The following is a 125,000-nucleotide window of genomic DNA, read 5'->3' as shown; positions in this document are numbered from 1 at the left end:
AGCTAAAGGCAAAACTGTCAAAAGCCCTTCAAAGTCTCGTGTCCGAGGAGTGGTGTTTGACGACGTCATCTGTGACTCCGAGGATGACGACTCCTTTTCTAGTCCGCCAAATATAACATTAACCAAGAAAGTCAAATCTCAACTTCAATGGTAAAGTATGTTTTAATGACACCAGTAAACTACAAGACCAAGAACCATTTGGTAGTTTGTGGTCTGATCTGGTCTGAAATTCTGCTCTGCTTTTCTCTCAAACAGACTTTACTTTTTTTCTAATCAACATTCTCTGCTAAAGTCAAGATTTTTCACAATGCTTCTGCTTTAACTACAGGGAACCTACGAAGAAGTCATCCTCAAAGGGGGAAAAAGGTCACAAAGAAGAAAGCGACACTGAGCTCGAAGAACGAATTGAGAAACTCCAGGAGGTTTTCCCTCAGGGTTCCAGACAGGAGCTACTCGAGGTGGGTGGAGACGTGTGAAACCTTCCCTGTGTACCTTACTTAATTGTATTAGAATGATTTTGTAAATAGGTATGTTGTATTAACATCTGAATTTCCCTTTGGGTATTCAATAATCTTAAATTACAAGTTGGAAGTTCAATAAGAGATTAATGTATGTAACTTCTTTCCTGTCTTTAGGTGATTGAGAGCACTAGCACATTGGATGGGGCTGTAGCTGTGTGTATGGCCAAGTATCGGGATAAAGAAGGTAAAAAAATAATACATTGGTTTCTGTATTGGAAAACATGACAAATAATGAGACAAATCTTACTTTTTCCCCACATACATTTTAGGTAGCTTGGGCAAATATTGTCAGTTGTGTGTTTGGTTTATGGAAAACAATTGATTATGTATTTTCTTAGCCTCCCCAGTTAAGAGTAAAAAAAGAAAACAACCTGGAACCAGCAGTTCCCAAGAGAGTGATGTCATTCAGCCTAACAAGAAAAGGAAGCCATCCTTGGTAAGAAGTTAGATACATACATGCATATTACATATTTATGTAGTACAAGCAGAAGATCAACTGATCTATTACTTCTGTGAAACGTAAGGCAGAAGCTAAACACCCAAAGCTAAGTATGTTTCTTCATTGGGGAGCCAAGCTAGTTATTATAAACAAATTCCTTCTTCATTTGTACTTGGAGACCGAAGCATCTGAAGATGGAGAAGATGATGTTGACGATGAAGAAGACGATGACGAAGATGAAGAGCAGGATGAAGAGGAAGGCTCGGAGCCAAGCTTCGAAAAGCAGGAAGTCATGGTCAGAAGACTGCAGAGGAAGTTCCCTGACCAAGACAAGGAGGTACTTTGGCACATGACGATCAAGGCTACATATCAGGGCTCCATAGTCTCTGATTCCATGCCATTTACCACCTAATCCCATGATGATGCAACAAAATGTCATTTTCAGTGGAGGGCCTAGAGAACCTTGATAGTATGGCTATCACTCAGATGAATGGATGGATTATTCATTCATTAAATCATTCATTCATGCATTCATTCATCACACTCCAGTATGGGCTTGACGATATGGCCCAAAAGGATGTCACAATGTTTTTTTTTTAAGGTGTATATATTAAAAAATGATGCTCAAATGACATTTACAGTAATCTCATTAGGACAGAACCCTAAATAAACCAGAAGGTTAATTATGGTTTATAATATACAATTATTGAGGGGGACAAACAGAGGCTGACACTAGCGTGATAGTGCAAACTCAGGCGCCCGAGTACTCTGTGGGGCGGTCCCTTTTGAGATAGTAGTTGATGGTGGTTCTAGTGCTGCGAGGACTGGTCGCCGGCATAATTTACACAGACCAATGCTGGTCTCAGATTTCCAATACTAAGGGTATCGCACTCGTCGCGTCATGCTACAACTCACCCTGCATGACGCATGCATTTTTCAGACAAAATTACCCGGCACTCGGAGTACTGGGATATTTCCCTCAGTGATTATTTGGTGCACTGATGGATGGGCATTAAGGCGTTTCAGCAGATCACGTCAAACAACACAATAGTAATAATGATGATAAATCAAGTGACAATATAATACAATCATGTGTCATGGTCCTCCACTGTTGAGCCTGTTGTGTGTATACTGTCATGGTCCTTCATTGTTGAGCCTGTTGTGTGTGTGGGGTTTGTATACTGTCATGACTCATGATCCTCCACTGTTGTGTCTGGTGTGCAGGAGCTGAGGCAGGTTCTGCAGGAGCATGATTGGAATTCTGACGAAGCCCTGGAGGTTCTCAGAATGTTCTCCGATAACGGTTAGAAGAACATACATTTTTGGTTTTCTCATGATGATAGATGATAGATACTTTTATTGATCCGCAAGGGGAAATTCAAGCATAGGCATGCATGTGCATCTGAAAATTGTCTTTGAATTTTTAATCTTTTCCCTGAACCTAGCCAGGCTCTAATGTTGTCAACATGTACTTTGACCACCAGACGATGCCAGCTTCAGTCCACCTGAGAACAACGACTGGAAACCCCCCAACTCGGAGAAGGTGAACGTCACAAAGCGAGCCCAGAGAGAGACTAAGGCAGCCCGATACAAAGAAGAAAGCGATGAGGACGACTCCCACCACAGCAATACAAAAAAAAAAACGGCCAACTGCAGAAATCGCGAGGGCCGCAAAGACAGAGGAAACGCCAACGAGTCTAAAAGCAGCAGTAGCAGCACCTCCACGCTGTCCACCTGGCTCAGCAAGGAAACCCCATCGTCTCTCGCCCCGCGGAAAGCAAAAACAACAACAACCTCATCTGCCGCCTCATCCGTCAGTGACATGCTCTCCAAGTTCGCCAGCGGGACCAGCTTGGCGAAGAAGGAGGCGGTCGAGAGGAAGAGGAAGGCACTCGCCTCAGACCAACACATGAGCTCGGAGGGGGAGGGCGAGGAAGAGGAGACAGTCACCAGCGACTACGAGGACTCTGGGGACGATCTATCCTCTGAAGAGGAGGACGGAGGACGGTCGGACCGGACGACCCTCAAGGACCAGATACTGCAGTTCTTTCAGGAGGCTTCGCTAGACGAGCTGTCGTTGATGTCAGGCTGCTCAGTCAAAAAGGCCCAGAAGATTGTGGAGCTCAGGCCCTTCGACAGCTGGCAGACTCTGGTAAGTGTGTGTCTGTGTGTGTCATTTATATATATATATATATATATATATATATATCTCACTGGTTATTATGGCGATCCAGCAGTAACCCTCAGCAAAATGTCAGTTGATTTATGTCATATCTTATATTACACGTCCCCCCCTCCAGAAAGAGGTCTTAAACAAGGAGAATGGCCTGACGGAGGATTTCCTGGTCGGATGTAAGGTTGTCCTCAAGGAGCGGAGCGCCGTTCAGAGTCTCATGTCCAAATGTACGAACATCTCCTCAAAAATGGTCAAGCAGGTCACCCAGATCATGACCAAGGGAGTGGGCAGGAAACAGCCCAGCATACTCAACAGCCAGTGAGTCGCACACACACCTGCATGTGAACACACGGACGGAAATACAAATGAAGCCAATAACCTTGAACATCCTCAAGTTTGAAGTTGTATTCATTTGACTATTTTAGAAGCTAATACTAATTTTTGGAATAGTTGCTAAATTAGGTTGTTGCAATACATCATCACACAAAACGGTATACTGATAAAAGTAGACATATACACACTCCCTTTACTTTCGCTATTAACCTCTTCATCCTGAATGGACCCAAACCTTGACAGAGGTACTCATCAGATGGTGCACCATGGCCCTATACTACTGAAGGGATACCAAATAATCATGCACTCTGCTCACACTTTATTCACTCTGACCCAGCAGCATCAATGTCACAGGTGTTGTCTTCTTGCCCAATGATTAAATGTTATAGCCCTAGTAGTTGTGGAGATGTACTCTGTTTACTTGGGTATGTTATTTTTGGAAAAAAACCGAGAGGCCTAGTGATGAAGTTGTGAAGCTATTTACAATATGATTATTTTAGTTTATTTTGAGTAATTAAAGTGTTTTAACATCCTGAGAATAACACTTCTTTTTTAACATAGGCTTCTGTTTGCTTTTTAACTTTATATTGAGTGTAACTTGCCTCCCAACGTGATTGGTTGTTTGCAGGTATCAGCTGAAGCCGTATCAGCTGATTGGTCTGAAGTGGTTGCTTCTGTTGCATCAACACAAACTGAGTGGGATATTGGCTGATGAGATGGTGAGGTTAATAATGAATATCCCACTGATTTCACCCAGTGCCTTTTATGATGTTTTATTATTAATTATGTGCACTGCTCCCAAAAATGTGTATTTTTTGCAATTCTCAGGAGTTCATTCCTGGATTTAGTTGCATATGTATTTACAAAATATGAAATCAATCCAAAAGATAAAACATTTGTGAACAGGATGTAAAATGTATCATAACAATCTTCTCCCAACAGTTATTTTAAGTGGGCTTTTGTTATTTTGCATTGTCTCACAACATATCCACCCACCAGGTCCCCCCACAGGCAGAGCAAAAAGGGGGGAAAGACCAAATCAATTGTCTTAGCCATTGATGGCGAGAAAATAATAATCTACCTACACCTATAGTGTAATTGAAATCCTTTAGAAATCTCTATGAACCAAGACTGCTGCGGTGTAAAGAGAATGATTTCTGCCCTCTGCAACCTTTCTGTCTTTCATATTTGTTCTCCATCACTCTCCCTCTTATCTCCAGGGTCTTGGGAAGACCATACAAGCTATAGCGTTTCTCTCTCAGCTCTACCAAGATGGTATAGAAGGTCCTCACCTCATCACAGTACCCGCCTCAACACTCGGTAAAGTACGCACACCCACACCCTTGAACATGTCCACCAACCGTTGAAATGTTAGCAAAGGCAAACTTTGAGGTTCAATGTCTTCTGCTTGTAGATAATTGGGTCAGAGAGCTGAAGCTGTGGTCTCCGAAACTTAAAGTTCTAGTGTATTACGGTAAGATTCTGCTCATACAATCCCATTCAATCATTCTTCAAAGGGTTCAGTTGAAGTCCTAAAAAACCGCCTCAAGATACCCTTATAAAATGTCTGGTCAGTGTGGAACCATATGAAAAGCAGAAGAAGCTGAGACAGTGTGGTTCTCTGCATGCAGGATCTGTGGAGGACCGCAGGTACTTGAAACACAACATCCTCAATGGAGATGAAGATTACCAGGTCATCGTGTCCACGTGAGTGTTTACCAACAACAGTCTGGGTCCGCCTCTGATGCAGCTTGTCCATTATCTCGTGGTGCTAACACGAGTCCGCTGGTTCTCTATAGAAACTCAAATACGGGATCGACACGAGTGCACCAAAGCTATCGGGTACCCCTCGCGAGCATGGGCCAGGTGTTCACATCAACGTCGCTTTTTGATCCATCGATGCCGCCTCTTCCAGTCATGTGTGAAGCAGAACTGACCAAGCGTTGGATTGGTCACCCACTGATTGGGAACGTGAGCTGGGTTTAGACCGTCACGTGAAAGGTTATTTTTCCCCCCAAGAACTCTACTCCCTCACCAGAGCTGTAGTGTTGTCACGGTTACCCGATTAGCTTTAACCTGAAGAGTTGTTGCGTCCTTGGTACGTCAACGTCCTGACCCTCCCTTCATCAAGAAAACGTGTTCTGCCGCACCGCCTACAGTAATGGCAGTACAATTTTGAACCATCCTCAGAAACTTTGTCCTGGAGTCAAGTTGTGTAGTGTTGGCACTGCCGCAGCACCCTTGGCAGTTCTGCTGTAGATGGATGTGGTGTCTTTCATTCTGTTGCTACAGTATGTTGCTGTTCAGTTATTGGAATTGGAATGCAAAGGTCGGTGGGGGTGGGTGGCTGGGTGTCCTCACATTTGAATCCTAATGGTCCTTGTCTGTTGTGGTCCGTTCATTTTGAAAGCAGTTTCCTCTCATTGCATTTATTTATTTTGTTTACTTACTTCCAATGTGATGAAATGCAATTTGACCTTCCTTTGTTGCTGTTGGGTTGTAAACATCATTGTCTTTCACAGGTATAACTTGGCGATAGGAAACGACAGTGACCGCAGCCTTTTCCGGAAGTTGCGTTTGAAGTACGCCATCTTTGATGAGGGTCACATGCTGAAGAACATGAACTCCCTGCGTTACCGCCACCTCATGGCCATCAACGTTAGTGCACCTTCCCGTGCTCGCAGCTCACACCCCATCCCACCCACCTTTGACACGGCCAGGCACCGTGACTTTAACTATAACCTGTTCCTAGTGGGTGTGCTGTGTCCCAGCTTTTTTCTTTGGTTTTCTGCAGGCTGAGCATCGCTTGCTGCTGACCGGCACTCCGCTCCAGAACAACCTGTTGGAGCTGATGTCTCTGTTGAACTTCATCATGCCCTCCATGTTCTCCAACTCCAACGCGCAGCTCTCCAAGATGTTCTCCATGGTAACTCTCTAATGAATGAAACCGAGATGAATGTAAACACACCTTAATGAAGTAATTGACATACAGTTTTTGTGTGAAGAAATCCAATGCTCAATATCTGTACGTCAATAATGTAAGTGCTAGTATTCTATAATTCATGATATGTTTTTGTTTTGTCAGAAATCACACGAGGAGCAGAGTCGTTTTGAGAAGGACCGCATCGCTCAAGCTAAACTAATAATGAAACCATTCATCCTCAGAAGGGTGAAGAGTGAGGTAAACTCTTCATGTTCATCTGTGGATTTGAATGCCTTTTAAGTTTGTGTGCTCCTGAGAAAAGTTTGTTCACAAAAAATTATTTAGAAATTGATATTTAAATTTTATAAATGCCCTTCAGATCATTTTGTTTGTGTGATCAACAGGTCCTACAGCAGCTGCCTGCCAAGGAAGAAAAGATTGAGTTCTGTCCAATGAGCGAGAAACAGAGAACATTATACCAGTCCCTCTTCAAGAAACTCAAAAAGTCTACGAATGGAGAGAGTAAGAATCCGGTTGTCTTCAGTCTTCTCTATCTTCAGTCGAGAAATTTGGGAAACAGAACTAAGCTTTGTTTTCTTTCTTCCCCCCCCCCCCTTTCTGTGCAGAGCGAGAGCTGTGTAACGTCATGATGCAGCTGAGGAAGATGGCCAACCACCCTCTGCTCCACAGACAATACTACACCAGCGAGAAACTCAAAACCATGAGCAAGCTGATGCTTAAGGTTGGTCCAACCGCTCTCTGTGAAAAAAGACGTTTGACCATTCTAGTATTCCCGGACCTCTGTTTAGCCCTCCTCCCCCGCACTGTTAAGCCACACCTCTTCTCACACTGTTAAGCCACACCTCCCCTCACACTGTTAAGCCACACCTCTTCTCACACTGTTAAGCCACACCTCCTCTCACACTGTTAAGCCACACCTCCCCTCACACTGTTAAGCCACACCTCCCCTCACACTGTTAAGCCACACCTCCGCTGGCACTGTTAAGCCACACCTCCTCTCACACTGTTAAGTCACCCCTTCCCTCACACTGTTAAGCCACACCTCCGCTGGCACTGTTAAGCCACACCTCCTCTCACACTGTTAAGTCACCCCTTCCCTCACACTGTTAAGCCACACCTCCTCTGACACTGTTAAGTCACTCCTCCCCTTCCACAGGAGCCGACCCACTTTGATGCCGACGCGGCGCTGATCCAGGAGGATATGGAGGTGATGTCGGACTTTGAGCTACACCGGCTCTGCCAGCAGTACTCCTCCATCGGGTGCTACCAGCTAGACAGCCACCTGCTACTTGACTCTGGGAAGTTCAACCTCCTCACAGACCTGCTGGCCTCGCTCAAAGACGCGGTACGCACTACTGGTTCACTATAAGCTACTGGTTCACTATAAGCTACGTGTTCAATATAAGCTACGGTAGGGCTGGGCGATTGATCGAATTTTGATCGCGATTTAGATTTTAGAGTGAAACGATCACCAAACTAATATAATCAAGTTTTTATTTTTTTATTATTTTATTTATTTATTTTTTTTAATAGAAATTGCTTAACAGCTGGATTCATATCTGGAGTTTATTTTCTATTTGACCATTTTGCGTATTTTTTTAAGGGGAAATTTCAAAGTTCTTATTTAAAAAGTTTTTTTTTGGAGAGAAATTATGAATAATTGCATCATGCTTTCAAACTCAAATAATTGTTTGAATAATCGAGATTTCAATATTGACCAAAATTATCGTGATTATGATTTCTTCCATAATCGAGCAGCCCTAAGCTACAGGTTCACTATAAGCTACTGGTTCACTATAAGCAACGGGTTCACTATAAGCTACGGGTTCACTATAAGAATATACAGATCTAAAACGTACTATGCTGAAGTGGTTCACCATCAGTTTTTCCAAGTTTCTCTGGTCTGGTGGTAAATAAAACATTGTCATGAGGGAGATAATGTCTCGCACCACACCTTACATTTTGCTCTTTGTGCGGTTGTAACGTGGCTGTCCTCTCCACCCCCCAGGGAGACAGGGTGGTGTTATTCAGCCAGTTTACCATGATGCTGGACATTGTGGAGATTCTGTTGAGACACCTGAAGCATCGCTACGTCAGGCTGGATGGATCCACACCCATCGCTGACAGGTGTGTGTGTGTAAAATGTGGTTTTAATGTCAAAGTTATGAACTTCGTAAGCTTTGTACTTTGTTAGCCCTCTGTGTAGTTGAAGGGATTGTCTGTGTTGAAAAGTAAAAATGGCATTTTTGGGAGATTTTAATGTCAATGAATGTTTGTCCCTATCTATGGCTAAATGAGCCATAGATAGGGTAAACAATGTGCTTGAGCCTATGATCCACTGTTGAAAGCCCTTGCTTTTGCAGTATTATACATTTTTGGGTTCTATAGGAACATTTATGGGACCCATGTGTTGCATAAGAGAACGAAACATCAATCCTTGAGTTTTCCACTTTGAGGATAAAATATAACAAAATTGGTTCAGATTCAATCTACTTCCACGAATAAAGATGGTATTTAATCAACACCTGCTTCCATATATAAATGAACAGGTCTATATGAAATCCCATGACGCGTGCTCCATCCCACAGGATAGTGTTGATAGACGAGTACAACAACGACACGGACATCTTCGTGTTCCTGCTGTCAACGCGTGCCGGCGGCCTGGGCATCAACCTGACGTCGGCCAACGCGGTCATCCTCCACGACATCGACTGTAACCCGTACAATGACAAGCAGGCAGAGGACCGCTGCCACCGGCTGGGCCAGACCAGGTAGCCGTCTGCTCCCCTCACCTCCCCTGTAGCAGGGCCAGACACATGCTGGCCCTGCATAATCACCAAACACCGGGACTGCATCTCTATGTCACATCGTTATTAAGTGGTCCTACTTTTGGGTGTAAAATGATTTACATATTATTTTTAGAAAAATAAATGTGCAACCATGGTTTTAGTTTGCCGTTATTAGTTTGTCAGATGCTTGAGGATTATTTATTCAACTCATTGCAGATACAAACGTATTACAAAACACGCAAGGAGCATCTTTGTAATGTTGGCACAAGATTGGAAATGAAAGAGAAACACGTAGCACACGATGCAAAACCTAAACCGTAAGTTATGCAACATTGTATAGCGGCTGACGTGTGTGTTTGTGTGGTACAGGACGGTGAAGGTCATAAAGCTGATCAGTAAGGACAGTATTGAAGATAACATGCTGCGACTGGGTCAGAAAAAACTGAAGCTGGAGCAGGACATGACGACAGCTGACGCAAGTAAGCAAACGCAAGATGGTGCCATCTACATGACTGGTCTATTACACAATACCTATTGTTTAAAGAGCCAGTGAACCCACTGTTGCAGACCGAATTCAAACACTTTATGATTTAAAACGATGGGTTTTGGGCTGAGAGTTTTAGGAAAGAGCAGGGTGTGTTATCCCCATGGTTACGACCCACGCCAACTAGTGGTGGATTTCATGATTCGTTTGAATGAATCAGTTTGCGTCGGTCAGTTCGCAGTAGCGGTGAATCATGATTCTCAATCACTGAGTCGGTCAGACTCCTCCCTCGTTCTCGTTCAAACGAATCGCGAATGCACGTTCTCAGCTGAGTCGGTCAGACTCAGCTCCTCCCGCGTTCTCATTCTCAAACGAATCACGATCGTGCAATGGTGCAAACGGTCATCAATCAACACAACATTAACTAAATTCCTTTTAGCTGAGGAGTGCTTCATGTTCGGAATCGGGATGTTGTTGCCCGGCTGACTCTCGTGACTTCTCAGTCCTCGAGTCTTCACCGCTAAACACGTTCAGTGAACGAACGGCGACTCACGAGTCAGCGCGACTAGTGGGTGGAGCTGGGAGTCGAGTCTCGGCGAACGAACGAGACGAACGACGACGAACGAGAGCGGCGAATCAGGTCGGTTTGTTTGTTTTACGAACAAACAGTTTGAACGAGTCGTTCGTTCAAACTGATTCGTTTGCGAACGAGCCACCACTAACGCCAACTTTATAAAACTTTTTTAGTACCGCCGTTGTGTAAGTGTTATGAGCGTAGCATTATACTATAGGTGTCCTGGAGGCCTAACCCTCACTGGGATGCGGACCTTTAATACATCGCTGCTCAGACAGAGCTCCATATGTCCACACAAACCGCCCAACCGGTGCCCCTTGGTACCTCGGAAAAGGAACTCGCCTGAAAGGAATGCTACCTGCGTTCGACGCAGAGTGGAACGTTCTCATTAAGAATGGTAAAAAGAAAACATAGGACTTGACCCCTATTTTCTTTAAATTGGGGAAAATTGGGACCTTTAATGTATACAATGTACTTAATGCAATAAATGCTGTGTTAAATCTGACTTTAGACATGCATTTATATTAATAATGGTAGCAATAAAAATGGGGTGCATTGTTTACATTCATACTGGACTTACTGTGGTTTGGGGAATGCACTATAAGTCATTTAGTGTGTGTGTGTGTGTGTGTGTGTTGAAACTCAGGGTCAAATTAAATTATTTACTTGCTGGATTAGGACAATCAAAGGCAAGATCTCTGACCCAAAGCCCTGCTGTTTTAAGAAGGTTAAAGGAGTTTTTAATTGGTTATTAACATGGAAATCATTTCTTTCAGGTGGTGAGGGGACCATTCCTGAGGACATGGCCTCTTTATTGAAGGCCTCACTGGGACTGTGAATCCTACTTGCATACTAACACACTTAACACGGTGTGCACTAAACTCCACACTGACTGGTAAGGACACTCCCAAACGGGCCCAACTCTTGTTCAGACAGTATTCTCACAGAATCATCATCCTGGGATAGGGTTTGGACCCCTGCTCCATACTTGATCCAGACAGTCATACTGAACAAATATTTCATTATTTTTAGTGTGACCTTTTTACAAATACTTGAAACCAGTACATAGTCGGAAGTGGTCAGGTTGTAAGTGTGGCTTTTCAACTGGACTCATATCAGAAACTTGAACGCTCTTCTTTAAATACAAAGCTTTGAGATCTTGTGATCCACCCTGAGTCGTGATCCAGCCATGGACATGATGCCATAAAGCTCCTCTAATATTTTTATTTTTAAACACGTTTACATGCTCCTGCACAGTAGCTAAGTTTCCATAACCGGAGTACTTTAAAATACCCCATACTATTCCCATGAGCCCCCCCACTTATATTCTCGGGGTCGAGATCAAGATGGTCAACTTGTCTGCAGACTACTACGGCTTGGAGATATTTGTGGCGCGCTTCCAGTTTTTTATATTTGCGCTATTTGTGATCTGGCCAGATGGCCAACACACTGGTAGTATATATCAGACTATACTGAACGTATTTTATGGTTTTGATATGAACTTCTTATCTCAGTCTAAAGTATAACAATATAGAGTGTACACAGGGGGTTGGGAGTAAGGTTTAGTGGGATTCTTTGGCAGGAATATCCAGTTAAATACCGATTGATGACATTGAAGCCTCTCAACTGTATAAAAACATGATGATGTGCTTTAATAATTATCGGTTTGATGATTTGGAACAGTGTCACCGCAACCACCAAATCAAAAGGATTGTTATGATGGGGATGTTTTATTGTACCTGCGGTATCAGGAAGCTAAAAGTGTGTCAAATACGCCAATATGGTCCTACTGTTTCAACAATGACGCAACTGAAAAAATGAAAACGTAGGCTAAGGGCCAATAAAGAATAAAAACGATCTTAAGCTTTGTTAACCATTCGGGCGGTGGAGTGGCTGGAGGAACCTGACTTAAGTTCTGCTGTCAGATGACCTGAAATGAGCAGGCAGTACCCCAGCGGGTACCCGGGGAGCAGCTGTCTGAGGAGGGGGAGGCTGTGCTGTTTCATGTACTGTAGAACTAGCTACTGTGCCGTTTCTGGTCAACTGTGTTGTTACAACTTTTATCACGTCATTTGTATCTTTTTGTATGTTCTTGTTCAAATTTAATAATAAAAAAAAACATGGAATATCAGAATTATTTGTCTTTGGTAGCTGTTTTTTTCTGATGTAGAGCATGAATAACCTCTTCAATCTCTTCTTTAACCTGCTTGTACTTTTTTTTTTTTTTTCCCCACATATGTAGATTGCCAGGTATAATTCATTTGCTGGTTATATTAAGTTAAAATAATAGTTTATAGTTGGACTCATTATTTTTCTAAAATATTTGGATCTAATTTAAATCAGGTTGTATTCCACTGAACATCTTATTCTGAGAAATGATCTGAGGTAGCTAGTAACATCCTGACATCAGCTAACTGCTAAAGTACATCTGCTAGAATGTAATCTGCCAGGTCAAATGGTCCACTGGAAATGTTAGTCATATATATACCAATAATCGATCGATTTATAGAAGTACGAGCACATTCATCTACTCTGCATTCGGCGAGTAACGTCCACACCTGTAGCCGATAAGGTGGGGATCACACATTGACGTGTAGGTGAAGTACAGAACTCCTTTGTTTAGTTGACAGCTCACGGAGTGAGTCCCTCGCTCTGGGAAGACAACGCATCTCCCTGCAACGTCCTCATAGAGCACGTCCCTGTCCCACACCTCGAACCGCAGCTGGTTGCCCATCTCCACAGAGCCAAAGTTGTACGTGGCGTTCCACACGGGGTCATTGTCGTCCATCACCGTCGCCGTCTCCTCATACAGGTCGTTGTAGAAGATCTTCACGTAGGCGTCGGTCTTTGTGAACATGTCCGCCCTTAGACCTGCTGCTCTGTGAATCTCCAACTTCAGCGTCCCCCTTCCTGCCCGAAGCGGGCAGCAGTTGTGGTCCAGGTTGGGGCTCGGGGAGCAGTTCTTAGAACCCAGGTGTTCTTCCTTAAGCCGGTTCTCCTTGATGTATTCCGTGACCAGACTCTTGAGGTTCTCCTTGACCTCCGGGTCCTCCACCAGATGGTGCAGTGGGAAGATGGCATAGGAAACCACGTCAGGATTGTCATGGAGGCTGTTCATCCAGCTGTGGTAGGCCTCTGATGGATCTTGGTCATAGAGGATGTCTGGGAAATACCTCTCTCCACCAATGACTTCGATCTTGTGGGTCATGAATCCCTGGTAGAAGCCCATGCTCACGTTGCCCTTGAGGAGGGCATCACATTTGTTGGAGAAGGAGGTGTTGGCGGGCAGGAAACCCAGGGACATCTTTAGTTCAATGTTCAGGCAGTTCTTGATCTCAGACTCTGAGAAACCTTTCAGTGTGGCCAGGCAGGTCCTGAAGGCCGTGACTCTCCTTACTGTACCACCCAGTTGCACCTTGTCAAGGGGAACACAACACTAGATTTAAAAATGCTATTTGCCTTTTCGACAAATATGAACATAATTAAGGTGAGAGATTAACCCTTTAAGGGGTTTAAACAACAAAATTGCAGCATTTCTGACCTGGTGTATGTAGTGTGTTCCGTAGGTGTCTATAAGTCGTCTGTACAGTGCTCTGTTCTTGGGAGAACCAGAGCTCTGTGGGAGGCGTCTCAGATGTTTGGAGAACTCTGTGCTGAGCTGAGGGTGGTCAGCAAGTCTGTAGCTAAAATGACAAACAAAAACAGTTCATAAAAACAGTTCCAAGTTAAGTTCAAAGGTAATCTTGAGCGGCTGGTCCCCTTAATAACATGACCAATGCCAATGATTTCTTTCATGTGCCACCATTCAAATGATTGAATATATGAATGAATTATAATTAATAATATAAAATGTATAATTAATTAAAGAGAAAAATAATCTCTACATTTCTATAGTTATATGTAGACTCATAATGATTGTTTTCCCACATCAATCAAATGCATTCCCGGGAAGAACATCCGTTGACCAATCCCCAAATTATAATAACCTAGCAACAGCCCCTGCAGCACCTGTAGTAGGTGCAGCTGATCTCGTGGATAGCGAACGTGGCCTTGTCCACGCTGTGCTGCGAATGGGCGAACTTGGCCATCTCCGAGCGGCTGCCGCCCAGCACGGCCTTGCCCACATCCTCCAGGCTCAGACCTACGCCCCAGTTATTTTTAACCATGGAGCTGGAACTCTTAATCAGGGAGTCTACTGAGTGGTGCAGGGCGCCGGAGAGCTGCTTGCTGCAGCGGCTGAACGGGCGCCAGTCCAACACCGCCGCCGGGAGCTTCTCGACCTGGGGGTGGGAGGATGGCGCGCGGATCAGGGGACAGGGTGGATAGGAAAGGGGAGATTAAGCAGTGGGAGTTTAAGGAATGTTAGGAGGAGGATGAAAGACGTTCCAGAGGATCAGGGAGGAAATGAAAGAATTAAAGGCGAAGTTGGAGGAGAGACTGCAGTTTTCACGGTGTAGTTGCAGTTTTTCGCAGTTTTTTTTCAACCTCACCTGTCCTGCGTGGAATCGATTGGGACAGAGCGTGCAGGTGCGATTGTCGCTCAGGTGAGCTTTGACGTTGATGACGTATGCCCCCGTTCGACGCATCCGCACAACGTCAAAACCTTCACCGGCCAGGTTGTGGCCCGGGACGAAGGGAACCTTTTCACACTCGGACCAGTTGCCAACACGACAGCCCTCAGCCTCCAGGATGAACAGCGCCATCGCCGAAGCCAACAGACAGAAACGCCTGCTCAGCAGTGTGGCCATGGTTACTGAAATGTACAATTACTCAAACTGATTGATCGACGATTTCCTTGTTCAACAAGTGTACCAAAGAGTGAGTATGTGATGGGGGTTAATGGCATAACGTTGATGATTCCAGTAAGATTTGATTCCTAAATCGATCTATAAGGGGGGTTTGTTTGAGCAAACCCCCCTTATGCACAATATGACTGGAGGATATGTTTATTTTAGCCCGCTTCTTGTTGCATCCTTATGTGTCTGTTTTACAGTAGATATTTTAGACTTAGCTAGATAGGGCTGGAAAATATGTTGATACCGTGATTTGCCTTTACCCACTGAGACATATCAACATTTCTGATGATTACTTGAAAGCACTAATAGTACTCCCCACAATATTGTCAGTGTGTCAACATGGAGGTATTTGGTTAGATAAGATATGAACATTGTTTTTTGTCCATATCCAGCCCTAGATGCTGCTATACTTGAAACAGTTTAATGTTTACTTTGATTTTGACTAATTTGCATATTGGAGGCTAGGCCCATATTTTTTCTCTATAGATTCATGTGAAACCTATATCCATTTTGCACTAAAGTTCTTTGTAACATGAGAAAATACTTTTTAATAGTCAAGTATTAAGGTCACATTCACACAGGAGTAATCAAAAATAGGCTTTACCATGTGGATATTTAGACTTTATTCATATAGTACCAGAAAACATGCTATATGGTGATCTCAAATCTCAAGATATTAGATTTTGCCCGGCACTATTTCTCATTCTCTTTCTCACTCAAACTGGTGAATGCAATCTCTCGCCACAGCTGACGTGTCCACAGTAGATGTGCGTGGAATCACACTTTTTTTTTTAAATAAATAGGTTTTTACCTTGAATGGTGGTTTGACTTGTCCTATTAATGGTCTGTTTGTTCCTTTTCAGACAGTATTGCGTCCGTCTTGGAGAAAATAGGACTGGATGTTTTTTCGTCCTTGGGCACGCCTCTGGATTCTTGTGTTTTTGTTTTTGCTCTGTATGAGAGTGAGCTACAATCTAGAGCTGGCTGGCTACGCTGAAAGCCTGCAGAGTGTACTCTCTTGTGTCTGTGTGAACCCTGCTGGTGAAAGGGACCAGCTACCCTGCTCCAGGGCTCTGCCTCTCCTTTCTTCCTTTTCTTCTCTCTCATGTCTCGTGTGTGTGTGTGTGTGTGTGTGTGTGTGTGTGTGTGTGTGTGTGTGTGTGTGTGTGTGTGTGTGTGTGTGTGTGTGTGTGTGTGTGTGTGTGTGTGTGTGTGTGTGTGTGTGTACACAGCGGGATTGGGATGTGTTTTCGTAGTCACGAGAGAAGACGCGGGTTTGGACAGTCTTTAGGGGTGTGTGGGCGTTGGGTGTCTGTGTGTTGCATGCTAGTGCTTTCATGTGTGTGACTGTTTGGCTAATGTCTGAGCCAGCCTGTCTGCGTGCTGATAACGGAACCAAACCATGCTGTCAGCCTCTCCATTGTTTATGTATGGGAAGGGGTGACATGGTGGTGGTTTGAGCATGGTGAGGATGGCAGTTCAACATTTATTTTGAGTTCCTTCTCTTTAGTTTTCTTTTGTCTATTGCATTATAATTGTTGTATTTGTCTCCATTTCAGGCTGTAATTTGCACCTTGCATTATGGTTTCTCTAGATATGTTTATGAAGATGTTTTTTTCTTGCACTGATCATCTTAAAATAAATGTTTCACATTACATTATTTATAACATTGATAAACTATTTGGTCATAAAAATATTCTGGCAGGGAGGTTGAATGCTATTGCAAGGTACTGTCTGCATGTCACATTGTCACAAGGGGCAGAGCCCCCCTAAGGTCTGATCCTATGATCGCCCTTCTTACACATGGGCTCCAAGGCCTCTGGCTAGCAGATGAACCTCACTCCCTTCATAGGTCTACACCAGCGCTCTCCATTCATCCACACAGATAACAAACGATCAATAACGTTCTTGTCACACAGTACTTCCCTGTTCAGTTGTTTTTCCTATGTACTTCTCCTCTCCGATATCCTCGGAGAACCATAGAAGGCTTAACAGACAGTAATTCTCTCTATTTTACAATTATTCGCCCAAAGGCAAAGTGAATAGTGGGGAAAGCCCCGAGACCTATTCACCAACTATTCATGGAGCCTGAGGTCATGTCCGAAAACAATATCCCGAGTTTGAGATCTCAATCATGGGATATTGCCCAATGTTCCGAGATAGTGAACCAATCAAATTGCGCCATCTTAGGAGGTTCACGTGTAGCATATACTAAGTATAAATAAACGTGTTGAGTGCTCATTCTGGAACTGCGTTATCTTATTCAAATCTTCTTAAATCTTTATAATTCCTTGACATTTCAACACCAACATTTCTAATGGAACAATATGGTGATGGAGACTCATTTCTGATTAATCAGGGAATCTCTTTCCTATATCCTATAATCAAGTTCACGTATCCTATAATGCAAATTCTATGCATGGTTATCATCTACAAATTTTCCACAAATTAAAGATTTATTAGATGCTGAAGTAATTTATTTGCATTGTGTAGTTTCCAGCCCGTTATATTTAGCTCAAACAATTTTATCTTTGCATCTGTAAAAGCAATCAAAGAGTAATGGTTGATTATAGCTCATTTTTATTGACTAAAGAGTATACAATCAGTCAATTGGAAGATACAGGCAAACATGGTAGAGACAGACAGCATAATAGCATTCATTGATTATTATTGATGCACAATGGAACATTTATAAAGCAAGTAATAGTTGAATGAAAAGATAATTTGATGGACAGTATTATTGTCAGTATTAATTTAATCTTTCTTTTTTTCATCATCCCCATCTTCAATCTATTGTGTGTAACACCCAATAGATGATACTGCTATGTGGTTTAAAAACTTCCGGCAGCTGGAATCATACTAGGCCACTGTAACTCGTGTACCTCTTCCTCTGGCGGCAGCACTGGTATCTCCCTCATTTGTTGCTCATCCATACGCCCATATTTGTTGTGTTTAATAGAGGCCATTTTTCTTACCAGGAACATCACTCCCACAGCCAGAATCCCCAACAAACCAATGATCAGAAAGGCCAATCCTGCCTTGGATCCTGGCGTCATCTCACCTAAGTCGAATTCTGAGTCTGAGTCTAATAGGAGCTTCTGTGTAACTTCCATAAGGTTCTTTGATCTGAACAGTGTCCAGATTTTGTTTTGCCCAGTTCTCAGCCAGCTCTGACCCCCTTCACTCATCACCTCCACCTCCGTATTCATACCCATTGTGCCGATCAACGGAGGCAGAGTGAAGGGAGGCAGGCGGATTGGCAGCAGTTTCCCACCAGTGAACAGTCCCGACTGGACGCAGTAGAGGACCTCGCAGCCGTCGCTGACTGTGGCGAGGTGTTGGCTGAAGGCTGCAGGGCAGCGCCTCTGGTTCCCTGCCAGTGGGTTGGCTGACTCACAGCTGATGAGGCCCCCGAACGGTACAGAGTAGGCAGTAGCCGTCTCGTAGTTTTTACTCACACAGATCGTCAGGCCGTCCGACAGAAACTTTTGTGGGATGAAGTAACGAGGGCAGCTTTTGCTTTTGGTTATGGGGTTCAGAAGGGAGGGGCCGTAGATCCCTCCAAACAGGTACCCAGAATGTTCAGGGGACATTCCATTAACAGAGCACCAGTAGGTATCGATCTTCGCTTTGCGAACATAATAGTAGTTGGCACACATCTGGCGGTGGCATCTGAAAGGCCATTGAAAGCAGAACTTAGTTACTTCATGACACTCGTATTGATTGTAACTCTCCTGCCTGACTTCTGAACGCAGTAGAGTGGAGATGTATGGCGAACGGCAGGTGAAGTCCCCTGTATCTATGTTCTTCTGGGCTAGGGCCTGACACAGGGGATCTGCATCTGCAGTGAGCGGACTACACTGCTGGTAGACGCCACCAAAGCTGAGGCTTGTCGCCGGACCCTGGCACGACTTGTCGTCCACGTTTGCCTGGAAGTTGAAGTTCTTGGAGTCAACGTCGACACAGCCCCGGCGCATGTTGACTTTGTAGTAACACTCTATGGCGTGCATCACCGATAGAGCCACCCTGCCGACCGTGGGCTCTGGCATATCAGGGAAGGTTTTGGTGTTTATAAAGTAGTGTAGTGGAAGCCCTGAGCGGTCAATGGCGACCAAGTTGTTTCTGGTGCTCTCCTGCCACTTCTGCAGGGTCACACCAGGGTAGAAGGGTATACCTCCGTGACTCTGGGTCAGAGAGTATGAAACGTTGGACTGATACTCCTGGAGTGCGGCATTCTGTGTGGTGTATTTGCTGCTAATGTTGAAGTTGAGTTTGTCGAAAAAGTTAAACCTAGCGAGTACTGAGACAGAGGTGGTTTGAGACTGACTGTTGGCCACATATGAGGATCGGAGGTAGTCCTCCTGGACTAGAGAAGCCCCGGCGTCAACACCCGTGATGACATGGGTACCATAATCAAGCACCATCTTCTCAGAAAGGTATGCTGCATGCTTGGTCTGGTTGTTTTCAATGGCGTCTGCTATCTGCTCTGCCTGCTGAGCAAAGCTGGAGTCCACAGCGAAATCAGGATAGGCCTTGACAGTGAAGAACAAATTGCGGACCTATGAGAAACAGAGTTCCATACATACAGGTTCAGGTTCAGGCAATTCAGGTTCAAATAGGTGTCAAAAAATGACCCCTTACTAGCAGTGGAATAAATTTTATAAGTCGACTTTAGTGAATATTTCTGAATAAGTCTGATTAATTTTTATTTGGGTAATTCAATTATTTTAACATTTTCAAACAATTACAAATATTTGACTGCCATTAAGCTGCTATCATTTAGCCTTAACAACTCCCCACTATTTTGCCATAGCGTGTTAATTAAAGCCTTTTTTTCTTTTGGGACATTGTCCCACAACTTTACCCTTTTTGAACCCTTTAGCAAAAATACTTTGCTTTTGACTTGGTACAAATAGTTGAATGTTGACAGGGATAGATAAAATCTTTAAAATGTTTTTAATCTTTATCATTACATTTGTTGCCAAGTTATTGAAACAATGTATTGTGTAGTTAGAGACTCAAACCAGTCAAACCACAATCTCATGACACAATGACGCACAATATGTTGTAAAGGTTTGTACTTTTTGTTTCCCCTGTGGTTCCCTGATTGAAAAAGAGCCTACATTTTTTTGATAACCTCAACGAAATGTGTTTAGTATCTAATTGTATTAATATTGTTATTATTATATTATATATCAAAAACATAATGATTTACAATAATTTACCTAAAGTACTGTAACTACAATAAACTATTAGGGGAGGGAAGCCCAAAAGGGCTTTGTAACTATTTTAGAAAGCCCATAAAAAACTTGATTTCTTTCTTTCTTTTCTTGACACAAAACCCACCTGTACTCTTGTTGTGGTGGATGAATCTTTGACCTGGTGTGTTTTCATTCTCTGGTTCTCCACAGAAAACTTTGCGTTCAGCACAAAAGGGAAGGATGCGTCCATGTTGATGGTATAAGCCGTTGTGCTCTTCCCCTCCAGCCAGGTGCTGAGGATCTCCGAGTTGTACTCCACACTGGTTTGCTTCAGGGGGATGACAAAGACCTCGTCTGGGAGGAGGTAGAGGCCGTCCTCAGTGGTCTGACACTGGGAGTAGCTGAGGTTCATGACCCGACCCATGTCCATGTTCCTCAGGTTGTCCCAGCCTCCACCGGGCAGCGCCTCCAGGGCCGTGATGGAGAGGCTGGCCCGACACTGGCTCAACCCGTTGGTCGGCCGACCCACGGGGTGAAGGTAGCTGGAGTGGAGGAGCGAGAGAAGGACCAGTGCTGCTCTCATTGCCATGGTTGGAGCAGAAATGAATCTAGAGATGATTTCTTGAGTATCTGTTTGCTCATGGCCACTTTCACATTCTGTTTCAGTTGACAATGTATCACATGATTAGGGTTAGGGTTGACCCTTTCTTAATGCCTTACTAGCTGACCTCAAGCTGATTTATCTGTAGAACACCGTATCGAATCTGAAATACGCGTCGCCTATTCATGTGTATTTGCCCCACTTGATAAAATTTCTTCGTCCTATGGTCCAATGTGGTTTCTTCAGGAATTCAGAAAAATATCTTCCAAGATTTGGTTACCATGTTGCATCTACAACCAAATGTCTCCACAACTGTAAAACAACAACTTACACAGTAACAAAAGTCATACATAAGGCTGATAAGTAGTACAGGAGTAACCTTTATTGAGCCAGTGAACCCACTGTTTCAGCTGGAATGGAAACACTATCAGATTAAAAATATATATATGTAAGGTAATAATTAGGGCTGTCAAAATAACGCGTTAAAAACATTAACGCTGATTAATTTTTTTTTTTCAGATTGAGTTTTTTTTTTGGCACATACAGTATTCAAGAATTTTTTTTTAAGTCAAAACAAAGTATTGTATATTTTTTGCCTGAAATGCATTGCATCTTGAGTGAGATGGAAATATTATTCATTTGATCTTAAAATGCACCGTATGTTAATGAAAGACATGAAAGAATGTTCATTGAATCACTCATCTGCCATCATTTATTTGAATTAAATTATTTTGAAATACTTTCTCGGCAAAATGTAAGTATGCGGTTCATTTAGATTAATTAATCACAGAGCCTGTAATTAATTAGATTATTTTTTTAATCGCTTGACAGCCCTAGTAATAATATTCAAATACTGCAATTGGACTTTTTCAGAAACAAAGACCAAACCATTGGGAATTTAAATTGTTGTTTTATTAAAAATAAAGAACAGGGAAAGGCTTGCAAAAAGTTGAGACTGCTTGGGTGCAGGGTGAGGGTGCTATCTCATTGCAGGGAGTATTCAGGCTCCATTGAATCCGAACAATAGACCGGTTTAGCCAGTTTTTTAGTTTTGTGATTTAGAATTGTATCTGTTGTATGGGAGAAAAAGAAAAGTCACACACACACACACAGGTCTGAATTTACCTTTCCAGATGTGATCCTTTTCATAGTAAGTAAAGTACATAGTAGCCTACTGCAATAATCAAATCATTATAGTACTTTTCAGTATATTTCAGTATTCAGGATGCTTTACACCTCATTCAACATGTGCTTAAATTAACTACCAAAAAATATGTAAACACTTCAAATAAGTCTGATGTTTTTTTTTTAGTTTAGTTTATTTCACATATACTAGTATAAAAACAAAACACGTAGTGCTAAAACAAAGTTAATGTGAGGGTGCGGCAGAAACCTGTACAGGCTTATATGGAAATCACACCCAAAATACATTTTCATATTAGAATACAAAACGCACGCACATAAGCACACACACCAACCCAGTCGCCAGAGAAAAACGTTCCCAGAGTACTCTTCTACGAACGTTGGATACGTAGCTCAGTCAACGTTTCAGGGCCAAAATACGTTACATGTCAACATTCCATTGTAAAGAGTGGAGACTGCACCCGCACCACGTGACTTTCACGTTTCTTATTTCAGCACAGAAGAAAGATGGTGGCCAGCCGTGTAAAATACTACATTTTAGGGCCGTTTCTGTATCTTCAGGTTTTTTTGATAACATCTTTAGCGAGAAATGTGTACTTTATGTTCACAATCTTGATTCAGAGAATGCATATGAGCTTTAGTTTAGATGTTACGCGGATATAGATCGTTCCTGCCAGCAAAACGTTGTGAACTGACGTAATGCCCAAGGATACGTTGACAGTATACGTTTTCGTGAACACTGGATTACGTTGCAGTTCAACGTAAAATAGCGAGTTGTACCTACCAACAAGGACATTTCCTGGTTATAAAAAATACATAAATTGGAATTATTTGGAGACTTCTACACCACTGCCAGTAGGCCTACGGCGAAGGGAGTCGCGGGTGTAAACCCCCCCCCCCCCCCCAACAACCCGATCGTCTCCGCCCGTCAACAATCCCGATCGCCCCCCCTCCCCCCCTCCCCCCCTCAACAATCCCGATCGCCCCCCCGCTCCCCCGTCAACAATCCCGATTGCCCCCCCCCCGGTCAACAATCCCGATCGCCCCCCCTCCCCGTCAACAATAAAAACGGAGTCGCGGGTGTAATCCGCGGGTCACGGTTTTCTTCTACTTTCAAAACCCACCACAGAAACAGTTGGGGTGTAATAATATGTATTGTATAATCTTCATGAAAACTCAGTCAGAACTATTAAACACCAGAGGATGGGCGGGGAGGGGCAGTGGACACACACACACACACACACACACACACACACACACACACACACACACACACACACACACACACACACACACACACACACAATGCATTTCGCTGCTACAACAACAAAAAAATACAAAAAAAAAAAATATTAATTAATATTAATAATAACTAATATTATTGCTTTCAAAACATTGGCCAAAATTAAACACAGAGCTGCCAACTCTCAGGGTTTGACCGTGTGACACGCGCCTTTGCCTGCTTACACACACACGCACACACGCCACACATCCAATTTCTCACGGCAAAAAAAAAAAAAAACACGCGTCCGTCCGTCCGTCCCCCCACCCCCGCCCCCCCACCCCCCGTCCACCCCCTCAACAATCCTGATCGCCCGTCAACAATCCCGATCGCCCCCCCCCCTCAACAATCCCGATCGTCCCCCCCCCCCCCCCTTAAATAAATAAATACATATATAAATATGTAGGGCAGGCAGCTATAACGCTATGGTTCCCATCGACCACACGACCTGGCCATTTTTTCTGTTTTATATATTAGTAGGCTATAGGCTATTATTATCCCGAAAATATTGATTCTAGGTTCCACGTTGCAAACGATTTCATGAGTTCAAACATAAACATTCATTGTAACATAACATTCATTCATAGATCGGCTCCAAACCACGTTAACGACGTTAAGCCACCAGAGTGGTGGTGACGTTATATTATTCGCGTCGACAGCAGCGAAGAGCTGTAGTTCACAAAGTGGCCTCACACAAAACCTAACATTATCAAACTTCTTCTCGAACATTTTTAGTTTTCTTGACATGAAAAATTATCATTTAAATCCACAAACAACATATGTGTAATCCAGGGCATATAAAGACTGGGACTCGAAAATAATTACTTTCTCTCCATTGAAACCCATTCATATTTTTCGATCCCATAGGTCCCATGGGCTCTACCTGAAGGGGCGTGACTTCGCCACTCTATAGAGAAGAGCCGTGTAATAATAATAAATAAATCAATAAATGTATTTATTTATTTATTTATTATATACGGAGACCACCAGACTTCCTCGAAGCAAGGAGGATGGTCAATGGTCAGATACAGATCTTGTTATAACGATAATTGAATAAAAGCTATGGTCTACTTATAATATTATAACTAAATAATTGTATATTTATATATATGATATATATAATATATATTTTAATATTTAATTAATTAAATACAATAACGGCTTTAAACATGTGATACGCACGTGACTCTCATGGTTGCTATGGTTGCCAGCCCCCTCTGCTCCTTACATAGCGGCAACGGTGCTGCCGTCAAGTGGGTTGTTTTTGTCGTAAACGTTGGCTTTTACCCGCTGGTTAGGAAATAGACAGATGTTCCAAGATTTCATTCAAAAGGAAACCTTGAAATATGTTTATATTTTCTGCAGTTTAGACTTGTAATTAATATGTTACTTTTTAATGAAGCTTTAACGAGGCAGGGTTATTTGAAACAATTAATTAAATATGTGTGAGAATGACCTCTCACTGAGAGGTCATTCCTCCTCCTGAGTGTGCTTCCTATGTCTAGTGTACACCCCTACTGTCCACAAGAACCACCCCCCCATCCCCATATGGATATGGAAAATTGTTGCCAGGTCAGGTCCCAGTGGTGGTGGTTTCATATATATGAAATGATCTATTAGGAGGCCGAAGCCTTAAAGGAAGTGATGCAATAGGTGACTGAGTCGAGGACATTAACAAGTAAGCTATATTATATCAAAGGGGGTCTCAAAGGACACATATCATTATCAACCTAGGGGTGCAGCCCTACAAGAAATAACTCAGCAAGTGCTCCATCTTGTTGCACCTCACCGGTTCGCTTGCAAGATTTTGGCCTGAAGTTCTCCCCAGACCTACACCCTAGCCATCCAACATGCATATCTGAGAATCAGGCGTCACTTTAATAATGACAAAAAGTTATGAGAGAAATGCACATTAACTTTTTGTTATCTCCTAAGCGGAGTGGTGCCGGCTCCTTTTGACCTTTTGACCCCAGACTTCACTTGTCCACAGGCCAGCTGTGTCTACACACCTTAAGCCACAAATGTACACGTCCATCCCACAAAAAATGGGGACTAGAAACTAACCTCTGTCTTATGTACATTTACTCTACTGTTGGAGGTCACGCCCCTTTTCCCACCTTTTCGAGCAAGCTAGAGATTCCAAAATGTACACGCACACTTCCCGGGGTCCCGAGAACGACATATCCGAGATTTGGATTTCTAGCCCTTAGAGAAAAAAAGTTTTCCGAAATTGACTGTTATTTGGACAAAGCCTATCAGAAGTGTTGCCTGCAAGACCTAGTGGTTCAGAATGTGGTGGAAAGACAGTTTTTGAGATAGGAAGGTCCTACCACCCTGAAACTTGAATACCTTATTCTAGGGCATAACTGGGACCCCCACACCGAAACTTGGCCCGGTCGGACGCCGAGGGCAGGGAGGGGGGGGGTCTGAGGTTTAGGGTTAGGGTTAGGGTTAGGGTTAGGGTTAGGGCTGGCTTTTTCCCAGAGACCCACAATTTTCACAGAGTAATCCCAAGATGCACCCTGGCTGAAGGTCTAATGGCCACTGAAGTCAGCAGACATTTTATTGTCAAAAAAATATTCATTGATGTCCCCTCACAACTGGGGTGTCATTACCTCGGCGGCACTCGTGGAGGCGCTGTTTAGTCTGGCGCCAGCCTATGACCATAACGTATGAGTAAGTTTAATAGAGTGGCGAAGTCACGCCCCTTCCGGTAGAGCCCACGGGACCTCTGAAATCGAAAATTATGAATGGGCTTCAATGGAGAGAAAGTAATTATTTTCTGGTCCCAGTCTTTATATGCCTATGAGGTTTACAATATATATTATATATCATATATATATAAATATACAATTATTTAGTTATAATATTATAAGTAGACCATAGCTTTTATTCAATTATCGTTATAACAAGATCTGTATCTGACCATTGACCATCCTCCTTGCTTCAAGGAAGTCTGGTGGTCTCCGTATATAATAAATAAATGAATAAATAAATACATTTATTGATTTATTTATTACACGGCTCTTCTCTATAGAGTGGCGAAGTCACGCCCCTTCAGGTAGAGCCCATGGGACCTATGGGATCGAAAAATATGAATGGGTTTCAATGGAGAGAAAGTAATTATTTTCGAGTCCCAGTCTTTATATGCCCTGGATTACACATATGTTGTTTGTGGATTTAAATGATAATTTTTTATGCCAAGAAAACTATAATGTTCGAGAAGAAGTTTGATAATGTTAGGTTTTGTGTGAGGCCACTTTGTGAACTACAGCTCTTCGCTGCTGTCGACACGAATAATATAACGTCACCACCACTCTGGTGGCTTAACGTCGTTAACGTGGTTTGGAGCCGATCTATGAATGAATGTTATGTTACAATGAATGTTTATGTTTGAACTCATGAAGTCGTTTGCAACGTGGAACCTAGAATCAATATTTCAAAAACAGTCTGCCTAGTTACTTGACCAGATAAAAAATGAGACGGAGAGGTCATAAAGTCTATCAGCACGAGGGCCTCGGATTTATTGAGTAAAGTGGAAAAGGTAATACTGATTCATAAAGCGTGAGAGATCGAATATTCTACGTCCCCTAACAGCGCTGAAGTCGTCCGGCGCTTCGCCTCCGAAGAGGTTCTGCCTCGGAAGAGCCCCCGTGATTTGGTGCATGAGAAACTTATAGTATCTTTCATGGCCAGGTGTGTGTGCTAGCCTTTGTGTGTGTTATCGAGGGTTCTCTTGTCCCTGGGCCTCCGAGTTGCCTTGTCTTTCGGTATGATGTGTGGCCTCGCCACCTAGCTGAGGCAGCCTAAGATTTCGCTTGGCCGGGTGTATGGGGAACCACGTGGGAGAAATGCTACTCATTCTCCAGACATGAGTATGCCATACACACCCCTCCTAGGGGGTGGCATCCACCCCGGCCTTACATTGCATACATCCCTCTGCCCAATGACACGGAGTGTCCTCCGTAGCCTGATGGGGAGAGGGCTCGAGGGTCGTCTTCACCCTCTTGAATGTGTGGTATGTTGTGTTTATTAGATTTGGGCCCAGGGTTGACTATATTCATAATGTAATGTCCATTTAGGTTATTTTTGCCCATCAGGGGTTACACCCGCGACTCCCTTCGCCGTAGGCCTACTGGCAGCGTTGTAGAAGTCTCCAAATAATTCCAATTTATGTATTTTTTATAACCAGGAAATGTCCTTGTTGGTAGGTACAACTCGCTATTTTACATTGAACTGCAACGTAATCCAGTGTTCACGAAAACGTATACTGTCAACGTATCCTTGGGCATTACGTCAGTTCACAACGTTTTGCTGGCAGGAACGATCTATATCCGCGTAACATCTAAACTAAAGCTCATATGCATTCTCTGAATCAAGATTGTGAACATAAAGTACACATTTCTCGCTAAAGATGTTATCAAAAAACCTGAAGATACAGAAACGGCCCTAAAATCTTTCTTCTGTGCTGAAATAAGAAACTTGAAAGTCACGTGGTGCGGGTGCAGTCTCCACTCTTTACAATGGAACGTTGACATGTAACGTATTTTGGCCCTGAAACGTTGACTGAGCTACGTATCCAACGTTCGTAGAAGAGTACTCTGGGAACGTTTTTCTCTGGCGACTGGGTTGCTATTTTTATACCAAGATTTGTGACTGTTGATGAGAGGGGGATGGTCCGGTTTGTGAGGTATGATTTGAACCAACTGAGAGCAGTGTCATTTAGTCAAATGTTACGGTGGAGCCGGTTTAAAAGAATGTCATGGTTGACAGTATCAAATGCAGCAGACAGGTCCAGGAGGATGAGGAGGGAGGGAGAGCCACCATCAGATGATATGAGGAGGTTGTTTGTGACTCTGACGAGGGCAGTCTCTGTGCTGTGGGTGGAGCGGAAACCGGACTGGAATTTTTCAAAGAGGTTATTGTGTTTGAGGTGGTCCTGAAGGTGGGTGGCAACTGCTTTTTCAAGTACTTTTGATATGAAAGGGAGATTTGAGATGGGCCTGTAGTTGGATAGGACTTCTGGATCAAGAGTGGGTTTTTTGAGCAGTGGTCTGATTATGGCATTTTTTAAGGCAGGGGGGACGTGACCAGTTTGGAGGGAGTGATTTATCACAGCGGTGATCAGGGGGGTTAGGACAGTGATATGGGTTTTCACCAGGGAGGTTGGGAGAGGGTCCAGGGGACAGGTGGAGGATTTCATCTTCCTGATGATGTTCTGCACCTCTTCTGATGAAACCTCAGGAAAGCAGTTTAGGGGTTGCGAGACAGTATACGTTGGAGGAACAGTTAGGGTGGGAGGACCAGAAAGGGCAGAGCGAATATGTGCAATTTTTGATGTGAAAAAGTCCATGAATTTATTGCACTGCTCTTCTGTGGTGGCAGTAAGTGGGGGGGGGGGGGGGGTTGTGGTTTGAGAAGGTGATTGACAGTGGAAAAAAGCTGCTTGGAATTTCCTGGACTGTTTCTGATGGCATCGGAGTAAAACTGTGACCTTGCATCTTTGAGGGACTGTGCATATTTTTGTTGTTGCTCCCGGTAAATTTGTTTGTGGACAGTGAGGCCAGAGGCTTTGAAGCGCCGCTCATGGACCCGCCCTGCTGCCTTCATCTTGCGAAGCCCATCTGTGAACCAGGGAGCTGAGCGGGTGAAGGTGACTGTTCTGGTTTTAACAGGGGCATGGAGGTCCAGGAGGCTTCTCAGATGGCTGTTGTAGTAGTCCACTGCTTCGTCGGCTGATGAAAAGTGTGTGGAAAGATGTTGAAAGTCTGCTGCCAAGAGTTCTGGGTTTATGTTATTTAGGTTTCTGAAACAGATATTCCACTTTTGCTTGGAGAGGCTGGATGGGGATTTCAGATCCATAGAAATGGCTTTGTGATCAGACACCGAGGTCATACACCTGCAGGTTGGTGAGAGGGGCAGAGTTTGTAATGACCAGGTCCAAGGTGTGCCCCCTGGTGTGCGGGGGGACATCAACAAGTTGATTTAAATTAAAACAGTCCAGTAGTTGAAGAAATTCAGCTGCAAAAGGGGAGGAGGGGGTGTCAACATGGATGTTCATATCACCTAAAATTATAACATCAGTAGAGGATGTGCAGAAAGTTGTGAAAAGATTTGACATCTCAGTGATAAATGATGGGTTTGGTTTTGGTGGTCGGTAAATGAGGAGGAACAGCACAGGGGAAAGGGACTTTGATTTAAATGCAAGGCATTCAAATGAAGACAGTTCAGGTAATGGTTGCAGGGATAGCTCCAGATCGCTACGATAGATAACTGCCAGGCCGCCACCGCGTCCTGTGCTGCGAGCTTTCTGGAGGTAGCTATATCCTTGGGGACAGCTCTCATTTAAAGAGGAAAAAGTATTTGGTGGGTGCCAGGTCTCGGTAATGCACATATAATCCAGACGTTTATCCAGGATATGGTCATGAATTAGGCAGGATTTGTTTGAAATAGAATGTGCATTTAAGAGTTCAATTTTGCTACTTGATGATGCAACAAGTCTTTGCACTGGCCGTAGCAGACTGGAGTCCACTCCACGTTTCCCATTCAGCTCACTGAGAGGTGTTGCCATGGATACGTCCAGACTACTTATCCGGTAGGAGACAGTGCTCTGATGACGTATGCGTGGAGCGACAGTTCGCATCGCTGACCAGAGAGCCGGGATGGTATGACTTGTCTGTGAGAAGACAAACTTTCTGCGGGAACTTCTATGGATGTAGCGCCGGACGGTGGAGAAATCCAAGTTGTTTAATCACTGCAGTGCATGGTGGAGTGAAAAAACTGTTGAGATTTATCAGCTGGTTGACGGTGTAACTCAACATAGTGGTGATGCCGGCGGCAGCGTGGAAGAAGTGCAGGTTGTTTTTAGCCGCGTAGCCAGGATGCTAGCTACAAAGACTTCCAACTCTGCGGCGGCGGCGATGGGTGGTTTCAGACTTCCCAGATGAACTTCACGATGGCAGGGACAAGCTGAGTCCGGGTTGTCCAGTGTCCGCTTTTCCAACTGAGGTGGCAGCGGCGATGACCAGTTCCAGGGAGTCTCCGAGCAGGTGTTGTGCTAGCAGCAACAGGTAGGCCACCGCTAGACTCGAAAACTACCTGATACTATCCAGAAAGGTCCACTGTTCGGTGGGGCGGATAGTAATAGGTTATAAAAAGCTTAAAAGAAAAAACTTGATGTTATTTTGGCTGACTGGAGAAGCAGCGAACAGGCAGCGCCAGCGTCCTCTCCAGCCTCCAGCGACCTCTCTCCAGTTGCAGAGTGGTTTCAGTGGTGGTAGGCTAGCGCAAGTCGACGGTTTCTGCTAGCCTGCCAATAAAACCCACTCCACAGTACACTCGAGGCAAATAAATTATAACGCCACTACTATCAATGTAAATGTCTGCATTGATAGAATAATGTTAGAAGTAAAACTACCCTTGCGTCGCATTGCATTTGGTTTATACTTCCGTGTAGATGGAAGCAGGCTATGGCAGCGGCGGACTGATATTACCAAGGCACCTACTACTAGGTGTCCCGACCAGGCCCCCAGGAGCAGTGCCTACTTCCGCAATGCCAGTGCTCAGTGGCCAAGCCTGGTATTGCAGTTTTTTAGCGGGCTGTGAACGGGTCGCTCAATTAGGTCCCAGAAGTAGATATCCCCGTTCACTCCAAGTGGGGAACAGGAATGTGTCTCTGCAATTTTTTTCTGGATATCAATCAAAGGCTCATAATTATCTTTAGACCATGTACTATTAAACTGTAAGTTTTCTCTTTTCAAAACGCCACCTCAAGCGTTTTATTAGCCCGAGATGGAGCCTCACGCTTCGGACCCAGCACGCCTCAGCTCAGTAGTGAGGGTGCGGTAGCCCAGCTCGGTTACGTGTCGCGTTTCCACCGCCACCAGTATGCCTACCCTTATGGTAGGGCGGGGTTTAAGCCGGACAGCGATAGCCACGGCAGCTACATAAGCATTGTGATCTCATAGCAGCCCGACACAGTGTAGCCTGATAATAAATCCAAGGAAAAAGAAGAACACGCACAATGAACAAAGAGCAACAATGTAGGACGTCCAAGAAGGACGGCAAACTTTTGTGGACATTTTCTTCCATAAAGGAAGCTTTCGCCGTTGTCCAGAAATACCTTGCGGGTACTGTGTTTGTTTGTTATTATCCCCCTGTCGCACAGAAGGGACGATTCTGTCGACCAATCAACAGACGGCGTGTGTAGCTCAAACTTGCCGGGACCCTTTTGCCGCTTTTCCACCGACAGTACCAGCTCGACTCGACTCGACTCGCCCCGCCTTTTTTTGCATTTCCATTGGCAATACTACCTCCGTCGAGGTTCCAAGCGAGCGGAGTAGGTACTTTTGTGTGACGTAAACAGGCAGCTGGCAACTGATTGGCCAGCGGCTGTAAATGGGAACACTCAAAGTTAAGTTGTGTCCGGTGTGGTTGGAGTCCACGAACCCGCTCCCAAGGGGGACACTGATCAGTGTTTCGCCGTGTGTGTTGCTCCTTTCCCGGGGCTAGAGTTAGGCTGCGCGTGGTTGTGTGTGTCCGGTGTGGCTGGAGTCCACAGACCCGCTCCCGAGGATCAGCATTTCACTGTTTCGTTTTACTGTGTGTTCACACCGCACTTCGCCCCGCGACACGTTTCAATGTTAAGTGAACGTAGAGACGCGTATCGGGCGAAACTTTTTGTCGCCGGGACCCGCGACAAGATTTGATTGACGGGGCGACAGTTTTCCCCAAGACGGGCGGGCGCGTTCACGTGGATTTTGTCGCGCGAATGAGCGACAGATTTCGCAGAAGTTTAAATATTTCAACTTTTTCGCGGCATTCGCGTTGAAACAGCCAATCAGCGTTCACTGCCTGTGGGTAACGTGGGTGAAGTAACGTAAAACAGCCAATCAGCGTTCACTCCCTGGGTAACGTCAAGTAACAGCCAATCAGTTCACTCCCTGGGTGAAGTAACGTAAAACAGCCAATCACCGTTCAACCGTTGAACCGCAGCTTGGAGGAGAAAGTGATTGTTGCCGTTTGTGACTCCCGGAGCTCTATATCTATATATAATATATAAATATCTATATAATATAATATATACGATATATATAATATCATGGCACAAAGCGGTGTGCGCCTCCGGATTATATTATTAACCCATAAACGACGGGCATTCCGACGTCTCTCCCTCTTCCACAACAGGTACAGACACACATCTCGGCCATGGTTGATGAGAATGAATTGGCATGAATGACCGTTGGCAGGCAAAACGCTCCGCGACAAAATTCGCCCCGCGACACGTTAAGTGCACACAAATAAGCACACATTAAGCACAGCGACAGATTTCGCTGAGTCGCGCTACAACATTCGCAGCTTCGCACAAACAGGCGAAAATTGTGTCTTTTGGTGTGAACGCACAGTAAGTGTCATTCCTTTCCCAGGGCTCGAGTTTCGCCTCCATCAACGTTACCGTATGACAACAATAGACGCGCAGTCATTGCGCTTTTTATTTTTTTATTTCCCATCATAACCTTTCCGGGGAATCAGGAAATAGTCTTGATCAGATTCAGATTTCCTGGGAATCGCGTCTCCCGTGATTAAAACCTAATGACGACCCACCCATGGTGGAGAGGTTCTTTTCTACGACCCGCCCACAATGAAGAGGTACTTTTTTAGATGGAAACGCGACGTGCCTGGAACCAAACCGAGTCGAGGCGAGTTGAGTCGGGTCGAGCTGATACTGTCGGTGGAAAAGCGACATTTCAGGCTCTCAGTACCCCCAACGGAGTAGCACTGTGCGTTCACACCAAAAGCGACGGCGCGACACAAAGTCAACGTAGAGACGCGAATCGGGCGAAATTTGTCGTGGCACAACCCTGCGACAAGAGTTGATTGACGGCGCAACATTTTTCCCTGTCACTGCCTCACGGGCGAGCGCATTCACGAGGATTGCAGGGATTTGCAACGCGAGAAGTTTCACTGAAGTTGAAATATTTGAACTTTGCCGCGGCATTCGCGTGAGACAGCCAATCAGCGTTCACTCCCTGTGGGTAACGTGGGTGAAGTAACGTAAAACAGCCAATCACCGTTCAACCGGCTGGGCCAATCGTTCCCTGCACTCCGCAGTCAACCGCAGCTTGGAGGAGAAAGTGATTGTTGCCGTTTGCAACTCCCGGAGCTCTACATAATATTATATGATATTATAAATATAATAGCTAAATATCTATATTATATAATATACGATATATACAATATCACGGCACAAAGTGGTGTGCGCCTCCGGATTATATTATTAACCCATAAACGACGGGCATTCCGACGTCTCTCCCTCTTCCACAACAGGTACAGACACGCAATGGTGGTTATCTCGGCCATGGTTGATGAGAGACTGAATTGGCATGAAGGACCGTTGGCGGGAAAAACACTGCGACCAAATTCGCCCCACGACACGTCTCAATGCACACAGTTATACACAGCGACAGATTTACATTTGTCACGCAGAAACACTGTTCGCGCGAACAGGCGAAAAGTGTGTCTTTTGGTGTGAGCGCAGTGCACTGGGCTCAATATGGCTCAGTCCTGGTCACGCCCACTTTTGGCGGTGGAAACACGACCTGCGCCGCACCTTTGCAGACTGAAACGACCCGCACTCTGCTGTGGAAAGGCGCTATTAAAGTTGCTGATGGATTTGTAAGCCGTTTCTCAATACCAAGTACGCGGACTACGTACTCGCGGACTTGGAAGTACGTACTTGGCAAGTCCGGACTTCCAAGTCTGGACTTCCAAGTAGGCTACAGACTTCCGAGGACGCGAGTACGCACCTGCAATTGGAACAGGAGCTGACTCGATGACTTCACCACCTCAGCTCTGTTAACTGCTTTACGGCCTCATGTAGGCATATACTACTGAACAACCTAAACAAATTATATAAAACTAAGCCCCAGCCTCTTTCATTTTAAAATAGTATGTTAATATTTTGAATGAATATAAATGAAAAGATATGCTTGTCGTGTGTATATACACACAATTCTTTATATGTAGGGTACAGATGCGCGTGCCTAACTGCCTATGTAGTTGGAGAGTAGCCTATTATAACGAATAATAATAATAACGAATGAGCGAGAAATTACACAGATTAGAATAGAAACACACACACACACACGCACACGATAGGATGGATCCGACCAGGATTTTCATTGCCATTGCGATGGGTTTCCTCTATCAGCGACGTATAAACAAATTATATAAAACAAAACCCCAGCCTCTTTAATTTTAAAATAGTATGTCAATATTTTGAATGAATAGGCCTACATTTTTGTTTTATGTAAAATGTTCCTATATATAGCCTATTATTATAGCTTACATATTTTAAAACATGGAAATGCGAAATGCATCCTGGGATATTTAACGGTCCCAAGTCCACACAAGTCACCTCCGATGCATCCTCGGTTGAACCATACGGCGGAGTCTAGAACGTCCGCACTGGCGGCCATCTTGCCCCTGTAAGCTCGCTCACCCATAACATTAGTAGACTGGTTCAGCTGTTGGATGTGTGCACTCAATAACTCTCACGTTCCTCTGCTTGTGATCAATGCGATTCACCATTTATTTATCCATTTGTTCAAAAGATCCAAAGATAAAGAACGGGTATCTTTGTCGGCATTACGGTATCATGGTCAAAAACTAATAATTTCAGTTGCGTTGATATTTAATTTTCATTTGCTTGTTTTATTTATGACAGTTAATGATGTTGGTGTATTACAATTCATTATGTGGGTAGGCTACTCCAACTTCGTTACTGGTCGATATGTAACCATTTATTTTTATATAAATTATTGATTGCATTTTTCGGAAATAGTTAGTTGGAAGGAATCTGTTTCTTAAGCAATAACATTGAACTGTATTTTTTCTAGGCCTACTTATATTTACTATATTTTTGTTATCTGTTATATGGAGCTATCTTGCATATTTCTGAAGTTCCCAGATCAATAAAGTCTGTAGTGCTTTCTAGTGCTGTAGTAAATTGGTTGCTACACCGGAGCAAAGTAAAATTCCGCCGCAGCTGAGAAAGTAGTCCCTCAAAATGTAATGCGATCATTGCGATGCAAGCAAGGATAGTTTTATTTCTAACATTATTCTATCAACACAGACATTTACATCGATGGTAGAAGACTCTAGCGTAAAAATCGCGGTAAAACAGCGCTACAGGGTGGCCTGTCTAGGTAACAACCTTAGATGTGCATTTAATTTACCAAGTGAATTTACAGATTTGTGTTGATAATGAAGAAGAAGCTACAGCAGTGTGATAATGTTCCTCTAACAATTTCTTTAAAAATGTTTCACTTCTTAGCTGAAGTTAGCACTAGAACCTTTTTGGCACGTATCTCTATTTTAAAACCTTTAAATTATGTATGTTTACTAAAATCATATAATATCTATCTATCAGCAATCTCCTGCAACCCCATATGCATATAAGGAGACACCAAGTTGGGGAACCACTGCTGCAGAACCTGTTGAAAACCTATTTCAGTCCTCTCTGTTTAATAGCTAAATATTCCTTAGATATTTGTAATTATGTATATACATTTGTTCTTGCACTGATCATTTTAAAATGAATGTTTCACATTACATCATTCATGACATTGATAAACTATTTGGTCATATTCTCCTTTTGTAGACAAAGATGATTATTCGTAAATCTGGTTGCAGTGTCAACACCTGAATGTGCAATATGTTGTTGGTACTGAGAAATGATTTAGACATGGCGCTAATAATACACTTTCTGCCATTGTATTGGATGGAAATATTCTGGCAGGGAGGTTGAATGCTATTGCAAGGTACTGTCTGCATGTCACATTGTCACAAGGGGCAGAGCCCCCCTAAGGTCTGATCCTACGATAGCCCCTTCTTACACATGGGCTCCAAGGCCTCTGGCTAGCAGATGAACCTCACTCCCTTCATAGGTCTACACCAGCGCTCTCCCTTCATCCACACAGATAACAAACAATAACGTTCTTGTCACACAGTACTTCCCTGTTCAGTTGTTTTTCCTATGTACTTCTCCTTTCCGATATCCTTGGAGAACCATAGAAGGCTTAACAGACAGTAATTCTCTCTATTTTACAATTATTCGCTGAAGGCAAAGTGAATAGTGGGGAAAGCCTAGGGAAAGGCTATTCCAAACTATTCACAGAGCCTGAGGTCACGTCCGAAAACTATCCAGAGTTTGAGATCTCAATCATGGGATATTGCCAAATATTCCGAGATAGCGACCCAATAACCAATAACGTTCTTGTCACAAAGTACTCCCCTGTTCAGTGGTTTTTCCTATGTACTTCTCCTCTCCGATATACTCAGAGAACCATAGAAGGCTTAACTGAAAGTAATTCTCTCTGTGCATAAATAAACATATTAAGTGCTGATTCTGGATCTGCATTATCTTATTCAAATCTTCTTAAATCTTCTTAATTCCTCGACATCTCGACACCAAGATTTCTAATGGAACAATATGGTGATGGAGAATTTGGATTTTAAACTGCTCCTGACTAATTTCTGATTAATCAGGGAATCTCTTTCCTATAATCCTGTAATCAAGAAGCAAAACTATATATGGTTATCATCCAATTTCTAAATATATATTTTTTTTTTGGACTTTTTAGCATTATGTAGTTTCCAGCCCGTTATAGTTAGATCAAGAATTTGATTGCAATTTTATTTTTACATCTGTAAAAGCAATCGAAGAATAAGGGTCAATTATAGCTCATTTTTATTTACTAAAGAGTATACAGAGTCAATTGGAAGATACAGGCAAACATGGTAGATACAGACACCATAATAGCGTTCATTGATTATTATTGCTGGACAATGGAACATTAAGACAAGTAATAGTTATGAAAAGATAATTTGATGGACAGTATTATTGTCAGTATTCATGTCAGCTAACACCCAACAATAGATGATACTGCTAGTATTTCAAAACCTTCCGGCAGCTGGAATCATACTAGGCCCCTATTTGTGTACCTCTTCCTCTGGCAGCAGCACCGCTGTCTCACTCATTTGTGGTTGCTCATCTATTTGCTCATAGCTGTTGCGTTTAATAGAGGCCCTTTTTCTTACCAGGAACATCCCTCCCACAGCCAGAATCCCCAGCAAACCAATGATCCCAAAGGCCAAACCTGCCTTGGATCCTGCCGTCATCTCACCAGAGTCTAATTGGAGCTTCTGTATGACTTCCATAAGGTTCTCTGACCTGACCGGTGTCCACTTCTTGTTCTGTCCCACTCTCACCCAGCTCTGCCCCCCTTCACTCATCACCTCCACCACCTTATTCATACCCATACCCATTGTGCCGATCAACGGAGGCAGAGTGAAGGGAGGCAGGTGGATTGGCTGCAGTTGCCCACCAGTGAACAGTCCCGACTGGACGCAGTAGAGGACCTCGCAGCCGTCGCTGACTGTGGCGAGGTGTTGGCTGAACTCTGCAGGGCAGTGCCTCTGGTTCCCTGCCAGTGGGTTGGCTGACTCACAGCTGATGAGGCCCCCGAACGGTACAGAGTAGGCAGTAGCCATCTCGTAGTCGTTACTCACACAGATCGTCAGGCCGTCTGACAGAAACTTTTGTGGGATGAAGTATAGAGGGCAGCTCTTGGTTTTGGTTATGGGGTTCAAAAGGGAGGGGCTGTAGATTCCTCCAAACAGGTACCCAGAATCCTCAGGGGACTTTCCATTAACAGAGCACCAGTAGGTATCGATCTTCGCTTTGCGCACGTAAAAGACGTTGCCCCACACCTCACGGTAGCATGTGAAAAAAATAAAGCATGTGTAAGCTTCTGTAAGCTTCTCTTATTGATCGTAACCCTCCTGCCTGACTTCTGAACGCAGTAGAGTGGGGATGTATGGCGAACGGCAGGTGAAGTCCCCTGTATCTATGTTCTTCTGGGCTAGGGCCTGACAGATGGGATCTGCATCTGCAGTGAGCGGACTACACTGCTGGTAAACACCCCCAAAGCTGAGGCTTGTGGCCGGACCCTGGCACGACTTGTCGTCCACGTTTGCCTGGAAGTTGAAGTTCTTGGAGTCAACGTCGACACAGCCCCAGCGCGTGTTGACTGCGTAGTAACGCTTAATGGCATGACCCACCAATAGAGCCACCCTGCCGACCATGGGTTCTGGCATATCAGGGAAAGTTTCAGTGTTTATAAAGTAGTGTAGTGGAAGCCCTGTGCGGTCAATGGCGACCAAGTTGTTTCTGGTGCTCTCCTGCCACTTCTGCAGGGTCATACCAGGATAGAAGGGTATACCTCTGTGACTCTGGGTCAGAGAGTATGTAATGTTCGACTGATACGCCTGCAGTGCGGATTTCAGTGTGGAGTCTTTGCTGCTAATGTCGAAATTCAATTTGTCGTAAAAGTTCAAGCCAGCGAGTACTGAGACAGAGGTGGTTTGTGACTGGCTGTTGGCCACATATGAGGATCGGAGGTAGTCCTCCTGGACTAGAGTAGCCCCGGCGTCAACACCCATGATAACATGGGTTCCATAATCAAGCACCATCTTCTCAGAAAGGTATGCTGCATGCTTGGTCTGGTTGTTTTCAATGGCGTCTGCTATCTGCTCTGCCTGCTGAGCAAAGCTGGAGTCCACAGCGAAATCAGGATAGGCCTTGGCAGTGTAGACCAAGTTGCGGACCTATGAGAAACAGAGTTCCATGCATACAGGTTCAGGTTCAGGCAAATTAGGTTAAATTAAGTGTAAAAACCCCTTACTAGCAGTAGAATTTAGACTTTAGTGAATATTTCTGAATAAGTCGGATTAATTGTTATTTGGGTTATTTAATTATATCAATATTTTCAAACAAATTCAAATATTTGACTGCCATTAAGCTGCTATCATTTAGCCTCAACAACTCCCCACTATTTTGCCATAGCGTGTTAATTAAAGCCTTTTTTCTTTTGGGACATTGGCCGACAACGTAACCCTTTTTGAACCCTGTAGCAAAAATACTTTGCTATTTACTTTCTACAAATAGTTGAGTGATTACAGGGATAGATTAAAAATGTAAATTATTTTTTAAAGATCGGTTACTTGGCCAAGTTATTCAAACAATGTCTTGTGTAATTAGAGTCTCAAACCAATCAAATCACAATCTCATGACACAATGACGCACAATATGTTGTAAAGGTTTGTACTTTTTGTACTTTTTGTTGAAAAAGAGCCTACATTTGTTTGATAGCCTCAACGAAACGTGTTCAGTATCTAATTATATTAATATCGTTATTATTATAATCAAAGACATAATGATTTACAATAATTTACTTAAAGTATTGTAGGCCTAACTACAAAAAGCCCAAAGTGGCTCAATAAGGTCCATCGACTATTTTAGAAAGCCCATAAAAAACTTGACATTTTTTTCTTTATTTTCTTGACACAAAACCCACCTGTACTCTCGCTGTGGTGGATGAATCAGGTTCAATTAAGTGTAAAAAAACAACCCCTTACTAGCAGTAGAATTTAGACTCTAGTGAATATTTCTGAATAAGTCAGATTAATTGTTATTTGGGTTATTCAATTATATCAATATTTCATGACCCGACCCATGTCCATGTTCCTCAGGTTGTCCCAGCCTCCACCGGGCAGCGCCTCCAGGGCCGTGATGGAGAGGCTGGCCCGACACTGGCTCAACCTGTTGGTAGGGCGACCAAGGGAGTGAAGCTAGCAGAAGTGAAGGAGAGCGAGTGGCGTTGCTCTCTATGCCTCTCTATAAACACGGACTCTGCGTTTTGTTTTATTGGTGTGATGGGTAGAGAAGGACCACAGGACACAGACGTTCGGGATTGTGGAAGAGACGCTTGGCAATTTATTCCCCAACAGTGGCAATTCTTCAGCCTTGTATTCTTGTATTCAGCAAAGAGTAAACATTGGAAAACAAGAGTTAGAAAATTCTCTGAATCAGCAGCTCAAATTAATTCACACATAAAATACTTACAGTAAAAATGTAAAAATAAATACATTTAAACCATCAACTATTGAATTAAATATTCTTTATAGTAAAAATATATTCTGGTGCAAATAAAATAAGAAAAGGACGAAAATACTAAATTAAGCAGTAGAGATCCGTACAGCACTGTTTTACAGCGTATTTCAATGATCACCATGTTAGCCAACATTAGGCCTACTCAACAAAATAATCATATCATATAAAACACCATCGCACATATCCCAGACATCAGCTAAATTAACATATTGTGTAACATATGGGTAGTTTTAAATTATTTTCCCGGATTCCGCCCACGAAAAACAGATTCGCTGCCCGCACGGCATTGTTGGCGAACAAGGGGCATACCATGCAAATCGCGGTAAAACAGTGCCACAGGGTGGCATGTCTAGGTAACAACCTTACATGTGCATTTAATTTCCCGGGTGAATTTACAGATTTGATCAAGTGTGTTGATAATGGAGAAGAAGCTACAGCAGTGTGATAATGTTCCTCTAACAATTTCTTAAAAAAAATGTTTAATTTCTTAGCACTAGAACCTTTTTGGCACGTGACTCCATTTTAAACCCTTTAAGATTATGTATGTTTACTAAAATGGATCATATAATATCTCTATCTATCAGCAATCTCCTGCGACCCCATATGCATATAAGGAGACACCAAGTTGGGTAACCACTGCTGTAGAACCTGTTTCAGTCCTCTCTGTTTAATAGCAAAATATTCCTTGCATATTTGTAATTACGTATATACATTTTTTCTTGCACTGATAATTTTAAAATAAATGTTTCACATTACATTATTCATGAAATTGATCAGCTATTTGGTCATATTCTCCAAATATGATTATTTGTAAATCTGGTTGCAGTGTCAACAACTGAATTGCAACTGAATGTGCAAGATTTTGTTGGTACTGAGAAATTATTTAGACATGGCGTTAATAATACACTTTCTGCCATTGTATTGGATGGAAATATTCTGGCAGGGAGGTTGAATGCTTACACATGGGCTCCAAGGCCTCTGGCTAGCAGATGAACCTCACTCCCTTCATAGGTCTACACCAGCGCTCTCCGTTCATCCACACAGATAACAAACAATAACGTTCTTGTCACACAGTACTTCCCTGTTCAGTGGTTTTTCCTATGTACTACTCCTCTCCGATATCCTCGGAGAACCATAGAAGGCTTAACAGACAGTAATTCTCTCTATTTTACAATTATTCGCCCAAAGGCAAAGTGAATAGTGGGGAAAGCCCCCGAGACCGAAGGTCAAGGGGGATATTCCCAGCTATTCACGGAGCCCGAGGTCACGTCCGAAAACAAGATGTTCCGAGATAGCGAACCAATCAAATTGCGCCATCTTAGGAGGTTCACGTGTAGCATATACTAAGTATAAATAAACGTGTTAAGTGCTCATTCTGGAACTGCGTTATCTTATTCAAATCTTCTTAAATCTTTATAATTCTTTGGCATTTCAACACCAACATTTCTAATGGAACAATATGGTGATGGAGAATCTAGATTTTAAACTGCTCCTGACTAATTTCTGATTAATCAGGGAATCTCTTTCCTATATCCTATAATCAAGAAGCAAATTCTATGCATGGTTATCATCTAGAAATTTTCCACAAATTAAAGTTTTATTAGATGCAGAAGTAATTTATTTGCATTGTGTAGTTTCCAGCCCATTATATTTAGCTCAAGTATGTAATTGCAATTTTATCTTTGCATGTGTAAAAGCAATCAAAGAATAATGGTCGATTATAGCTCATTTTTATTGACTAAAGAGTATACAGAGTCAATTGGAAGATACAGGCAAACATGGTAGAGACAGACACCATAATAGCATTCATTGATTATTATTGATGGACAATGGAACATTAAGACAAGTAATAGTTATGAAAAGATAATTTGATGGACAGTATCATTGTCAGTATTCATGTCAGCTAACACCCAACAATAGATGATTCTGCTAGTATTTCAAAACCTTTCGGCAGCTGAAATCATACTAGGCCCCTATTCGTGTACCTCTTCCTCTGGCAGCAGCACCGCTGTCTCACTCATTTGTGGTTGCTCATCTATTTGCTCATAGCTGTTGCGTTTGGCCCTTTTTCTTACCAGGAACATCCCTCCCACAGCCAGAATCCCCAACAAACCAATGATCCCAAAGGCCAAACCTGCCTTGGATCCTGCCGTCATCTCACCAGAGTCTAATTGGAGCTTCTGTATGACTTCCATAAGGTTCTCTGACCTGACCGGTGTCCACTTCTTGTTCTGTCCCACTCTCACCCAGCTCTGCCCCCCTTCACTCATCACCTCCACCACCTTATTCATACCCATACCCATTGTGCCGATCAACGGAGGCAGAGTGAAGGGAGGCAGGTGGATTGGCCGCAGTTGCCCACCAGTGAACAGTCCCGACTGGACACAGTAGAGGACCTCGCAGCCGTCGCTGACTGTGGCGAGGTGTTGGCTGAACTCTGCAGGGCAGTGCCTCTGGTTCCCTGCCAGTGGGTTGGCTGACTCACAGCTGATGAGGCCCCCGAATGGTACAGAGTAGGCAGTAGCCATCTCGTAGTCGTTACTCACACAGATTGTCAGGCCGTCCGACAGAAACTTTTGTGGGATGAAGTATAGAGGGCAGCTTTTGGTTTTGGTTATGGGATTCAGAAGGGAGGGGCCATAGATTCCTCCAAACAGGAACCCAGAATATTCAGGGGACGTTCCATTAAAAGAGCACCAGTAGGTTTCAATCTTCGCTTTGCGCACATAATAGGCGTTGCCACACACCTCACGGTGGCATCTGAAAAACAAATAGCAGTTGTAAGCTACTGTATGACACTCGTATTGATCGTAACCCTCCTGCCTGACTTCTGAACGCAGTAGAGTGGGGATGTATGGCGAACGGCAGGTGAAGTCCCCTATATCTATGTTCTTCTGGGCTAGGGCCTGACACAGTGGACCTGCATCTGCAGTGAGCGGACTACACTGCTGGTAGACGCCACCAAAGCTGAGGTTTGTGGCCGGACCCTGGCATGACTTGTCGTCCACGTTTGCCTGGAAGTTGAAGTTCTTGGAGTCAACGTCGACACAGCCCCGGCGCGTGTTGACTGCGTAGTAACGCTTAATGGCGTGCCTCACCGATAGAGCCACCCTGCCGACCGTGGGCTCTGGCATATCAGGGAAGGTTTTGGTGTTTATAAAGTAGTGTAGTGGAAGCCCTGTGCGGTCAACGGCGACCAAGTTGTTTCTGGTGCTCTCCTGCCACTTCTGCAGGGTCATACCAGGGTAGAAGGGTATACCTCCGTGACTCTGGGTCAGAGAGTATGAAACGTTAGACTGATACTCCTGGAGTGCGGAGTTCTGTGTGGTGTCTTTGCTGCTAATGTCGAACTTAAGTTTGTCAAAAAAGTTCAAGCCAGCAAGTACTGAGACAGAGGTGGTTTGAGACTGACTGTTGGCCACATATGAGGATCGGAGGTAGTCCTCCTGGACTAGAGAAGCCCCAGCGTCAACACCCGTGATAACATGGGTACCATAATCAAGCACCATCTTCTCAGAAAGGTATGCTGCATGCTTGGGCTGGTTGCTTTCAATGGCGTCTGCTATCTGCTCTGCCTGCTGAGCAAAGCTGGAGTCCACAGCGAAATCAGGATAGGCCTTGGCAGAGTAGATCAAGTTGCGGACCTATGAGAAACAGAGTTCCATGCATACAGGTTCAGGTTCAGGTAATTCAGGTTCAAATAGGTGTCAATAAATGACCCCTTACTAGCAGTGGAATTAGTGAATATTTCTGATAATATTTCTTCTAGCCTTAACAACTCCCCACCATAGCTTGTTAATTAAAGCCTTTTTTCTTTTGGGACATTGTCCCACCATTTTTGAACCCTGTAGCAAAAATACTTCAAAGATCTGTCAAAATGCTTTTGACTTTGTACAAATAGTTGAATGTTAACAGGGATAGAAACTTACATTTTTTTCTAAATTGTTATCATTACATTTGTTGCCAAGTTATTCAAACAATGTCTTGTGTAGTTATAGACTCAAATCAGTCAAACCACAATCTCATGACACAATGACACACAATATGTTGTAAAGGTTTGTACTTTTTGTTTCTCCTGTGGTTCCCTGATTGAAAAATAGCCTACATTTGTTTGATAACCTCAACGAAATGTGTTTAGTATCTAATTATATTAATATTGTTATTATTACCATAATAATATATCGAAAACATAATGATTTACAATAATTTACCTAAAGTACTGTAGGGGAGGGGGGAGGAGGGAGGGAAGCCCAAAAGGGCTTTCTAACTATCTTAGAAAGCCCATAAAAACAAGACATTCTTTTTTTTTTTTCTTGACACAAAACCCACCTGTACTCTCGTTGTGGTGGATGAATCTTTGACCTGGTGTGTTTTCATTCTCTGGTTCTCCACAGAAAACTTTGCGTTCAGCACAGAAGGGAAGGATGCGTCCATGTTGATGGTATGAGACGTTGTGCTCTTCACCTCCAGCCAGGAGCTGATGATCTCCGAGTTGGACTCCACACCGGTCTGCTTCTGGGGGATGACAAAGACCTCGTCTGGGAGAAGGTAGAGGCCGTCCTCGGTGGTCTGACACTGGGAGTAGCTGAGGTTCATGACCCGACCCATGTCCATGTTCCTCAGGTTGTCCCAGCCTCCACCGGGCAGCGCCTCCAGGGCCGTGATGGAGAGGCTGGCCCGACACTGGCTCAACCCGTTGGTCGGCCGACCCATGGGGTGAAGGTAGCTGGAGTGGAGGAGCGTCAGAAGGACCAGTGCTGCTCTCATTGCCATGGTTGGAGCAGAAATGAAACTAGAGATGGCTTCGTGAGTATTTGTTTGCTCATGGCCACTTTCACTTTCTGTTTAAATGAATCTCATAATTAGGGTTGGCCCTTCCTTAATGCCTTAATAGCCGACCTAAAGCTGATTTATCTGTAGAACACTGTATCGAACGTGAAATATGCGTCTCCTATTCATGTGTATTTGCCCCACTTGATAAAAATTATGTTCTTCCGGGTGGCAAAAGCCGATGCGTTCTCCGTTGGCACCATAGACATGATGTCTTATAAGATATCATCTTATAAGATGTCTATGGTTGGCACCACTAGTAAACAAACCCTTCCACGATCGAGAAAACAGAGTAAATGGCTTGAATTAATGATTTTCTTCTTGCGGGGTGCTACGGGGCGTCTCATTAATATATTTAAGCAATAGATCACGACAGGCTGTGGTATACGGTCATTATACCACAGTTAAGGGGCGTTGTCCGTCCCGACGCGCAGCGGAGGGACGGCGACCCCCTTCACTGTGCTTTTATAAAACGGTTACGTAAGTATGGCGAAATGAAAGTCATAGACACCCTCAATTTTGAAAAAGCTAGAAAGTCGGAAAAGCATTTTTTTTTTTGTATTTGTTTTTTAACGAATACAAAAAAGTAGTCCCTCCTGGCTGCCGGCAAAGTGTACGGCGGTTGCTATGCAACACACTGTAGCGTCCTTCAGAGAGAAGGCTAGAGACGGTAGCTCGGTTCGCCGGCAATTTAGCCTACTATCGAGCAGTTCACTCAGCGTGTGCCTATTGCTTTACAACATTTCCACCCCCTCCAGCAATCAACATGTTTTTTAGGCTTCAGTGAACTATGCTATTGCTTTTATATATAAATAAACAACAGTTCAAGTTAGGCGCGGAGTGATACTGGACTCTGTAAACTGAACGGGCGTCATAGCTGTGTGTATACGCTCAATATACAACAGTGCGCTTCTCTGTTTACGTTGTGCTGTAGTGAATTGGTTGCTACACTGGAACAAAGCAAAATTCCGCCGCTGCTGAGAAAGTAGTCCCTCATAATGTAATGTGATTATTGCGATGCAAGCCAGGATAGTTTTATTTCTAACATTATTCTATCAATGCAGACATTTACATCGATAGTCTGGCGTAACAAGGGCCATGCAAATCGTGGTAAAACAGAGCCACAGGGTGGCCTGTCTAGGTAACAACCTTACATGTGCATTTAATTTCCCAGGTGAATTTACAGATTTGATCAAGTGTGTTGATAATGGAGAAGAAGCTACAGCAGTGTGATAATGTTCCTCTTATAATTTCTTAAAAAATGTTTCACTTCTTAGCAGAAGTTAGCACTAGAACCTTTTTTGGCACGTGACTCCATTTTAAAACCTTTAAAATTATGTATGTTTACTAAAATGGATCATATAATATCTCTATCTATCAGCAATCTCCTGCGACCCCATATGCATATAAGGAGACACCAAGTTGGGGAACCACTGCACCTGTTTAATAGCAAAATATTCCTTGCATATTTCAAATTATGTATATACATTTTTTCTTGCACTGATAATTTTAAAATAAATGTTTCACATTACATTATTCATGAAATTTATCTATCTATCTATCTATACTATTTGGTCATATTCTCCATTTGTAGACAAATATGATTATTTGTAAATCTGGTTGCAGTGTCAACACCTGAATGTGCAAGATTTTGTTGGTACTGAGAAATGATTTAGACAAGGAGCTAATAATACACTTTCTGCCATTGTATTGGATGGAAATATTCTGGCAGGGAGGTTGAATGCTTACACATGGGCTCCAAGGCCTCTGGCTAGCAGATGAACCTCACTCCCTTCATAGGTCTACACCAGCGCTCTCCGTTCATCCACACAGATAACAAACAATAACGTTCTTGTCACACAGTACTTCCCTGTTCAGTTGTTTTTCCTATGTACTTCTCCTCTCCGATATCCTCGGAGAACCATAGAAGGCTTAACAGACAGTAATTCTCTCTATTTTACAATTATTTGCCAAAGGCAAAGTGAATAGTGGGGAAAGCCTAGGGAAAGGCTATTCCCAACTATTCACTGAGCCTGAGGTCACGTCCGAAAACAATATCCAGAGTTTGAGATCTCAATCATGGGATATTGCCAAATATTCAGAGATAGCGACCCAATAACCAATAACGTTCTTGTCACAAAGTACTTCCCTGTTCAGTGGTTTTTCCTATGTACTTCTCCTCTCCGATATACTCAGAGAACCATATAAGGCTTAACTGACAGTAATTCTCTCTGTGCATGAATAAACATATTAAGTGCTGATTCTGGATCTGCATTATCTTATTCAAATCTTCTTAAATCTTCATAATTCCTCGACATCTTGACACCAAGATTTCTAATGGAACAATATGATGATGGAGAATTTTGATTTTAAACTGCTCCTGACTAGTTTCTGATTAATCAGGGAATCTCTTTCCTATAATCCTGTAATCAAGAAGCAAATCTATATATGGTTATCATCCAATTTCCAAATATATATATTTTTTGGACTTTTTAGCATTATGTAGTTTCCAGCCCGTTATAGTTAGATCAAGAATTTGATTGCAATTTTATTTTTACATCTGTAAAAGCAATCGAGGAATAAGGGTCAATTATAGCTCATTTTTATTTACTAAAGAGTATACAGAGTCAATTGGAAGATACAGGCAAACATGGTAGATACAGACACCATAATAGCATTCATTGATTATTATTGATGGACAATGGAACATTAAGACAAGTAATAGTTATGAAAAGATAATTTGATGGACAGTATCATTGTCAGTATTCATGTCAGCTAACACCCAACAATAGATGATTCTGCTAGTATTTCAAAACCTTTCAGCAGCTGAAATCATACTAGGCCCCTATTCGTGTACCTCTTCCTCTGGCAGCAGCACCGCTGTCTCACTCATTTGTGGTTGCTCATCTATTTGCTCATAGCTGTTGCGTTTAATAGAGGCCCTTTTTCTTACCAGGAACATCCCTCCCACAGCCAGAATCCCCAGCAAACCAATGATCCCAAAGGCCAATCCTGCCTTGGATCCTGCCGTCATCTCACCAGAGTCTAATTGGAGCTTCTGTATGACTTCCATAAGGTTCTCTGACCTGACCGGTGTCCACTTCTTGTTCTGTCCCACTCTCACCCAGCTCTGCCCCCCTTCACTCATCACCTCCACCGCCTTATTCATACCCATACCCATTGTGCCGATCAACGGAGGCAGAGTGAAGGGAGGCAGGTGGATTGGCCGCAGTTGCCCACCAGTGAACAGTCCCGACTGGACGCAGTAGAGGACCTCACAGCCGTCGCTGACTGTGGCGAGGTGTTGGCTGAACTCTGCAGGGCAGTGCCTCTGGTTCCCTGCCAGTGGGTTGGCTGACTCACAGCTGATGAGGCCCCCGAACGGTACAGAGTAGGCAGTAGCCATCTCGTAGTCGTTACTCACACAGATCGTCAGGCCGTCCGACAGAAACTTTTGTGGGATGAAGTATAGAGGGCAGCTTTTGGTTTTGGTTATGGGATTCAGAAGGGAGGGGCCATAGATTCCTCCAAACAGGAACCCAGAATATTCAGGGGACGTTCCATTAAAAGAGCACCAGTAGGTTTCAATCTTCGCTTTGCGCACATAATAGGCGTTGCCACACACCTCACGGTGGCATCTGAAAAACAAATAGCAGTTGTAAGCTACTGTATGACACTCGTATTGATCGTAACCCTCCTGCCTGACTTCTGAACGCAGTAGAGTGGGGATGTATGGCAAACGGCAGGTGAAGTCCCCTGTATCTATGTTCTTCTGGGCTAGGGCCTGACACAGTGGACCTGCATCTGCAGTGAGCGGACTACACTGCTGGTAGACGCCACCAAAGCTGAGGTTTGTGGCCGGACCCTGGCATGACTTGTCGTCCACGTTTGCCTGGAAGTTGAAGTTCTTGGAGTCAACGTCGACACAGCCCCGGCGCGTGTTGACTGCGTAGTAACGCTTAATGGCGTGCCTCACCGATAGAGCCACCCTGCCGACCGTGGGCTCTGGCATATCAGGGAAGGTTTTGGTGTTTATAAAGTAGTGTAGTGGAAGCCCTGTGCGGTCAACGGCGACCAAGTTGTTTCTGGTGCTCTCCTGCCACTTCTGCAGGGTCATACCAGGGTAGAAGGGTATACCTCCGTGACTCTGGGTCAGAGAGTATGAAACGTTAGACTGATACTCCTGGAGTGCGGAGTTCTGTGTGGTGTCTTTGCTGCTAATGTCGAACTTAAGTTTGTCAAAAAAGTTCAAGCCAGCGAGTACTGAGACAGAGGTGGTTTGAGACTGACTGTTGGCCACATATGAGGATCGGAGGTAGTCCTCCTGGACTAGAGAAGCCCCAGCGTCAACACCCGTGATAACATGGGTACCATAATCAAGCACCATCTTCTCAGAAAGGTATGCTGCATGCTTGGGCTGGTTGCTTTCAATGGCGTCTGCTATCTGCTCTGCCTGCTGAGCAAAGCTGGAGTCCACAGCGAAATCAGGATAGGCCTTGGCAGAGTAGATCAAGTTGCGGACCTATGAGAAACAGAGTTCCATGCATACAGGTTCAGGTTCAGGTAATTCAGGTTCAAATAGGTGTCAATAAATGACCCCTTACTAGCAGTGGAATTAGTGAATATTTCTGATAATATTTCTTCTAGCCTTAACAACTCCCCACCATAGCTTGTTAATTAAAGCCTTTTTTCTTTTGGGACATTGTCCCACCATTTTTGAACCCTGTAGCAAAAATACTTCAAAGATCTGTCAAAATGCTTTTGACTTTGTACAAATAGTTGAATGTTAACAGGGATAGAAACTTACATTTTTTTCTAAATTGTTATCATTACATTTGTTGCCAAGTTATTCAAACAATGTCTTGTGTAGTTATAGACTCAAATCAGTCAAACCACAATCTCATGACACAATGACACACAATATGTTGTAAAGGTTTGTACTTTTTGTTTCTCCTGTGGTTCCCTGATTGAAAAATAGCCTACATTTGTTTGATAACCTCAACGAAATGTGTTTAGTATCTAATTATATTAATATTGTTATTATTACCATAATAATATATCGAAAACATAATGATTTACAATAATTTACCTAAAGTACTGTAGGGGAGGGGGGAGGAGGGAGGGAAGCCCAAAAGGGCTTTCTAACTATCTTAGAAAGCCCATAAAAACAAGACATTCTTTTTTTTTTTTCTTGACACAAAACCCACCTGTACTCTCGTTGTGGTGGATGAATCTTTGACCTGGTGTGTTTTCATTCTCTGGTTCTCCACAGAAAACTTTGCGTTCAGCACAGAAGGGAAGGATGCGTCCATGTTGATGGTATGAGACGTTGTGCTCTTCACCTCCAGCCAGGAGCTGATGATCTCCGAGTTGGACTCCACACCGGTCTGCTTCTGGGGGATGACAAAGACCTCGTCTGGGAGAAGGTAGAGGCCGTCCTCGGTGGTCTGACACTGGGAGTAGCTGAGGTTCATGACCCGACCCATGTCCATGTTCCTCAGGTTGTCCCAGCCTCCACCGGGCAGCGCCTCCAGGGCCGTGATGGAGAGGCTGGCCCGACACTGGCTCAACCCGTTGGTCGGCCGACCCATGGGGTGAAGGTCGCTGGAGTGGAGGAGCGAGAGAAGGAGCAGTGCTGCTCTCATTGCCATGGTAGGAGCAGAAATGAAACTAGAGATGGTCTCGTGAGTATTTGTTCTTCATTTTCACTTCCACATTCTGTTAAGGTTGACAATAAATCACATGATGTAGAAGAAGGCATTAGGGTTGGCCCTTTGTTAATGCCTTACTAGCCAACCTCAAGCTGACTTATCTGTAGACCACCGTATCAAACGTGAAATATGCATCGCCTATTCATGTGTATTTGCCCCACTTGATAAAATTCCTTCGTCCTATGGTCCAATGTGGTTTCTTCAGGAATTCAAAAAAATATGTTCCAAGATTCAAGATCTACAACTAAATGTCTCCAGAACTGTAAAACAACAATTTACACACTAACAAAAGTCATAATTAAGGCTGATAAGGAGTAAAGTATACGTTTAATGTCCAAGGTTAATTTAAGAATTGATCAAGTGGGTTGATATGTAGAATAAGCTACAGCAGTGTGATAATGTTCCTCTAACTAGTTCTTTAAAAATGTTTCACTTCTTAGCAGAAGTTAGCACTAGAACCTTTTTGGCACGTGACTCCATTTTAAAACATTTCAAACAATGTATGTTTACTAAAATGGATCATATAATATCTCTATTGAATGTCAGAGATCTCCTGCAACCCCATATGCATATAAGGGGACACCAAGTTGGGGCACAGCTGTAGAACCTGTTGAAAAAAAATGTTGCATAAACCTCTTAATAATTAATAACGGCCCCCCATATTTAAGGCTCCATTGTTTGTTTATTAGACTAAGAAAACAAATCCAAATGAGAGGCGGTTTTTCTCTGCCTGAAATCACCTGATTTCACAGCACCTGCATTTGTGAAAACAAACAAATACAGGGGGAAAGATGCAACAAGTTATTTTTAAATTTACAATAAAGAAATAATTCCAAGAAGAATATACAAAGACTAAAGAAGAATGATGGGAATATACTGACTACACCAGAAGAAATAATGAATGAAACAGAAAAATATTACATAGGAATGTTTTCAGCTTGAAGAGTGATCAGATCAGGAAGAGTGTAGAGAAGATATATTTTTTTCTTTATAATCATGTGAAATTAACTGATGATCAAAAGCAATCATGTGAGGGCCTAATAAAGGAAGATGAGCTTTACTCTTCAATGTCTTTTAAAAAAGGGTAAACACCTGGCCTAGATGGTATCCCAATTGAAGTGTATCAAGTATTTCATGAACACATAAGAAAACCTCTTATAGGATTTTTAAATTTCTCGTATGAGAAAGGTATACTTACAGGTACACAAAGAGAAAGCGCTCTATTGCTAAAACAAGAACCAAGTGCGGCTCATGGTCGGACAAATAAAAGGAACTGCGCAGGTAAAAGTAACAAAATGATAATTTATTTCCCTAACACAAGGGACCAAAATGACGGCAAAGCAAACAAAGAGAACACCATAGAAAACGAGGGGCTGCGGCGGAGCGGCACACCGCTCTCCCTCCGGAGCCAGGCGATGTCAGGAACAGACTGAGGCAGGAGGAAGGACCAGCTTAACACAGGTTTGGGAATTGGCCACGCCCACCAGCTCATCACCTGCAGCTTGACAAAGCAGAGGCCACCATACACGCATACACACATCCACAGGCAGGAGGCCGTCACAAGACCCTGTTCACTTAAAGAACTAGAGACCTCTTACACTACAGGGATATGATTCTAATATCCTAGCTAAATGTATAGCAACATGGATTAAAAAGGTTCTACCACCATTAATACATCATGATCAAACAGGGTTTATAGAGGGACGAAATATATCAAATAGTATTAGGCAGTTTCTAGAAATAATAGAGCATTATGATACAGTAGAAAAGGCAGGTCTTGTTTTTATTGTCGACTTTGAAAAAGCCTTTGATAAAGTGAATTGGGAATTTATTAATAGATGTTTAAAGTATTTAGACTTTGGAGATTCTATAATAACATGGATCAAAGTAATGTACAAGTAAAGCAGTAAAGCAACCAGTAAAGTTATTAACAATGGATACCTTTAGAAACCTATCCCTCTGGAAAGTGGAGTGAAACAAAGATGTCCTCTATCTCCGTACCTATTCATCATAGCCATTGAAATATTGGCAGAGAGAATAAGATCAAATGAAAACATCAGAGGATTGCAATTACACGGTATAAATTCAAAAATATTAATGTATGCAGATGATACAACCTGTATGATAATACCAGATCAACTATCCTTGCAAAACCTCATCAATGATTTGGATCACTTTATGAAAATATCTGGATTGAAACCTAACTGCGAAAAAAATGGTTATGGTTCCTGGATTTTCAGGGAAATACCGTTTTCTGACCACGCGGTGAAAACCACTTCTCTTTTGGAAGCATTTTTTATCAAGCTCTACATTCAAACCTCACCCGGTCTAACATGGGCGGCAAAGGCGTAGACGCAGACAGCGTCTTTGTCTGGTCAGTGTCTTCAGTCTGGTCAGCGTCTTCAGTCTGGTCAGTGTCTTCAGTCTGGTCAGCATCTTCAGTCTGGTCAGTCTGAATATAAAGTAAAGGCCACTTGTCAGTAGTGCTCCGGGTTTAGCCACCATGGCCTACTCCTGACAGAACTGAAACAGTTTGTTAGCACGTCATGAACATTGTAGCCGGGGGAACATGCGGGGGGTGATGGAGAGATGACACAATATGTGTGAGAGTGAGTTTGTTACAACCCTTAACACCAGGGATGGACGGGCCATCTGGCAGACCAGGTCTCCCTGGGCCAATATGCCTTGGCTTTTGGGCATATTTTGAACTGTATTTTCTTTCAGCTTCAGCTGATCAGCTTTCACTCCCTGAATTCAAGATGAAACAACATAACTTAGTTAGATTCTGGGCGCAGGTCTATGTGACCTCTATGTCCAGATCTTCTTCTGTTAACTGGATGGTTTGGCCAAACTTGATATCTAGTGGTTCTTTGAAGTGGAATTTTATTTCTTTCTTGGCCCAAAACCTATCTAGCCTGCATTCAAAAGACTGGGTGCAATTGCCACGACATCAGATAGACTGTTCTACGCATCTGTCACCCTATGTAAGAAGTACCCCTGTCTTGTCCAGGTTCTTTTCTGGTTGCCACATCTTCCTCTCTTTGCTAGTTTCAGCTCCAGTATGGTGACATCATCATACTTTCCATGCAGTTGCTTGTGGACCTCTATCATATTGCCACGCAGTCTATGGTATACTAGTGTTGGGAGATCAAGCTTCTTCAGCTTCTCTGGGTAAGTTAGTTGAGCCATGCCTGGAAGCTGATTCGTCGCTCGTCTCTAGACATTTTCTATCAAGTTGATATCCTTCTTCCGTCGTGGGGACCAAACTGCCTGGGCATATTCAAGATGTGGTCTCACCATCGCTTTGTATAGCCATCGGAAGTTCTGGACGTCTAGATGAGCGAAAGATCGCCGGATGAGCCCCATAATCTTATTTGCTTTCCCGATCTTCTCCTGGATATGTGCCGGGAAGTTGAGCTTCTCGTCGGTTATAACTCCGAGATCTTTTCTTGTGTCACCTTCTCGATTTGGACTGGAGCTTGGTTGCCTCTCATATGGTAGTTGGTATCTGGGTGTTCTCTCCGTCCACTGCTTAGCTTCATAAGTTTACATTTCTTTGAATGAAATCTGAGTAGCCATTTGTCAGACCAGTCCTGCAGCTTGTCAAGATCCTCCTGGAGAGAATTCTCATCTTCATGGTCACATTTCTGCATATCTTGGTGTCTTCCGCAAGCATGAATATATCTGACTTAGTTCCATCTGGTAGGTTGTTTATGAAGAGCACAAACAACACAGGACCTACCACACTGCCTTGGGGGATTCCACTCAGAACGTCCATCCAGCTAGAGAATTTCGCGTTCACGGACACTCTCTTCGTCCTACGAGAAAAGATTTTATCCACTCTAGTAGCTGGCTACTGATGCCGTAGCTCTCGATTTTATGGAGCAGTCGTCTGTGTGGGATGGTGTCGAATGCTTTTTGGAAGTCCATGTATATAACGTCTTTGCATAGGTCACCATCTATTGCTTGGGTCCATTGGTTCAGCACCTTGAGGAGTTGAAGAACTGTGGATCTACCTCTTATGTTTGCATGCAATACAGGTTAGGCTGACTGGTCTGTAGTTCCCTGGTATAGTTCGGCTTCCCTTCTTATGGATTGCACTTATGTGGGCTGTTGTACATGATTGTTAAGGCTCTGCTCATCTCATGCTTCAGTTCCTTTAGTAGAAGGGGATACAGACAGTCTAGACCTGGTGATTTATCTATTTTCAGATTGGATAATTTCTTCAGGACCTTTTTTTTATTATTATTAAACCTTTATTTAACCAGGCAGATCATTAAGAACAAGTTCTTATTTACACTGATGGCCTGACAAAAAGCACAAGCTTCTTGGGGGGGGGGAGGGAAAGGGGCAGTGAGAAAGTGAGAAAGGATAGGTTAGAGAGGCAACAGCACACAAACACAGCTGTACAGACATACAACAAGGCAGCAACAGGGACCTGCAGGGTTAACATACAGCTACTCAGACATACAAGAAGAACAGGATTACATAAACAAGGCAGAATAGCAAGAATAAACTTATAGCAAAATAACAATTGTGAAAACATAAAAACATAAACATAAAAAACAAACATAGAAAACATACAAACTGGGTTAATAACAAGGATTGATTGCAATATCATGGAAATCATAGGCCTGAGCCAATATCAGCGGGTATGTGGGTACAGATGAGACAAGAAGGTTAGATGGTTAGATGGAGGGGAAGCAGTTGCAGGAATCTGTGAGAAGGTGTGAAATGGTGTCTTTAAAGGCCAGGATGGAAATTAATTTGACCAGTTTGAGGTGTTTTTGTAGTGCATTCCAGTCAACGGCAGCAGCTGACTGGAATGATACAAGACAGAGTATGGATGTGGTTTTAGGGGTTGTTAGCAGGATGTGGAAAGAGGACCGGGTGTTATATGTGATAGGTAGTCAATGCAGCAGGCGGGACAGGTAGGGGGGTGTCCGTTGAAGGAGGGTCTTGTAGATGAGAGTGAGCCAGTGAACATGACGACGAGTGTGAAGCGATGGCCAATTTACCAGAGAGTAAAGACTGAAGTGGTGGGTGTTGAGGGGGGCATTTGTAGCAAAACGGATAGCAGAGTGATAGAGTGTGTCCAGTTTGGTGAGAGTGCCCTTACATGCAGTTCTATAGATAGTATCACCGAAATCAAGTGTGAGTTTAGAAGAGGAAGTGAAGGCGTGGCGGTGGCGGTAAAGGAAACCGAGTTTGGCCCGCACCTCAGACTGTAACCGGGAGATGTGATGTGAAAAGCATAGTGTAGTGTCTAACCAGATGCCCAAGTATTTGTAGATGGAGACTTGCTCCAGGATTGCCCCCTCACAGGTGGAGATGTTTAATGGAGACGGAGAGGGAACACCCTTCCGATGAAACCACATGGCTTTTGTCTTAGATGTGTTGAGTGACAGTTTCAGTTGTGAGAAGGCATGTTGTACCTGGAGAAAGCTATCCTGGAGCGTGGATTGGACAGAGGAGGGAGATAGACCAGAGGTGTATAGGATTGTGTCATCGGCATAAAGGTGAATGAGTGAATTGCCAGCAGCTAGGGGAATGTTATTGATGTAGATGGAGAACAGTGATGGGCCAAGTATAGAGCCTTGAGGGACTCCCTTGGTGACAAGGAGGGGGTGAGAGAATGAATTATCAAACCTTACGCGTTGCACCCGGTGAGAGAGATAGTGAGAGAACCAAGCCAGTGAGTGACCTGTGACCCCAATACTGCTCAGCCTGCTGATGAGGATGGAATGGTCAACGGTGTACCTCTTCTTCTGTAATTATGATTTCATCCAATTGTGTTATGTTGGGATTTCTTGGTAGTGAGGGTATGTCTCCTTCAGGTTCCCTAGTGAATACCGTACCAAAGTAGTCTGATAGGGCTTCAGCCTTGAGTCCATCTTCCTTAATCTGCCTTGTCCCGTTCATGTCTGAGATCTCTGGGTCGGCTACCCCAGTTCTCGTCCTCAGTTTGGGCCTGATGTATCTCCAGAACTAATTGCTGTTGGATTTTGAACATTTTGATATATCCTTCTCCTCTTCTTTCTGTCTGTTTCTGGTCATCCATCTCACTTTATTCCTCTGCTTGGTACACACTCTGTATTTCCCCTGACCTCTCGTTTCGAGATACCGCTGCCACATTCTATGTTTCTTCTTGACTGCTTGGTAGGTAGTTTCTAGGTTTATTGTAGGGAGGATGTGACTGAGCAGTAAATAAACAGGAGTTGGACAGGCAAGGATGGATGACAGGCAAGCAACGCTACTTGCAGGTAGGTATGAACACACAGGGTGGATGGCAGGAAGGTATTGGGATTTACCAGCATCCAAAAAAATGACCTGGGATTAATATGTTTGAGTATGTGTTGGGAGAAAAGATGAATTTGCCTCATCTTTTTAATCAGGTGACACAGCGCAACAAGGCCCCCTAGTGCCTCAGCAAAGTAACACTTGTTTTATATTTTAATTATGTTCTCAAACTTGTATGGTAGTCAAAAGCATTCACATTGTAATCTGTACTGAAATATTTAGAAGTATTTAGGTAAACCCATGGTAATTAAGTCAATTAAGCCAAAGTAATCTTAATTACTTAATGACGTATGTGATCTATATGACTTTTATATAGGACAGAAGATAACAGACGGGTGATTAGCAATAATGATTTCCAACTGACAGCATAATGGGTCAATGTCCATTGAATGGGTCAATGTCCATTGACCCATAGCAACAGTGTCTTATATATATATATATAGATAGATAGATAGATAGATATATGGTTATTAGGCCAATGTTAAAAGTCTGTTTCCATATTAAAACAATGAGATTTTCTTTCTGAGAACATTTTCACATCTGTATGGAGCAAAGGTGCACTTCTGCTCGCTATTATATGTTTGGACATTTCTCTGGGAGGCCTTACAATTTTCCAATGTATCTAATTTGGAATTAGTTTTTAATAAATGTACCTTTGTTAAAAATATAAGTAATCCCCCTCTTCCCTTAAATGCTTATTTTGCTATGTAAACTACTATAATTAAATATGTCACTTCATGCTTGCACAGCCGTATTAATGTAAATCTACAGCTGAAGACCTGAAATATAAGCCATAAAAAATCGAATGAAGAACTTGAACAACATGGCTTATAGCATGCCTTCAGTAGTGGGGATATGGCAGTTGCAAAATAGCCACCAGGTAGCAGTATAGCAATTTATAGATGTGTGTGTGTGTGTGTGTGTGTGTGTGTGTGTGTGTGTGTGTGTGTGTGTGTGTGTGTGTGTGTGTGTGTGTGTGTGTGTGTGTGTGTGTGTATGTATATATATATATATATATATATATATATATATATATATATATATATATATATATATATATATATATATATATATATATATATATATATATATATGTGTGTGTGTGTATATGTGTGTATATAATTATACATGTTCTACATTCATGAGAGATTAATGTAGAAAAATAGCCAAAGGGATAGATTAGTGAAAATCCTCATAGTAGTGAAGACGAAATTCCGTCCTGGGCTATGAACCAGAACTTAGAAAAGTTGATGATCCAGTTGTTGTTGATCCAGTTCTTCTGTTGTGAGTTAATATTCACAACGTATCTGTTGTATAGAAGAGGTTAAAAAATGTGCAAGATAAAACACACACACACACACACACACACACACACACACACACACACACACACACACACACACACACACACACACACACAGTAGAAAAATGTAATCCTTTTCTCAGTTTTCCTTTTTCAGTATATATCAGTATTCAGAATGCTTAACACGCATTCAACATTTGCTTAAAAGTACAACCAATAACACCCTACCACAATAGGTAGGCTTCATAGCTTATTTGCCCTTTCATCCAATTTAAATACTTCTAATAAGTCTGTGGTTAGACTTAATGTACTTAATTAGAATAAACTGATCACGACTGGGGTGTAGTGACCCCAGGGAGCATGACTGTATGACGTAAGGGCGCTCATACGTCAGGCGATAGGACCGCTCTATCACTGCCAGCTTCCTTTCAACATGTGACTGTTGTGTGTAAGCAAAGAGCAGTCACGCTGGAAGCAGTGCAGTCCCGATTCACCGAACTTGTGATCCAACCTCCGGATCACAACCACACCAGCCGGGACACCTATATATTGAAAGCAGAAGCCGCCCTTTATTCCTTCTCTTCATTCCTCAAAAGATATCAAGATGGACTGCGGAATCATCACGTCGAAAACTGTGCTCCTGCTTCTCAGTCTGATATTTTGGGTGAGTCTACGCCTTGAACGTCGTTATGCGTCGCATTTTGACTTCCTCGGGGTAGCTATGAGACGAAAACAAGACTGGCATTACTTCCGTAGCCATCCCTGGTTAATAACTTGGATTTTGTTTTTAAATCACATTTGATCACTTTCTGAACTGAATCGCTGGGCTCCTAGTTTAATTTCATGTCATATGTCGATGTTATGTTTTAAATCACACACTGTTTATGTTTAGGTCATTGAGTCGCGACTGTGTTCTATTGTATTACTTAGGTTTCAAACTTTGGATTTCAGGGTGAAATGGTCAGCCTTCGCTTCTCTACTGTAACATAAACACGTATTTCATAAAGTCTAGTAGCGGTAGGCCTACGGACTTAACGTCACGTTGCGTTTAGTCATAGCCGTGCTGAGTAATATTGACCTCCTTTGAAATGTCGTTTTACGGTCATTTGACCAGATTTACTGAATGCATTGGTCAACCATGTACTTCTTCCAAGTAGACTTTGATGGGCAAATTTAGGATATTTTACTATCAGACCATACCTAATCATTATACTATCAGGCGGTATCGACTCTCATTGTCACCGTCTAATTAGGTTAGACCGACATAGGACTCTCTTTGTATCTGTTAAACAAACCGTCCATGCCCACTGAGTTTCAGATCCTTATCCCCCCCCCCCCCCACCCACACACACACACACACACACACCCTGCTTTCCCTTCCCTTTTATGTTTCCTTAACAGTCTAACCACTTTTAACATTTGTATAAATATCGATCTATCCATCTCCTCTCCTTTGATCTAATTCTCAGAGAGGATTCAGTTTGATTCAACAGAAGAAAATATTGACAGTGTTGGCTCATAGTACAACCTATGTTTGTAACTATAAAGACAAATCATTATAAAGGCAAACCGGTAGCCCTCCTCAAGCCAGATTTTAACTGTATTTTCTTCACATTTCTAAAGAAAACCAAAGCAAATGCTATTTAGATTACATTTTGGATGAACAGGTGAGTGCTAGAGTCCTTTCACTACAAACTCCCATTCGTATTTTATGAGTTCATGAGTTCATTCGGAGTGGAACTCGGATCATGGTGGAGTTTAACTTTAGTTAGTTAGGAGTTAGTTTAAGTTAACTGGAGGCCTGGAACTTTATGCTCACATTCCAGAGTGTCACACTGAGCGGTACGTATGTTCTGTCAGCCACGTGGTCTAACGTCTCAGGCAAAAGATCAGAGTTCCTGGTCCGATTAGGAGGTGGGGGAGGAGATGGGAAGGCTGGAGGGAGGGAGGGAGGGAGGGAGGGAGGGAGGGAGGGGTGTGGATAAGGTGGATCTCGTGACTACTGGGTGATGAGAAATAAGTCATGCAAGTGATGGGGGTGGGTGGGACACACACACACACACACACACACACACACACACACACACACACACACACACACACACACACACACACACACACACACACACACACACACACACACACACACACACACACACAGAGTACGTTGAGATTACCTTGAAAAATGTGTTCCATTTCTCAGTGAGTAAAGTACATAGTAGCCTACCGCCTAATATCATCATTACAGGACTTTTTTGGCAGTATTCAGAATGCTTAGGGAAACTCCACACATTGGCTTTCAGAAACAATTGAAGCCAATGGGATTCAGTCCTACAATGCATTACATGGTGATGAAATGTATTATAAACGTATATACACTTTCCATCTGCTGCATCTGCATCAATAACAAACACTTAAAAACTAAAAAGGATCAACATGCCTAATCTTTTAAATTTTATTTGGTATCATAAATATATATGAGGATTTATTTAGCCTTTTTTTGGTCCGGCAGGATTAGGCCTATAAAATATCCAATCCCTTTCACCGAAGCACAATGTGACTGACGCATTTTTATGTTCTGACCTTTGACTGTTCCTCTTGGTGCATTTCACCATTAATAATAACAATTGCACAACATGTGCAACTAACATGTTTATTCTAGAATTGTTGGGCAATAAGTACCAAGATGGCGGGCTTGAACTTTCTTATCTGTGGAACATCAGATCACATGATTGAAACCCCCCTATATGCTAATATTCTGGATAAGATTACGTCAGTTAATAGCACTAGGCGTTAAGATTATGTTGACCCATGATTAACACAATGTATGTTCTTACAAAAACAGCCCCACAAAATCCTTTTTCTATATTTATGGACTCTCTCTCTCCCTACAGACATTCTACATACAATTCTTTAATTGTAAAAGTGTCTTTGCTTGGGTTTTTGTTCTTTGGTGTATTACAAATGGCTAAACAATGCTATTAACATTGTTTAAAGAGAAACTTAAGATAAAGGCCTGATCGATTCATGCTCCACTTTTGTGTTTCTAAAGAGCAGCCCTGGTCTCACATGTCTTGGCCCCAAAGCTCCTTGAATCCGTGTGTGAACTCAATCGCTCCACAATGCAAGGATTTTGTTGCTCAAATCTTGTGACCAGCAATGTCTGTGATGGAATATCTTGGAATAGCCCGGAAATCTGATAACAGATGAAAACAGGACATTTGGGAGCCAAACTATAAAACAACTCTTAAAGATAATATGTGGTTACAATGCAGTCTACTACTGATCCACTAATGCTGGTATATCTATATAATGGCAACAACACTTGGCCACTATTTGTGACTTATGAGTACATAACATCCACCTATCTGACTTCTCTCTTCAAATGATTGCATCAGAAGTGCTTCTTGGCTACAAGACGTCACAGGGTCGGGCCCTGACACTCGGGTGCCATTGAACCACTGGTGGTCGCACTCGCGCACATCTCGCACATTTAGCAATCGCACTGATAGGTCCACACGAGTATTGAAAGCTTAAAAATAATACATTTTGCCCCCATGTCTCCTTGCAGGCCGCAGGAGCCGCCTTGTCCTATGTGGGGGCCTACATCATCCGGAGCTACACCAACTTCCAGGCCTTCCTGGAGGACAAATATGTCATGATCCCAGCCGTTATCATCATCTGTGTCGGCGTGGCGATGTTCCTCCTGGGCCTGCTGGGATGCTGTGCCACAATCTCAGAGTCCAAAGTCGGCCTCGGCTTGGTGCGTTTGACCAGTTTATCATACGATTATTTTGTGTGTGTGTTTGTACGATACTGTAAGATGCTATGGAATGTAAGATGCTTATTTGTCTCCGTCTCTCGTGTCTGTTTCTATTCCCCAGTTCCTGATCGTCATCCTGGCGCTCTTCGCTGGTGAAGTTGCTGCTATGACCTTCTGCTTCATCTACCAGGGCAAGGTGAGTCAGGAACCTTCATTCATTCATGTCAACATGCTTACTCTTTTGTGTATTTAACCTTCTGGCCAGCAGCTGTGCTGAGATGTGTGTGTGAGTTGCACTATGTTGATGTGCGTGTGCACGGTGCTGATGTTCGCAGGCATTTTTTCTTTGTGGTGTGTTTCTGTATAGCGTCCCTAGACGTTTTGCCAAATACCTCCCTTGTAGCTCTGCCATGTTCCTAACAATGTTATGTATGGCCTGCAATGCACCAAGGCCTTTCCTCCTGTAACGCTTGCCTAGTCGGGCCATGAGCTGCTTGTGTGAGCAGGGACTGAAGTGGTTTGGTCCGTCTGTTTGTTGTTCCAGATAACTCTGGACCTGCAGCGGTCGATGAACGATGTCTTCATGAAGTACGATGGGCAGAGCACCGAGAGCGAGGCTGTGGATTATCTGCAGACCCAGGTGAGGGCTTCAACTCGGTGGTGTTTACAGCGGCGTTGGACGTAAAAATACTTGAGGCTTCACTCCTGTCGCTCTCTACAACTGATGTGTTTGCATTCTCGCATACTGGTTTGCATGTTTCTTAAAGTGGTCGGGTCTGAACGGCAATTCTAGACCGGTTTTAATGGGGGGGCCGAGATGGGGCCGGCTTTTCTGTTAGAGGGGCACAAACCGAATTGTTGACGGGGGGGGGGGGGGTTGGATCGCGGACGAGTGCTATTGCGGCCGCGATTGTTGAAGGGGGGGGGGGGGGGGGAATCGCGGACGAGCACTATTGCAGGCGCGATTGTTGACGGGGGGGGGGGAGGCGGGATCGTGGACGAGCGCTGTTGCGGGCGCGATTGTTGACGGGGGGTGGGGTTGGCTCGTTCGGCGGGAGCCACGGGGGGGGGGGGGGGGGGACTCAGAGTTACGGGGGCACTGGCCCCCCCCTAGAACCGCCACTGCTCTGACCTGCTCTTTCCTAGTCTTGCAAATGCCTTTACATGATGAAGTGTAGTATTCATGTTTTAAAATATGTGCTAGCTTTTGCTAACGGTTGCAATATCAAAGGAGAGAGAACGAAGAGCTTAAATAAATTCTAATGTCTGCACACGGATAAGGAGAAAGCTAGAGAAGGGCAACAGCAAAAGAAAAGGAGCGAGAGAGAGTCCTGAGTTGTCCTGAGTGATCATATCCTCCTCCCCTCCCTCCCGCCCGCCCTCCCTCCCTCCCTCCCACCACAGTTGCAGTGCTGTGGAGTGGTTAACCTGAGCAGCTGGATGTCCACCCCCTGGTACAACAGCCACAACAACACAGTGCCCGTCTCCTGCTGCAAGAACCAGACGGAGTGCACCGGCCGGCTCGACCAGCCTGAGTTCCTCTACACAAAGGTGGGCTCCACCCCTTCCCTCCCTGCTTGAGCTGTTGTTGTGGACTAACAATGATGACGTGGAGCGTGATGATAAGATCCATTGATTTTTACTTGGTTAGAGAATTATTTCAAACAAAATCCACTTAAAAGTGTTTATGATCAAATGTATATCAAATGATCCCAATTGGTGTTTGCTCCACTGGGTCCTTCGTTTTGTTTCTTCCGATTACTTTTAGTTTTTGTTCTTTTCTTATGGAACATTATATTAAGATGGTATATTATGAGGCATTGTAGGAGTTTTTGATTACAACACATCCCATAGATAAAAAAATAATACTGTTGTATTTACATTCGTTGTTTGCTGTATTCTAACATCACTTTACCACCATTGTATGTTTTTGATTTGTGTTGGGTATTACCCCGGTTAAAATATAAGCCCTAATACTTCTTTGTAAGCTCAAACCTGTGCAGGTTGGCATTAGCATAGTTGAGGTTCCCATGTTAAAGATCAGCCTGCCCTGCAAAAAGTATATTTTGCTACTAGTTATGTGTAGCTTCATTATCATGCACAAGCAATAAATAAAAATGTGTGTTTCAGGGATGCCAAGACCAGCTTGATGTGCTCCTTCAGAATGTGATGAGTTATGCCATGCTGGTGATCCTGGGCTTCGCCATAATTAAGGTAAGATGGTTATGATACTCAGGAGCCACAGACAGGGAGACCCTCATGGAACATTATTTAAGCTCTACATCGCATTGGGGGGCATCGCAATACGTGGCACTGCATTTTTGAGGACCGAACCTTAGTACAGTCCTGACAAACGTGTGTGTGTGTGTGTGTGTGTGTGTGTGTGTGTGTGTGTGTGTGTGTGTGTGTGTGTGTGTGTGTGTGTGTGTGTGTGTGTGTGTGTGTGTGTGTGTGTGTGTGTGTGTGTGTGTGTGTGTGTGTGTGTGTGTGTGTGTTGTTATACACTAATAATTATTATTATTAGTGTATAATAATTACAGTTTTTTTGTTGTCACTTATCCATCGTCTGGATTGTTCTCCAGACGATGGAGACTATTGTTTATGAAACTACTGTATACTAACAAGAATCTCAGAAAAGCTGATTATGAAGTCCTAAATGTGTGTATCGGTGTCTGTGTGTGTTTCTAGGTCTTCGGGATGCTGAGCGTGTGTGTGATCACCTGTAGGTGCAACGACAGGAGGAATGGCTACCACCCTATCTATAACTAAGGCAGTTCCTTCTCCACCAGGCATTTAGCTTAGATATTCCCCCTCAGCCTTAACCTTTCTCCTCTCTCTGACGCAGCACCTGCTCCACGTGCATCTAGCTAAGAGAAGCTCCCTCAGTCTTAACCTTTCTCCTCCCATGGCTGCCTGTTAAGTCCCTGCTCCTCGCCATAGGAGTTGCCACACTTCCCCTGAGTCACCGGTAGACCGCAGTCAGAAAGGAATGTGTTACCAAACCTTTTAGTATACTAGCCCTTTTATGGAACTTATTTAAATTAATTTGATATGGGCAGACTTTTTTTTTTTAGTCAAATAATTTGATAGATGAGGACAAATGATGTGATACTTTTGCATTTGTTACGCAGCTAACAACAAGGGTGTTTAGAGCAGCTGGTACTGGCTAACTGCTTTCCTATGTGTTGTGTTGCGTTTTCACACGGAAAAACTTTAAATCAAGGAATCAGCAGCTTTTAAAACAGCCGTCTCCTTTTCAACCTAGACACAATTCACAAAACACTAATAAGAACATGTGGCTCTTTCCTCACTAACATTTTTTTTTTTTTTTACATATGCCCGGGCAGGAATGTTTTCACAGAACACTGATAGACTCGTAGTTCCTAATATCTACTGAACACAAAATACAATAAATGGTTATTTTATTTAACAAAATACAAGGGGTACACCATTATTTGTTTTCATCCTTGGGGTTTTAGTGAACGTCTCTGCGCTGCTTTTACATGATAAAACAAAACCACTACTCCACCTAAGGCTTTTACTCCACCTATAGGGGAGCTAATATGAGGAAGAAATCACTCGAATATGAGGTATTGTATATGCTGTTTTGTATTTTAAATGGGCATGATTCAGAGCCTTAGATTGTAGTTTGAAAAATGTTTATCTATTTCAATCTTCTTCCATACTAAATGCAATGTCAGTTCTCCCTTATCGTATCGTTTAAAAGTTATGCATTGATGGGATTACGGTTGTGTATATGTTATTGCTAAAGTAATAAATTATGCTATGGAAATAATGACGTTTTGTTTTATGTAATTATTGGAATCCTTGCTGGGACATAAAAAACTAAAAAGAGTATGACGTGATTCACCACAGAACCAGATTTTTAATTTTCTTTGGTCGGGAGCATTTGATTAAATTATCAGGATGTGGAGAATTTTTTAACAAATATGACAAGATGCTTATCAAAAAAATGGCCTACTCTACCTTTTTAATACATTATTTATACTGTGGGACAAATGTTTAGGTGCTACCAATGAACCAAACTTGCATTGTTACTGCACCTCCACCAATTTAGTTATTATTCCCAATCCTTACTCTATTAAATATTCATAGTAATCATAATTTGCATTAGTTTACAAAGCTTTCTGTCTCTTGTGTAATGTCTTTCTGACAGTACACAATGGTTAGATGTTAGAACTCTATTTTTGGCTGCAGTGAAAGAAAACAACCAACAGATGGTGCTAGATTTCTGTTATTTGCTAGGGCTATATAATCCCAACGTGCTGGGCTTTTGGGGAAGTATGTAAAAAGTTGACAGCCCTACAGGGAACTATGGGCTTCAACCTAAATACTCCAATTAAGGATGAATGTAATTTTATTGGAAAATGCATTGCCCAAATAAAACAGTTTAAAAAGTTATTATCCACTCTGGGTGTATGGCAATCTAGTAAGCCCATTGGCTGGATAGGTCCCTGTCTCTGGTTCTGTTTGAACACATTAACATTGAGTTAATACTTGGCATTGTTACTAGATGCTGTGTAGAGATTCGGCCACACAGCACAGTTTTCTTTTTCATGTAGAGCTGTCTGAACCAGAATGGCCTGAAAAACCTCCAGAGATGGACTTCTCTCTCTGCTTGCTTGTGTGTGTGCCTGTGTGTGCATTTGTGAGAGAAGCATTCATCTAACTGACTGAACCTTGCACACTCTTTTCACTCTTTTTCTCGTTCTCCACCTTTCGTTTTTTTTGCCTGGCCTTTCCAGTGTTGAGTTTGGGGGTGGTGGCGAAGCCAGCAGGTATCTGATAGGGGAGCAGAGGGGTAAGGGTCTGGATAGTAATGAATACGCTCTCCACTCCATCATTCTCCATAGAACGCAGGCCTGCAACATTAATAGACATGTCAATGTAAATACCTTTATCCTACGAGAGATCACTGCAAAATCTGGATTTGTGAACCTTGGGGAATTCAAAATGAATCCCAAGGGATAGTCAATAGTTGGTGCAAGATGAAATGCACCTAATGAATAAAATAATATAATGCTTTCTCTATGACTACATGATTGTAATATTGTGATGCACTGATCAATACAAACTTCAGACACACTTGGTACTGTTCTTGACATTTGAATATTTATTTAAACATAACGCCAAGCACTCACGCGTACACACCCTCAAACACAGTCAGTCGAGTCCGATGTCATCAAAGGGAAACTTCATACCTCTAATTTATTTAGTCTCTTGTGCTCGATAGATATGTTTAGGAGGGGTAATCTGAGGAGGACCCACACACACACACACACACACACACACACACACACATTAACATTCACAAACAAACACAACTACATCTGCACGCAGGCAGACACACACTTGATCAGTCCCTTGTGTATGGCAGCAGGCAGCTGATCTGTCTAGTCCATGGTGTGCGCTTGGGAACAGAGAGAGACACACAGAGCGAGAGAGGTAGACACAGATGTTTTTCACTTCTCGTTTCCTGTCCTATGACATAACTATGTATATTCAATTTGGCGGCATTAAATAAGAACTTCTTCAAATATCGGAAAAGCAAGGAGAATATGTAGTAATCCATTTATAATTTAAGACACACACACACACACACACACACAAATTTCATTGTTTTGATAGATGAGCATGCAGTGTCAAGACTAAAGCAAGTTTGTGTGTGTGTGTGTTTGTTAGCTACCAGAGCCACTGATGTCTCCATTTATCATCGCTAATTAGAGACAATATGGGGGATTGGGGGGCCAGAGATAACAGAAATAAAACCGAGAACAGAGAAACCAGGTGAAACAGCTGAAAACATTGCAAGTGATTATCAAACATAGTATCTGGCTTCACTGAACTACTATAATGATCGTTATCTCCATCATTATATATATGGTGATCCCTATTTATATATAGACGTGTATATATATAATCACAAGCAGCATGGTAACACCTAAGTTGCTCATATCCCATACTGCCCCCCCCCCCCCCCCCGCTCTCGCTCTCTTTCTCTCTCACACACTCTCCCTCTCTCTCTCTCTGTGTCCCTCTCTCTCTCTCTCGTTCTCTCTCTCTCTCTCTCTCTCTGTCTTTCTCTCGCTCTATTACATTTCCCTAAATCCCTGTCATTATAGGACCTCACCCATGATTATCTCATAACCTGCCAACTGCGCTGTTTTCTCTCTCTCTTTGTCTATTGCTCTCTCCAGTTTCTCTCTTGGGTGAATCCTGTATTCCAAAAACGGTCAGTTAATTGTTATTTGTTATTTAATTGTGTGCATTCAGTTTGTTTTCAGCCCTTACTTTAGTATAAATTTGACATTATCAGGATGGTGCATCTGTTCCATGTTTAAATTTGCAAACCACCTCTTTGCCAGTTCTAAAGTTTTAACATGTCCTTTATTAATACAGTGACTGTATGTGCCCTTCTTTATTGGAAAGCACATCTACATAGTTGCGTTTTAACTTTTCTTCAAGGTAGCCTATATATTGGCAATCCTGAAATTAAAATAATGACATAACTCAATGCAAATAAGGTTTTCCAAAATTAGGTTTCTAAAGTTGGCGTTCTCAATGTAATTTTGAAGTTCCACAAATTGTATATTTTTGGCATTCGTTTGTTTCGTTTCCTTGACAGATTGGTAGGCCTACTGGCCAACTTATTGTCAATATCTATAGTGACCAGTAACCATGATCAGGTTACTCGGTCACTACTAGAGATTGGCCTTATGTTATCCCGCTGGCTCCCTATTTTATGCCAGATACAATTATGAGTTTCCATGCCAGGTAGTTAATTAATAATCAAAAGCAGACACATATCATTCCGCTTCATAAACATACACGACAGGTCCATGAGTTGTCCTGATAAGTAGCAGTCATCAGCAGAACGGCCGGACAGTGGAACAAAAGTGACGTCAGTTCGGGAGTCCACGATGGTCGAAGTTCCCTTCCAAAGAGACACCGGGGGGTGAGTGGACCGGAGGGCAAGGGAGGTAGACGAGGAGATTGGCACGTATTCTTCATTCAGGGGGGGCAACCATGTGGAGCAAAACAGGCAACTATGCAAGTAAAGCACGCGGATCCACATTTCTAAGACTTTGTTTAATCCCTTCAGATTTACGTGATCGCTAGGCGTAGGCATTAAGTGAGCTGTCCGGGTACGCGCACACGCACACGCACACGCGCACACACACACACGCACGCACGCACGCACACACACACACACACACACACACACACACACACACACACACACACACACACACACACACACACACACACACACACACACACACACACACACACACACACACACACACACACACACACACACACACACACACACACACACACACACACACACACACACACACACACACACACACACACACACACACACACACACACAGAACTGAATCCACCACGGCTTGCTATCTGTGCTTCTCACCCAACTGCCCGCCTCGCTGTTGCCTCGTTATCGCCATCAGATGCACTTTCTTTGTTGCTCGTCCATTGAAACCACGGATTCTATCAAAAGCGCCGATCTTTTTTTCATTAAGGTGGGTTCTTTTTGCGTGACGGGTGGCAGGCTGCGGCATATGCTCCGGTGAGTGTTGGCTGTTGTTGCTGTGTCTTGCTTTGTAGTTTTCTCCCTGAACGGAGCGATCGGTTGAAGATGAATAGATTACGTTACTATCACGATGTGTCGGCCTATCTAGATACTGGTATACAGTAGGACTGCGTTGCTACTCCATGCTTTGGATGTGAACTTCACGGAGATATGTATCTCTAGTGTGGTAGCGTTGACTTAATGCATGTGTGTGTACGTGAGGGGGGTTTGTTCCTGACACGGGCGGTTCTACAGACACAAAGGCAGCTGGGGGAACCGGGCTGCAACACGACTCCCATCAACTACTGGAGACAGCTGTGAAGTGATTTTTTTAATTTCACATATAATATTATTATTTTTTTACTTAAATCAAATGAAAATGAATAGGAAAAAAATCCATTAATTTATACAATTGTGGGAAAAAAACGATAACGGCCTCTCAGATGCGCTGCTTTATCAATCACAAGTGGTCCATGGCCGTTCTTATTCGTGTTCAATTGCGTAAAAAAATAGACGACATGAAGGCAGAAGAACAACCAAAGCCCACATCCAATGGTTATACATTATTTATAAAGTTAGCCCACCGTTGTACCGCCCACTGGCAATGCTCTCTTTCCCTCTCTGTCTCTCTTTCCCCCTCACACTCTCTCTCCCCATCTTTTAGACCAAGACACACTGATTTGTAGGCTGCAAGGAATAATGCAATACAGGAATCTACTAATCAATTATGTCTACAGAAAAGTTATCAGTCATCAACAATTACTTTACCACACACACACACACACACACACACACACACACACACCTGTAATAATATTGTCTGTTTTTCTAACCAATGCTTTTATTTCCGTCTCTCCATCTTCTTCCCCAATTTTCTCTCCATTCTTAATTCCCCTCCCTCTCTCCCTCCCCCTCCCACACTCCTTCCCCCTCCCTCCCTTTACCATGCCTTCCTTCCTCCCTCCCTCCCTCCCTCTACCCTGCCTCCCTTCTCTCCCCCTCCCTCCCTTCTCTCTCCCTCCCCCTGCCTCGACCCTTCTCCCCCCCCCCCCCCATGCCTCCCACCCTTCTCTCTCCCTCCTCCTGCCTCCCACCCTTCTCCCCCCCTCCCGCTGCCTCCCACCCTTCTCTCTCCCTCCCCCTGCCTCCCACCCTTTCTCCGGCTCTCTCTCTTCTCCCCCTGTGTGCTGACAGCGGGCAGCGGATGTCCGCTGTGATAGAGGGTCTGCACGACGCTCCTGTCAGTGTCACTCCACAGTGACCCACCAGGGTGAAGTCGGAAAAAAACCCAGGTTGACGAGAGCACAACGGGAAGCGGATTACTGAGGGATTACAAACGCTCAGACACACCAACATGCGCACACGCATGCACTCAGTATCGATGTCCAGTGAATGGTGGGAATCGGATCCCCTATACTGTGAACGGGCCTTTCCGACTGAACTGTCAGGTTGTTTGACTGAATGACTGATTGGAGATGGAGGAGGAGGGCAGCCCACCGCCAGCTGTTAGTGAATGAAGTGTATTTAATTCAATAATACCCACCACCACTAGGCTGAATGAGCATGGGGCTTTTGAAACTACACTGAGATAAGGCGAGAGAGACACTGTGAGAGTTCAAAGAGAGCGAGAGATTAAAAGGAAAGCGTTGGATCAAGAAAAAAGTAGAACCACTGTACGCTTACACGTGTATCCGCGGGATCCCGGCATGCGAGGGGGCTGTTGTTGCCATAGAGACCAATGGCCTGTGCCCCGGTAAGGAGCCGCTATCGTCTCTGTGGTGTTATTACAACTTTTAGTGTGGGCGCCTGCTATCTGCCGTGTCAGGATGTTTAAGAAATTCAAAGCACCAGTGTATAACTAGCCTGAACACGGCTGCGTTGGTCCAGCATCAAGAAAAACAATGTTACCGTTGAGAGAGGGGACCAACTACCTGAACCCACACCGTGGGACTTTTATTGTGAAAGGTTCAACCGCAGCACCATTGACGGAACCAAATGTTTGATTTCTGCCCTACTGGTTTTATTTATTTTGATCCGTTCTGAGCATCCTGAGCAGCGAGATACGCTTTTCATCGAGGTTCACTCGAGAGAATGTTGACAATGTAATCCCAGGAAATCCCAGTGTTTTACTGACTTTATGGAATTAAAACAGGGTTAAGCTGGGAGGAAACACATGGCCTACTAAAACATGGTAGTCGGGGAATGAGTGCAGCAGAACCAATAGATGTAGATAAGAGTTTCCCTCTTGCCTCCGGAACACGGTTAAAAGTTAGCTGTCTCCGGCTTCACTAAAAGCACTTTTTTAATGTAAAACTGTTTTTCCTGTGGAAAGCTCCACTCTGATGTCCCCCCCGGGACCTCGCCCTGGGGAGAGAAGCACCTCGGTACAATGCGAAACGGCAACACAAAGTCTGCTCCGTTTGTTTATATGAACACATTGAACGTGAAGCCGAGCAGATCGCCCAACCAACCCGGCCTCCGCAGTGCGTACCATGGCACGATGTCACGACACCCCGCGCCTCCTTCACGGCTTTGACCTCGGGGGTCACTTTGTTGACCTTCGACCCCTGGGCGCCGGCGCCACGGGCCTGGTGCTGTCGGCCGTGGACCAGCGGACGGGGCAGCGGGTGGCGGTGAAAAAGCTGCTGATGCGCGACCCGGTGTCGGTGAAGCACGCCCTGCGCGAGGTCAAGATAACGCGGCGGCTGCGCCACGAAAACGTGGTGTGTGTCCACGAGGTGCTGGCGCCGTATGGCGTGCCACTGCCCCGGGACCCCGCCCACCTTGGCGCCCTCTACATCGTGCAGGAGTGCATGGAGACGGATCTGGCCCGCCTGCTCGAACAAGCACCGCTTCCCACCGGTAAACTGCTTTTTATTTCCTAAACTACTCCATGATTATCTCCACCTTGTGACCTTCTGGCCGAGCTTTATGTCTGATTTGAATGCGATAACTTGACATTAATAAGAATTCATGTGTTTCTTTATTCTAATTAAATCTCAATTTAAATGAAAACTTTTGAGTTTAGTTGCTTAGATGTTTAAGTCAAAATGTGAATGTCTTTAATGTCTATGTGAATCCTGCTGCTTTGCAGTAGACACCTAATGTTCCCGGTATACCTGCGTGGGCTAAAGAGTTGAGGCAGGTTCTGTGCTTCTGTGAACCAGGTCACGCTACACTGCTGTTCTACCAGCTGCTCCGCGGACTGAAGTTCATCCACTCGGCCAACGTTCTGCACAGGGACCTGAAGCCCGCCAACATCTTCATCAATACGGACCAACTGCTGCTGAAGATAGGGGACTTTGGGTTGGCCAGGATAGTCGACCCTCACTACTCTCATAAGGTGATAATTGGCCGTCAAGGATAGCTGAAATACGTGGTTGTTGTTTTTTGCTCCGATATGAACGTGGTCTCAAATCGAGTGTTTGCATGGCAAGTGATTAAAGGAGAGAAATATCTCGGACAACTTGTGAAACTGGCCCAAAGTAGGTATTCAAAAAGTGCAGCCAAGTCATCTGATCACACTACTTATGATCAGTGTCCTATGTAGCAAAAATAAATCGGATTTAGAAACTTTGACCTATTATGTGAGGTCTTGGAGACCCTCACACACTAACCCTTCAACTTGTTAATCGGCTCTAACAACTTCTTTAACGAGTGTTAAAGAAGTGTATGCACACTTGTGCTGGACCTTGCAGAAAGACTTGTGTCTTTTTAACCTCTTTAACACATACTGATTCAACCCTCGTCCATACAACGATTTAGTACAAACAAGACAAAGGTCGGCAAGGACACAAGCATTGACTGCTGTGCAAACAGCCTTAAAAGAGGTCTGCTCTGGGTCCTTTATGATGCTATTCATGGGTGATGTATTTTTGAAATGCTGCAAACACAAGATGTGTGTGTGTGTGTGTGTGTGTGTGTGTGTGTGTGTGTGTGAGAGAGAGATATGTTGCCTTGTTCCAACTGCCTTCACTGCGCATTAATGCATAACTTCAACTTCAACTTCAACTTCGAAGTTGAAGTTGAAGTTATGCATTAATGCATATGAGCAGTGGCCACAGATTAACATCCAAGAGGTCTACTGCGTTCCTCTGACTTCACCTCAGGATGACGTAGGGTAGCAGCGCCCTCTGTGCGCCCTGACAGGCCTCCCTTCACCCCCTGACGCTGTGTGCTCGGACAGGACGTCCGGTTTCCTCTTTCCCAGCTGTGGTGTCATGTGATGTCTGTATCAGAACGAGCGGTGAGCTCACCTGTCCGTTGTGGATAATGGTCTCTGAGAGATTAATAGAAATCTTCACTGCTCCACTGTGCTGCTCTACAGTCTAGTGTGATACTGATACGGCAGCAGGCACTTTGTGTGTGTGTGCGCGCGCGTGTGTGTGTGCGCGTGTGTGTGTGCGTGCGTGTGTGTGTGTGCATGCGTGTGTGTGTGTGTATGTGTGTGTGTGTGTGTGAAAGGAAATCTCAGCTCTGAGCGCAGGGCATCAGCAGGAAGCAAACACAGGGGGTGATGGAGGACAGAGTGAGCACAGGGAGAAAGAGAGAGAGAGACAGAGACAGAGAGAGTCAAACAAGGGCAAAGAAAAAAGAGAGAGAGCGTGAAGACATCAGATGTGAGAAAGAGGGAGAGAATAAGATAGAGGGCACAGTGTACGTGTGTGTCATGAGAGCACACTGTGTGCGTGTGTGTGTGTGTGTGTGTGTTGTGAGTGTGTGGAGTTGTATGTGCGTGTGCGTGTGTGTGTGTGTGTTTTTGGTTGGGTGTCTTTCTGAATGTATGTGTGTGTGTGTTTCTGGATGACTGTATGTGTATGTATTTGTGTGTTTTTGTGTTCCTGATTGTGCATATATGTGTGTGTGTGTGTGTGTGTGTGTGTGAGAGGGTTTCTGATTGTGCGTATGCATTTGCGTGTGTGTGTGTGTTTGAGAGAATGAAAAGAGAGTATCAGGGCATCTGGGGTTGGTCCAGTACAGAAGAAACAGCGTGTCCTGGGCTAGAGTGTGTTGTTCCAAGAATCTCTGCACTGGCGCTGCCCATCGAGACAACTTGCTTCAGAAGTAGTAATGAGGACAAAGGGATCAGAGAACAAAGAATAATTATTCTATTATGGATCTTTTATTTATCTTTTGACAATCTCCAAACATGACATACAAGGCTTGTGAGTTTGTGTGTGCGTGTGTGTGCATGTGTGTGGTTGCATGCATACATGTATGTGTATGTGTGTATATCTAGTGGCATATATGCATCTGTAACCTCGCTCATACAAATTGTAATGGGACTGAAACTGAATATCAAAAAATGTATTCATACACAAAATCTGATAGTATACGAGAAACTGTGCGAAACAAGCAGGAGAGAGAGAAATATGATCAAAGTAGATTAATATTCAAGGTTCTCTAACCCTCTCTTTATCATGCTCTCTCCCTCTCAATCTCTTTCCCTTTCTATCCCTCTCTCTCTATATCCCTCCCTCTTTCCCTCTCTCAAGATGCAAGTATTTACAGGAGAGTCCTTAGTCTCTCTATCTCTCTCCTCCTCTCACACCTGGTCCCTGTCTTGCCATCTGAAGCAGAGTGCAGAGGGGGAGGGGTGCTCAGGCATGCTGACCCAGAGATTATAAACACAGGAGGGAACTAGAGGGAAGAGGCAGCACAACAACTGGAAGTCATATGAGTTCAGCCCTTGACAGTCAGAGATGCAAATACAGCATAGGGAAGAAACACTGTTAACTATTGAGTACATTTTATAAACTAGGATGTCAGGGCCAAACACGTGTGTATGTAAATGATGACGGTATGTGACTGCTACTTTGTTTATTACCAATGTTTGGGTGTTTATGGCTTTTTAATCCATTGCTTCTTAAAAAGACAACTGGAAGAATGAATCAAAACTGTAGGTGCAAGACATGATGGACAGGCATAATGCTAATAAATGTGTGCACTTACAGTATTGTAAGATACTTTGGATGAAAGTGTCCACTAAATGGCATACGGTGTGTAAACATAATATAATGAACGTATTTTGATGAATCCAAAATGAGGCAAAATTTAAATATGCCATTTGGCTGACACATTTACCCAAAGCATCCAAGATTAACATGAGTGCTTGCATATTTAAAATGGGGGGGCCCCAGTGGGAATCGCACCATAACCATGCCCTGCAAATTGAGGACAGGAAGACAGAATAGGGCATCTTTATGTCACACTATGCTACTTATTGACACGTTATGAAAGCGTGTGTCTGTGATTATTAAGTGTGTGGTTCTGATGGTGTTGATGTCAGGGCCACGGCGAGAGACAAGGACTTGTTATAATCGCAACAGAGTCTACACATACGTGTAAGAAAACAACACGTTATTTATGAGCATTATTCAATAAGACAATGATATTATTAAACCCATTTCCAGGACTGTGGAACTTCAGCAATGATCAGAGCATCAGATTAGATGTGAATTGAGAATTGTCTCCACACGACAGAATCACAACATCCCCATGAGAACAGACTCAGAGCTGAGGAGGACTGTCTCTGGAGGCTGAGGGGAGGGAGGACGGGCGTACAGGTGAAAATTGAGAGTAGGTAAAGACCAAGAAAGGGAGCGATGCAGCGAGAGTGTGAAAGGGAGGCGAAAATGAAGAGACAGCGACGGGAGGGTTAGGGAGGATGAAGTGAAAGAGTTGCGGCTGGGAACGAGGGCCATGAGGATTCTCCAGGCGGCGATATGGAGAGACGGAGGGTCAGGTGGAAAGGGGAAAAATAAAAGGTATGCATGAGATGAGATGGGGTGAGAGAGGAATGGAGGGAAGAAGGAGAGGAGGGTGAAGGTGAGTATGTGATGCAGAGAGAGAGAGAGAGAGAGGGAGAGGGAGGGAGGTAGGAGGGGAGAGAGAGAGAGTGACTGGGGCAAAATGGAGGATAGGGCGGAGGATGTGCGTGTGCTTTGTCCAGCGCTCATCAAACATTCAACAGTCGTTTCTGCTCTGTCATCCGCTGGCATGCTGTGCCCGATCTGGACCCCAGGAGAGGGAGAGGAGGGAGGAGGGGGGAGGAGGAGGAGGGGGGAGGAGGAGGAGGAGGGAAGGTTGGGATATGAAACAGGAAGAGGAGACAGAGAGAGGCCCAAGTGAGCCAGACACGAGGATGACAGCATGAGGTGAGAAAGCAGGAAGGAGGTGGGATGAGGACGCCAGGCTTGGATCTTGAAATATCCCAGTGTGTAATTAAAGGTTATATTTGTACGACTTTGGAAGAGGGCCTTTTACTGCATCAGAGGAGGCGGTCACAGCTGTCTCTTAATGAGATACGCTATGCTGTGAGATCCCATACCAGCGTAGTTCATTGGTCATTGGACAAATAAATATATGGTATATATGGTATATGATGTGTAGTTGTGTCAAAGATGATATACAACTCTTGTGTGTATCAAAATATATTGAACATTCATAGCAAATATGTGAACTTTTTGTGATTTGTGTTTTATGATGTATGATTTAATCTTGTGTCAGCACACAAACACAATAATTTTTTATTATCTTCCCTCAAGCTCTCTTCCTTTGGTTTGCCTTATCTCTCTCTTATCTCTCTCTCCAGGGCTACCTCTCCGAAGGCCTGGTGACTAAATGGTACCGCTCTCCTCGACTGCTGCTCTCGCCAAACAACTACACCAAGGCCATCGACATGTGGGCTGCCGGCTGCATACTGGCCGAGATGCTCACTGGTCGCATGCTTTTCGCAGGTAAACAGTACATGCCTTTGCTTATCCAAAACAGAAAGGCCATGGATACTTTAGTTGAACAGTTGTCTTTGCGCCCCCTGTTGGCAGTGTACAATATTATAATATTACGTAAACAGACAATTTGCTTTAAGAAGCTTTAAGAAGGGGAATTTAATAAGTGTATTTCTATACTGTCCACTCCACCCGGTGTTGATTTAAAACCTTTACAGACCCTTTTTTTCCGATTTATTAGTGCTTGCTTTGTGTTCTCTGCTAATAGCCAATTACACGTTTACAGATCCCGTCCCAGCAACATGATTCAAAACGAATATGAAGCGAGACTAGACTACTACTTCATAGCTACAAACTATGCTTAGATAAATAATTTTTACAGACCTACTGGCATTGTCCTGTTAGAAGTCATTGACGTGTTTCCATTGTGTCGACATTGGTTTATTGGGGGTTCCAGGAGCCCATGAGTTGGAGCAGATGCAGCTGATCCTGGACACAGTGCCCGTCCTGAGGGAGGAGGACAGACAGGACCTCCTGCAGGTGATGCCTTCCTATGTCCGCTGTGGATGGAGGGTCCGGAGGACCTTCACTCAGCTGCTGCCTGACGTAGAGGCTGAAGGTCAGTGAGGAACTCACACTGTTATCCTGAAGGTTCAACCGTAACATCTCAAACAAGCTTGAGGCTCAGAATTACCTGAACGTAGCTGTAGTCGATGCTGATCAATAGTTGTTTTAATAACGTTATCAATACAATCATGTGCTATTACTGATATATTCTACAAATAAAACATCTCTCTCTTCATTTTAAATAATCGTAATATGGACACTCCCAAAACCCCTCCCAACTCACGCCACCCAGCCAGCCGCGCTACGCAGGTTAACGTCACACAGATGCACAGCCAGTTAGGACACTGTTATTGAGCATTTCGAATTCTGAAAGCCTCTCGCCTACTCAATTAAAGGGGCTTATGCATGGCGACTTCAAGGAAAAATGTACAAGAAAATGTATCTAATGAAAAGTGGTTGCTTGTGGAAGCTATGTTGGACCGTCTTTTTTCTACTTGAAATGTATCGGCTCCTCACTGACTTGCATGATCCGAGATGAACGCACCTCCAGGATCTCTCTTCCCCTTTGTTTATGGCCTCATACCTCAAATAGCGTAGTCTAGATACTTAAATTATACTGAACTACATAATACTCACATACTCACAGACACATACTCCTCGAGTATGTGTCCCCCGCCCTTTCATTAACAAGATTCTCCCTCTCTTCTCCCCTCCTTTTTCCCCCCCCCCCCTCTCCTCTCGCCTCCTTTATCTCCAGCCGTTGACTTCCTGGAGCGCATCTTGACCTTTAACCCCGCGGACCGGCTGACGGCGGCGGCGGCGCTGTCCCACGCCTTCCTCACGCAGTACGCGTGCGCCGAGGACGAGCCCACGTCCAAGCAGCCCTTCCGCATCGAGGACGAGCTGGAGGACAGCCTGGTGGCGGAGCACAGCCACAGCGCCAGCAGCACCAGCCGGGCCGACAGCCTCCCCTGGGACAGGTGGGCTGCTCACGGGGTCCCCGCGTGTTTTCCTTGTGTCTCTCCTGGCTGAGGACGCGGTTTGAGTCTTTGTTGCTCAACTTCGGTCATGGACTGCCTGTGTGCTTTTACACGTACAGCGTGGTTGTCATTCTTTTCGATTCATTCCGGCGCGGTTCTCTTGTCATTTTTATCGGTATTGTGATTGAATACAATAGCATTATCGCCATCTGTTAGAGGTTATTGGGTGGACGTTTGGAATTTAAAGTAAGACTGTACATTTTGACTGTACGTTTATACGATTCCATGAGCTCCGTTTTGATGAACCAAACCTACTGTGACCCCTTTACCCCCTGGGTCTACAGGTTTGAGAGCAGCCTGTCCACTGAGCTGTGCCTGCGGCAGGTGGGGGAGGGCTGCCGCTGCGCGCCCCCTGGGGGACGTCTCTCCTCCCACCTGGGGGACACCATGGAGGAGGAGGAGGTCCAGCGGGACCCGCGCGCCGGCTCCACCTCCCTGGTGGAAGAGGCCCAGGTGAGATACACCCTTCTTTTCTCAAGGTTCCCAATCCCACAAGTGTAGTCCATGACTATCTGGCGATTTGTGACATGAGGCATGAGGAAAACATCCACTCCAGTTTGTATGGTCCACACAGACACCTGTCTTCCAACCAATGGGTCAACATTGGGCTTGTTAATTGTTAATTGTAATAATAGTTGTTAATAAATAGGGATACGTTGATTCTCTTACTTGTCAACAATTTAATGATTTAAATAATGTGTTCCAATGTGTGGGATGGTACAAAGTATAAAAAGATGCATTGAATGTTGAGGTCAAGTTTGTTGATGTTCTTGCATTGTTGTTATTCACCAAGGTGTGCCATGCTAGTGTTAGTACCAGAGGTTATAGTAAAAGCTTACCCCTCTATTTCTTACATTGTTTCATTCTTTCTTTCCTTCTTCCTCTCTTTTCTCTGTTGTTTCCGTTTTCGAGGTTGACCCACGCAAACACTCACACAGCAGCTCTGCGGAGCGCTTCCTGGAACACTCCCACTCGTCTCTGGACCGCGCCGTGGGTGGCGGCTCCAGCTACGGCGAGCTGGACTGCGACCGCTCCTGCGACTACAAGGTGGGCTCCCCGTCCTACCTGGACAAGATCGCCTGGAGGGAGGGCAAGCCCCAGCACTACTCTGAGCCCAAGCTCATCCTGGACCTGTCCCATTGGAAACGCAACACCCTCGCTAACACGAAGCACACTGCTAGCGCTAAGGCCCTGTCCGCCCCAGCCGAGCCAGTCGCGGGTGGCAAAGACATGCAGGAGAAGGAGGAAGAGCTAGAGGGGGGCGTGGCAGAGGGAGAGGAGGAAGAGGAGGAGGAGGAGGAAACAGGAGACTTGTTCAAGGAGATCTCCCGCTGGGTGGAGAGCACCAATTCCGGTCTCCACTCCCCGAGTCCGAGCCCGCCTCTGGGCCAGCTCTCTCCGTCCTGTTACGCCTTCTCTCCCCCTCTCCCTCTCTCCCCGACCGACGTCACCACCTCTCTCTTCCACCGGCGCACAGCGCTCGGCGCGCAGCTATTGGCCAACTGCGACGGTGCCGTTACCCACAGCGGCATGCTGAGCCCTCTTCCTCCTGCGGTGTCTTCCTCGATCTTTCTCCCATCGCTTTTGCCCTCCTCTCCCTCCTCTCCTTTCCCGCCGACGTCCCCAGAGCCTGCAGTCTCCTGGCCTACCTCGCCTCCTCCTCCTCCTTCTGCCTCTGGCGTTTGCTCCTCCTTTCCATCTTCTCCTTTCCTGCCCACCTCGCCTCAATCTCCTCCTTCTCCCCCCTCTGCTGCTGTGCGGGAGCCCGCCTCTGGTGTTTCCTCCTTTTCTCCCTCTTCTCCTTTGCCGCCCACCTCGCCTCCTCCTCTTCCTTCTCCTCCCTCTGCTGCTGTGCAGGAGCCTGCCTCCGGTGTTTCCTCCTCCTCTCCCTCCTCTTTTCCCCTCCTCTACGAGGTCCACAGCACGGCTGTGGTGGAGGAGGAAGAGGAGGTGCTGCCCGTCAAGCAGGAGGCGAGGCTGTTTGACCTGGACGTCTTCATCTCCCGGGCACTGAAACTGTGCGGGCAGAGCGAGGACAAAGCGGAGGGGAAGAGTGCGAGAGAGGGCAGGAGGACAGGAAAGGAGGGTAAACAGGTGAGCGTTAACCAAAGGGTCTCCAACTCTTGATGTCAGCCAGGTCGGTTGCATTCGGACATTCTGAGCTCTGCTCTCAAACATGCGACACAATAACAATGAGTGAATTAAAGCGCTCAATGGCAATGTTTTTCAAAGCGAGGGGTTTACTACATGCCGATATTTTCCTCTGACAACTCTTACAAGTTTAGTTTCTTTTTTCATTTTTTTTACTCGAGGGTTGAGGGTTTTATGGTAATACCATCCTCAAACCAGCTTTTTGCTAGGTACTCTCTGGTTCCTAACTGACATATCTCCTCAAAATGTAATCACTGAAAGGTTGTTAGTATGGCACTGTTTATGTTACTTGAAAGTCAAACAACGCCTGCTTTTTTGCAGGAACTGGGCCGATGCATGGTGCATAGTAATGACTTAAGAATTAACATGTTGTCAAAAACGCATCCTCTTGGTTTAATAAATATAAATCATGTGAAAGTAAAATAGTCTTCCAGCGATGAAATTGTGTCTGTAAAGGAGCCATTAAGCATAGAGGATCTGAATATACTGACAATATAATCAGTTAATGGAGTTAACTCATGAAGTTCACACCAATGATGTCATTATTTTTATCAGAATACTCCCACAGTGCTCTCCAATAGCAATATGTTGTGTACATTTGTATCATATCAAATTCTTTATCATCTTATTTAATGTTCTGTTGTCTAACTATGGTATTCTGTGTTCACTACTGAGTTCACTTGTGTTTTTGATATGCAACTGTAAAGTGTTGTGTTAAGTAAGACATTTTCTTTTTATCAGCAAACTTTTCTTTCTTTCTTGATGGTAAAGACGTAACCCAATGGTAACCTCTCTTAACAATGACCCACAGATATGCCATTACCTGCTGTACTCTTGGGACATATTGAATGAGATCACTTTGTTATTGGCCAAAACAGCTTATTACAGTAAGCCACTAACATCTGTGATCAAAATGGTACATTCATCTCACATCTTCTGGACAATATAGACACTTATAGAAAAATATATTGTCTAACAAATTTGAAGTTGTGTGTTTAAAGTCATACATCCTCTCACCAAGAATTATTTGTTCTTTCAGACTTTAAGGAACTATTCCCACATGATTGATAATGTTCTGATATGTAACAGCATACATAAATTGTAATGTGTTATTATTAGCAACAGGGGTGACCGTTCTTTTGAACAAGACTCCTCTGAGTAAGAGGTGAAATCTATAGGAGGTAGCAAATCTTTTCTGCTTCTGGGCAAGCCTTAAACCACAAATAAGAAATTTATTAATTCAACACAATTTGACCAGTAATGTGTATTATTTACTCACATCTGGTGACAATATTCCTTCATCATTGACTCAACTGACTCAGTCATAATAACTTCTGTACATACAGGATCATAGACTGAAACACTGCCAACACACAAACATTTCCTGAAAATGGAATCACTACCAGACTGTCCCCTGCACAATAGGGTTCAATACATCACATGTGACTTGTCAAAATGTGTAATGGCTAGCATCAGTGCTACACCTAATCTATACAAAAAGCTAACAACTAAAAAAAAACACAACATGTAATGCAGTTGCCTTATACGCTAGCAAACACTGCAATGTATGTATGTACAATAATCACTGGGCTTTTATTCAACAGTAGATCATCGATCTATATCCTCGATTATAAAACGCTAGCACGTCAACATAGTATTTTCCTCTATTGCTGCCCTCAACAATTGTACTGAGATCTGAGACAATCCTTCTGGCTAAGTGTTGGGTCAATGCCTACTGTTTATTATCCTGTAGCTAATAAACAGACACACAAAGCATTGTATCACCCTTTAGGAGTTACACAACTGCTGAAGGGCTTCGCTCAGAGTTGTGTTGGCAAATAGCATCAAGAGCTAAAAAGCACATTTTTGTATTCCTAGCACATCAAGGGATACCGTTTTCCACAGTCACAATTAAGTAGGCCTTTAAGTAGGCCTTTATTACTGAAAGAAGTTTGCACCAATAAGAATAATTACCTTGAACTTTTTTTTTAGCAGTTATTCAACTGAATAAAAACTGCCGAACATACACACGTGTTCATTTATGATTAACAAAACAGAAACATGGATTTGCTTTGCTTTAGTTGCATGTGAAAGGAATTTAAAATGAGGTCTAGCAATCAAAATTGAATGTAACAGTTGATCAACAGGTTACACACACACACCTAGCAATAATTGAATTGAGACAGTACGCAGATGTAAACACACACAGTTGGGTAAGGACTTTCTTCTTTTAAGTGTGTAAACTTAGCTATGTGGACATCGTGCCTCAGTATACCCCAATGCTTCCAGCTCGCTGAATGTTTAACATGTCCTCGCTGCACGGCTTTATAACTATTACAATGGTGGTTCAGTCTTCAGTCAGACCTGTGTGAGTTGCTCTTCCTTTGTACGGACAGGCTTTAAGTAGACCTCAGCTTTTATGAGAAACAACATGAGAGCTTTTTAATGCTCATTATTTACTTTTTGTAGGCTTTGTTTTTGCTGACAAATATGTAATAAAATGTATAAAACCAAACTCAATGTTTGAGTAAAGTACTTTGGGATGAGAAGAGAGGCCGGTCAGTGTGAGTTGGCAGATATTGCGCACATACACATACACACACACACACGCACACGCACACACGCACACATACACGCACACATACACGCACGCACACACGCACAACAAATGACCTTCAGTTTAAAAGCAGGGGCATCTTCTCAGTGCAGCTGTGACACCCAACAATGACGCAATGATGACTATGCATCTGTTGCAGAGGGTGTGTTCAGCCTCTTCTATGATTACTACCCTGACCAGTGACCACGTTTGTTTTCTAAGGTAGCAGTTAGTATTACTTTAGCACTACTTTGTATTTTTGTGTGTATTGTATTATATATTGTGTCCCTTCTTACACTGCTGCTGTGATGTTACACAATAATCTGTCTTCCGGGGATTAACAAAGTGTCTTTAACAAAAATCTATCTATCTAAAGTCGTAGACAAATTATTTTTTTCAGTTTTACAACGCCCACTCATGCACACTCATTAGCAATAAGCGGGTAGTAGTAATTTTCACATTATTTTGCTGCTCTCTAGTGTTTACCTAACACAACTACATTGCCCAGTTACACACCTAATATTACAAATTCACTCGCTTTCCCTATTTCACTATTGTAGGCAGGTAAGAAAACCATGGATGTATTATAATAAGTTAATGAAATGCCTATGAGTATTATACTACAAAGAATGCGTAGTCTTTTCCTTGGTTGTGCAGTACTATTGTTTTTATTTTAATGTATGGAATAAAAAATGTACACCAAATATGATGATAGCGAGGATTTCTCATGTTTCAATAAAGGATGTGTGTTCGATTCAGAATACAGAGATATATACAGAGACTTCCTGTACATGTGACGCGAACGCAGGCAGTCGGTGAAAAGGAAATCCCGTGGTGTGATTGGTCGAAAGGAAATCCCGTGGTGTGATTGGTTAAACGGGGACATTCTCCTACACGCGCTCAGTGTCTTCCGACCACTACCGAGCCTTCGCATCTGTCGCGTCTCTCCAGACGGGCCATCAAGCGGTCGTACGCAAGCACTCCGATGAATAGCAGACATTTGCGACATAATCGAAGTCCCAAGGAAGATTTACTTCAAGAGATCATCATATAAGCGAGGTAAGAAACCTCATTACAACCTACCCTGAGACACTTTAAGTTCACTATCTGCTTCTAGAAGTCCATTCAATCTTGGCTAAAACACAACAGCCGCAAGGCAATAACTGTCAATAGTCGTTGACGAACAATGTCGCCAACCTGTGATACAGCTTTTTATTTTTATTTTATTTATTAATTTGCACTATGCGTACATGGTAACTGAAGGGCAACATAGCCAAGTACACGATATAGATCCTTTAGCTGTAAGCTAGCGTCTCTTTGCTGGGTGGTCGCTGCTAGCGTCTCAGTGAACTGTTATTGTCAGCATGTCGCTCTGTACACCGCTCCAGTCCTGCCCGCATATTACCACCCTCTACCTTGGTAGAATTCGCTACGTTCATGCATCACAGCATTGTTTATAGAGGTCCTCTAAACATCGAGCCATTACTTTGTCACAACTGTAAGTATTTAACTGAGATGCCAGGTCGTAAATACAGCTGCAACTAAATAAACAAAGTTACACCACATGTGTTTGTATAGCTTTTACCCATGAATTCCATTGGTAATTCAAAATACTACTTTTTGGTTTGTTTTTAATATCTATTGAATAAGTTGACAGACCAGGCTAAACTGTGTCACCTATCATTGTCCCTATCTAACTCATTTTTTATTTACTTATTATTACTGCTTATTGATCTGAAATACAGTGTATTGTTATGTGTTTTGGTTGCCTTCTTTTTATGTACGTCTTTTTGGTCCTATATCTATAGATGAACCTGTAGCTTGACAGTGACCTGTGTACTATGACCCTCTGCTCATCGGCTATAAAACATGAATCATGTGAAACTCAACAATGATGTTCTTTCTGTAAGCAATACAGAGGATGTTGGCCTTAATGAAAAAGGAGTGGCCTTCCGTTTGCACATTTCCTCATTTAAACCTCGAATTATAAACCATATGCTTACAGTGAGTTCAAATATTTTGATTATTGTTTTGAATATGGAAGGTAAAGTATAGATTTATGGCTGAATTCACGGTTGACTGTATTTGTGTGCTTGGAATGCAACAGTGGCCTTGGAGTTTGGCAGCCACCAACGTTTATTGGCCCAGAACCGTAGCAAACAATAACTTTCAGTTTGAGTGAGTCACACTTCCCTAAGTCTGACTTTAGAATTGACTCATGACTTGGTTCAAGTCACCAAGTTGTACGCCTTTATATGTCTGCTAGTGTTTTTAGCAAACTAACTTATACTAATGATGAATGAAAAACAATAAGTAACATAAGAACATTTTGCATTCTCAGAAGGTAAAGGCCTACAGGTACAGGTTCTGAGAAGCTACTAATAAGCCACATCAATTGGATACTTTCATGACAATTATTCTAGTGATGATTGCACTGATGCCCTATTAGTAATATGACCTACCAATTAAAATATGGGGTTTTGTCCCACTTATATTGCCTTATTGCGGCAATAAAGTCAGAAAGTGCTTGTATAGGTGATAATTAGGGGGCGGTGGATTTTGCAGCACCTCTGATGAATGATGTAGTGCTTAAATAGGAACATTGACTGTCTAACTGCCTGGCTGTTGTTGTTTTAACTAGTCTTTATTCTGCTACCCAAATCTGCATCCACAGACGCAGTGTGGATATGGTTTCTACTGCTACAAAATGTTATTTATTATATATACGGTCAAATATAGATATCATATAAGATTCTGAAGTTATAAAAGAAAGAAAAAAGCTTGTTATATAAAAGCCTCATTGTTATTGTACTCAGACTATTAAATGGGGACATTTTTACAATTCCCTGGCTTAATAATACAATTTGTCCCCCAACAAACATCCCTTAGTTGGTGGCTTTCAGATGTGGCTTACTGCTCAGACACTCCCAGAAATGCAGGATTGGACAATTTATTTCTACGACACAAGTAGCTTGTAGCTTATAGCTACAGTTTCATTTCCTCACATGTGTCACCACCAGCCTTCTCAAGCTAGCCTAATTCAAAACACAAATGTACACTTCCTATCTGTACATTCTTTCCATGCCACCCTTGGTTTAACGTATGTTGTTTGAATGAACAGCTTTAATGAGTGTATGAATAAATCCTGTCAAAACACAGAAACTGATGAATGGTGCGATACATTACCATGGCAAACTTAGAAGGCTGTGATTGGCCTAGGTTTGCTCCTACCACAACCCACCACAGCGTTGACAGGAAACAGAAGCCGTCTGCTCAGAGGGTTCTTACTCCTGACATGCTACAATGAGGGAGCCCTTGCAAGGCTACCCAGCATTAAGGACCATTAATGAGTAGGCCAAGTATATGTTGAGTGTATCAATATACGTTTTATATTATATACATACACCATATGTATGCAGTGCATTATAAGCCGCCTCAAGTCAAAATAAGAAAGAGTTGTTTTGCCAGGTAACTTGAGCCAAATGAAGGAAGTTGCTGCAGTGCATTGGTGCAGAAAAAAAGTTTGTGGAACATGTTTGTGTGTGTAGTATTATGGGAGACAGTTTTCATACCGTAGAAAGTCAACGGATAGTTTATCATTGTTAGGCAAACAATAACATCTGCCTGACAACCTCACTGTTCCTACCCAATTCCTGGAAACTAAATTAAAGCAAGCCACACACTCTTTCCATAGACGGAGTCTTCTGTACACAGTCTTCTGGTCTACAACAGAACCTAGAATCTCTTTGCGTGTTAACTTGAAAGCAAGAAAAACATCTGTTTCTCTGCCTCATCTTTCTACTGGCCTTGACTGGGTCCTTACAGACTGGATTAGTACGATCTATTCTGGGCACTGTTTTTCAGGATTAGAAACTCTAAATTACTTGTCTTTGACTCTAGAGAGCAGATTCTCAATTGCTGTCGTCACATGCAAGCCATCTGTGAAAATGCATGCTTTCACTCAGCATAACAGCCATGTTTGCCCTCTTTATTGTAGTATGTATATTGTTACAATGAGTGTGTCTTTTCATATTTCAGGATACTTGTGTGTACTAGTCCTAGTAAAGTGTTAATAAGTGCTTCTTCATGTGTCAACTCAAAAGGCATATGACGACAAATCTTTTTATCCAAAACAACTTAAGGGATTTACCGCTACTTCATCAATATGTCATTTAAGAGCATATCAGGGTTGGGCATCTTGCTCAAGGAGGCTATTCTTCTGCTTATTCTTATAATGTTATTATAACCTCTCCTACTCTCTCTCTCTCTCTCTCTCTCTCTCTCTCTCTCTCTCTCTCTCTCTCTCTCTCTCTCTCTCTCTCTCTCTCTCTCTCTCTCTCCCCCCTCTTACTCTCTCTCCCCCTCTTACTCTCTCTCCCCCTCTTACTCTCTCTCCCTCCCTCTTACTCTCTCTCAGAGTATCTCCACCACTGCAGAGCAGGTGACTGTCCGCCATGTTGTCCAGGTTGAGGACCTCGCTGCCCATCCGGCCGTGTGTCTCTGCGTGTCGATGGGCTCACACCAAGGACAAGGGCAAGCCCCTTATGCTCAACCCACGCACCAACAAGGTAAGCAGGGTGGGCCTTGGTTTCCATCAGGTGTGGAATATGTTCAGGTGTACTGTGTTTGCTGTGTTTAACATTGGGGCCCATGTTTGCAAAAGGATTAGAATAGGTGGGACTAAAGCTGGTTGGGCTGGGCAACCTTGTGGTAGAACACACCCACATAGTTGTATACACTCACACTTGCATACATGCTCTCAGAAACACACACATTCACACTCACACACACATACACAATACACACAAGTTAAACAAGTTAATTAACCTGTTGTCCCTGCAGTAATATTTGGCTGAACCATAAGCACAAGTTCCTGCTCTTTTATGAAGTGCAACCAACCTAACTTCCCCCACCGTCCCACTGTGTCACATGACTTTACCTCCCCCATCTTAAACCACGAGTCGCACAAGTGGTCACTTGAAGATAGGGGAGTGGTCTGACAACGTCGACGTTGCCAACAGGTTGCCTCCAGAAGTATACCGTTTTGTAGGAATGTTAAAGTCAAACCAAGGGTTGGAGGGGCTGTCACAGAAACCCTGAAATGTATAATTAGAATGCCCTTCAAGTCTCCAATCGGTTCTTCTACATGAGAGCTGTCGGTTCTGTGCCCTTATCGTCTCTCCCAGGGCATTCTGTGCCTCTAGAGGTGACAATATTACCCAACTGCTAATAATAGCAGCACAGCTGAAGGCTGAAGGTCTGGGTTTGTTGTGCTGGATGGGACTCCTTTCAACAGAGGCCTGCCATTTATTTGCAGGTTTCTGAAGTAAACCCTGAGGTGCTGGGGGGTAATGATAAATAATAATAGGACTGCTGCAAATATTAATGCAAATGAGTCCTGTGAAGTCAAGCCTTTTGTCGCTAAGAGCCTTTATTATTTCTAAGTGGATCCCAATTACACTCCAGCCTGTATCAACTTAAGGTTTGGTTAATGTGAAAAAATCATTGTAACAGATTAAACCTATTAATGCCCTGAAGATTAAAGTGTCATTATAAGCTGAAGTTGTGCTTAATGTGGACCCAGAGATGGTTTCCAGTCTACATGCACACTAGCCATCTGACTAATGAGTTGGCTTTGTTGAAAGGTTTCGTCCACATACACTCACAAGCACTCCTGGTTGCATATTTATATAAATATATACATTTTGAAAGCAACTCAGTTTGTTCTGAACTATCTGCTTGTAGTTTTCTTACAGAAACAAAGAATACAGCAGCATGATTGGAAGGAAGTTAACATGTCTAGTCGGCAGAGAAGGGCAGCAGCAAAGCGCGTCATCACAAGAAATGTATTTATACAAGTGCGTAGAATTGGGTTACTCTAATGCCCCGGCCTCTCAATGAACCATCCCCTATTATGTAACATCCCCATCCCGTGATCGCCACGAGATTGACCAAAGACAATATCCAATCTAGTATACCAGAGTCTTGTGTACAAGTGTTGAGGGAAACTGGATTTCAGCCAAAACATATTATAGGCCCATAACATAAAGTTTGTTCAGTAGAATACAAATATATACAATATACACTGACATATTTTGTAGTTGCTATATGTTAGCATTATGTTCATTGGAGAAAGGGCAAGGTCCTTAATCTTGTAGGTTTTACATTTTCACATTTATGTTTCTTCTTACTACACAAACGGAATGGCGTTGTTGGAGTTTGTGCTGCAGTGGAGTGAAATGAGGCATCAGCATGACTCAGCAAAGGCTGAGTCTGTACCCCTCTCTCCCTTTACATTAACCCATAAAGAATACAATGAAACACAGACACAGACTCACACACACATACACACACACGCATGCATGCACGCACACACACATGCACACAGAGACACATACACGTGGGTTAAAGCAAGACTGTTATAACTTCCACGTGTTGCCTGTTCTAGCTCATATTTCACCCATGCCTGTACCATTTTACACACACACACAAGCTCACGAGATGCATGAACTTTAAATATGGCTTGCATCGTAGGTCTTCGCCATCTTCCTTGCTCTCTCTTTGCCATGCTGTGTTTTTATACTCATCATTGTATTGGCCTTACAGCACACATTTCCCCTTCTCTTAGCTCTTTGTAGGATAAAACGATTCCCTTCTCGCTGTTTACTCACCCGCCTAGCCCTGCTTTGGTGTTAAATAGCTTCTGCCAGGCCAGGCTTCTCCTTCAGAGTTCCAATGTATAGTGTGTCTATATTGGCCTGGTGACTGGGTTCCCAAAGGTTATGTGTCTATATTGGCCTGGTGACCGGGTTCCCAAAGGTTATTCTGCCCTAAAGGTGAAGACTACCTTATGCATGTCATAGTTAATGTATAGACATGTACTGTCATATATTTTGGTCTCTTGTGTTAAATAAAACCCATGATTTATTTGAACATATATATTTTATTAGAAATCGATCGATTTTTTTTTTTGTAACAAAAAGCTATTTTGTCCTATTCTACATACATTTTTGTGGTAATGGAATGCAGGAGTTACTATCTTATCCTGGATAAATAATTGATTATTGTTAATATTATTAATGTGTTCATATTCAAGTAAAGTCAAATTAGCATTACATTTAAACCATCCAGCATTGCTTAAAGATCTTATTTAGGACCTTATGACTCAAGGACAACTTGAGTCACGAGCAAAGCAAGTGAGTTAATGTTCACAATGCTAACTAACAAACGATGAATGTTGTGTGCAGTTCAACAATCCAATTTTAATGAAGTTATTTGTCGATCATAGTGCATACAGGATGCTTCTCTTTTCCTAACCGTTCTCCGTCTCTGTGTCTCTCCTCCAGGGCATGGCTTTCTCCCTCCAGGAACGCCAGATTTTGGGCATTCAGGGTCTCCTCCCTCCCAAAGTGGAGACCCAGGACATTCAGGCCTTGCGCTTCCAGATTAACCTCAAGAAAATGTCGGATCCTCTTCAGAAGTAAGACGTAGCTTTCAAACCTTGCTAGTGCGTGTGTGTTTTGTTTTTATTCCAAAAAACAATCAAGGCCCAAAAGCACCCGGTCCAGGGGACTTCAAAAACATAAACCAGCCTTCCAGTTGATCAGGGTATCGTAAAAAAAAGCCCAGCCCAGTTTTCACTAAACCTTGACCCTAAACCTTCATAATAATAAAGAATTGTGGTTGCTTTCTCACAATGTCAATGAACAGGACGAACAGGCACGCGCACGCACACTCAAACAGCCATATTTTAGTGTCTTTGTTGTCCCTGTGGTATATGCATTTTTCTTGTCCACCGTTTCACAAATCATGAAACGAGGGTAGTCGATTTGAACACAAATGAGAGTACTTCCCTTACTATTTCTACTTCTGTTTATTTTCATTCAAAACTTTCCTCTTTTAGTTCTTTCCTCCAGCTTCTGCATCCCTTCCTCTCCCTCGTTCTGCCTGTTTGATTCACACCTGCACTCATTGATCCCCGTCTTTTGGCGGCTGTCCACAGGTACATCTATCTGATGGGCATCCAGGAGCGGAACGAGAGGCTGTTCTACCGAGTGCTGATGGAGGACATAGAGGAGCTCATGCCCATAGTGTACACACCCACAGTGGGCCTGGCCTGCACGCAGTATGGACACATCTTCAGGAGACCCAAGTAAGACCCTAGGGGAGTCCCTTCAGGACCGGCAACCCTGAAGCATGTTTCCATGGAGACGGGTAACTCGGTTACTGGAAATACGTTTAGGGCCAGGTGAAATCGGTTGAAGCGCTGGCATACGCTAGAGTAATTTGATAACGGGTAAGCTCATTTGGACATCATAGTTGGATTTCTGTCCTTAAAGAGCAAGCGCTTTAGTTTTGGAGCAAGGCACTACATGTCACCAATGCAAAACACAAACTGCAGCCACATTGCATTTTGCCTGTTTATCTACTCGAATAATACCAGATTTTCACCGGGGGTTTACAAAGCACAACCAAGAGATGATGTCATGATTTCTTTATCCTGGATTAGAAAAAATCAAAGCTGGTCAAATGAAAACCAAATAAAGACATAGACATAGACAAGGCTAACATCACTGCTTCCAACAGAGGCTTGTTCATCTCCATCCTGGACCGCGGACACGTCCGCTCCATTCTGGACAACTGGCCTGAAACCAACGTTGCTGTGAGTACATTAGCAGATGAACACATTACTGATTCACATTGATTGTTTTCTACCATCGTAGAGTAATTGGTGTGTTTTCCTCCTGTGTGTGTGTGGGTGTGTGTGTGTGTGTGTGTGTGTAGGCAGTAGTAGTGACAGACGGAGAGCGTATCCTGGGCTTGGGGGACCTGGGTGTGTTTGGCATGGGGATCCCGGTGGGCAAGCTGTGCCTGTACACGGCCTGCGCTGGCATCAGGCCTGAGAGGTGTCTGCCCGTGGTGATCGACGTGGGCACAGACAACGAGGTGGGAATACCACACCCGTAACAGACCGTACAGTGAGATTGATACCCACAGTAGGAAGGACATAATATAATCTGCTTGATTGATATTTTTAACCCTAGCTGTACACTACACATCAAAATATGTATTTTTGGGGTTTCTCTATTAAAGTTGCTGTAGGTGAGATTGTATAGGTGTAAAGGGAGCAGAAGAGAACAAGCAGAAAAAGTCATTTTTATTACAAACCAATGCGTTTGGCTTTGAACTTTTAAACATGTGTTTTTTCCACACCATCGTTACATGACGTTGCGGAACATGTATTTCATAAAGCTGTAACATCTTCCAATGGCTAGTGGCATGCCCACATAGCACAGTACTAATGAACAGCCCGTACCAGACTGTATCCAACCCTTTCTCTTTCAGACCCTGCTGCGGGACCCCTTCTACATGGGCCTGTACCAGAAGAGAGACCGCACGCAGGCCTATGAGGACCTGCTGGATGAGTTCATGGAGGCCGTGGTGGATAAATACGGCCAGGACACACTGATCCAGTTTGAGGACTTTGGGAACCACAACGCCTTCCGCTTGATGAGGAAGTACAAGGAGAAGTACTGCACGTTCAACGACGACATCCAGGGTGAGCAGCTATATACTGTTGGATACTGCGACACCTAGTGGCCAACCTGAAGGCCTGCAAGGGAAATCCACAAAAACTTATTGTGAACTATTGTTGGGGATGCAATGTTAATACATTGTCAACTTACCCCAAGCCTACATATTTGTTCAGAACGATATCTCAAAATCACTTTTAATACCATTTAAGATTCCTCTTGGGAAGGAGAAAGTCAATGTCCTTTGTCTTTTTCCCTGCATTAATAGAGATTAATTAAATCCTAATGTGGACTAATGGCTCAACGTTTGGCTCTACTCTGACACAGGCACTGCAGCAGTGGCCCTGGCTGGTCTATTGGCAGCTCAAAGAGCCATCGGCAAACCTATCACAGAGCACAAAGTGCTGTTTCTGGGAGCTGGTGAGGTAGGCTATAAACACTGTGATTCTAGACGAAAGTACATCATTAATAGCATCTCTTGAATATGTATGTACAAATGAGCCAGGTGCTGCTATCCTGAAAGTATTATGTGCATTCATTGTGTACGTGTCACACAGTGATCTGTGTGTCAGAGGGACAGGGTTCCCTGTCACAAGACATTTCCCAAGGAGGGTTTGGATCCTCTAGACTAGAGACACGCATGCACGCACACATGCACGCTTTGTAAAGGTAACAATACCTGCAGTGTGCACCTATCACAGTCACAGCCTCACAGGCCGATGGAATGACTCCCTTAAAGGCTTACACCCCTTGCACACTGTACACGTCCGTCGACGGATCTCATTGACTTTGCATAGGACGCTCCCGAAATGCATTGTGGGTCCATCCGTAGCATCGGCTCCGTCTCTTGCGTCCAAAAGTTGAGAAAAGTTAAACTTTTCAGGCAGCGACGGATCCGTCAGCCAATCAGATTGCGTTATGCAAATGCATGCCTTGTGATGCTACTTGGACTCTGCCCAATGAAATTACCTTTGTGGTACAACCCGGGAAAGCACATGGATATGTCAAAAAAGCCCTCCGGCAGTGGGGGATTTAAAAATGGAGGAAAAGCTAATAACTGCTGTGGGTAATCGCCCAATTCTGTATGATACGTCCCTGTATACATGTTATAATTCGGGAAGCGATTTGATTGGCTGCTGGCTGAGTCTGCAAAGACTACTCCACCATGTGTCCGACACGCCCTCTCTTGTCCGTCGACAGACGTGTACAGTGTGCAAGCGGCGTTAGGCGTTACCCGAGGCCAATCGAAATCACTGAGAAGGAAGTTAAAAGAAATATCACTTCTTTCAGTGTCGGCTAGGATTGCAGTATACCACAGTTGCAAGCAAAATTATTGGTTTATATAATGGTGACAGCAGAAGGGCATGAACATCCTCACAAGGTGTGGACTTTCCCGATCGACCTGTAATAGGAAAATACAGAATGAAATCCAGATTGCTGGTTCCTTTTCAAATATCTTTATGTGCTAAATGTTCAACATTTGGCTGTGGTCTGATTGATGTCTTGTGACACTTGTCTCCGCAGGCTGCCCTGGGCATCGCTAACCTGATTGTCATGGCGATGATGGAGAAAGGGCTAACTCTGACTGAAGCCAGGGAAAAAATCTGGATGTTCGACAAGCATGGGTTACTAGTAAAGGTGTGTGTGTGGGTGTTTGTGTCCCTTATCTTCACCGTCCCTTATCGACGTCTGGACACATGTGAATGCTTAATTAAATGTAATTAAATTGATTAGAAGAGGCTAAAAGGAAATAAGCTTGTGTCTCTGTTTGTCTTCTGTCTATGTTTCTGTGGCTATCATCTTACATCGTTTCAAACATGGCGGATAAGCAAAATTAAGCTAAACTAATGGGTCCGCCGGAGTTGTTATTGAACCTTGTCTGTGTCTGTGTCTGTGTCTGACCAGGGCAGAGCTCAGGAGGCTGATGGCAACCAGGAAGCGTTTGTCCATGACAGCCCAGGGACGGTAAACAACTTCTTGGATGCTGTGAACACCCTCCAACCCACTGCCATCATAGGTACCACACCTCCCTCTCTGGCTATCATAGCTACCACACTCCCATCCTCACTCTGGCCATCACTCCCTACCTCTTTGTGGCCATCATAGGTACCACACTCCCATCCTCTCTCTGGCTATCCTAAATACCACACTCCCATCCTCTCTCTGCCCATCAAAGCTACCACACTCCCATCCTCTCCTATCCTGTCAAGATTGAGATTAGATTGAGATTGAGATCATCTCTATTTCTTTCATATTTTCTTTTGGATCATCTTATTCATGAATTATAAATGATAATAAAGCAATGCTTTCCTAAACGCAAACCTGAGGCAACAAATATTGTAGTATATACTAGTGAAAGGATGTTTCCTCTGTAGCCATATTGCATATTGCCATATTACAGCAATTGACTGACATTTAACTGCTCAAAACCTACCGGATTTCAATCCTACATCTTTAAAAATACTTTAAATGCAGCTTCTAGTGCCGGCATAAAACTAAACTCATGAAGTCTTTGTGAGAGCAGAAGATGGCCATGTAAACAAAAAACTTCCTGTCCTCCTCGTCCTCTTCCTCTTCCTCCTCCTCCTCCCCCAGGTGTGTCGGGGGCGGGGCGGCTGTTCACCCATGATGTCATCAAAGCCATGGGTACACTTAACGAGCGACCAATCATCTTTGCCCTGAGTAACCCCACCACCAAGGCAGAATGCACTGCGGAGGACGCCTACACACTCACCAACGTATGACTCACCTCTCCTCCTTTTTCTCCTTCGGTAGCAGACGTTTCTTTTAAGTTTGCCGAGTTGTTGATAAAGTGAGTGTGCACTAAAAAGTACTGCTCAGTCCTGGATGTGTTGCAGTGCTTTTTCTGACCAAACAGCCATGACTGTTATTATTCTTATGTATTTTGATATTTTTTATATATTTTGAAGTCCTTCTTTGTGTCCCTCTGTAGGGAAGATGTCTGTTCGCCAGTGGAAGTCCCTTTGACGCGGTGACCCTGAACGACCGGGTGTACATCCCAGGACAGGGAAACAACGCCTACATCTTCCCAGGTGGGGCGTGCAATTTCTGTTTGCTGGAGCCCATTAGAAAACATATTGATTGGGTCCATGTAAATACTGACCAACAATATGTCACTGAATGCAAATGTACTCATAATAACAGGTGATGGCTAGCTGATCTTTTGGCTCAATCCATGTGTTTCAGGAGTTGCCCTGGCGGTGATCCTGAGTGGCGTGAGGCATATCAGTGATACAGTGTTCCTGGAAGCTGCCAAGGTACTACGGTTTTTGCTGAACTGTCGCTCCGCCATTGATCCATTGCTTTCAATTTATCTATACAAAAATACCACTAAACACCAAGAGTACTTTACCTTTAATTGAGAGAAATGTATGTAATTTGTGTGTGTCTTAAGCACTTTATTGAAATGTTTTTAAATGTACAATACCATATCAATTATTATTTGAGGTGGATAACAGCTGTGGTTTCAGTATTATCTAAGTCTGCTTCTACGGGACAACATGGCTTCACACCAGTAGTGGTATCTTGAACAGGAGTTTGAGTGGTTCAACACTGTGTTTGACCTTCCTCTTAGACCCTGGCAGACCAGGTATCCGATAACGAGCTACAGGAGGGGAGACTCTACCCTCCTCTCTCCGAGATCAGAGAGGTGTCTCTGCAGATGGCTGTTAAGGTAAGCGCTCCTGGGACCCCAATCTCTTGGATTCCATCATTATTACCAGTAAAAGGGGACGATAGTTGGTTAGAGTTTAGCTTTGGACTAGTACATAGTGTTTAGTTTGTGTGTGTGACGTGTATCCTTTTTACTCTCTGTTGCAGCTAATGTTGGCTTATGTTTGAACTGTTTAGTCGTTCAGCAGATTCCCGTAAGAGACTCACAGTGAATTTGGATGCATGTCATTCAAGGAGCAGGTGGTTGGGGTGAAGGCCTCTTGCTCAAGGAGGTTTCCACCCTTAGGCTGTGGAAACCAGGGATCGAACAGCAGTACTTTTTAGGCTGAGAGTGGAACACCTCAACCGCTGTACTCTCCTGCCTGATGGTGACGGCCTCTGATCTCTGGCCTACAGGTGGTGGAGTTTGTGTACGCTAACGGCATGGCGTTCCGCTACCCCGAGCCCGTGGACAAGGACGCCTTCGTGCGCGCCACCGTCTGGGACACCAACTACGACTCCTTGATGCCCGACATCTACGAGTGGGAGGGCGTCGACTTCAACCCCAAGACGGACTGAACGGAAGAGGCGAACACACGACCCTGAGCGCGGCCCCCGTCCCCACAAGTCCTCACACGCCCTCTCACACTCGCTCTGCTCTGCTCTGACCTCGCCTCAGATCTCGGATCACAGTGGGAATCAAAAGGCAGTTGACGTTATTAGACATGTTATTCTCAATTGCCATCTTTGAATATTAGATATGTTATTATTATAGATTTGTTTAAGATTGGCAAGCTCATTAGGTTTTGGAAATTGTTATATATTTTTGAAAAAGATTGAGCTCCATGGAACCCACAGTTGGTTTCTGATGGTCAAGATGAGAAACTCTGCTTGGGGCGAGCAGCTGCTATTGGCAGAGAAAGAGTGTGAATGGATTTGATTGCGGATGTTTGGGACCCATAGCTAAAATTGACCCTTTTGGTTTGTTGGGGGGACACTATTTTCAGGGACAGATAATGAACAAATAGACACTCTGATGAGATAACTCCAAATGAAAAGCCAACATCCACTCCTTGCTGCAAAAGGGATTTCATTCATTGTATTGTTTTATTGTTGTTTCTCAAAATGTTGTTCTCCAGTGTTTGTATTTTTGTCTTGAACGTCAACCCTTGTTTTTGCATTGTTGTATGTCAATTGTGTAATCTCTCCTTTATCCATAATGTTCAACTATATGTGTTACAAACACTCCTTGTGTAGGTTGTGGTAAAGAGTGCAGCTAAATGTAAAGTGTGTGTATATAAACATCTACACACACACTCCAATTGGATAACGCAACAAAGTATAATAAAAATGTATTTTAAATGTTTTGGATGACATTTATGTTCTGAATATGAAAACTATTTTCAGGAACAGATGAACAAAAAATCTTGAACGTCAACTTGTCTTGGTATTCTTGTGTGTCAATTATGTAATCCCTCCTTGTTCATAATGTACTACTACATGTGTTACAAATGCTCCTTGATTAGGTTTTGGAGTGTGAGTGCAGCTAAATGGAAAGAGATATATATATATATATATATATATATATATATATATATATATATAGAAACATATATATATATATAGATATATAGAAACATATATATATATATATATATATATATAGAAACATACATACACTACCCAAGTGGAAAACGCAACAAAGTAAAATAAAGATTTATTTTAAACATTATGGATGACATTTATGTTCTGAATATGAAAACATGAAGTTTCACTAAGATGTATTTGCTAACCGTTAAGCTTATAGTATAGTTCATCGTCTCATTAGCTTGTGTATGGAGTGTATTTGCATGTCAATGCAATGTCACATAAGTCCACAGTGGCTTGAAGCAGCCAACCTGACAACCAGCTTATGACGTTTATCAAATAGCTTAATTAGGTTTGATTTAATTGAAGGAGTAGTCATTTAATTTATAGGCACACTTACGTTTAATTTGATTAAGTTAAATGTATTAACTGTTTTATTATTTATGTTCTCCGTGTATGACGCGTGAATGGGATGACGTCGCGTCGCGTCGCCGCGCATCTCCCTCGGTCTGTTTGCACGTCGCCTGTAGATTACGTCACAGCAACGTGATTGGTTACCTACTACAACAACGCCGTTGTTGCTGGTGGATGAAAATGTCAGATTGTATTTGTATTTGTATATAATTTCTGGAAACCATGACAATGGATCTGACTTTCTTGGGGACTGGATCTGCATATCCGTCCCCCCATCGCGGCGCTTCGGCGCTGGTCCTCAGGACGGAAGGGGAGTGTTGGCTGTTTGACTGTGGGGAAGGAACTCAAACCCAACTCATGAAAAGTCAACTCAGAGCAAGTGAGTAACGTTAGTAGGCCTACTTTAGTTGAAAAAATCGTGCAATTTGTGTTTGATCAATTTGATCATGTCGCTAGTGCTCCAAGTCCCGAGGGTAACTCGCTTCTAATTCAATAATCACTGTAAAGCATGTGTACACCAACAATACAACGTTGTACTCATCCAGGTCGCATCACCAAAGTTTTCATCTCACATTTGCACGGGGACCACCTATTCGGTTTACCCGGTCTCCTGTGCACCGTGAGCCTACAGACGAACCCTAACCCCACTCAGCCTCTGCCCTGCGTGGATATCTATGGCCCCACGGGCCTCAGGAAGTACCTCAGGGTGACTCTGGGTCTCACGGGCTCACAACTCATCTTCCCATATGCAGGCAGGTACCAAATATCAATACACACCCGTTGTGAACTGTGAATATGAACTGGCCCGTCTAATACTGATACTGGGAGAAAATATCTCAGAAGTAGTAAATGTCAGTAAAAAATATATTTTGTTCCATAGTCCCTTGAAGCATATCTGCACAAAACAAACCATGTTGTAAAACACCTTATCAACCCTTAAACACAGAATCGTATGATTTGCCTCAAAAATCATCTTACGCCTAGTATTAAGAAACCACTAGTATCTCTAATATATTTTATATTGAACGTTATGGTGATCTGATTAAGGTGTATGTTCACTGTGATACTTTCTTCCAATGTAGTTCATGAGCTTGAAACTCTGCCTGACCAGAGTCCACCAGAAGGGCAGCTGAGCTGTGAGGTTTGTGTCACAAATACAAATATGTTGTAAAATATTGTAACCCTGTTAATAACGCAAACACACAAAACAAGACTTGCAGTGAATATAGTCACATGTCATCCCATAATAGACTAGCATTCCATCTGCTTCTGAGTTTTTCCTTGATCTTTCTCGTCTTTGAAGATGACCTCAGAGTCGGGTCCGCTGCATCCTCAAGAGCAGCTGGGGAGAAGTGTCTCCCTGGACGTCTCCACTGACTGCTACCTGCTTTTTCAAGACAAGCGGTTTGTGGTGAAAGCCTTCAGGTTGTTCCACCGTATCCCCTCCTTTGGCTTCTGCGTTCAGGAGCACGACCGACCTGGCAGACTCAACACAGAGCTGTTGAAAGAGTTAGGTAAAGCAGCTTTTTTTTTAAATGATGTTTTAGTATATTTTCTATCAATTGTTATTCCAATGTGAGGGACATGTTGATGTTTGTCTGGCTAAGTGCATTGGTGAGTATTACCATTAATCTCAATAACAACAGTGCATCGACTATTTGAACAGAATTTCCCATACACATACCATCCAAACCCAGCAGAGCCCGGGTTTTGATCTGTTAATGGTGACACAAGTTAAAAAAAGTATGATTTTTCAATCAGTACAGTGGACCAAGACCATCACATAACCAACAGTGACACACCCTGTGCAGCGCTGCTTGTAACGTGAATAACCCTTTACGCTCTAGGCCTCCATCCCGGACCCCAGTATGGCCGTCTGAAGGCTGGGGAACCTGTGACCCTGGAGAACGGCCGTGTGCTGCTGTCCAGTGAAGTCATGGAAGAAGCTATTCCAGGGAGGAAAATCTGCATTTTAGGAGACTGCAGTGCCATTGTTGGAGATGGACCACTGAAGGCATGCCACGGCGCAGACATTTTAGTTCACGAAGCTACGCTTGCTGATGAGCAGCAGGAAAAAGCCGTGGAACACGGGCACAGCACTCCCAAGATGGCTGCCGCAGTAGCCTTGGCTTGCGCTGCGCAAAAGCTGGTTTTGTATCACTTCAGTCAAAGGTACAAGCCTTGTGCCATGCAGAAGGAAGGGGATGACGATGACGTTCTCCTGCTCAAAAGACAGGCTGAAGACGCCCTTCAAGGTAGCGGTGTAGATGTTACTCTGGCTGAGGACTTCCTCACCTTGGCAATACCCCTAAAAAGGTAGTTTGTTTTTTATATCAAACATTTGATTCAAAATAACTAAGAGGCCGCCCCTTTTCAGAAGTTGACTGAAAAATGTAGGACAATAAACCAATTACAATATACTTGAAATCTCCCAATAAGGTTATCCCTAAGGAACTCTAACATTGAGGTGCAGTTCGGTTCGACCAATATCCACAAACCCACAGTGTCATAGCATGATTCGGTGGGGGTTATGAACAATAATTGTAATATTTGTCATGTCAGTTTCTGTGCATATATAGCTCGTTTGCAGCAGTTTGAGGAGTAAAGCAAGAACAGAACCTTTTCCAGAGCTTTATTTCTGGATCTGTACACAAGTTATTAAAGTACAACAGAAAATACAAAATAATGTTTAACAAAAGAAAAAAAAACAATGTCTATGTACAATTTTTTATAAACAATAAAGATAGCTTTTTGAACATTTTCTGATAGTGAATGTTTTGATTGTCTATATTTCTGGATATACATTATAAGTTTTGTAGGTTTTTATTCACAAAAAGGTATTTTTCTTTATCACCAAAGGACTTAAATGTATTCTCAAAACCACAACTGCTATACCTTTTCCTTGTCTAACTCCAAAAACAAAAAAATGTGTTAAGTGCTTGCGTACACACACAATTCCGATACCAGTTATCAATAAAAGGTCACATTTTTCGAGATGGGTGGTAAAATAAAAAATAGCCTACTTTTAAGTCGATGGCCTTTACATTCGGACAGTTTGTCTGAGTCTTTGTACAAAAAGGACAGGCAAAATAAATTATCACTGCACTGCTAACGCTAGAAGAGCCGACAAAGGATCTACTGCATTTTACTGCACATTGCATTTTCCAAAGAGAAACTAGCTCTCCACAGACATGTGGCTACAGCCATCCCTATACCATCGAGGCTAAACAGAGACACTTTACTGTTTTTTTCCTTTTCGTTTTGTTGTAAAAAGGGAAGATGAGTCTTTTACACATGACTTAAGAGTTTAACACAAAAAGAAAATGCAACATTGAGTAATAATACCAATGATATTCAGTGAAGCAGTTTCTTCAGTGGGAAGAGAAGACGGCGGTCATGCGTGGGTAAGCGGCCTCTTGGTATCTGGGTGTAAATTCTTTCTAAAATGGAAGATCTAAAATAAATCAAAAAACAAAACAAAACTATGTTCAATCAGGGAGAGACAAAATAAATCTGTACATATCTACAAATTATTGCCTTTTGACAAAATAATGAAATTACAAGCTTTGTTTTTCAGCACTGATTCACAAGTGTTAAGAGGTCAGGTAATAGACTTTAAAGGCTATTTGCTAATCAATTTACAAGAAACACAGAAGTGAATATCTCCTATGATGCCGGACATTGAGTTTTACTAATTTCGACTTCACAAACTAATGATGGTTCATATAGGCAAGAATCCTGTCTGTACACACAAAATTGTGGATTAAACTGCAGATTTATGGACATGAAGAAACATTCAGCACAATGTACCCCTGAAACAAACTACTTATATCACAATGCATAGATAAATTAACACTACTACTGCATCCATTCAACTGACAAAACAACTTCACCTTACAACTGCTTGATTCAGTCTATGAGAAAATAGCTTAATTTCTGCTACAAGATGCCGACTGGACACAAAAGTAAAAAACAAACAGACAATGCAAAAGCATACTCTAACAGTGCAGAGATTCAAAAACCCAAGAGTGGCTTATAATGAAGAAATAATACTGATAGCAGGTAAATGCAAACTACCAAAGTGGTTTATAACTGGTGCTACTTACAAAAGAAAAAATATTAGAACTGTAAATGATAAAAAACAAAAAAATTATTGACTTTGGATTACCATTGCGCCTTATTTTTTCTGTCAAATTAAAGCTAGAAATATTAACTAGGAGCACCATAATGCTTTCTGGTAACTTCTATTTTTATATTGCAGCTGCACCTTACTATAAAAAAAAAAAAGAGTCCTGTAATGTTACTGTAAACAAGTGCTGTACAGCCACCCAGGTTAGTGAATATATGGAATTAATACATTTCTTAAATAAATCAAAGATCAATTGAAGGAGAGAATAAAAGTGAAATTGGGATTCCTAGGACACGATTCCTTTTGGCAACTTTGGATTGTTAAAGTGAAATGACAAACAAACTATGAAACAAGCTTCCACAGGAGAGGAGAACAAAATCGTAAAAAGTAACAGACCACTCAGACAGGAGACCGTAGCAACTTAAGTGCTTCTTCCTGTGACCGTCTAGGTCTCCTTGCTAAGCTCAGGTTGCCTTTCACTTAAAGCCAGGCTAACCGTGAAAGGTGAAACAAACCAAACAATACAAATTAATCCAACCGGGCTTCAATTAGAGAACCTGTAAACCAAAACACTGAATTAACAAATGTACCGCTTCAAAAGAAACTAATAAGCGTATGCAACTGAAAACGATTAATATAGGCAGAAACATAGGCTGTTTTTGGCAGCTGAATACAATGGCAGGATTACGTGTGGATGTGTGAGGGGAAGGAGGAAGATACACAACGCTCCTCAAACTGCAGCCTCTGGGGCCCAATGTACATGGACGTTCACACACAAACACACGCACACGCGCACACACACACACACACACGCACACGCACACACCTCAGGTCCACCAAAACACAAATAAAATAAATGGCTATATAAACTCTTGAGAGAAAATCAAGATTTTAGTACTATATGATAGACATCACTGATGTCATATTACACAAAAAGAACAAACAAAGTATATTCATGTACATATATATAGATATATGTATATATATTTATATAATAGAATTTAAACAAATCCGAGTCTCCAGTGAGTCGAGTCTTATGTACAAGTGAGAGGTTGGTTTTTAAAAGGGATGGAGGGGGGGGGGTGGGGTGGGGGGCGTGGCCGAGGAAGTGTCACTCTGACTGCAGTGCGGCGCTGTGCTGTGTGTGGTGCCGCGCGTGCGCCCCCAGAAAGCCGTTGGGCTCGCCGCTGCCGGCCAAGCTCCCAAAGTCTGTGACGGAGACCGCCATCTTGGCGCCCGTGATTCGGCGGTGGTGCGTCGTGGTGCGCCGCGCCTCAAAGTCCACGCCGAGGTTACCCACCGAGACGTCGCCGATGTAGGAGTCGGGCAACGCCATCTTGAGTCTCTTGGAGGGCCGCTCGCAGTCCTTGCCCCCGCACACCCCGCCCAGGTGGTCCGAGTGGTAGAAGCCGGCGTCCAGCATGTCCAGGCAGCCGGGGTCGCCGCCACCGCCGCCGCCGCTGGCAGAGAACCCCATGGGCTCGTCGTGGCTCAGGGAGCCCCGGTGGAGGCCCTCCAGGGGGGGCAGGCCGTAGGAGTCCATGCAGCCCACGCCCTCCGCGGGGCTGCACACCGTGGCCACGCTGTTGCTCAACGCTGCAAAGCACGCAACTCGAGGTCAACACAGGGGCGCCGGCTGGCTGGATTACTAGTTCAATAATATCTATAGCAAGTCAATTATATAAATATGAGGTTGACTTTTGTATTATACATGTAAAAAACAATGGGACTGTATAATCAGTCCTTTCGACAAGCAGGTGAAAAAATGAATAGTAAAACCATAAAAAAATATTTGAAGTAGTAAAAATGTACCTAGAATTAGATTGCTATGAACAAAAAGTAAATCTATCTTGATCAATCCATCCATCCATCGCCACAAACCAAATGAACTCCCACTTTAGCTTTTCCTAAACCTGCTTGTGGCCCCAGTGTGTGAGTGTGTGTGTGTGTGTGGGGGGGGGGGTCCACTCACCGGTGAGGTCGCTGGCGGTGATGGAGTTCAGCAGGCTGAGCTGCTGGTCGGTGGCCTGCTCCATCCTTCCCCCGCCTCCACCACCCCCAGACGCCACGGAGGAGGAGCTCTCCACGGCCAGGCCCTCCGCCTCGTCCACCAGCCTGTCCATCAGGTCCCTGGAAGATAAGACACACAGACACAGGTCAGGACCGGTCCACTGGGAGTCAAGCCTTCAAGAATAAAAAGGGGCCGTTCAGATGGTACGATGGAGATGCATTCTCCAACACAGGGAAGGGTGCAATAGCGACTCTGCCACCACTAAGAATTCACAAACCTTCTGCTTCCGCCCCACATGGGGGAACAATGTGTTTTCTGGTGGCGCAAGGAAAGTGGGTGCTGGGATGATATTCGAGGCGTTGAGATCTTTGGGGTGGCGCTATAACGCCAAATAACAGCATAAGATTTGATTTTGTTTGATTTTTGTATCCCCCTTTGAAATCCATCCAACATAAATGTGTGGGAGGCCAAATAACCTCTACAGACCCTCCCATATAGTCGGCTGTGGGCAATATTCAAAATAAATACATTTAATTAATTCTGTTACGTTCTGAATATTCCAGTTGGATCTTAACATTCAATGAATGCCTGCTAGACCATCAAAGTACACCTAACCAATATCTATAAAAAAAATTCTGGAAATAGTCACATCTCTGGCTGAAAAACAGTCTAACTTTTGTAACGTGAACTTTGAGAGGCTTCCCTCAGGCTTTGTTACTTACGTTACACCAGGATAGCTGTTATACTTTTTCTTCCCGAATCGATTCTGCTGCACAAAAAAGTCAAACCGCTCCGACTTCTTCCACATGTAGTAGAACGCCACACACTGTGCTACCGTCCGCGTCGGCACCTGGGAAAACCAGAGCAAAAGAGAATTTAGAAAACATGTTCAATCACAGTGTTGATGAATTCACTTAGGGATAGCTGTGGCGGGCAACGGAGCAAAAGGTCACCTTGTGTTTCTGTATGAGGTGAAAGTTCTTGTCGTACATCTGTAGAGCGTGTTCAAAACTTCGGCACTCCTCTTCTGTCCAGGGAGGGGATTCTTCTACAATGAAATGCAGAGACGTGATATAAGCTTATCGGATATGTTGAGAGTATTGATGTGATTTACAAATGACTTGACCAAGGACACTATCACTAACGATAATAAGATAATAATAATAATAATAATAATAATAATAATATGAAAATCTTGATTTTATTTCTGCATTCCATGAGCCATTTATTAATGTATCCATTTAATGTAAAGCTTTATAACAAATATAATACATCTTTACAAGTGAATTGACTTATCATTTGACTTGTTATTTGATCATAAGTTCAAGGCAATAATAAGGTCTCTAAAGCTTACCCATTGTGGACTTAACGTGACTGCAATGTCGTTCTAGTGCTTCATGGGGGTTAAAGTTGCAGTTTAAAAGTTCAAATAACGCCTGTAGGGAGAAGAGAATTCACAATAAAACATTACACACAGCATTATAAAAGCCATTTGAGAATTGGTTGACTGAGTGTGTCCACGGCAATACTCTTTCTTTTTGTTTAAAAGACGAATGAGAGGCTGACCTTCTCGTCGTCCCGGACCGACGGCCCTGGTTTGTCACATCCCTCGGCAAGCCGTGACGAGACGTCCACCAGAAACGTCCTGACCTTGTTCTCTGCCAACATGTTTGGGCTCCAGAGCAGCTCGTCGTCGTCTTCATAAACTGTACAGACAACTTCGGCAATGAGATTCAGCCTTGTTCGCCCTGTGTGTTCTTTACAGGCAACACCAAACAAAACTCTTCCTTTCACCTCGGGACCAAAATTTGCAACAACAAATAATATTGGTAGCCGGCCATTTAAAAAGCATCAACATTCTCCCCTCCTTTCCCTTTACGTTTAGTCCATCCCCAACAGCCTGTTTTCAACATGGAAGATGCCAATCTTTTGTTTTAGTCTCAACTGTTAAGGGAAGATGACATTTGACAGGAATGGGTTCAAGTTGTAGTACAGTGGTTTAATAGTGCAACGTGATGGATTACCTTTCTCTCCATCTTCATAGTGACAGATACAGGCTGGGACATCAGCTTGGTACTGACTCCCCACCATGATTTCCTATTATTAAAAGCATAATTATATTTAATAATATTATTACAAATATGAATGTATAATTATGAATCTGTTTTTTTTACAGCCAACAAGATCAAAGGCTATATACGCAAGAGGTTTACATGCAACATTTCTCTTTTTCACAAAGGCAGAAATCATGTTTACCTTTCTCGAGTCCTCTGGACTAGGGCCGTCTTCATCACACTCAGATTCCTTATCGCCGTCCATCGCATTCGCTGAAAAAGACAATAAACAACTTGTCACTTACAATAGCTTTCATAAAGCACACACAGAGCAACTACTGGAGTGACAGCTATATCATGCCGGATAATAAATAGACCCTTATTTTGAAAATCCCATGTGAGGATCAAATACTAGTTAACTTACATCGGAGGGTTCTGGGGAAGAAGTCTGTGGCCTCATGGGATGTGACTGAAGGAGTAAGATCATCGGCTGAAGACTGGGTCTCCTCCTCATAATCACCCGACAGCAGGTCTTTAGCGATCTCCTCCTGAACACACATAGACACAGAAGTCATTTATTAGTGTGAGTATTTCATCTATTGCTACAGTTTTATTGAATAGACTGGACAGGATTGTAAAGCAGTTATTGTTGAATAGTATACAGCCAGTTACCTTATCGAGCGTCATATCTGGCAGCTCGTCTGTCAGGTCACCAGAGGAGCTGTCTATACTGGAGCCTGCTGACCCCTCATAGCGGTAGATGGCCAGCAGCTCCTCCAAAGGCATGTTACCCTCCTGTTTAACATGGGAATGTAAACACAACATATTTAAAAAGGCTTACATTTACTGTTCTAATCTCTATGAAGAGACGCACTTAAACACCAACTTTATAACTTTATTTAAGAGATAATATGTTTAGCTTTTTGGTCTTCGTCATCTTGAACAAGCTATGCTACTTGTTGCCATTATCCATACATATAGACACGGCAGCGTTTATCATTTTCCCAAAGAGCCAAACAAATCCATGTGGAAATCACAAAATGCATACACCCCATTCCCAGTCACGTCATTCTTTTTGCATACATACCTTCTCCAAATCTGCAATTTCAGAATTGAAGTTCCGCTCTCCTTCCAACGACTCTTCCTCCTCTAAGGTCCTCTCATCATCGTACTCATGAACTAACATCTCTGCCGTAGGGTCAAAGTCATGGTCTTCTGATGATAAAGAGCCAACTGAGGAGACAAATCATAGGCATCTTATTTCTCTTCACCAATGGTCACCTCAAGAAATATATTTTACAGGTCACAATTGTCTGATATTATCTTGCAGCAAATACCACCAGTAGTAATTACATGTGCCAACATAAATCCACGGTCTGCAAAGTGTCAATTTAGGACTAAGTTGAATGCATGTTGGAGCATAGCCTGATCGATTGTGTAGACGGAGTTTCATGCAAAAACACAAGCGTGAAAGTATGGTTTTTGCAATACAACCCAAACCCGTGCCGTTTGGCTCCATTTTCAAAACGTTTTCTTACCTGGACTCGAACTCCCAAAGGAAGCCTGCAGAAAAGGGAGCCATAACACAGTTAGGACTTGGGTTGATAACATTGGGCACAGTTCTTTCAGAGAATTCGGTATAGTATATCGGTATAGTTAGTGGTTCGTATTACGTTCAGCGACTATAGCTCGACACTGAAAAACTGATTTTACCGCTAACGTTACCTGGAATAGGTAGCCATCGTTAGCCATACCGCTAGATACACACCCGGCTTAACATTGCAATAAAAGCTGCGACATGGTTAAAAGTGATTTCTGCGACAGCATGTGGAGGAGGTTAGATGTTCGACAAAATATACAAATGATTAAGATTCGGTTTTCAACCATAAGCTAGCGACCAGGCTAATATGACCATAGTAGCGCTATGCCTCGAAAAATGTAAACACTAAATGTATTTTACGCGCTTCTTTGATCGCTTGTGTTATTCAAGGTTTAGAATTATATTTTGATACGTTTAAAACAGACAGAAAAATACACAATTCCATTCATTAGAAACACGACAATATTGCCTTTACCAGCGGGCTAACATTAAATTGACGTATCAATTTCCACGGTCGCTGTACCAGCTGAGAGCGGAGGCGCAGCGGCCTGGTAGTAGTGGATCAATCTATATATTCAATCGTATTTTAGACCCACAAACACCACCATTTTTATACAAAATATTCTATATAGCAAGAAAAATACATTAATCATCCAGTCGATGCAATACAAGTCCAAAATCTAACATGTAAATTTAAAAAATATCGATTTAAAATACACTGCTTCTCCCCTGTTTTCCCTCTTACCTCCGCCATATTGGTACCTTTAGCTAATGGGCTCGTTCCAGCCCAGTACCCGGATAACCGCTCTCAGCCAATCACAGCTCCAGGTACCACTCTCAGCCAATCACAGCTCCAGGTAACATTACGAGTCGTGAGGCCTTTCAAATTGTAAATGTATAGATCTAACCAATAATAATTCAATATTTTCTTATTTTCTAACATATTTTAGACTGATTGTCATGAAACAAATAGGCTGTATAGCGAAGGTATTGCCTTTATGTAATCTAGCACGTCTTTTTTCAGCACAAGTTGCTTTTTTAATTGCAAACTCATTGATGTATACATTTTTGTCTTCTTAACATGTTCTTATATGTAAATTTTTTTCTTCTTAACATGTTCTTCAGCTTTTCGTCACGCTTACTTTAGAATATGTTATCCTCTTTGAGTCTAGTTAATTAAACAAATCCGATTGGTTCAGCAATTTCAGGAACCACTGTGCAAGGTTTTAAAAGGTAGGTCTTGGCCTACCTTTTAAATCCTTGCACAGTGGTTCCTGAAATTGCAGAATAGGCTTCATTTTTTTTAAAACACCCAAGAGAATGACCAATAGGGGGCAAACAACGCCCCTGTATTACACTCTCCAATTTACCCTAACTCTCCAAATTGTTATACAAGTACAACACTAAGTTGGACTAATAACAATGTAATCAATATCTCACCCAAACTACCCCACTTCCTGCCTATTCCCACAACATTCACTATTATTAATAATAAAAGTCATTGGTTAGAGTTGGCCTATTGTATTTAATCAGTAGTACATATAATATTTTACATTTTTTATATTATTTATACACGTATGTGTATATGTGCATGTACACGTATGCCTATATTTATGTATATATTATTATCCATTTATCTAGCTTTCTTCTTTGTAAAAAAGTTTTTTCCTGAACATGTCTTAAAATGTGAAAACTAATAAACAGAGTAAGAAATTCAACTTAAAATATACCTTCCCCTTTTTTTCATTTAGTTATTTGGACAAATAACGATCTGCTGGAAGAATTTTGCCGAATAGAAAAGGGCTCAGGTTGACAATCCATGACGTGTATCATGAATATGGGCGAAATAGAGAGGAAGAATTTAATGTTGGATTACAATGAAATGAATGTGCCTCTCTTCACAAGCCTACACCCACCCTATGCTTCTCTGGTCTCTGCCAACCGGAAGTTCAATTTGATGAGTAAGAAAGAAGTAAAGTAAGTAAGAAACAGCCAACAGAGACCATCAACAACAACAATGTGAAGGTGTGAGGTTCATTAAGTAGGCTACTATTCACCTTCAAACGCTAGGGTGTCCAATCCTCATTTGGCACACAAAGATATTTCCCACGTAAAGATATGAACTTGTCGAAATGTTTATTGAAGGGACTGAGTTTTGTCAGTTTGGTTCTTTTGGCACTATAATTGCAGTAGATATACTTTTAGATGATTTATTGATATTATTTCATGTTTGTAATGAGGATATGACGCATCAAAATGACAGTGTAGCATGAGCAATAGGTATTTTTCAGTAAATGTGTTTCTTTCGGGAAAGGAGAAAAAAATATTGTTTATCATTGTCACTCGCTTTGAAACAACACCGGAAATGTGTGTTTATAGTTTTGTTCTTTTTACCGGATAATGCGTGGGCAACATCATCGCTGTATTTATATTTCTCTGCTTAAAGTTTGGGTTGTTACTTAAACACTTTTGAGAAACTGGATTTGGGACAATAATGCATTTGAGGTGGTTTTGCTTACATCTCTATGTTTCCTCCTCAACTCATCCAATGGCTGGCTGACCAAACAAAACCTTGAAAATGTAAAAATAGAAAAGGATATCATTTAAATGTAACAAAATAAACCTTAGATCTTGCATATAGAAATCTATTCACTTTAATAACTTGTGTATGTGATTTGACAACATAATTGGGCATTTGTATGTGTGTATTCAATCCAATACAAATGAAAATGCTGGACGCCACCAGGTGGCGATGTGTGATTGCAATCCCTGATCCCACAGCAGATGACTGATATCATTCTGCATTTGTATTCTGCAATGGTTACATTCACCTCCCACAAAACTAAGACTTGTGCTGATAATGAAAGTCAAAAAGTGTGTGTGTGTGTGTGTGTGTGTGTGTGTGTGTGTGTGTGTGTGTGTGTGTGTGTGTGTGTGTGTGTGTGTGTGTGTGTGTGTGTGTGTGTGCCTGTGTGTGTCAATTGCTGAATCACTTGAATTGAATCCCCCAAAATGCAGATCGAAAAGCATTCTATAAATTTTTGTTTTCTATACGGATTGGGTATAAGACTTATTAAGAGCTTTCTGACCCTTTCAAGAAAAAACTAATGTACATAGCTATACCAATGATATCATGAGCCATGGTCATGGAATAGTATAGCTTTGATGTTACATATTGGAAAATACTGAATGAGAGTCCACAGGAACAGAACAGACATTCGCCTCTTGTGTATTTCCAGGTATTCTTGGCTATACTTGGCTCTACCTAGTGACCATTTAAATCCCACAATATCATATTTGAGATCATAATTTCAAATAAAACATTTTTTTGTTTCCAATGTATTCTGTATAGCTAGGTTTACCGAGTTCCTAAAGCAGTCCAAAAAGTGAGCAAAACACATGGGCCAGCCTGTTCAAGTGAGAGTGAAATCGAAATCATGGTCCTCTTCAATGCTGCATCTAAAAAGCTCACCCAGCACTACCGATGCAGGCATTACGTGTTAACAGAGGCTACTCTGTAGCCTGAGAGGGCCAGCTGTGGCTTGATATTCACTGGGCATGCTATTCGCCGAGAGTCAGCGGATTAGCCGTGTTCCCACTCACTTAGGACACACAGTGGGGCACCATCAGAGCTCAGTGGGCTTCACCTTTAGCATGGTGTAGCATAGAGTTCGTGTGTGTGTGTGTGTGTGTGTGTGTGTGTGTGTGTGTGTGTGTGCACTGCGTGTGCGCGCGCGTGTGTGTGTGTGTGTGTGTGTGTGTGTGTGTGTGTGTGTGAGAGAGACTTTGTGTATGTAGACAGACAACACACTAGCTGCTACTTTGTCCGTAATTAAACTGCTAGAGTGGAGAATAGTACAGCATGGCTCTACTTCAAGGAGCCCTAACAGTGAGTGGGCACAGCAGTGATGTTATTGATTGGGTTTTTGTCAGACCCAGTGTGCGCGTAGGTGTGGATGTATATTTCCGTCAACTTGCGTCATACTGTAGACGCACACCTCTAATGAAATCTTGTGAGCAGAGAGCACAGTCGGGATTTCCGTTCAGCCTAAAGGGTGTAACGTGGGCACGAGTTTTTCGTCTTCAACGTGTTGAACGAATAGACAATTAAATCCTCTAAACAAAATAAAGATTCCTCATAAAACTGTTTAACATTTAATATTTTCAAGGAAGACTTTGCTAGTAACACTGCAGACCAACTCTATGAAGCTGTTTTTCTGTGGTTGTTATAGTGAGCAGCAGACCAGTTTAATAAATGTGTGGGCAGTTGTTATGAATAAGAGGCTCTCCATGAGAAGACATGTGGGTGCAACTAATCTCCATAATGAGATGGCATCCTATCGGCAGCAGTGGAGAATTTGGAAGACAGGGGACAACGTTTACTGAAAAACAAAGCATTTACCAAAGAATCCCCTTTTCACAGAGACTCCAAACATGTTGACATATTCCTAACCCACAATGCAGTTGTAAGACGGCTGTACAAAACTGAACTTGGAGCTTTGAGCTCCATGACATTTCTGAACCTCCTGTGGATCACTTGGCCAGGTGGCTACATTAAACCAAGGGAGGATGAAGTTGACATTAAGGAGAAAATTTTTCTAGGCAGGCACAGGGCACATCAAAGCCATACACTGTCTCAAACTGAAAGTTGCTGGAGTTATGTCCTGGTTGTATTCATAACAAACAGCTGTAACATCTCAAGGAGAAAAATCTGAACACATAAAAAGGAGATATAACTATAATTTGTTGTGGTGAATCAATGTGAAAAGGAGGTAACTATATGCTTACAAACATGGTTAGGATATTAGCCTCTAGTTATCAATATTTAGATAGTGAAACCTGGTGCTTTGCGATACAGCATACTGTTCTCCATTACAGAATCGTACATTCATAATCTTTCTAAAACAAACAAACTGCTGTTTCAGAACAGCAGTCCCATTTCAGGAGCAGTGCCTTCCTTATTTATCATTTCACTCTCTCATTAGTATTCCCTTTGTATGCTTTGGCCTCAAGTTGAATGAGAAAACTATATAGTAACGCTTAGGTAAATCATTTAGTTATCTAGAACACAGATCAGGAACAAATAATATTATCTGCAGAGCTTGAGCATTTTCCAATGCAATTTTCCATGGAGCAGTGCAGGTCATTACAGTGGAGGTTATACAGTTAGTCAGGGACAATTACCCAGAGATATAAAATATGAAAGTCCTTACTCATCACTTTATAAATCCCTAACTTCCCTTCCCATTCCTACAATCTTTATCTTGCAATACGTGCACATTTCTGATGACAGCCAGCACAACTTTAATCCCAATCGCATATTCTAGAGAATCCAATCAGGTAGTGAGAGTGATGTGAATTTGATCTCTGTAGTGTTAAGGAAAATAATAAGGTTTCTACTTAAAAAGCTATTTACAACAACACCACGACAAGGTTTCCAATAAAATGCCCCTCTCGAAGAGATCAATTCCTTCTGGTTTTATTTTACCTGAACAGAGGAGAAACCCCAAGCTTTCTTTGACTTCAATCGTCAGATTTTCTTATTACCTGAGCAGGATTATGTAAATACTTGTCTGCATGGGGGTCGACATCGAAAGACGCAGGGGCCTCGTGACGCATGTGCTCTTTGATGCCTCAAACCTAACGAACAAAGAGGGAGCCTCCTGGAAACACTGCTAAGGAACACAACAGTATATTAACACCACAGCTCCCACTGAAAGCTGGTGTATTTGGGCATATGTGCAGGTCACCATTTTGTTTTTTTATTGGATTAAAGCTATTTCAAATTAGCATAACAAATTTAGAATTCAGTATATTTTATAAACAATAAAATACTTTGGTACAAGAAGCCAACCCGGGTCCTTCAAAAAGCATAGAATATCAGAAGGTTTAATGAAATAATGACTAATGCTAGATAGAATACCATGTACATTTTGTGGCTTTGAGGACAACATGCAAACAAGGGATGATACAAATGATGATAATACAATGTACCAACCACAAGGAAAAAGAGGTGAAGAGAATGACAGGGAGCAATGCTCTGTCCTCCCCTTTTGTAGTAGTAGTAGTAGTAGCAGCAGAAATAGTTGTAGTAGTAGTAGTAGTAGTAGTAATTATCTACAAACTTAACAATAAACCGGTTTCAACATCACCACACTGCATCCAGTGTTCGGAGAAGGTCAATAAAAGTAGTCTGTAGAATTGTCGTTGCTACATAGTGTTAGGAGTAATTATATTGGTAGTAGTGGCACATTGTGATTTGAAACCAGAACAGAGAGTCAACACCCTAAGCAATAGACAATCCTAGTAGTTGGTGCAGTAGTAGTAGTGTAGTACTAGGTGTACAAGTAATAGAAATAACATCATTAGCTCATACAGATAACCACCACTTTCTGCTAAGCAGAGACCCTCCCTCTAAATTTTCCAATCATGCCTCATGGCGTACTTCCCTGAACACCATTATCACAAGCTGGTGGGCGGCAATGGAAATGAAACATTATTTAAGGATATCCCTGGTGGAGCACAGTGTTATGGCATTACATCACTGCTCAGTATTCTCTGGCAGAGTAGCTCTGGCTAGTAATACAATTGCCATTGTTGGAGAATTCCCACGGTTTAGTCGCCGTTAAAGCATGCCGTGTAACATGAAAACACAGCATGTTGGTAGAGACCCCCAGATAACCAAGTGTTACTTTGAGATAATATGGGGGAGTATGCGAAGATGACTCATACACTATTTTGTGTGTGTGTGTGCGTGCATGTGCATGTGTGTGCATGTGCAGAGAGAGAGAGAGAGAGAGAGAGAGAGAGAGAGAGCGACACACATTTGCAATCCAAATAGATATTGTGGACAATACAGAGTGGGGTAAATATAGAGTTCCTCCAACATCCTAAAAACATGGAAGTAGTCTTCCTCCATCCTCCTTTCTATTTTTATCAAGCAGTGACGCTTGGCGAACGTGAGAATCCTTGTGTTTTTTCTATCTTATTTGTTTGGCTGCTCAAAACGCCCCTCAAACACCAAGGACTTGTCTACAGTCCGAGTACAGAGTACCATGGCTGTGCAGCCCAATTGAAGTTGAGCATACGTTGAAGTAGTTTTTTTACGAGTTTTATTTTTAAAAATGTTTGCAGATTAAGAATGCAGATTACATACACAAATAATACCAAACGACACGCGTAACATAAAGCCTGTACAATTTGACTAAAATCGAGTCTGATGGACAACTATTCACTGTGGTCTCCTGTAGGGGCTGCTGGGAGTGGAGACAGAACCCGCTCCAGCCCATCCATAGTGACCTCCTCTTGAATCTGTGCTGCGCCACATATCTCCCAGGTTCTTCCTGAACTCTTTCTCTCACAATAACAATACCTAATTATTATAATGTTAGTTATGACAAACATTTGTAAGGAATAAAACATGACAAGGTGTCCCGTTATTGGAGAATAATGAACTCTGGACACCACAGAGTGGTTCTTCTGTCTATACTAGTTACCCAAAGTGATTAGATATTAGTGACTTCAATCTATAACATAATTGCCTTTTTATTCGACTTTAGTCTGCTGAGACTGTAATACTCTTCTGGGGGCTTTGAGCATATTTCTTTTTGGTATTTTCAAGGAAACATCTGGTTCTTAGCCATTGTGCCAAATAATGCACACCCTTGGGAAGCAATGGACCCATCAGGATCAAGTATTTCCCAATGCTCTGGTATAATGAGCAATAACTTTTCCACTAAATGATATATGGTATGAGAAATGAGACATTATTCAATGCATTTCAATCTCTTTAGACTACAGCATTGTTAGAGAATGCCTTGGATTCTGCACAAAGGACCAAAGAGGAAAGTGTTCCAGTACGTGGTTCCTATCTCAATAATGCAATGTGCTTGGATCAGCCCCCTTACCCCTACCTCCATGACCTGGGTGGTGGCGGATTTTCACAGCATTGTTCCTACCTCCCATTCTACGCCATCTTGTTTCCTGTTCAGAACAGGAAGTCCTGCCTGCAGCTGTTCCCAGCTCTGTTAACTCTGAAAAGTGCATTTGTATTTATGTGAGTGTGTTATATTTGTTTAACACACACAAACATACACACTGGAGTGTGCACACCCACTCACACATGGATTGCACACACGCCAACACTCAAACATAGGCTCTCTCAAACACACACACGCACACATGCATACACACACACACACACACACACACACATACACACACACACACACACACCACCTTTCTCAAACACACACACACACACACACCCACACCCACCCCCCCCCCCCCCCCACACACACACACACACACACACACACACACACACACACACACACACACACACACACACACACACACACACACAACCACGTACACGTACATCCATACCCCCTTCCCACATACACACACACACACACATCCTTTTCCGTTTGGCTTCCACTCCTTGGTGCAGATTACCCCCAGGAGAAGGACGGCCAAGGGAGAAGCACGTATGCTCACCTACCCAGGATATGACATCTTCCTGGACACTTCCCCATGCTCAGGTCACTTTGAAGAACTGATGTTTCCAGTATGTTAATGGATACAGCATACAGGACTGGAATGGAATGATTTATAATGCTGTGAAGTGTTACTCAGGTACTATTAGACTTTAGAAAAGACAGACATTTTTACAGAAACATTAAACATGCACAAATCATGTGTAAGAAAAATTGGGGGAAATGATTGTGGAAGATACATTTACATCTCTTATTTATTTCGTTTTTTGTAATCACAAATAGATCATGGAGTGGAGCGGTATGTACAAATCTAGACCTCAGGGACGTGTGTGTGTGTGTGTGTGTGTGTGTGTGTGTGTGTGTGTGTGTGTGTGTGTGTGTGTGTGTGTGTGTGTGTGTGGTCTCCCAGTCAGTGAGGATCAGATCTATCCTCATTACGCTGACAGGGATAGATGGGTGGATGGATGCAGACACAGGCCTAAATGGATTCTGCTTATCACTATTTTCCTGTTTTGCAACCCCCTGGCTTTTCAAAGGCTGTCTAAACAGAATCCAATCACTACAATAGAAAAACACACAAGATAAAAAATCCCACCCACAGCCCACTATCTGAATATCTCACCTTTTTAAAGTTTCCGAACATATGGTGGAAAGTCTACCAACTCATACACTATACTTATAGTATATAAGTATATAAGTATATAAGTATAGTATATTAGAAGTTTGCATCCTAACATGACCTCCTAAAGCATAAACAGAACAGTTGATGTGTGTGGGGTGTGTTTGGATGATGGATGGTTCAAGCAGCCTCACCCGGCCCGAGTCATACTGATTGGATCAATGTGCACAAGTCAAACCAGCCATCACACACACACTCAGAGGGAGATCTCCTGCATGGCTACATGGAGCACAGGGTCATGCATCATTATCTGCAAACCACACAATAAACCGACTTTCAGGACCACCACCCTGTTTTCCAGGAAGATGCCAAGAAAATGCCACCTAGGTGGAGTGTAGCCACAGACATTGCTACAATTTCATGGTGATGATTTCTGTTATTTTTCAATATTTCATTTAGATAGTAGTGAAAATGCATCAAGTCCCTTAATATACAGTCCATTAAAATGCCTCAACAGTTGAATGAACTTATGTCCCACGATTCAACGTGTCTGCACTTAACACTGCGCTACACTTAAACATGCCTCTAGGGTTATCTTCCAGCGCCGCCTCCCCATCTCTCGACACACACTGGATGGCGTGAGCACCGTCGGACGACTCATAAATCCGCGCAAGCCCTTCACACAAACCACTTAACGTCTCCCTGTGTTTGCCGCACCCACGCCAGTAATTAGCAGGAGAGGACTCCCCTGCCTTGACCTGCAGAGCTACGGGGTTTTCCTGGCGTTCGGCAGTCCATATGCTTCCTCTGAGGAAGGAGCTTGGCCACACCGCCCGCCCGTCGGAGCGCCACCCCTTTTTCACTTTGACCTCCAACCTGACAAGGTGATGCTGCGAGACCTCAGTGGCTGTATCCGGAGCAGGGTGTGGGCGGCGTGTAGGTGGCACATTGTGTCCAGAACATGGTAGAGAGAGCAGGGAGGTTGTGTGGTGACGTCATCTGTTCATAGGGTATCACTTGTAACAGACTCATTATGAGTTTGTTATGGTTTGATGGTTTGTTGTTGTTACGTTAAGTAAAGGCATGTTCTCCCCCAGTGAAATTCATCTTATTCAATCCAGCTCGGGGATTTAATATAATTATGTAGTCCTCTGTGTCATGTTAAAATAAATGCATTCCCCATTAATGTCCTCTCTGCTGATGATCTAGTATCCCTCTAGACAAGCACAATAACTAGATGCAAAGCTGTTCAGTTTATATTGATGTTTCTCACAGGACTTTTTGGACCACAGTGGTCCTTTCAGATGAAAAGCCTTGTGAAGTACTCCTAGCTGCAGTAGCAGCAATTGAGCACAGGGGGCAGCTTCCGCCCACACGGGCCATCTAAATATGTGGAATTGCTCGTGAGTCAGCGTGGAAAAGCAGCAGATGACGAAGGTCAGGAGGAGGAGGAGTGCAAAGTCTTTTGGCTCTGCCGGAAAAGCAGCCAGCAATGTATTCGAATATCAAGTGAGCAAAATGAAGCTGGGATCCCTCGGTGGGCATGCGGTCGGTAGAGGCTTTCTCTGCTGGCTCCGCAGGAACCCTCTCCCACTGGGTGGATGAAGAGGTGAGAGCCAGGGGCGGCGCCTCGTACGTGGGAGCAGCAAAGGCCCGAGGCAGAGGAAATACTGTATGCAAAAGGTGTGGTTGAAATGTTCACAGCAGCCCAGGCAGCGATCTGAATCATCAGTGCTCAAATCCCTTGTCGGGAGACTAAAGTATTGCTTTAAGCCCTGAGGATTTGGCTTCATTAAAGATGATTAACACAGGCATGTTCACGTCAGAGCAGTCGCGCTGATTAGCGCGGTGGAGAAAATAAGCTTAAAGTAATAGTCATCCGTAATTATTTGCTTCTCAACCAAAGTTCCAATATCTGAATACACCATTCAGTCGTTGTGCTGTGTGCAATTTTTATGTTATTCATATTTGCAGCGTTACGCCACACATCCACACGCAGTGCGTGGGAATATCCCTTTGAACGAGTCTAGCAGTTGTGTCCCCCCCCCGTGTGTGTGTGTGGCTACGAAGCAGAAAGCCAATGCTTGTGGCAGAATTTACGTCCCTGGCAACTCCTGCGGCAGCTGACAGCAGAGAGGCTCCGTGGGGGGGGGGGGGGGGGGGGGAGGGGGCGGGTGAATCTATCTTGGCAGCTTGCTCGGCTCTTCCTGAGAAAGCCGCCAAGAAATGCTAGCTCTTAGTGTCCTCGAAATTAGCAGTTAGCTCATAGCTGAGGGGAGAGAGGTGCTACAGAGATGTAGGTGGCACCTCTGTAGGTGGTGAGATGTAGGCATGATGACGTGAAACCTTCATCACAGCAAGTAGTAAACTGTACCGGATCTACAAGACTCCTCTCTTTCTCTGTCACAAGGAGTATGCCACCAGAACCGACTAACTTGTTATTGCGATTGAAAGGTCAGCACAGTAAGAACATAAGGCAAAAGAAGGAGTCGGCAAAATTAGTCAGGGAATTTCAATGTAATGGTGGCTTTGCACTGCAACGTGTGGAATGGTTGAACCGGTATTTTTAAAGCTCAGAAATGCAGATTCACCTGCTGCCACACAGATCGTGGGACTTTGATGTCATCGCCCTGTTAGATGGTGCAATGATCAGCCCATCTAAGTAGGTTGCATGTTCTGGCCCGCTGACAAAGCCAAGATGGTAAGATATATATAGTTATAGAGCAATAGGGTACTTCAATACAATTAAGAGAAGTGAGCTCCTTCTACTTTCCTTTATATTTCAGGGTACTTCATACTTTTACTCCACCACATTCCAAAGCAAATATTCAACCCTTTCTTAATATTGTATTTTTTAGACTTTCAGTGGATTTTATTATAGCACTTCACATTAGTGTAATTAACATTAGTGAAATATAACTTAATTAATAAGAATTGTAATTAGCTGTAACAGCATGTTCCTATGTATGTTATGGAACGGCCTGCTACTAGACAGTGTGGTTAGGATAAGTGTGGAATTTGCCTTTCTCCTAACCTTGACCCCAAACTTAACAATTTTTTGCATATTCCTAACGTTAATGTTTCATTTCATCACATTTAAGTGCAATGTTTCAGAGTTTTGGGTGAAACACTGAAAAAGGTCTTCAATGTCCTTTGCACTAAATAACACAAGGTTCTATGGAGCTGTTTACGGTGTGGTCTAGCATGTAGTATAGCAGAACAAGAGAACAGCTGAACAGCTGCGCCCTGAAAACAAGTTGTATGAAAAGGCTTACGTCGCCTGTCTTGTGGGGATATCAGAGTCTCTCAACGTGAGGCAGCCATACAATGGAAGTGGTGTCTTTTCAAGGGCAATTTGGTTTTATTCTTCCTTCCTGAGCACCAAGGAACAGGGAACTTATGGCAGGTTTATGGGCGAGCACACAGGGCGAGAGATTCAACTTATTTAAAAACTCAGTATTTGAAACATGAATTACCCGGTTGCATAATAAAATGTGCATAAAACATAAAAAAAAACGTTTTACGCATCATTACAAATAATGATTACAAAAACCAAGTTGAAAATGAGAGCGCGAGACAGGAAGTGATAGACCACTCACACCTTCCAGTGACCGTTTGCATGAGGATGAAAACAATGATGTGAAGCAAACAGTGGCCTTCCTTTCTACGTGGTCTAAACAAGACCTCCCCCCCCCCACCCCGCCCACACTGGAGGGACACCAGAGCAGAAGTCAGTCGTGACCAACATGAAGACTGAGACAAAACCACTGTTTATCTTTTTATCTTAGCATCTGCCACGGTATCAAAAACAAGTGGGTCTGGAATATTATAAAATTGTAATATTATACCAGTAGTCATGTTTTATCAAAGTTGATATGAAATCTAATTAACGTTATCATTTGACTACGTTTATATAACGGTTTCCTGACCGCTTTGGACATTGGCAGTGCTGTAGCCTGCAGTCAGTGTCTCACATTTAGCACGGTCGCACATTCACACATAAATAGGTGTCAACCGACCAAGCAAGCCGACTACCGGGTGCCCTCAGGGGTCGAGCTATCATGCCTAACTCCATCATTTGACATTTCTTTCTGCCGTGTGCAAGCTATAACAACATTTTCTTGACACTTTTTGAAACATCGCAATAATAATAGCCCAAATAAGTGCTGTGTCCCCTTGAGAAGGAACACTGGTGTCAAAGACACTATGTAACCCCGGACGAGGTTCACTTCTCTTCCCGTTTGGTCACGTGTTCCATGATGTCACCATGGGGTTCTGTGAGGTCCACCAGGCTGAGTCATAGGGTATTTTTGTCACTGAGATGTTATTGAGTTGCCTTGAAATTACCTATTTCGGTTAAATTACTACCATAGGAAATATAACTAAATCACCTGTACCAAAAGAAAGCGATAGTCCCTTTTTTTGTTGTTCCCTTTTTCAAATTGCCTAGCTGTTAAATTCAGATTGTAATGAGATGGGATTTTTTTTAGTATAATCTACTTTTTATCCGCGGGAGTGAAGCGCTGTTCAGAGTAAATACTGAGCTGTGCAAAGAGTGATTGTCTTACTATAAGGTTACACAGATACTCAACTCGCCTGGTCAAATAAACATTTCCTTTGCCACAATAGAGATCTACTGCAGGTCAACTGATGTCCACTCAGCCCACTGTGAGCCGTGGGCCAGTGTTTACAGAGCTAGCATGAGCTCACTGGAGCGCTGCGTGCAGCTGGCCACGACGCTAACATGGAGCGCGTGGTCATAAAAGCCCCCTTGTTATTCCCGTGGCAGAGTTCCCTTCGGGAAGACGCACATCTGGCGTACGTAAAAGTTAAACAGAGATTTGTAAGAGGTAAATATTTTGAAGCAAAGGGAGGGGGGGCGGGGGCGGGTCTTTCCAAAACAGCATCCATCCCGCCCGCGCCACCTGTATGCTACACGCCACGAGCTAGCAGTGAAAAACAAAAACAGAACGCATTGGCCGGCGTTGTGAGGGGTGTTTGTATTTTCAGCAGCCTGTTCTTCAACCTCAACGACAGAATAGGATGTTGGTCAAAATGACCCAAAACTACCTATTCCAGTGTTCGCTGGTACAGCTTCAACCCCCCAAAGCGAGTGCTCGGCAAGGGCATGGAGAGCCTGAAAGTGTGTTCCTCTTAGTATCCCTGTGTGTGTGAGTAATATAATGTGGCAAAACAAGCGTGCTAATGAGACTGCAGCACACAACCCTTTTTGCTTTCCTGTGTGTGTGTGTGTGTGTGTGTGTGTGTGTGTGTGTGTGTGTGTGTGTGTGTGTCTAAGGCACCATTTGTCCCTTCAGATATGATTTGGTGCAGTGAGGCAGCGAGAGACAGAAAATGTCTTACTCTCTGAAGTGAAACTGCCACGTCTGTTTGCCATCGCCATCTTCTTTTCCTCTTCATACAACCCATATCGAAACCCCATTTTAACACCACTCTGGTGTAATGTTTAAAATGTCATTTATATCTGACACTTTAAGAAATGATTGTCAATATTACACAGCAAGACATTTCAAATCATCAGGTGATTTCATTAGGCGTTATTAAAGCTAAAATAAACATGAGGCCCACATACTGGAGTATGATCGATATTCAAGTGTGCTGCGCATGAATATTCCGTACACCCCAGGTGTTTGATGGAACCCATACATGGCTGACTCAATCCCTCTCAGGGGGCCTGATCTCCATCAATAAAGAGATAACAGATGACATAAGCCCTAACTGTGACCCGCGAGAAACATTACTGATCCATCTCAACGATAACATTCCACAGTGTATTGGTATTATTAGAGGTCACAGCAGAGTTAATAAGAATACACTGTTAATAATGAATATGCCTATATACTAAAGACTCAAGTGACCAATTCACCTCAACAATTAGAATTAGCTGTTTGAATCGGAAATGTAACGCTTGAGTTCCAGACTACAACTAATGGCCGTAGCTAGTTCTGGCGGGACACTCTCGTCGTCAGCTGACAGCTAGTTTGGTCCAATCAAATGCACCAATTAAATGCTATACTGATAGGCTGGCAACTTGAGACCCTTCTGTCTCACACACATATTCTCTGCAAAGTAAAGTGACCTGTGCAGCCTCCACTTTGCTTCTGATCGGTATTGAATGGAGCCTGCACAATGGGTTTAGATATCTGATGTATACATATAGGGGGATGATGTAGTGCTCCCTGTGGCAAATGTTGATATGAATTTGACTTGTCACTCTTTAAATCCTACAGCAGGGAGCACCCTTAAGAAAGTGGACCCATACTGCCAAACCAAAGCATATGCAATAAATGGTCTCATCTATGACATGAGTGTTTTCTGACCAAAGTGACTTGGTGGTTTGCCTCTATTTGCTTCAAGGTTAACAAAAGATGAATCCCTGTGAGATTTGACCCATCGTTCAAGTGGATTAGCTTCAGTGTTGATAGCGAAGCAAATCGCTTCACAGGGTTCCGCTCTGAGTACGGGAGGGAGAAGGGATGCAGTCAGCAGAGATGAGCTTATGTCTGGGCTGCTGAACGGCATCATGTATACTGCAAGCGACTACGGGCAGTGAATACTGACAAACCACCTTACGTGGTGTTCACTCAAAACGTACTGGGGATGAGACGAGGGCTCACTAGCAGTTTATGTGGATAGTCTCTCCATCAATAGACGTGGTTTTGAAGCGTCTCACATTTGGCGACGGATGACACTGATGCTGATGTGGAGTGGCAGCTGGGATGAGAGTGAGAGAGGCCGTTCGGAATATCAAAGACTCTGTTCTTGTGAAGATGGAGAGACGCTTGGTTAATATCCCCCTTTTGATATTGCTGGACTTAAACAGCCACACATATGCTCAATCTTTACGCATGTTGTTACAACAACGGAAACGATTACATTGCCACAAAAAGCTTTTCTATTGGATAAGCTTAATTTAAAAAATAATATTGAAATAGTAAAAGGTTGTTGCGTATAAT

General features: G+C 43.2%; 9 protein-coding genes and 2 pseudogenes across 12 annotated transcripts in view; 5 read left to right on the top strand and 6 right to left on the bottom strand.

The window, feature by feature from the left end:
- The window catches only part of smarcad1a (SNF2 related chromatin remodeling ATPase with DExD box 1a), a 13,178-nt gene extending 793 nt beyond the window's left edge, over positions 1 to 12,385 (top strand). The window contains exons 2-23 of the mRNA XM_084468249.1: positions 3 to 150; positions 329 to 458; positions 636 to 705; positions 860 to 957; positions 1,139 to 1,297; positions 2,185 to 2,263; positions 2,445 to 3,112; positions 3,261 to 3,454; positions 4,098 to 4,188; positions 4,690 to 4,789; positions 4,884 to 4,943; positions 5,101 to 5,176; positions 5,992 to 6,127; positions 6,264 to 6,395; positions 6,555 to 6,650; positions 6,797 to 6,914; positions 7,019 to 7,134; positions 7,570 to 7,758; positions 8,422 to 8,540; positions 9,002 to 9,184; positions 9,572 to 9,681; positions 11,037 to 12,385. Of these exons, the coding sequence (XP_084324375.1) occupies positions 3 to 150; positions 329 to 458; positions 636 to 705; positions 860 to 957; positions 1,139 to 1,297; positions 2,185 to 2,263; positions 2,445 to 3,112; positions 3,261 to 3,454; positions 4,098 to 4,188; positions 4,690 to 4,789; positions 4,884 to 4,943; positions 5,101 to 5,176; positions 5,992 to 6,127; positions 6,264 to 6,395; positions 6,555 to 6,650; positions 6,797 to 6,914; positions 7,019 to 7,134; positions 7,570 to 7,758; positions 8,422 to 8,540; positions 9,002 to 9,184; positions 9,572 to 9,681; positions 11,037 to 11,098 (3,134 nt within the window). The 3' untranslated portion in view covers positions 11,099 to 12,385. The remainder of the gene's footprint in view (positions 1 to 2; positions 151 to 328; positions 459 to 635; positions 706 to 859; positions 958 to 1,138; positions 1,298 to 2,184; positions 2,264 to 2,444; positions 3,113 to 3,260; positions 3,455 to 4,097; positions 4,189 to 4,689; positions 4,790 to 4,883; positions 4,944 to 5,100; positions 5,177 to 5,991; positions 6,128 to 6,263; positions 6,396 to 6,554; positions 6,651 to 6,796; positions 6,915 to 7,018; positions 7,135 to 7,569; positions 7,759 to 8,421; positions 8,541 to 9,001; positions 9,185 to 9,571; positions 9,682 to 11,036) is intronic.
- A 402-nt stretch (positions 12,386 to 12,787) lies between these two features.
- Positions 12,788 to 15,989, bottom strand: prf1.5 (perforin 1.5; the record flags this gene model as incomplete). Its single annotated transcript, XM_084468257.1, has 5 exons — positions 15,868 to 15,989; positions 14,751 to 15,013; positions 14,269 to 14,540; positions 13,802 to 13,943; positions 12,788 to 13,675 (listed from the first exon to the last, which is right to left on the bottom strand). The coding sequence occupies exons 2-5, from the start codon at positions 15,006 to 15,008 to the stop codon at positions 12,788 to 12,790; spliced, it is 1,560 nt and encodes a 519-aa protein (XP_084324383.1). The 5' UTR covers positions 15,009 to 15,013; positions 15,868 to 15,989.
- An 836-nt stretch (positions 15,990 to 16,825) lies between these two features.
- LOC311343323 (macrophage-expressed gene 1 protein pseudogene) lies at positions 16,826 to 20,846 on the bottom strand (annotated as a pseudogene). Its single transcript has 3 exons — positions 20,403 to 20,846; positions 17,939 to 19,615; positions 16,826 to 16,879 (listed from the first exon to the last, which is right to left on the bottom strand). The product of its transcript is annotated as a macrophage-expressed gene 1 protein pseudogene (transcript).
- A 16,429-nt stretch (positions 20,847 to 37,275) lies between these two features.
- Positions 37,276 to 40,418, bottom strand: LOC311343322 (macrophage-expressed gene 1 protein-like; annotated as a pseudogene). The gene is made up of 4 exons (XR_014684132.1): positions 40,384 to 40,418; positions 39,858 to 39,946; positions 39,702 to 39,757; positions 37,276 to 38,952 (listed from the first exon to the last, which is right to left on the bottom strand). The product of XR_014684132.1 is annotated as a macrophage-expressed gene 1 protein-like (transcript).
- A 1,596-nt stretch (positions 40,419 to 42,014) lies between these two features.
- On the bottom strand, positions 42,015 to 45,079 carry LOC311343397 (macrophage-expressed gene 1 protein-like). The gene is made up of 2 exons (XM_084468252.1): positions 44,627 to 45,079; positions 42,015 to 43,941 (listed from the first exon to the last, which is right to left on the bottom strand). The coding sequence occupies exons 1-2, from the start codon at positions 45,068 to 45,070 to the stop codon at positions 42,271 to 42,273; spliced, it is 2,115 nt and encodes a 704-aa protein (XP_084324378.1). The 5' UTR covers positions 45,071 to 45,079; the 3' UTR covers positions 42,015 to 42,270.
- Positions 45,080 to 47,712: 2,633 nt separating this feature from the next.
- LOC311343396 (macrophage-expressed gene 1 protein-like) lies at positions 47,713 to 50,778 on the bottom strand (the record flags this gene model as incomplete). The annotated part of the gene is made up of 2 exons (XM_084468251.1): positions 47,713 to 49,649; positions 50,335 to 50,778. The coding sequence occupies 2 exons, from the start codon at positions 50,776 to 50,778 to the stop codon at positions 47,973 to 47,975; spliced, it is 2,121 nt and encodes a 706-aa protein (XP_084324377.1). The 3' UTR covers positions 47,713 to 47,972.
- An 8,101-nt stretch (positions 50,779 to 58,879) lies between these two features.
- tspan36 (tetraspanin 36) lies at positions 58,880 to 66,000 on the top strand. The gene is made up of 7 exons (XM_084468259.1): positions 58,880 to 59,105; positions 62,013 to 62,204; positions 62,326 to 62,400; positions 62,749 to 62,844; positions 63,609 to 63,755; positions 64,335 to 64,418; positions 64,893 to 66,000. Exons 1-7 carry the CDS (start codon positions 59,046 to 59,048, stop codon positions 64,971 to 64,973), a joined length of 735 nt encoding a protein of 244 aa, XP_084324385.1. The 5' UTR covers positions 58,880 to 59,045; the 3' UTR covers positions 64,974 to 66,000.
- Positions 66,001 to 69,200: 3,200 nt separating this feature from the next.
- mapk4 (mitogen-activated protein kinase 4) lies at positions 69,201 to 83,810 on the top strand. The gene is made up of 8 exons (XM_084468250.1): positions 69,201 to 69,819; positions 71,017 to 72,684; positions 72,990 to 73,165; positions 77,417 to 77,561; positions 78,010 to 78,171; positions 78,877 to 79,099; positions 79,444 to 79,612; positions 80,072 to 83,810. The coding sequence occupies exons 2-8, from the start codon at positions 72,315 to 72,317 to the stop codon at positions 81,284 to 81,286; spliced, it is 2,460 nt and encodes an 819-aa protein (XP_084324376.1). The 5' UTR covers positions 69,201 to 69,819; positions 71,017 to 72,314; the 3' UTR covers positions 81,287 to 83,810.
- Positions 83,811 to 84,823: 1,013 nt separating this feature from the next.
- me2 (malic enzyme 2, NAD(+)-dependent, mitochondrial) lies at positions 84,824 to 98,477 on the top strand. The gene is made up of 15 exons (XM_084468254.1): positions 84,824 to 84,965; positions 88,324 to 88,474; positions 91,253 to 91,386; positions 91,909 to 92,058; positions 92,493 to 92,568; positions 92,691 to 92,852; positions 93,252 to 93,465; positions 93,767 to 93,864; positions 94,964 to 95,077; positions 95,345 to 95,456; positions 96,035 to 96,177; positions 96,393 to 96,492; positions 96,647 to 96,717; positions 97,035 to 97,133; positions 97,529 to 98,477. Exons 2-15 carry the CDS (start codon positions 88,361 to 88,363, stop codon positions 97,688 to 97,690), a joined length of 1,749 nt encoding a protein of 582 aa, XP_084324380.1. The 5' UTR covers positions 84,824 to 84,965; positions 88,324 to 88,360; the 3' UTR covers positions 97,691 to 98,477.
- A 792-nt stretch (positions 98,478 to 99,269) lies between these two features.
- Positions 99,270 to 101,674, top strand: elac1 (elaC ribonuclease Z 1). Its single transcript, XM_084468258.1, has 5 exons — positions 99,270 to 99,491; positions 99,658 to 99,864; positions 100,195 to 100,253; positions 100,416 to 100,626; positions 100,960 to 101,674. The coding sequence occupies exons 1-5, from the start codon at positions 99,335 to 99,337 to the stop codon at positions 101,430 to 101,432; spliced, it is 1,107 nt and encodes a 368-aa protein (XP_084324384.1). The 5' UTR covers positions 99,270 to 99,334; the 3' UTR covers positions 101,433 to 101,674.
- A 155-nt stretch (positions 101,675 to 101,829) lies between these two features.
- On the bottom strand, positions 101,830 to 108,865 carry mier3b (mesoderm induction early response 1, family member 3 b). Of its 2 annotated transcripts, XM_084468256.1 has the most exons (13): positions 108,845 to 108,865; positions 108,394 to 108,539; positions 107,979 to 108,101; positions 107,731 to 107,854; positions 107,509 to 107,579; positions 107,277 to 107,349; positions 106,819 to 106,958; positions 106,607 to 106,688; positions 106,206 to 106,300; positions 105,975 to 106,102; positions 105,530 to 105,631; positions 105,214 to 105,371; positions 101,830 to 104,837 (listed from the first exon to the last, which is right to left on the bottom strand). In XM_084468256.1, exons 2-13 carry the CDS (start codon positions 108,490 to 108,492, stop codon positions 104,353 to 104,355), a joined length of 1,680 nt encoding a protein of 559 aa, XP_084324382.1. In that variant the 5' UTR covers positions 108,493 to 108,539; positions 108,845 to 108,865; the 3' UTR covers positions 101,830 to 104,352. The 2 variants fall into 2 exon arrangements, with proteins under 2 accessions (XP_084324382.1, XP_084324381.1); XM_084468255.1 differs by lacking the exon at positions 105,530 to 105,631.
- Between the last annotated feature and the right edge of the window lie 16,135 nt (positions 108,866 to 125,000).

Source organism: Micromesistius poutassou (genome assembly GCF_964030765.1).
Source record: "Micromesistius poutassou genome assembly, chromosome: 5".
NCBI classification, from domain to species: Eukaryota; Metazoa; Chordata; class Actinopteri; order Gadiformes; family Gadidae; genus Micromesistius; species Micromesistius poutassou.
Note: the sequence above shows the minus strand (reverse complement) of the source record. Positions and strands in the feature narration are given on the sequence as shown.

Excerpts from the sequence above, each read along its gene's own strand:
- LOC311343397 (XM_084468252.1), bottom strand. The coding sequence starts at position 45,070 with ATGGCAATGAGAGCAGCACTGGTCCTTCTGACGCTCCTCCACTCCAGC. Across the intron at positions 43,942-44,626 it reads CCACCACAACGAGAGTACAG|GTCCGCAACTTGATCTACTC; the intron begins GTGGGTTTTGTG and ends TGTTTCTCATAG.
- tspan36 (XM_084468259.1), top strand. The coding sequence starts at position 59,046 with ATGGACTGCGGAATCATCACGTCGAAAACTGTGCTCCTGCTTCTCAGT. Across the intron at positions 62,845-63,608 it reads TGGATTATCTGCAGACCCAG|TTGCAGTGCTGTGGAGTGGT; the intron begins GTGAGGGCTTCA and ends CTCCCACCACAG. Across the intron at positions 64,419-64,892 it reads TGGGCTTCGCCATAATTAAG|GTCTTCGGGATGCTGAGCGT; the intron begins GTAAGATGGTTA and ends GTGTGTTTCTAG.
- mapk4 (XM_084468250.1), top strand. The coding sequence starts at position 72,315 with ATGGCACGATGTCACGACACCCCGCGCCTCCTTCACGGCTTTGACCTC. Across the intron at positions 73,166-77,416 it reads ACCCTCACTACTCTCATAAG|GGCTACCTCTCCGAAGGCCT; the intron begins GTGATAATTGGC and ends CTCTCTCTCCAG. Across the intron at positions 79,613-80,071 it reads CCCTGGTGGAAGAGGCCCAG|GTTGACCCACGCAAACACTC; the intron begins GTGAGATACACC and ends TCCGTTTTCGAG.
- me2 (XM_084468254.1), top strand. The coding sequence starts at position 88,361 with ATGTTGTCCAGGTTGAGGACCTCGCTGCCCATCCGGCCGTGTGTCTCT. Across the intron at positions 95,457-96,034 it reads CCAACCCACTGCCATCATAG|GTGTGTCGGGGGCGGGGCGG; the intron begins GTACCACACCTC and ends CTCCTCCCCCAG. Across the intron at positions 96,178-96,392 it reads ACGCCTACACACTCACCAAC|GGAAGATGTCTGTTCGCCAG; the intron begins GTATGACTCACC and ends GTCCCTCTGTAG.
- elac1 (XM_084468258.1), top strand. The coding sequence starts at position 99,335 with ATGACAATGGATCTGACTTTCTTGGGGACTGGATCTGCATATCCGTCC. Across the intron at positions 99,492-99,657 it reads GAAAAGTCAACTCAGAGCAA|GTCGCATCACCAAAGTTTTC; the intron begins GTGAGTAACGTT and ends GTACTCATCCAG. Across the intron at positions 99,865-100,194 it reads ACTCATCTTCCCATATGCAG|TTCATGAGCTTGAAACTCTG; the intron begins GCAGGTACCAAA and ends CTTCCAATGTAG.
- mier3b (XM_084468256.1), bottom strand. The coding sequence starts at position 108,492 with ATGTTAGTTCATGAGTACGATGATGAGAGGACCTTAGAGGAGGAAGAG. Across the intron at positions 105,632-105,974 it reads AACAGCTATCCTGGTGTAAC|CGCCACCCCAAAGATCTCAA; the intron begins GTAAGTAACAAA and ends TTGGCGTTATAG. Across the intron at positions 105,372-105,529 it reads ATGTGGGGCGGAAGCAGAAG|GGACCTGATGGACAGGCTGG; the intron begins GTTTGTGAATTC and ends CTTATCTTCCAG.